Source organism: Ictalurus punctatus, chromosome 14 (genome assembly GCF_001660625.3).
Source record: "Ictalurus punctatus breed USDA103 chromosome 14, Coco_2.0, whole genome shotgun sequence".
Taxonomy (NCBI): domain Eukaryota; kingdom Metazoa; phylum Chordata; class Actinopteri; order Siluriformes; family Ictaluridae; genus Ictalurus; species Ictalurus punctatus.
In genome coordinates, this window is record NC_030429.2 from 6,394,132 (window position 1) to 6,538,310 (window position 144,179).

Consider the following 144,179-nt stretch of genomic DNA (forward strand, 5'->3'; position numbering starts at 1 on the left):
GTAAATTTTTCAAACGTATTAGCTAAAATGTTTATATATATTAGTCTTTTCTTTTCTTTTTTTTTTTTTTTTTACAGCGTGCTCATTTGCTGAATGCGACACGGTGTTATGGGTTAAAAATGTGCTTAAAATGACTTACGATACCTTGTAGATTAATTGATTTTATTTCCATTAAAGAAATAGATTTTGTTTTATTAGGACCATTTTGTTTATGAGGTGTAAAGACTAGTCATATAAGAGATAAGTACGTGTTCTTTTTAAGCAATGGAAACTAAGTTCTGCACTGAAAATATCTGTTAACCATGAAATTGAGTTTACAGATTTAATGCGTTAAAATAGTTTTTTTCTGCTCAGTACCCAGTCAATATATTGTACCATTCTTCATACAGTAGGTCATGGAAATTCAAGAATTTGGTCAGGGAAAGTCATGGAATTTTACATTTGACTTGGAGTGGGAACCCTGAGAATTTGTACAACGTTGACTAAACGCTTGAACAACATTAAGAATCTGTAGAGAAGTTACTGATTCAACAAAACGTATCAAATGTCACATGATAATTTGGCTTGAATAACTTGCCTTGAAGGGGAAAGATAAGTTCCAAGTCCATATAATTTGCTGATGGTTCAAGTTAGTTGCTGTGCAGTCTAGAACTTAAATTGCATATTATATTACCTAAGATAGGTGGCATGCTGATTCATGGCCCAGAGGGAGGGAATACTGATCAGTGATAGGATGTGTAGCTCATTTCAGACGGCATTTCCAAGAGAGACGCTGGAGGAAGTGCGTCTGAAGGTGGCGTCCTCTCTGTCCACACTGCCGCTTGTGTTACGCCGGTCCTTAGGCGAGGGCCGCAGCGTACAGTGAAAACAGAAGGCATAGAAAAAGGTCACCAGCAGCAGGATGCACACCATGCAGAAGATGATGGTAATGATGATAATGTTAATATTAATGTGATCATTGATGGAGGGAAGGCTGGCTGGGGTTATGGTGTTATTTTCCATTTTATCGTCTGAAATGCTGGATCCTGGATAAACTCCACTGAAAGAGCTGAAACAGACGTCTCAGTCAGCTGGCCTGAGGGTGGATGGGGTTGTAGAAAAGACAGCTGTTGATTTTTAGACACACCTTTGATAGATGCATAAAAATTAATGTGTACAGCTTTAGCCCCATAATCGCCCAGGACGAATGACTATGTTGAGATTATATTCCTTACTACATTCCTCAATATACCTTTCCTTTGCTTGTAGTGACTGAATAAGATGAATACCATAAGATGAATAACTGAATAGTACTCTGAGAGTTGGGAGATTCATGAGTACCCCTCCAAATTAAAACAGGCATGTATCAGAAATGTGCTTCCATATGAGGGTTTGTCTGTCTGTTTGTTTGTATATGTATGTGTGTGTGTGTGTGTGTGTGTGTATGTTTGTGCTGATGTCACAGTCACATTTCGAATAAAGTGTCAATTATGTATAATAGCAATTATGTATATAATCAACGGGCTACTGATGGACATGTTCCATTTTGATCAAAGTGTTACTGATGTCAGTTACATTTTGATCAAATGTTTGCTGATGTTACAGTTGCATCAGTGACCTTTTGATCAAAATGTATCTGTGACATCAGTGTCATTGATGTAACAGATACATTTTGATCAAAGGGTTGCTGATGTCTCAGATATATTTTGATCAAAGGGTCATTGAGTTCACAGTTACATTTTGATCAAAGGGTCATTGAGTTCACAGTTACATTTTGATCAAAGGGTCATTGAGTTCACAGTTACATTTTGATCAAAGGGTCATTGATGTCACAGTTACATCTTGATCAAAGGGTCACTGATGTCACAGATATATCTTGAACTAAGTGTCGCTGATGTCACAGATACATCTTGAACTATGGATTATTGATGTCACAGTTACAGTTTGTTTAATGTGTCACTGATTTCACAATCTGATTTTCATCAAAGGGTTGCTGATGTCATAGTTACATTTTGCTCAAAGGGTTGTTATCATATTTTGGTCAGAGGGTTTCAGAAATCTCAATAAAATTTTGGTCAAAGAGTTTCTGATGTCACAGTTATAATTTGATCAAAATATCGCTGATGTAAAAGCTACATGTTGATCAAAGTGTTGCTGGTGTCTCAGTAACACTATGATCACACGGTTGCTGCTGTTTATCTGTCTATCTGACTAGATGATAAAATAAACTGAATACAATTACTCAATAAACTCATGAACATAGTGGTCTCTGAGCATGCAGTCAGTTTAGTGAACCTCAGTGAATATAGTCATTTAAATAAAAAGACACACCGTGTGATATTTTTTAGCTTGTTGTTCTTAATACTATCTTAAAAAAAAAAATGAAAAGAAAGTGATCAATTACCCAGTATTTACTGTATGTAAAAGACAGAGGTACTCACAAAGTGTTCTCCCTGTCACACACCGTGTGGACCTCAGCTCCTGTCCTTGTGTGTCACTGACGATGGCTGCTTGTGTGTGTGTAGAAGAGAGGACAGGAGATGAGAGCACGGTGTTATAGACAAGAAGCTGTCCTCTCTGGGAACGCTATGTTGCCATAGTAATACTCGAACAGAGGCTAACTGTTTGAGGGTTTTCGAAGGAATGATGTATGTGTGTGTGTGTGTGTGTGTGTGAGAGAGAGAGAGAGAGAGAGAGAGAGAGAGAGAGAGAGAGAGAGAGAGAGAGAGCGAGAGCGAGCGCAATATCACCTGGTGGTAACCAGGAAATACAGTCAGGACAGACAGGTTTCTCTGTATTTTCACATTAAAATCTACAATTTCATGCTACAAATCACAAACATTATTAAGATGCACTCATTTTTTAGGCCTTTCATAAATATAACAACGTTAAGGAGTTCTGCAACTGTCTGTACCTTGTGGAATAACACAAATTGAAAGATAAACTAATTCTGCACTTATACTGTGCTTTATCTGCAGTCTACCATGCAAAAGGAAATATTTCATATCAAGGAGGCTACTCTTTCTGAGAATCCACTTATCTATTGGTCTGTTATGAAATTTGCATGTGATTTTTGCCGCGGTCTATCAGACACACTGATTTTCTGTCTTATTCTGTGACAAAACTGTTATGTGGAAAATGGAAAGCGTGAATAAACCTGGTCCATATTTGAATATAAATATGCAACTCTGTGACATTTTAATGCGTACCGTTCAGGGACATTCGGACATGATGTCTAAGACAGGTCCAATATCTCATTCACAGTGAGAATTTACTTGGTGGAAAAAAAAAACCATGGAAGATGGAAAGAGGAAATAAAATAGTGGTGGTTACACTATTTTATTTCCTCTTTCCATCTTCCATGGTTTTTTTAAATTTAAGGTTTATTCTGAAGGAAAGGTTTTATTGCTACATATTTTTCCAGTCCAGTGTAGGAAACGCCATGCAGACAAACCCTGGAGGTGTGAGGCCAACATGCTAACCGCTAACCACTAACCACCATGCCCTCAAAAGCAAACATATAGGAAACAAAATAAGCTTGAAAAGCTTCACGAGTCAGAAAATGTGGCGAACAAATTAAACAGCTGTCAATATTAATAATCATTATTAATGGCTGACATTTTCAGGCAATATCACAAAAGCAAGAGTGCTCTTGTACTGATAATCAGCATGGCTATGAAGCGGCCACAGGTGCCAAGCAACATTGCTGTTATATTAAATATCAGCACCTCGAGTCCAATCAAATTAGTGGACCAAATCTAATTGTTGTATAAAAAAAAAGATCACACCTGAGCAAACCTCAGCAAGCAGATTCACTTTTCCTGTTCACAATGTTGTTCCAGATCCAATAAATACCATTATGCGAATGCAGAGCACGCACAACCACTGTGACTGTCCAATAACTGCAATAAATCCTGCATCTCTGAAGTTTTTATACAAATTACTACAAACATTCCTGTCACCATTATTACATGCATTCAGCTTAGAAAGAGAAAATCTGAGCTTATAGAAGTTTTAAAGTCTGGTGTATACTTTATAGAGCATATTTTGACTGCGTATGGGTTCCTGGCCTTGAATATGAGCACTGTTAGCTCTGTAGCACACTCCGGTGTTATAGGCTATTACTGCAGTAATGTACTGTATTTTGTATTTTTCCTATTACACTTGGACCTCCAAGGCCCACAGTATTTAAACAGAATCTTTGAAAAGATTTTCATTTGCATAGACCTAATTAATATAATAATTTATTCGATCATTTATTCATATTGTAGCCTATGTTCAACTTTTCAACATTTTAAACCCCACCCAGTTTTTAATTTAGTGTCACTCTTCCAGGAGACCCTTTGAGATCTGAGCTCACTCTGGCTACCAGGAACAACCTCCACATGCAAAAAGCTCATTTACATATAGATCTCAGTAAATTAGAGCCTTACCAGCTGAGTTGGTAGTTAGATAAATCATTGGGCTCAGTCTTCAACTAATTCATATTCTGTGACCAAAGTTCCCAGCAGGCCTAGCAACATTTCTCACAATTTGAATCATTTGGCCAGCGAGAGCACTGTGTCTCCTTCTAATGTTAAAAACACAATATTCTCAGCAATTCTCAACACAAAAGTTTCATTTGAATGCATCCGTATAGATATTCGATCTATTAACATTCCTGATATGTTTTTTTTGTATTTCCTTTGTCACTGCACCTTTACACTATTCATAAATAAAAAAAAAAAACAACCTAATTTTAAATGGATATCGGAAAATCATCTCCTAATCCGAGATCTAAAAATGTAGGTGTGAATTTCTGAGGGTTGCCCAAGCACTTAACTGAAACGGACAAAGCAAACGATCTCAACCTTCCACTACACTCTGGAGAAAAGTGAATAATAAACAGTAAATAAAACTGTTATTCATAGCTTTATTGGGATGGAATAACAATACAGAACAAAATCAGAGATCCTCATATAGGTATTACACGGATCAGAGCCTCGCTATTTACACTGTAAAACCGGATAAGTTCATTTAACTCGAAAAATTTGAGGAAACTAATTACCTCAAAAATTTTAAGTCGATGAATCAATTTCTTTAAGCCAAATACACTTAAATATAACAAGTTTGACTTAAATTTTTGTCATATTTAAGTGTATTTGGCTTAAAGAAACTGATTCATCGACTTAAAAATTTTGAGATAATTAGTTTCCTCAAATTTTTTGAGTTAAATGAAATTATCCCGTTTTACAGTGTAGTATAAAATCAGTTATCGATAACAATATACTTAAATTGAGTCAAAGTTATAAAAAGGATAACAAAAAATGTATATGCTGAAAACAAACAAATTATAATTGCAATAATATTTAATTAATAAAATAAAAAGATATTTCAAAAATAAAAAAAATATTTCCCAAGTATGCAATATAATACCCAAGTATGCATTTACAGTTACCACATATACTGAACGACATTTTAAACGAGTCAAATGACTGTTAATAGTATTTATATAAATGTGTCGTGATATCATTCTTGATTAATAACATTGCGTAGAATATCATAATGCCACAGAATTACATACTTATTTACATAACTGTTCTACGTATTATATAATTATTTTAATATATAATTAGTAAAATATATATTATATATACACTTTGTGTACAAAGATATTATTTTTGATCCATGTAAACTGCACCTCAGCACTTAATTATTAATTATTATTAATAATAATTAATAGTTAAGCAATTCATTAGTTAGTTGTTACATTTTTAAAAATTTGTTAATTAAATGAAAATGAAAATTAAATGAAAAAAAATTAATTAAAAACAAATAAATCCATAACATCAGGATTTGCCATTAAGTAAAGCAAAATTAGAAATTATTTTCAAAGAAAAACAGATCAACAGAAAAAGAGTGTCCACAGAGGAAAAATGACTATATCTTGGCCTCACATGCTGTTCTGTAACAAATTAAATAATGCCATTCACACACTCTCTGTCTCTCTCACCAGTAGCTTGTGACGGTCGCAGTGCTGTCATTGCCCTGCATCGCCTGTCTCTGTTGCCTCCTGGCCTGCCTTTGAGCTAATCAAAGTAAAACAGATACAGAGTCAAGATTTAAATGCTAGGCTTATTTAAATACTAATTTATTTTAACATGTAAAAGTATGGTCTTTTATGTATTTGACTGAGGTGGAGCTCACCTTCTCCTCGCTTCAGCATAATCTTCATGGTGATGGCAAACATGAAGATGACGATAATAGCTCCTGCTCCACAGATCAGCAGAACGGTGGTGATGTTATCTTCAGTGCCTCGGAGAAAATGTCACAAATATCCAGATATAAATCAGTCAGCTGTACATGTGAAATATTGTTGATTGGCTACATGATAGTAGAAAGTGAAGGCGAGTGGACTTGAACACATTGAGCAGTACTCGCTCACCCGAAATTCTTCGTCAGTTTAAACTGGATTTCAGCCAGCAGTCTTCACTTCCCACTTCTACACATTCAAAATAACCTACAGTCTACTTTTTTTTTTTGGTTGAGGTAAGGCGTGCTGCTGCAGTATACTATTGAATACGTTCCTTTATGATTTGATTTCGTGGGAGGATAACCAAATGACAGATAATACATCAAATGTATCAACAAATATATTTTCATGTATAAATCTTTCAACGATGTTTTATCCAACATTGAGAGACAGAGAGAGAGAAAAGCAGGCAACAAAGATACTAAGATCAGGCTTACACAAAGATCCAAAGTTATAAATGAGAAATGAGAAAACAGAACAAATATCCAATTGATAGTTTACATTTATTTTTTTTTAGTATATCAGAGTGACTAGGAACAGGAAATTGTTCAACCATGACTTCCTGTTTCACAGGGGTATAAATATGAGGTAACACATAGGCCAAATTCCCTTAGTCATTCATAACAATGTCACCCAGTCACCCAGGTGTACTAAAATTTTTTTTTTTTTAATGTCAATGGGAATATACTTCAAATATATTTTGCTCATATGAATTGATAGGGGTGCCAAAAACTGTAGCACACCTATATTTAATAAAGATTGTTTTTTTTTTTTTTTTGATAAACCTGTGTTGTGTTCGCAATTGTTTGATATCCATGACAGCAGAGTATTTTCATGAATTCTTTGAACAAAAGATCAAAAGTTTAAACAATAAAGATCATTTTTCACAGTCTTCTTGGCTCATATTTACCAACGGTGCCAATATTAGTGGAGGGCACTACATATAGAGGAATGACAATAAAAACCTATTGACGTGACTTGATCAGTGTGGACAAGGTCTACAGCATTAAATGTAAATGTCATTGGTTAAAAGTATGAAGTGTGTCATTCTTTAATAAAGGCCAAATTGTAATCATTGAGAAATCGCAGTGGTTCTAGAGGAATAAAATACTTGGGGACATGCTATTATTGGTAAATAATCAACTTCAGCATGGTAACATCATATATAACTATAACAACATGCCAAGTGGTGTTTTATTCCATACTTGTCATGATATGATAGTGATTTTTTTTTCAGTGTTATTATTTGTAGTGCTATGTATTATCTTTAATACTTTCATTTATTTATGAATATGACATTATGAATATGAAATATCTTATATGATGTGTTTCTAGAGACAAACATATTTATACTTACAACTTCTTGTTATGTTGTAAGATGAAGAGGTGACGTTTCCACATGAACTCAGAACAGTACAGGTGAGTGTCACATTTTTTTTTATCTGAACCAAAATGTTCTGCTTGTTGCTGTCTATATTATTCTGGTCCTTCTGCCACTCAAAGCCATAGATCAGGTTCAGAGACAGGTTCGTTTCACAGGTGACATTTACATCAGTGACACAGCCGATTACAGAGGAGAGGTTCGTCACCTGTGCAGTGATGTTACCTGGATCAACAAAATGACAAATGCCCAATATATACAGTTTACTCTCTCTCTCTCTCTCTCTCTCTCTCTCTCTCTCTCTCTCTCTCTCTATATATATATATATATATATATATATATATATATATATATATACACACACTATATATATATATATAAACCAAGATAAATCATGTCTTCCACCCTCAATGTGAAATTACAGCCATGATTCCAAAAAAGTTGGGACACTGTGTAAAATATAAATAAAAACAGAATGCAATGATTTGAAAATCTCATAAACCCAAATGTAATTCACAATAGAACAAGGAAACATATCAAATGTTTAAACTGAGGAAATGTACCGTTTTATGGAAAAATAAGGTAATTTTGAATTCGATGGCCGCAACACGTCTCAAAAAAGTTGGGACGGGGCAACATAAGGTTGGAAAAGTAAGTGTTTCTGAAAGGAAACAGCTGGAGGGTGTCACGCCCCGAGACGTAAGGGAATTGAGTACAGAAGCAGGTGCAGGAAAAGACGTATTTATTAAAAGAGACAGAGGCAGATAAATCCAAATTGTAATCCAAAACGTAGTCAAGACAGGCAAAGGGTCGGGTGATCGGCAAAGAGGCATAAACGGGGCAAAGCAGGAATCAAAGTCGCGGTCACAGAAAACAGGGTCAAGACACAAAACAAGAAACATGAACTATGACTATGAACTGGGAGCGGAAAAACCAGCGTGGATTAAATGGACTAATCTAAAGTTTAACCTAACTAAATATATCAAGGAACATAACATGGACCACGTATTTAACTAACTAACTATATCAACTATATCAAGTATATCTAATTCTCTGCGCCGTGTACTGGGAGGCTCGCGGTATATATATCAAACATTATCAACGTTAAGTGCTGGTGGCTCACATCAATCTACACACACGCTCAAACAACAGCCAATGACAGAATAGGGAGGTGACAGAACAGATCCATAACAAATGCATGTGTCCAAAGTATACAATGTCACAGTTGTCAAAATCCGAAGAGCATGCGCTCGCTGAGCACGCGCGCACCCACTCATCTCTCCGAACGCGCTGCCAGATGGGGAGATCGTGATAGAGGGTAATTGGCAACAGGTCACCCTATACGTTTTTAGTTGAATTCAGGTCTGGGCTCTGGCTAGGTCATGCAAAGACATTGATCATTCTTTTGTCGATTTGGATGCACACATTGGGTCATTGGCCTGCTGAAAATTCCTTTTTCATCCTTAGCTTACTAATATTCTATCTATCTATCTATGTATCTATGTATCTATCTATCTATCTATCTATCTATCTATCTATCTATCTATCTATCTGTGTAATAAGCTAATGATAAGTAAAGTCTAGGAAATAGTCCGTCTTTGTTCTTAGTAAAAATTTACTCTCAGAACTTCCATATCATCTAGAGTTGAATCATAAACTTTTTAATCAGCATTGAACTAAAAGAAATTCAACTATTTTTGTACTTTTTCCTTGTTAAGAATTTTTGTACAGAGAAAACCACACATTCGTGTCTGTTCTTTAAGCAGCTAAACTGATTGAAAACCAACCATGTGTTTTGTTTTTTTAGAGGAAAAACCCACACAACAGGTAGCATATTAATCTTTATATGAATTTCCTGAATGAATTATATATCTTTCATTAACATTTCGGCCTATTTTCACTTTATTTAGCACTTTCCTACATTACCCACAATGCCATTTGACTACCTAAACAGAGAAATGCAGCAGCGCTTAGTCCTTTAGTCTGTCCAGCTCTCTCACCTCCTCATCTGTACACTCTGCTAATAAAGATCAGCTTCCAAAGCTTCAACTTTCATATCCATACCATCAACACCATCATGCTCATCCTCTCATAGATCGCTAAATAGCTGAGTTGACTCTCTTCTGTAACCGTGTCGTATAGCTGCTTTGAATTCTGGGACTCTGAGTCCTAGGTTTGTTGTCTCCATTACTTTTACATTGGATCTCTAATTAATATGAATGCTGCTGGAATTGGCAGGTGCGAAAAAAACAAAACAACCTGTGATAGTAATAACAATGTCCCCATGTGACCTCAGTGTGGCACACAAACGCTAACTGATAACAGGAATAACTGAAATACATCACCAAGCTATAAGTTAGCACCAGAATTGCTAAGCACATCATATTTCAAAACGTATTTAACACGTTTGAGGGTGGAGTTTTCCTTTAACACTTTAACAGCATTGATATCTAACGGAGAAGAGACTTTGGTGAGTCACATGGTAACAGTTTTGTAACTGCATTTTACATGAGGAAAAATTCTACATAACACATTAACTGTTATACTGTATACTGTATACTGTTTTACTGTATATATATATATATATATATATATATATATATATATATATATATATATATATATATATATACAGTAAAAGAAACAAGTCGAATGAAAGGAGTTAAGGATAATAAGTTAAGAAAGACAATCAGTCAATGACTTTACCTGCAGTGGGTGAATGACAAGCAGACATTACATAGTCTACAGAGAGAGAGAAGGATAAGTATAAAACAAAACACTTAGACATTATTAGACATACAGTAAATATGTGAAGTGTGTTATACTCACAAATCAATGAAGCGATGAGGAAACAAGTCAGGCCTGTTGCAACCATCTTTCTGCCAGGGTCATTACTGAAAAGTAAATCACACTGACATCATGTTATTTGGTGTATCTGAAATGCTGCAAACAACAACAAATTTTGTTGAACAAAAACTATTGTATTTCTTAGCAAAGGCTCCAGTATATCTAGCATCTTACAAGAACAACAAAAACGATCACAACAACAACAACAACAACAAATAATAATAATAATAATAATAATAATAATAATAATAATAATAATAATAATAATAATTATTATTATTATTATTATTATTATTTGTTGTTGTTGTTATAAGATGCTAGATATACTAAAGTCTTACTAAGAAATACTAAGAAACTAAAAATAATTTTTTACTTAGAAATTATTTTGTTTGTTTATTTTTTTCTCACTCGTTATTATTATTATTATTATTATTATTATTATTATTATTATTATTATTATTATTATTCTCTCCAAATGTGCTGTCAAGATACGACACCAAAGTTAGGTCAGTATGGAAAATGTTAATAAAAACAAAGAGGAGTGATTTGTAAATGTACTTTGACTTGTATTTAAACGAAAAAGGTATAAAGACAAGGTATTTGATGTTTTATCTAATCAACTGCATAGTTTTTTGAAGATAAATGTTTATTTTGAGACTGATGCATGCAAAACGTTCCAAAAAAAGTTGGGACAGGGGCAATTTAGTACTTATAGCGATGTGACAAGTTGAAATAAGAAGGTGATGTGAAACAGGTGAGACAATCGTCTAATCATAGTATATAAGGAGCCTCCAGAAACAGCCTAGTCCTTCAAGAGCAAGGGTGGGTCAAGGCTCGCCAATCTGCCAACAGATACGTCAGTGAATAATCCAACACTTTGAGAACAACATTCCCCAAAGACAAAAACGATAGGATTTTGGGCATTTCACCTTCTACAGTGCACAATATAATTAACAGGTTCAAGGAATCCAGTCAAATCACGGTGCGTAAAGAACAAGACTGAAAACCACTTCTGAATGCACGTGATCTCCGATCGCTCAGACGTCACTGTCTTAAAAACCGTAATGACTCTGTAATGGATATCCTGACATGGGCTCGGGAATACTTTGGCAAACCTTTGTCAGTCAACACCATTTGCCGCTGCATCCACAGATACAAGTTAAGGCTTTACTATGCAAAGCAGAAGACATACATCAACACTGTCCAGAAGCACTGCCGACTTCTCTGGACTCTATCTCATATGAGATGGACAGTAGCACAGTAGAATCATGTTTTGTGATCTGATAAGTTCAACATTTCAAATAGTTTTTGGAGAAAACAGTTGGCGTGTTCTCCGGGCCAAAGAGGAAAAGGACCATCCAAGTTGTTATCAGCGTCAGGTCCAAAAGCCAGTGTCTGTCATAGTATAGGTGTGTGTCAGTGCCCATGGTATGGGTAACTTGCACATCTCTGTGGGCATCATTAATGCAGAAAGATATGTACACATTTTGGAGCAACATATGCTGCCAGATCAGGACAACACCAAACCACATTCTGCCTGGAATACAAGCGCATGATTGCGTAAGCAGAGAGTGCGGGTGCTAGCATGGCCTGCCTGCAGTCCTCTCCTATTGAGAATGTGCGACGCATTGCTAAACTTAACCAACTGGTGTCTTCAGTGCCCAAACGCTTAATAACCATTATTAAAAGCAAAGGTGATGTTACACCGTGATAAACAGTCGACTGTCCCAGCTTTGTTGGAGTGTGTTGCAGTCATCTGATTTGAAATGAGTGTATATTTGAAAAAAAAATTAATTAATTCACAAAGTAATACATCAAATAATGTGTTAATAATGTGTTTTCAATATAGCACAGGGTGAATAGAATTTTCAAAAGACTTTTTGTTTGGTTTTATTGCAGTTTCCATACTGTCACAACTTTTACGGAATTGAGGTTATAAATAACGTTTCAAATTCTTTGGAAAGAGCGACGTAACACTGCTATTAATAAAATACATGTAGTCATACAGTCATATACAGTATTAGTCACTTCATCCTAACTCAAACAGCTTAGTTTGGAATTCTACATTTAATTCCTCCATAATCAGTCCATATGACTTCCTGCATTTACTATAAAAGTCAATTCTATGTTTCAGAGAAACAACAAAATCTAGCATAGCTATGGATTATCATATAATAATCACAAAACCTTAATTTTTTCCCCCAAAAGGAATGGATGAAAATGTACATATTCTTAACAAAAGCATAATCATCATAATTTGTAAGTAAACTGAGCTGTATTACTGAAATAATGAAATAATACCATATAATAAAAGGCTTGAACCTAAACCGACTTATAAGATGGTATAAGCAACCAAAAAGACAAACTTTAGGAAAGGGATGGAAAGAAAAAAAGAAGTCTAAATCATTCCATAATCCTACCTTCAGAGGTGGCATACGTTGTGCGTGTAAAACACTGATGTGGGAAGTGATGTAGGAAGTGAAGGAGGTGAAACATGCTTTTTATAGCTGGAATGAGTTTGTTTTGGAAATCGATCCTCGGTTCCTGTTTTCAATGCAAATGACAGCAAAGGTATAATACTCTAGGTAAAGCCAGTCCTGCAACAGGAAACACATGCTTATTGCTTTGCATACCACAATAGTATTATATTCCTCAAGAGAAACACATTCAGGAAGCACAGGGAGTTGTGTAGATTGACTTTATGCATGTGCAGTTGAGATCCACTTCATTCATATAAGAATCATATAAGTGATGTGGCGAGAAGCATGTGGAACTGAATACATTAAACATGATTGATTAGGTAAAGGCCTGACAGTTTAAACTGAATAAAGTCGTCCTATAATTTTAAGAACTACGTAAACTATGTAAAAACGATGCAAATGTAAATGCATTTGTATTTGTGTTTATATTTATATGTTCTCCAGGTAGGCCTACACTTTGGCACTTTTAACCTTCTTGACCCTGTGAGTCTCATCAACACTTTTATTCAGAAAACTCGACTTGTTTATGCTTCTTGAAACTGCAACAGGTCTGCCTTATCACGTGAAATGAAGTGAGGTGATTGAGCTTTTCCTTTAATGTGAATCATTTGAATGACCTTAAAGGATATGAATGGTGATGATTTTTGCTTATATATTTTTTCTCATTTAAATTATGCTTTTAATTTATTAGAAAATGTATTACTTTTGAGCTTTATTTTTCTTTAGGAAGACTTTTTTTTTGGTCATTGTATTCCTTAGCCACTCTTATACTCTATCTATCTATCTATCTATCTATCTATCTATCTATCTATCTATCTATCTATCTATCTGCTTGCTTGTTTTGAATTTGTTATTTTTTTAAACTTGTTTTAATATTTATTTGTAAAAATTTGCTTCACACTTGGGTTACCATATGCATGTTCACTCTCTGTCCACATGGGGCTTCCTCCTCATTCTCTGGTTCCCTCCAACCTCCCCAAAACAAGTGGATTGGCTAAGATAAATTGCCCACAGTGTGTAAAAGACTGTGAGAATGGATCCTCATGATGGACTGACGTCCCATTCATGGTGTATTCCTGCCTCATGCCTCGTGTTTCTGGGACAGACGATATACCATGACAGAGATATACCATGACTCTGAGCAGGATGAAGCAATTACTGAAGGTGAGTGAGTGAAATTATGGTTTTATTGTTATGTTAATTTCCAATACTGATTGGGTTACAAATTTTTGTTGTAGAAATGAAACAAAACAGCAAAATGACCCCCCCCCCTGTCAAAAAATGAATAAATAAATAAATAAATAAATAAATAAATAAAATCCCTATAGGAATTTCAATTGACCCTGTAGGATCTTATTTGATTCTGAGAATCGTATTGAACTCTACTTGTATTTTATTGGAAATAATGTCTTGTTATTGGAAAGTTACTGGAAATTACAGAGGGTGCTTTGGGAGTATTATTAATTTCTATATTTTGGCAATATACAGTCCTAAAATATATACATCTTAAATATTAATACTTATAAACTTTTCTGTTAACACCTTAAGCTGCATTTGTCATTACACTTGTCAAAATAATCCCTACAAATATCACACTGACTTCCCATATAGACCTGAATAGGATCCCATTAAACAGCTTGTAGAAGTGCTCCTACAGGATATTTATCCTATAAGATAATTCCTATAGGAATCTTATCTTATCGTCCAAAATATGATGCAAATTCTAAATGTAATCCCGTACAATTTTCTTATTGGAATCCTTTAGGATTTTCTTTTTTTGACAAGGGTAAAGACACATGATGGAAGTATTTCATGAGGAAATGCATTTCATTTTTCGCCCTCGATGTGACTGTTCCTGTTGTTGTCCAGCAGAAGGCGCTGTATTTCACACACACACACACACACACACACTAAAAAAAACAAAAACAAACAAAAAAACAAAACACAAAAGGCGTATACACTGTTCAATTTCCTCTCACTAATTAGACTTTATTAAAGTACCTGCTGCCAGCACAGGTGTGGAAAGTTTCTGACTTCAAGTTGAGGTTAAACACATCAGTAAACATATTCATCATCTAGTTAAACAAGGTAAATGAAAGTGTGCACTGTTATTTTGGTCTGGCTCCTCTAACGAGACAACATGGTGGCAATCAGGGGTTTAACCCGGGCCGTTGTTTCCAGATGGACCACGTCGGCATGGATTAAGAAAAAAATCAGAGTGAATTTAACTAAAATGCTTCATAAAGAGCGCAAGGTGAGTTCTCTGGATATAATTTCATAACATCCTTGTTACTTTTAATAAGTAGTGTGAGGGGGGAAAATCCAGCAAGACGCTGCTGCAGTAGCACAGTTCATTTGAGTTTGAAATACCTTCTTCTCTAAGTATTTTCTCTTGCATTTATTTCACCATTTTTACCTTAAAGTTTCACAGTAAATACGAGATAATCTCTGCAGAGAATGTGTAATGCGAAATCACTGTATTTCCTTGGACAAAGAGTACACACTTCTAGCTGGAAAAACATCAACATCAACATCACTGAGCTGTTTGTGTTTACTCAGACCGCGCATGCGCAGTCATCAGCTCACGTTAAAAACTTCAAGCAAGTGCCTCCTAAACATTACATTTTACCTTGACTTTGATATAATACAATTAAAACCAGTTTTATGAATTTCCAATTAGAGTAATAGTGATTAGTGTATGTTTTTAAAATCTTTTCATAAAGCAAAACAAAATGCTAAACCTGCTGAATACCCCCCCATTATAAACCATCAGAGAAATTCTAATGGTTTTGACTACACGTACAATTACAAACTTGGCAAATCATTACCCTTATTGGTCCTTTATGACATAACACATGCCACCAATAGAAGGCAACAAATTACCAGTAGAAACCCACAGGGAGCATTACAGTTTCCGTTAAAACCAATACAATTCCCATTACAACCATTAAGACCATTTCTATTTTTTTCTTCAGCAGAGAAAACTAACAAAACAAATTTGTTAAATATCTTTCGTATTTAAAATGCATAAGGTGTTATTTCTTGGTTGTTCCTGTCTTTTAATTAATGAATTAATTTAGCCATCTTCAGTAAGAGATTTATCCTGGACACAAGGTCACAGTGGAACCTGAGTCTATCCCAGGAATGCTGGGTGTGAGGTGGTAATACACTACACGCATCCAGACGCTTATAAGGGCAATTTAGCGTCACACATCCACCTAGCAGCATGTTTTTCGGTAGGAGGAAATCAAAGAACTCTGAGAAAACCCACACGGACAGGGGGAGAACATGTACTGAAACGACACCCAGACCCCAACTCAAGCCCAAGCTCAAGCTGGGAGTTGGTCCGGATAAAAAATTGTTAATGGGGAAACTCCATTACACAATATCGGCACTTCCCTCCACTAACATGATTCACAGGATGTTGCATCATCTGTCTATCAGGGAGATGAAAATTCAATGACAGGCAAATTGATTTAAGTTCCATTTGACTATTTTTGAGTGTTCAGTGAATACGCTCTGGGTCCAGTATGACCCTGACCAGGGTGAAGAATAATTTTAATAATTAATTATTAAACCAATATCATGTATTTTTGCTGTATTATTTTTTTGATATACACAACTGTAAGTGCTAAAATAAGCAGTGAGAACAACAGTGAAATAATCAGGTATTTCACTAAATTTCAGATAAATAACCTGCTGGAAAAAAACAAAAAACAACCCAAAACAATAGAAACCCTCATAGAATTTTTATTTTATGGTTTTAATGATTATAGTGGGAATTGTATTGGTTTTAATGAAAACTGTAATGGTACCTGTGGGTCTCTACTGGTAATTTGTTGCCTTCTGTTGGTGGCATGTTATGTCTAGTGGATGCCATTAAGGACCGGTAATGATTGATGATGGTTTATAATGGTACTTGCAGTGGGAACCATTGGAACTTCTGTGATTGTTTATATTTTTCATAATTTAAAAAAAAAAAAAAAAATTCCCCAGCAGGGATTACAGTTTATACCACAATGCTGTTGCATTAAGGAAGCTCCACATTAAGTGATTTTTTTTAATTGATTTTTTTTTTTTTTTTAAATAAGTGTGTAATTTTTGATGTGGTGAAGTTTTCCGTGAGGAGCCATTTAAAAATAAATGAATAAATATTTGTAAAAGCCAGAAGTAAGGCTGTAACCTTCGGTCACACGACATGGTAACATGATAAGGGAAAAAACACAGCTTATCACGCGAGAGTGGAATAATAACGAGGCTGTTGAGAGAACGACCATTTATAGACACGACAACAGGAAATAACTTGTTTTGCAGGCGTTAAATGTACAGCGGTGCTTGAAAGTTTGTGAACCCCTTAGAATTTTCTATATATTCCCATATAAATATGACCTAAAACATCAGATTTTCACAAGTCTTACAAGTAGATAAAGAGAACCCTATTAAATAAATGAGACAAAAATATTATACTTGGCCACTTATTTATTGAGGAAAATGATCCAATATTACATATCTGTGAGTGGCAAAATTATGTGAACCTTTAGGGTTGGCAGTTAATTTGAAGGTGAAATTAGAGTCAGGAGTTTTCAATCAATGGGATGACAATCAGGTGTGAGTGAGCACCCTGTTTTATTTAAATAACATGGATCCATCAGAGTCTGATCTTCACAACACATGTTTGTGGAAGTGCATTATGGCATGAACAAAGGAGATTTCTGAGGACCTCAGAAAAAGAGTTATTGAAGCTCATCAGGCTGGAAAAGGTTACAAAACCATCTCTAAATAGTTTGGACTTAAATAATCCAAAGTCAGATAGATTGTGTACTCATGGAGGAAATTCAAGAACATTGTTACCCTCCACAGGAGTGGTCGTCCAGCAACAATCACTCCAAGAGCAAGACCTGTATTAGTCCACGAAGTCAAAGAGGAAGCCAGGGTAACTTCTAAGCAACTAAAGGCCGCTCTCACATTGGCTAATGTTCATGAGTCCACCTTCAGGAGAACACTAATGGTGTGTGTGGCAGGGTTGCAAGGAGAAAACCACTACTCTCCAAAAAGAACATTGCTGCCCAATTGCAGTTTGCTAACAATCACATGGACAAGCCAGAAGGTTACTGGAAAATGTTTTGTGAATGGAGGAGACCAAAATAGAATTTAGTGAAAGTGTTATGTTTGGGGAAAGGAACACACTGCATTCCAGCATAAGAACTTTATCCCATCTGTGAAACATGCTGGTGGTAGCATCATGGTTTGGGCCTGTTTTGCTGCATCTGGGCCAGGATGACTCGCCATCATTGATGGAACAAAGATATCTGAATTATACCAGTGAATTCTAAAGGAAAACGTCAGGATATCTGTCTGTGAACTGAATTTCAAGAGAAAGTGGGTCATGCAGCAAGACAACAAGCCTAAGCACACGAGTCATTCTACTAAAGAATTGTTAAAGAAGAGGAAAGTTAATGTTTTAGAACGGCCAAGTCAAAGTCCTGATCTTAAACCAATAGAAATGTTGTGGGAGGACCTGAAGCAAACCGTTCATGTGAGGAAACTCCTCCAGAATTGAAGCTGTTCTGTTCCGAGGAATGTTTAGTTGCGGTTATTGCTGCACAAGTGGCTCACACCAGATATTGAAATCAAAGGTTCACATACTTTTGCCACTCTCAGATATGAAATATTGGATCATTTTCCTCAATAAATAAATGACCAAGTGCAATATTTTTGTCCCATTTGTTTAATAGGATTCTTTATCTATTTTTAGGACTTGAAATTAAAAAGGGATAAAAACATGATGTGCTGCTGTTTTTATTTATTAAATTGTTAGCATTGGCATGTTGCTGAAGGGTAATAGGAATACAACACTGCAGGATGTGCTGTTATTGGAGATTTATCAACTTTGGGGTGGGAAAATTAACTCTACTTCACATCGACCCACATCACAACACCCCATCATTGATTATTTTCCTATAAACGTACGTACTGTGCATGTTTTATTTCTTACAGTCACAGCAGTGTTGAGTAGCTCTATAGTAAAGCCCTTTGATACACTATAACCTGCCAGTGCTTGAAAAAAATTTGGATCTTGCAGTCCTCCCTTTCCCAAAATATATTACACATCTATTGGACATCCCTGCTGATGAATCATGAAGTTGTAGTGTGTGTGTGTGTGTGTGTGTGTGTGTGTGTGTGTGTTGAGTGCTTTGTGCGTGTGGTGATGTCGATGTGCCTGGAGGGCCTGACTTTGGCTTGTGGTTACATGTTTAGGTTCCTTTATATTGCAGCTCATATCATGGAGTTGCTCAACAAGGTCAAGAACAAGTTTTGTTTTAGTCAGAGCAGACACTTCCCCTTGCGGTGTGTTGCTATGGTAAGACTTCCCTTCGGAACAGGAAGTGACAAGCCGTGCGAAGTACCGGGGCGTGAAGTAACAGTGTCGGGTGTGCTCGCTTTCTGGTGAGGTGTCCTCGCTCTCAGCTGGATTGAGCCATGGCCAACAAACTGAAAACTCTGGCAGTGCCAGCCAGTAATCTGGTGAGTGGAAACCTGGGTTAGATTTTCTCCTGCATTTTATGGAGACCTTTTTTTTTTGTTGTTGTAGATAAATCACAGGGAGTGTTGAAGAATTAGATTGGAAGCCGTTTTGGTTTTGCAGTGTCTCTACTTCTTCAGTACGGCACTAGTGACTGATTTAAAGATGTTTACTGTGACGGTAATGTCAACCTCCAGGCAATGGTCGATGCACTCATTTCTGCTTACTCTCAATTAAAACTCCAACATGGGACAAAACTAAATGGTTAGAGCAGGAACTCAACCGATTTGGTTCATTTGGTTACATTTTAAGGATGTGAAAAAGAACACAATGTCGGGACTCCACAAAAAAAAGAAGACAGTGGTACAATTATAATGTTTAACATTGATCAGGACATAGTGCTTGTTGGTGCATGAACATGAAGTGATCTGAAATTCATCATCTGATCATACTAGGCTGTTGAGTACAAAAGTTTGTGCACCATTTATACCAACAAGACTTCGGTTTCCCAGATGTTTATCATCACGAGGAATAAAAATGGTCAAATAGTGTATGTTAAATTTTGTGTTTGTGTGTGTGAGAGGGGGAAGTTAATGTCAGTTTACAAATTTGTGCGTTACTTTCTGAATGAGAACTATTCTCTAGGATGTTGTATGCCCACTCTTTTGCCTTCAGAATTCTCACATTCTCTGAACAGCTGGAGCTGCAGTTGTAATGTTCACCTTTCAAGTCTCCTAACATATCTGGTTTGATTGGTCCATTTTTGTATTTTTTTTTATTTATTTATTTTTTTTTTTGTGTGTGTGTCGTATCCATTGTACATGGTCTCCTTACTTCTAGAGCTGTGGATTTTACTTTGTTTTAAATGGCGTGTAATTATGTAGATAAAACATAAAACAGAGGGTCAGTTTCCTTCCCCTGAACAGTGGTGGTTGGTTGGTGGGTGGAGAGGGGACAGATGGCAGGTCGAGGTTTGCAAACTTTTGCACTTGACCATACATAACATAGCATATCTGCTGCAAAATCATGATTTTAAATCATGGCTAGGCTACTTTTTAAAGACGCCACAATGCAATTCTCTAATTTTCGACATAGTTTTGACTGGTTAAATCCAGTTTTTAAAAAAAAAAAGAACTAGAAACGAAATACTGTAGCACTTTTCCTCATCAAATCATATAATACATGCACAATGCTGCTGCTTGCATGTAGGACAGATCTTTTACTGTCTTGACAGCTCTAGCTAGTGTTGTGGTTGGCGTGATGATCATATAAGAGATATCTTTTGCTGCACTGACACATTTTAAAGTAAAAAAAAAAATCTGGTTTCATAACGGTAAGATTGCTGATGCGATTGTTTATGCTTAAGTCTGACAAGATGAGACACGAATCAGAGCAAACGAGCAGTGAGTAATAGTTTTGCGTTGTTTTTTTTTTTATATGATTGCGAGCAGATATGATGCACGGTTTCTGCATGCGTAAACGTGTGATACGGTCAAGCCGACAAATATATCTTTTTGCTGCAAAGGCATTTTTTTTTGTTGTTTTTTTTTTAAGCTGGTACATACAGTAGATACAGAGGAATGACTTAAGTACCGAATAAAACATGATCGGGAATGCTGTGGTAGAGAAACTAAACAACTGAGCGGTGTGATGCGACTTGACACAAAGCAGAGTTTCTGTTACTGCACGAAGCCGATCAATTTCAAAGAACAGCATGTCCCGAGGGTTATTTTTTCTTTTTATTGCACAGCAGATAGCCAGCACTAACAAATTCTCATGTAGTAAAGAATGCCACATCACTTAGCAGCTATAAAGTCATTCCTTCACCAGCTTCTCTCAGCGTGTCATCTTAACGAGAAACCGCAAAGCTTAAAGTCCTGGAAAATGTTCACACGGAGGAAAACTTGGCTTTACTGCCTGACCGTTACAAAGCGTGAACACTGGAGACTCCTTCAAAAAAAAAAGCTAAATAAACATGACCTTACAGAAAATGAGACCTTAGCAACAAATACACGCCTCTTTAAAATAATTATATAATAATACGTTTATGTGGCACATCCATCATGCGAAACCCTATAAATGATCTGTTCCTGCAGAATTAATTGTATTAATAAACTTGTGATTTGCTTTGCAGCTGGAACTACGGGCAAAGCTGCTGTTCTAGGAAATGAAGTAACACCACCTGACCAATCAGAGTTAAGAATACAACCGTGCTATAATTTAACAGCAGTATAATAATGATTATATATAGGTTGCAAGACAGCAAACAATTTAAATACAGTTTAAGTAAGTATTAAAAGCTAAACATGGCGAGGCGGAGGGTGGGGTGGGGTGGGGAGGGGGGGGGGGGGGGGGGGGTGTTACTCGAAATATAACCATAACTGCAGCTGTGTGCAAAAGTTTGTATAACTGCAGTCAAGTGCAAAAATTTGCAACCGTTTGCACTCGAGTGTACTTCTCTATGAAGAGAAATTTACATGGATTAGTATCAGCAAAGCGAGGATGCCATTGAGAATCCTGCTTCTGGCACTCGTGAGAATGGGGTCAGATCATGAAAAGCAACATGATGAAACTCCGTTTCCTGTGTAACAGCTGCCACTCTACTGAACACCTCTAGTGCAAAAGCAAACCGTTCAGCTGTTCGGGAGACGACTTCCTGCTGCCATCTCGCAACTTTACCCCAATTCATGCACATTGTTTAGTTAAAGTTTATCCTCCTGTTTGACTCTTTTTGTCTTGTGTGTTTTGCTTCTTGCAGACGCAGGCGGTTTCTGATGGAGGTAAGTGCAAATCGAGTACTGACATTGCACAGTTGCTTTTCTGTTGCTTTTTTTTTTTAATCTTCACGTCCCGTAGATCTGGGACAATTACTGGTTTTGTCTTGATTTCAGCTTCAGGAAGACGAAGTTTGTTTACAGCAAGCTATTTTTGTATTTTTTTTTTTTTGTAAAGCATGAGAAAATGATAGATTTGTGAGTTTAACATGCATATTAATTGTAAAGTTGTAAGAATTTAGTGAAGAGGAGCATCAGAAACTCTTACTGCAGCAGACAGATGGTAGTGTGGAAGCATTCGGTCGAACCTGGAGTGCAGGAGGAAGAAATATGACATGATGAATAATAGACTGCATGCGCACTTAAGCCTGGGCCGCATGCCTAACCGATGTCGATACCATGAATATTATGACAGATTTTACGGATTGTTTTTGTTGTGGATCATCCTTCAGTCTTCAGACTCCGCCCACACGACAAGAATAAAAACGCCACACACTTAGATTAGAAACCGGAGTCCTGACTAATTGTCTTAAATCTTAAAACCTTGGTGAATTTCTTAAGAACAAATATCTCAAACGGTCACGTTCCGCTCATTGGGTTATTTGTGTTTTGTGCAAGCTTGCAGTGTGAATTTAAAAACGTTAAAATGATTTTTGTGTACTTTTTAACCCTGACACGCCCACTGCACACGAAGCCCCGCCCCCCTCAGAATCAGTGGTTTTCAGTAGAGTTCATACACATAGCCGTCTACCGTCTTTAAGTTATAAATTAGCAGCTGTACTGACTCTGTCACTTTGTCGTTGATCCAAACAGGTTACTATTTCGTCAGTTAATGATTGAATTACCATTATCTGACGAGGAGAAATGTAGTCTCCATCTAACATCATCGCCTTTACTGTTAGTAGGTGCGTCCATCTTAGAAAATCTGGTGACATTGGTGTACAACACAGAATTTTACCACGTTGGCTTTTTAAAAGCAGTAAACATGGGGGCGTGTCTGTCACATGACTAACAGGAGAGATATAAACACAACCCAGGAGTTGTTTGTTCAGTAATGTTCAACGATTGTTTCATGTTCCATAGATATTTCCATTATTCTTCATAGTAAGAGCAATACAAAATCACGAGCGTACCTTTTAAGCCTGTCGATTAATTCTGTACTTCTTGTATAGAAATGAATCCAGTCGTATTTGACACGTTTCCTTCTCATCTCTCCGAAGAGTTGAACATGTCGAGGTTGTCGAGCACAGGCAGCAGCCCGAGTCTGAGCAGCGGCTCTGCTGGAGGAGAGGCTCCTAGTGGAGTAGACGGTCCGGCCAGCAGGGTCGTCGGCTGGGCCGTATGCTTCGAGCGCCTGATGGAGGATGCAGTTGGAGTGCGCTACTTTACTGTAAGAGCTCAAACCTCAATTCTCAACTCAGATTTTTTTTTTGGTTGCATGTTTAACACTATGAACTACTTTGATCCTTTATCTGCACAAGAATTAATGTTAAAATGGAAAAACAATAGACATGGTGGACAAAAAAATCCCACTGGAAGACCATAATATATTTTGAGAGATGAGAGAAAAATGTTTCTGAACTGGAATTAATGGATCTAACTGGAATAGGCAGATCTGGATCACTCTAAATAGGTACAAAATCACATTTGTTTGATGTTTAAATAAATATAAAGTGTATACGCCGCCCAGCCGCACCATACACGCCGCCCAACAGATCCAGTAGGTTTCGACCTAATTAATTGAAGTCATCCATCATCCATCGGATTGATGGATGACTAATTGAATTCCTCATCTGTCAATATGTCTGAAAGCAAAAAGGAAAAACTCATGTAGTTTCATACAAATGCATTTGACTCATGTAGTCTCACTTCTAGAAGTCCTGAGATTCAGTGCACCGTGTAAACATTCGGTGACGTTTGTACTCAGATGGGGGATTGCTGGGTGACGATGCTCTGCTCAGATGTCAGATTTGCTGGAAATAAATACTGTTCCATCCAAACTGCTCCGAATAACCAGTTTGTATTTGCTTTTTGTAAGATAAACTAACGAGTAGTGTTCAGAAAAAAAAATTAAATACAGAGTGTTTTTTAAAGAAATATATTTTTATTTTATTTTAGGTTTTTCATAGGTCAGCATATTTGAAAGACTCGGAAGAGGATAGTGGTTAATGACTCATTTTAGCCAGCTCACTGCTGCCCTTGTGAAACAGTTCTCTGGAAACGTTCGCACTAATGTCTCATTACAGATGTGAATCATCATTGTAAGTATGATTGTAATATGATTATCTGGACCGGTTTCCCAATAATCTGGTTGTTTAGCGATACATAGACGGATACAACTTTATCGTCATTGCGCAGTACAGCTACTCGGCAGCGAGATGCAAACGGAAGCATTGTAGCAAATTTACGAACTGCCGGTTGAACACGTAATCATGCATTCTCACTTCTAGAGGCTATGAGATTCAATGTGCAGTGTAAACACGTGGTGACGTTTTTAATACGTACCATTACTTTTTATTTTTCTACATTTACTCTAATACACCAACAAAATGGTGGGGGGGAAAAAAGAAGTAATATTCTCACAAATAGATATAAAAAAATGAGACGAGAACTTATTCCTTACAAAATTAAAGAATTTCAAAGTTTCTTAATTTTGTGATTTTAGATGAGTGTGTAACGTGTGCGCTCACCCTGCAGTGTTAAATAATGTCTCTCTCGATGAACTTAAATGAAGTTAGCAGAGGACATAATGCATGTCAGCAGATATATTTGGTAGCTTTTAAATAGGTATTAAATTAAGACCTGCACTCTCGCATGAAAATTATGACCAGCTTCCTGTTTAATGTGACTTGGCCAGAAAAGAAAAATAACAGGTTGTGGGTGCAGCAAAATTCAAACAGACTTTCCTTTATGCTTATGAGAAAGTTCTGCAAGAAGAAAAAAAAAAAAAAAAAACCCAACTCATACCCACACCTACAAAGCCATTCTAAAAATGCTGTGACTCAATACTGCAAACTATAAACTGCGAGTTAGCATGCTGTTTGCTAAATGCAGTGATCTCCACTAATATTAGCACCCTTGGTAAATATGAGCAAAGAAGGCTGTGGAAAAGTTGTCTTTATGGTTTAATTTTGAGCTACTGTTTTTAATACAAACAGACCAAAAAAAAGCAAAGTACACACAAGTTGATGCTGGGAAAATATTTTACCTTCACTTTAGGACAGCTGTATGAGTCCTGCTTCTGTAAATGAACATGGTTTGAAATTGTTTTCTGACATTTATGTTCTCCAGGATTTTCTGAAATCGGAGGTGAGTGATGAGAACATCCTCTTCTGGCAGGCCTGTGAGAAGTTCCAGAAAATTCCACCTAATAATCTGGATGAGGTAGGAATGATTTCATATAAGAGTCATTCGTTACTGACCTAAATTCCTACATTGTGTTTTTCATGTTCTATCTGCACACTCCCCCTACCTACCTCCTCCCCCCCACTTTCCAAACACGTTGATCACACCGGGTATAGCAGCAAATATTTTATAGGTGTTCTGTCATGAATTGAAGCAGATAATAGGTTAGAAATCTATCGGTGTATTTTATTTCAGGCTGTGGAAACTTTTACTGCCAGTGAAGGTTCTTCTGTCAAGTATGTGTTTGATTCAGGGTTGAGCGCATTTTGATCGAGTGACAGGTGTTATTTGGTTCCGAGACAGGTGTGTCTGAACCTGGGTCAGGTGTGTATTTAAGCGGGAGTTGGTGTGTGTGTGTGTGTGTGTGTGTGTGTGTGTTTGATTGATTGATTTGGAGTCGGGTAGTAAGATAGCATTTGATTTTCTATCATTTTCATCCTCATCAAACCACTGAGTGAGTCTTCCTGAATGACACCACTACCCTACCATCCGGAGAGAATTGTTTCATCAAAGGATAAGTGTGCAGAACCCCTCAAAGGGGACAAGTGAATGCAAATGCCAGCAAAATCAACAAACCGCCATCCACTTTTACTTTACTTCTGCGTGTCCTGCAATACAGAGGAGAAAATGAAGAAATCATTGTGGTATTGCGGTCCGTGACTTCTTGTTTTTCACATTCAACTGGTTTGGAGGTTTTCTTTGAGAAACATTTTTAGCTAAATGCAGATAAGCTTTAGCATTGCACTGGGCACATGGTAGAGCCAAACTGAATTTAAAATGTATCAGTGTTGGTAGAATCTCAAACTACATTTACATTTGTGTATTTGGCTGATTAAACTTTTTATTTATTTACTTTCCCACTTAGACTCCCATGTTAGGTGTCACGAATCATAAAATAGTCAGTTAACCTATGAATGACAATTTCCTGCTATATATATAAGTTACAATAATACAGTGATGAGTAACCAGCGGAACAAAGGTTTACCTCAAATGGTAACCACACCAGTGTTTATAAAAAAAAAAAAAAAAAGTACCTCTAGTTGTGTGTATACACACACGCGGAGGAAGAGCTGGGGATGTTTCAGTATTAATAGTGATATGCTGTCTACGGTCATATCTGAAGAGTGTGAACGAATTGTGTAAATAGTCTTTTAGGTCCTGTAAAAGATTTTTATTTATTTATTGTGGTTAAATTTCGTAAGCAAAGCTGATTTTAAAATCTGTTTTGGTCAAATAATAATTAGTTTATTATAGTTATAGTTTATTATTATTATTATTTTTTTTTTTTTCCCCCAGTAAAGAGCTGAAAAGTGCATTGCAATAAAATTTAAAACCTTTTAAGGGGCATGAAATTCCCTAGTGACACAAGCTAAATATAATCGTTACTAATAACTGTAAAGGAGAAAAAAAGAGGAACCTCTGTATCAACATGAGAATAACAACTGAATCGTCGACCTGACGTGTATGTACGCTCGTTCTGTGTAATCACAGCGGCGTAACTGCTGACTACGACTAGTTTCGATAAAATACAGTGTAGAGAAAAAAATTGTAACGGGACACGGATCAGCGGACAGAAAATTCACACAGCAATGGCAATATAGCTAAGTTTGAAATGTTAAAATGCACAAATACACCAAACACAACTCATTATCACTAACTACCTTTGCAGCTTTGTAACTGAGTAATGATACAAATCCTAAAAATTAGAATATATTAGAATAAATCAGCTGATGGTCATTCAGATCAACTTCCTATCAAATTGGAGAACAAATACATGCCTTACCTGCTCAGCAAGAGGGGGGAAAAAAAAAAGTCTCATGTACTGCCTTGCATACTTTCTTTCAGGGGGAAAGCAACAGCTAGCTAGCATTATTTGGAGTTGGGACTGAACCTGGGTGTGTGTGTGTATATATGTGTGTGGGGGGGTGTGTATGTATGTATGTATGTATATGTATGTATATGTATGTATGTGTGTGTGTGTGTGTGTGTGTGTGTGTGTGTGTGTGTATATATATATATATATATATATATATATATATATATATATATATATATATATATATATATATATATATATATATATATATATATATATATATATATATATATATATATATAAAATATTTTATATATAATATGCGCGCATTCCTGTTTTAGCGTTCAAAATGTATAAAACTAAAAAACAGAACTGTTATGACGTTCATGTGGCTCTGTGGCTGGTCAGAACTGCAGTGCAAGCATCTCTCACTTACTCCAGTGACTCAGTGCAAATTTTGTATTTTTCTGCATGGCAGCATCATCAGCATCATCAACCCTTTACTACCTGCATTTATTGACAAACGTGTACCGCAGTTTCGGATGTATGACTATAGTATTAAAATGCTGAATATTAAACAGTAATATTACACTACGTATAAAATGTATTTATTTATTTTAACACCATAGTACATTGTACTTAGACTGTACTACTATCTCATATTCAAGATTCAAAAACTTCCTTGTATTGTAAGCAAGTGAGTCTTACTTTCTTTCTGCTAGTCACGGTGTGTGTAGATTGACATCTTGTGTGTGTAAAGTTGGGGCATGGTGATGTGTGACCTCGCTGAGCTACCATATGATGTACAAGTAGCAAGTCATGTGATGAAATCAATGAAAAGTGATTTAAATATCAGTATCATTACAGGATCCTTTTATAACCATGCCTTTATTACTCATAGTAGCCGATTAGATATTCATTCATCCCCCCCCCCCCCATTATATATTGTTTTACTTTATTAACACACTATTATAATCAGTATCATTTAAAATGGCTTATTATGTATTATAATGTGTTGCCATGTGGCCCAGTCCGGTGTTAAATCCGATCACACTAATTTAATGCTGACGCGAACATCTATTTGCTCTGTCTCTTCCTCTTTCTCTCGGCATTCAGCTGAAGAAGCAAGCCCGCTCCATCTACGATCTATATCTATCTGAGAATTCCTTTAACGCCGTGAACATAGACGACACGGCACGCACTAACGAGAGCGACCTGGAGAACCCTACACCAGAAATGTTTAGCAAAGCCCAGCAACAGGTACACAGCACACCCACATGCACATGACTGTTTTATACAGTATTCGGTGTAATTCTGAAATCACTGAATGCCTTTATGCGGTGTGTTTGTTTGTTTGTTTACCTTTCCTGGACAGATCTATAAGCTGATGAAGATGGATAGTTATGCACGGTTCGTGCGCTCTGCACTCTATCAGAACTGCATGCTGGCCGGTGTGGAGGGACGACCCCTGCCGGATCTCGTGTCTCAAAATAAGTGCGTCACACCAACCAGTGGCAGGAAGGTAACATTTGATTTTTTTTTCATTCATTCATTCATGCACTAGTACTGTTACCCTGTACTCCCACAAGCAAGCAGCAAAGCAGCTGGTACATTTTATTTAAACTAATGTGACCTGGAACCACAATATATAAACTACAAATGATATGGTTTATGGTGTTGAACAATTAACATGGATTGCCAGGATCATAGCTAATGTAGCTAGCTACCATTATTGGGGGGGGGTAGGTCACTGAATTTGGGTGGAAGCTTTTCTTTTAAAAATAATAAGAAAAACAGAAATCTCTTATGGGAGTAGCTGTGGCTGGTCTGAACTGCAGTGCAAGCACCTGTCAGTTACTCAGATGGTCTTACACATTCTGCCTGGATTTTATTTGATTTTTTCTGCATGGGAACATCTTCAGATGTGCACATGCACCCAGCTGGTTACAACCTGCATTTATTGAAAAACATGTAATCACATTTTCAGATATAATACTATAAAATTAAAATACCTAAAACGTGGTAGACAAACACGTCCTTGTATAAAGAAATTTTTTTGTTTGCATGTTCTCACAGATACTGCAGTAAAAAAAAACAAAACAACACTTTAGAATGTTGCCATGGACATATTTTACATAATCCTGTAGAGAGACTGTATAGACTGTACTGTGTGAGGTGTTTTATGCAAAGGCACAAACTAACAATATGATCTCATATTTTTGGAAATGTACAAATATGAGAACTTCTTAAAATGACTGAAGGGTCACACCCACAACAGAAAGCAGTAGCTATTGCTATACTTGCTACACAAATCTTTAGCAATATTAACTGGAAAATAGTATTAGCAAGAAATTTGTGAAATATTATTACTTTATAACCTTGCGTGTTTTATTTAAATCTCAATAGGAAATATTCGATAAATGAGTCTATGTTTGAAGATGTGTTCACTTGTTAAGAGATCTTGTTTCCAGTCCCCAGCGAAGTAGTGCTACGTTTCAGGCCAAGTCTAAAGAAACTGTTGTACTCAGTCAGTACGTTTACATGGACAACGATAATCCGATATTAACCAGATTAAGACAACACTCTGATTAAGAAACTATCATGTAAACAGTGATTATTGATGACCTTAATCTGTCTAAAGTCATACTCGAAGTAAACACAAATGGAATTAAGACGTGTGGAGTATTCCTGTTTTAGTCGCATTATGGAAGTGCGTTACAGACATGTACACACCTTAATCTCACACTTAACATCACGTGAGAGTTTTCATCGCATTTTGCGACAGGACACATACACACATGGCAGCGCTCAACTGTTTGACGGTAAACAAGAAAGCACGGCTGCGTCCCAAACCGCGTACTTACCTACTGTATAGTAGGTGAAATACACTTATATCAGCTACGATATAGTAGGCAAGTATGCGGTTTGGGACGCAGCCCACGGCTTCAAACAGTCGTCTATTAGCACGTACAGCATGACAAATAATCAGCTGCACTTGAAGCTTTCGTAAAATAAAAAATGAAACACCCAAAACTGTATACGGTCCCATAACGAAGACCAACGGTATGTCGATACGTGAAATTCTGGAGGGAACGTCGGACGGCGTGGTGCGGTGACGTAATAACGTGTGCCGTTAATCGATCTATGTTCTATAACATGTAAAACGGGATCATGAAAGGAATATTCTAAAAGCGACTCATGTAAACACCTTAATCACAATATTGTCTTATTCAGAATAAGGTCAATAATTAGATTAATGCTGTCCATGGAAGTGTAGTCAGTGTTGCACAACATGTCCTGTTGCTATAAAATAATGTAAATAAATAAAATGAATTGGTCTAAGGGGATGCAAACTTTTGCACTCAACTGTATGCACATTTAATGAGACATGATGTGCTTCTTACTGTGTGTGTGTGTGTGCGTGTTCGTGCGTGCGTGTGCACATGTGTGAGCAGAGCACAAACGTGAAAACACCATCGTCTGACAGCAAAGCCAACAAAAAGAAGAAGCTTGAGAAGAGAGGATCATGGGGAGGTACTGCAGGACTGGTGTAACTCTGTGTTCTCACATCTTATGGACTCTGCATCTAACTACTGGACTAAATATAACGTGTGTGTGTGTGTTAGCAGACGTGTCTTACCGGCAGGTCACAGTGTCGAGGCAGGAGTCTCAGATCTCTGTGAAATCCAGCAGCAGTGTGGAGTTAGGGTCAATTTCCAACAGATCAGAGGTGCGTGTAGGTAACACTACAAATCCTAAATGACTGGTCAAGATCTAATAGAGGGTTGTATTATTTTTGCAGCGTTTGCACTGTAGCTTTGTCACTAATATAATACACAAAGCTAGTTTTGGATTACATACATTTTGTATACATTTTAATTTCAGACTGAACAACATTGCAAAAAATTATAATCAGATATAAGCCAGTGACAACATCCTGAATAATGAACATTTATCTGATGTTTCTCATTTTTAGATTATTATTATTATTATTATTATTATTATTATTATTATTATTACATAAATTATCAGCTTAATAATGTCAGGCTTACAATTAATATAATTCTATTGGCAGATCTCTGTGTGATGACAAATTCTTAAAATAGCAAATATGTGGAAATTGAAAAGGGACAATTTCAATGTTTATAAATGTTTAATATTTGAGAAATATTAGATATTCAAGATACTATCAGTCAACAGATAGTTATCAGTATTGGTAAGATCTGCTAAGTTGGGCGGTACCTGCCGATTACCAGTTAATCAGCCGATATTGTTTTTAAATTGATACCGAATGAAAAAAACAACACTCAAAGTACAACGTTGCTGAACTTTATTACAAACATAAACAGTACACTGACTGTACTATGAAAATTTCCTGTAGTGTGTGTGTGTATGTGTATATATGTGTGTGTGTGTGTGTGTGTATATATATAATATAATTTTTATATACTAATATAATATAATTTCTATATATATATAAAAATATAATTTCTCTCTCTCTCTCTCTCTCTCTCTATATATATATATATATATATATATATATATATATATATCATTTTTAATGAAATGATTATATATATATATATAATCATTTTTAATGAAATGAATATGTATGAACTATTATTAAATATTAAGGTAAATTAAAAGATGTACATCCACACTGAACCAAAAAGTTAGACTGTAAATAATAAAAATCAAGACATCCAAAATGAATTAAACACTTCAAATGACACAACAAAATTCAGTGCTAGTTTTTATTTCACCTCTATAGGCCGCTCTCGTTACTGTATAATGACAGTGGATCCTTCTCAGCCGCTCCTGCAAGGGACGCAAGGATTTTTGCAGAGAAGCGATGTATTGGTGCCGATCGATTGGTTTTGCTGACCTCTACAAGATGTGTTGAATATACCATAGTATTTAAATTATATATTGTTATATAGTATTTACATTATATATTTCTGCTTTATTTAGTTTATTTACTATTATATACTATAGTATATTATAATATACTATTAAATCTAGTCTCTTACTTCAAGGCCTCTCGGTTGAGACACTTTTATGGATGGTGTAATTTATACAGAGTTTCTAAAATATTTCAGATTTAGCATATGTAAAATCAGTGCACCAAAGAAACTATTATCTTCACAATTAATTATCTTGAACGTTTTTAAACAAATGGCAAATCATGTTTCTTTTAGAGTTTAAGCTTGAAATAAATAGTAAACCTTGAGAAATAAGCTTAATGCCCTTATATTTGTTACAGAATATAATAATCTCATAATGAGATGTTGGATAATGTTTCCTTTATTCAGGATGTTGCTTGTCATGATATAATTTTTTTGCAGAATGAATAATTCTGTTATTCATTGTTCTGTCTGTCATTCTGTCTCCCTCTTTATTTTATTTTTTATCCTGCATTTTCTTACGGTCTCCCTCTCAGGATGGCTGCTCGAGTCCTGTTGGTTCGGAGCCGAACTCGTCTGGTCGAGCGGATAAGTACTGCTGTGTGTTTATGCCCGATGGCACGGCCAGCCTGGCGCCGGCTCGCCCCGGTCTGACTCTGCGTGACATGCTGAGCAGTCTGTGTGAGAAAAGAGGCTTCCCCATGAAAGACATCGTGATCTACCTCCAGGGCAAGGATAAGGTCACACATGCACTGTCCTGATTTCAATACATAACAAATTTGGTGTTCATTCAAAATAAATGCACTTCATTGGCCTTGACGTGCTTTTTATCTAGTAAATGACCTCATGTGGGCTAAAGCAGTAACTCTGCTGATGACTACACTACCACAGTTTGGTAATCTTGGTGTAGACTGATGGCTGATATAATCCCAGCCTTTGCAGCAGCTGAATAATGTTCTCCTGTCATGTTGTGTTGTGCAGAATGTGTGTCAGAAGCAGCAGCCTCTGTCCTTGGACCAGGACAGTTCTGTCCTGCAGGATCAGCAGGTCACCCTGGAAGTCAGAATAACATTTATGTGAGTCCATCTGTCACACGCAGATTATTGAAACCTTACAGGAAAGAGAAATGTATTTTTCATGATGTATTCCCAAGATGCATTACATGAAAAATTGTCAAATTTCAATCACTGAGATTGAGTGAGATTTGTGAGTATTTAAAAAAAAAAAATAGGGTAATGGACTTTTTTTTTTTTTTTTTTTTTTTTAAATAAATGTTGTTAAAGAAACCTACTTGAACTGGCGAAATTGCAATTGCACAAAATTCTTTTGCATGGTCTTTTGCAGTGATGTTTGTGGTAAATGAGAACTTTTAGCTGTACTTTTTTTTTTTTTAGAGGGCTTTGGTTCAATGCACGTTGTGATGACGTCACACGACGTGTCTTGGCCCGAATCTGCAGATTCGGAGTTTTCTTGATTTTTGCATTCATTTGTGTGATCACAAAACCCTGGAGGGACATTTATTTATTTATTTATTTATTTGTAATTGTTGTTTTATTGGCAGATCATTTATTTTTCTAAAAGTAAATGCTTGAAAGAAGCTAAAAGGTAGAACAAGACGAGGTCACATTTGAAATGTTACACCCCAAATTTGATTTCCTTTAACTGCATGTACCGAAGTGTTTTATTCCTCTTGTACAACAGCAATTTAACATTATTTTTATTTGGTAAAGAACATTGTTGCGTGTTTGTGTCCCCCCCCCTTAAATTATAGTTCTATTTAATGCCATGGAACATTTTGAACAAGTTAGTTCCTGTTATCACTTACGTAATAGCAACTTACGGAATAGCACCAGCCTCTCTTTTTTTTTTTTTTTTTTTTTTCTTTTTTTTTTTCTCTCTCTCTCTCTCTCTCTCTTCTTTTTCTTCTTTTTCCCCCCTCCCCCTTGAATACAAAAATGCAGCTTGTCCTGTTACTAAGAAACCCCAAAGACTTCCACCTGATGGAAAGCTTGAAAGATACAGCTTTACCTTCACAGCTGACCCCTAAACACTCCTATAATACTACAAATGCGAAACTTTTTTTTTTTTTTTTTTTTTTTTTTTTTTTTTTTAAAACCCAAAAAACAATGTTTATGTAGCGCATTTTCCATAGAGTCCCTGTATAAGTTATAGAAATGCTGATGAATTAGAAACCCATTAATATAAACATTGCAGTCAGAACTATGGGCAGAACTGCTGTGTACAGAAAATGAGTCAACACCTTTTGACCAATCAGATTTAAGAATTCCACAGTACTGTTGTATACTGAGAAAGAGACAGACAGATTTGTTCAGGATATTTTTACATGCTAGTTTTTTTGTAGTGATGTCGTGTGTGTGTGTGTGTGTGTGTGTGTGTGTGTGTGTGTGTGTGTGTGTGTGTGTGTGTGTGTGTAGGTTGGAGATCGTGTTCACAGGGAAGACGATAGGCATCGTGGCCAAATCGAGTAAGACTCTGGGGGACGCCGTCTCTTCTGTTTTACAGAAACACCAACTCCGAACGCAGGACGCCGTCATCACTGTGGTGTGTGTTGTGAAAGTTTTCTAAATTCTGCCTTATATAAAGATTACCTCCTTACAGTGTTACACTCATGCTGTAGCTGTTAGAAGGTCTAAATTGCATAATAATTTCCTGTGATGCCTAATAACCAAGTTCTGTCTTTCCATCAGAGTGGCTCGAAAGAACCCTTAAACATGGACACTACCGTGTTGCGCCTGGCCAACAAGACTCTCTGTCTGGACCAAGTCAAAAGTGAGTCAGCAATCAAAAAACCCCTGACGTTTTGACCTGTTTGAACATCTTTACTCTTCACCACCTCTCCTGTCTTCATGCGTTTAGTTTGTTGTATAAACGTGATAATGTTTTGGCTCACAGACTCCTCGGTGGCCAAAAATCACTTCACATCCCATGAGCTTTTTCATCTCACGGAGTCTCTCAGACCTTAAGACAATTACTGAGTGTTAGCACAAGAAAAGTACTTCGGCTGGTTTCCTTTTTTTTGTCCTAGTGAAAGAGCTCGCTGGATTCTGAGTGCACTGGATTCTACTCTTTGAACTTGCCATGAATACTGTTACAGTCCTTCCAGGATTGCAGAAATGAACGCAAAATCGAGCAAACCTTCTATATATGGAGGAGCTTTCAATTTTTCCAAATTGACGCAGATATTCTGCAGATTTTCATATGAAACCATAATGAACTTTTTTACACCATCTGGTGTTATCCAGATGAGGATGGGTTCCCTTCTGAGTCTGGTTCCTTTCAAAGTTTCTTCCTCTTCACATCTTAGGGAGTTTTGCCGTGCCACCGTTGCCACCGGCTCGCTCAATTGGGATAAATTTGCACGTTTTAAAATCTGTATCCCGTATTTTGTTTCTGTAAAGCTGCTTTGAGACAGTGTCTCTTGTAAAAAGTGCTATACAAATGAAATTGAATTGAATAGATTTTGTCAAAGACGTGCCTTCATCACAACGCGCATTCTACCAAAGCCCTCTTCGATTCATGTTCGTTGAACATGAGTACAGCTAAAAAGTCTCATTTACCATCAAACATCACTGTGAAAGGCCGCGCAAAACATTTTCATGCAATCGCAATTTCGCCAATTCAAGTAGTTTTCTGCAGAAATGCACAAAAAAACCCTCCACAAGTTGCATCACAAATTTTTTGCATAACAAAATCAACTATTTTTAGCTGAAAAATTACCAAAAAAAACGTGGAATACAGTGGAATCCTGTATGGACTGGTAAAAAGTGTGGTTGGTTTGCTTGCTAGATCGAACACAGGGTTAGGACAAAAATGTTCCATCTAGCTTCCTAAGAGGTTGTTAAGTTGGTTCCTCTGAGGAACTCTTAATGGTTCTATGTAGAACCCTACAACAGAAGAGCATTTAGCAAATAGTGGAAATGGAACATCTTTAGCAGACTAGAATCAGTAACTTTCCGACAAGTGTGCTGCAAAGCAAAGGCTTCTTGGTCATACTTTCTGAGTAAGCAACAAACCTTTCCTTCAGGAAAGTTACTTTTTAAACTCCCGTAAAGTCTCACGGAGCATTGAATCGTTTTCTTAATTGTATATTGACGTATCAAATATTTTATCATGCTGTATAATCTGAGAAATGAGAAATTCTGTATACGTATTCCATCAACATTACTCTGGAGGTGTCACTTGACTGTGTGTTTTATATTGTGCTGCACTTGGTTCAGATGGAGGTGACGTGAAGGGAAATCCAGCTGTAGAACGAGGCCGAGTGAGCACCAGGCCCAAAAATGAGGTGGAGGGTATGTACAATCAACATTCGCCGATCATTACGCACCAATTAAACAGTAAAGACATCATTGTGCTGTTAGAATATCCTGCCATAGACTTTACATTGTGTCTGCTGATGCTGTTAAGACTGTTGGCATTTGGTTCTTTGTAGTTAGGTTTGAGAAGAGTTGCTGGAGACATACCACGCTGTGCTGTAGGTACACCATAGTCCTAGCCGGAGTTTATTTCATAGTAGTAGTTATCAGTTTGGCAGTTTATTAGGTACACCTACCTTTCGTGGTGTTACGCTTAAGGATGGGAGGATCGATCTGAGATAGATCAGCCCATTTGTGGCCAGATATGTGACTGATCGAACGATACTTCCTTTATCTGCCCGATACAGTTAACCGATCGAGAACACACAAAAAAAAAAACGTACATCAGATCTTGCTATAAGCGCTGAGGGGGGAAAAAGGAAAAAAGCGAAGCGTCATCAGCTCAGTGGTTTTTCATCGTCTCGGACCGGGTCAATGCTGTTTGCACACTTTAAGGGAAGCAAAGCAAAGGATGATTGCACCAAAAACCAAGTGGCAGCTGGTGGTTTTTAACATAGGGGAAGCACGGTCTGTCTCTAGACGAGGTCTGCAGCACATGAGCTTGGTCCCAGTCAGCCAAACGGCTGTTTTTGCTCAATGTCCCCTGAATTAGAAATTGATCTTGGCTATGGCTCTGCCCTAGTCAATCACCACAGACCATGAAAACTTATTCTTATTTTTTTATTTATTTAAGATCAACAGCATTAACAGTGACTGCCATGTCTCGATAAAAAGCAGCTAAGCTACTGAAACGATCACAAATGATCAAACAAAACTGTATACTTAAAATGTATTTACAATGTTTAACACTGTAACAGATTCGTCTACTGGCTGACCAGTCTGAGTCTGTAACTCTGAGCACACTGTGACTCTGCAGTTGACTTACTGGTACTGATATGTTTAAGTTTATTACTACGTTACTGTTTCAACGAATGGCATCGGTTATGAAAACCCACCCCGAAGCACTCAATGATTCCTGGTGAAGCATGAGCATCGATGAGCATTGATCTTTTGCTCAGTGTCGAAAGCAATACATTTGAATGTGCCATAGGAGCCTAGTGAAACCGTGTGACAGTGGAGTTCTCTTAATGGTGCGTCCATGTGCTGTCCACCGAAAACAGTTTACATCAAATGATTTCATATTTTAGATTTGCTAAAATATTGAATTTTATGAAGACTGGTGAATAATATAGACGCATTGCTTACGAATCACTTGAGATTACATCATACAACCGAGTACAGTGAGAATGAAAAGCTAGCAGAACTAGCCTAGATGGATAAAATGACACCAACAATGAGGCACTATACTGTGCAGATTACATTTAACCAAAATATACCAGAATTACAAGTGCCATAATAAAGCTGAGGAATCACGGAATGTATTGTGCGAGCCGTTCTCGTTTGTTGAGGATGTGGGGTTCTGTCAAATACTTCATATCACCTACGCCACAAGCTGTCTAGTCTGTTGTCACGACTTTTCTGTTGAACACCTAATAACTTCATAATTCGCAACTATTACGAGTTCTCACAAATGGATCTTCCCTGTGCCCTGACGCTGAATCTGTCCCGCCTCTCAGGTCTGGTGGAGATTCTGAACCGTGTGCAGTGCAGCCGAGCCGACGACCAGCGTGGCTTGTTAACCAAAGAACAACTGGAGCTGCCCTCGTTCTTACAGGTCCCTGCACAGCAGTGTGAGGGAAAGCGTGATGAACGGAACCCTGAGAAGGTACAGGAGAGCTGCTCGAACAAGCGCACAAAGCCTGCTGAGAAAGCGGTGGATGAGGAGAAGCCCTGCGTTAATGGGAATCATAAAAACTCTAATGTAGAGAAGAAAAAGAACAGAACGGAGTGACTGTACAGGTTCTGCCAAAGGGACGTCACATTGAGAGAGTGAGTGAACATTGTGTGTGTGTGTGTGTGTGTGTGTGTGTGTGTGTGGACGAGGCTTCGTATTTGGCATATTCCCACACACATTATTTAGTAAGAAGTGTAAACAGTGATGATGTGTTCAAGACAAAATGGAAGCAAAGAGAACTAGGTGCAGAGACTTGTGAGATTTCTGTAGTGTGTGTGTGTGTGTGTGTGTGTGTGTGTGTGTGTGTATATATATTTTGTCCTTTTGTGGGGTTTTTTTTGCATTATGGTCAAGCATGCTTGTACTATATTTATTTCATATCATTTGATGCACTTTCACATGCTTTATATGAAATTTTTATTCACTTATGAGTTTTTCACTTGAATGAATTTGTCCTAAAAAAAAAAAAAAAAAAAAAGGAATTCATTTTTAATTTTTTGTTTATTGTTAAAGATTTGTGCCTAATGTCTGTTTAGTTCTCTGCACCGTTGCCTTTGCGCTTCAGATCTAATACAGTATGATACTGGATGATGAGATCATGTGAATGATCTCTAATTTATAACTTGGTCACTTACTGATATGCAGAGGGGTCCAAATTCTTGCTTAAAAGTGGAAGTACCGGGTAAAAATGGTACTTAAAGGTACTGAAGGTAATAGTGTCAGCTTTTAAATACTCAAGTAAACCGTTTGAACTGTACTAGACATCAAGGATTTTCCCTCATATGTGGTTTCACACTTCGTTTCAGTTAATAGTTTATTTTGTGATTGTTGTGGACAAAAATGCTTCATTTTTTTTTAAATTTGTGATGCAATTTGTGGAGGGTGGGTTTTTTTTTTTTTTTTTTTTTTTTTTTTTTTTTTTGTATTTTTTCAGAAATGAGTTTCATTGGTTGAAATTGCAGTTGCACAAAATAGTTTTTGCAGTGATGTTTGTTGGTAAGGGAATGGTGTTTTATTTATTTTTTTATTATTATTATTTTTTTCCAAAAACCTGTATTCATTTTTCGATGCACGTGAATCAAAGAGGGCTTTGGTTGAATCCACGTTGTGATGACATCCAATGACGAGTCTTGGCCCAATTCTGCAGCAAAATAAATAAATAAAAAATTTCTGTGATAATTTAGAAAAAATTGCAAGCTCGTCCGTATATTGCGGCGTTTGCTAGATTTTTCCGTTTATTTCTGTGATCGCAGAATCCTCGAGGGACTGATGGGGTTCGGGGCAGATTAGGGTTAGAACAGCGTTTGTTTATATAAAATCAAACAGAATCTGACTGCATTTATTTTTTTCATTAATCTACTTGTGGATTGTGAAAATAATAGGCAGTGCTTGCATAAGGATGATTTGGTTGTGCTATGAGTACAATTCGATACAGTTTTGAATGAGCAATTTATGTAAGGAATAAAAGATGATGGACCATGATTTTATAGGAAAATAATCAACAGTGATGTGATGCGGCCCGATGCGAAGCTTTAACTGTTGCCACTTAAAGGTTCTTTTTATTTATTTATTTTTTTATTTTTTATTTTTTTCCCTTTCTTTTTCTCCCCCCTCAGTAACAGTGTGTACCCAATTGTTTTATTCCACTTATACTACAGCAATTTGCCAGTGCTAGCAATTTACTTACAAAAACACATGTACATTTTATACATTTATAGATACGTTTTGATGTTGTGGAATGCCCAAGAAATAAATTGGTTCCTGTTATCCCTTAAAACCGATACAAACTTTCATTCACTTGCCACACATCTCTTTTAAATTTAAAATTTTTTTTTTTTTTTTTATTTCCCTTGCTTGAAGTTAATAAGACACATGCAACTTATGTTACCAATAAATTGCAAAACCCTCCATATTGGAAAACGTAAAATTACAGCTTTGCCTCTGATTGTTGCAAAGTGCTGACACTGGAGACTCCTTCCATAAATGCTAAATAAGCGTTCCTTCCCAGAATCAACAATTACACACATTTTTCATTAGAATATGTGACGCACTGATGGCGTATTTATTTAAATTACACCTGGAAATAGTGTCTGAGCTGCTGTTCTCTCTGGTCAATCAGAATGGAGACTTCAACAGTGCTATAGTATACAGTTGAGGTCATAAGTTTCCATATGCCTTGCAGAATCGACAAAATTTACACCGATCATCCTGTTAAAAAGTTTACACCCCTCTGGCTCTTAATGCATCATGTTGCCTTCTTGAGCATCAGCGAATGTTTGTTCCTTTTTGTAATAGTCGTGTACGAGTCCCTCAGTTTGAAAAGTTGGATCTGAACATCATATAGCCGCTGTTGGAAAGGGCTCAAATATGCAGAAGATGCTGTAAAAGTAATGAATGTGCAGGACCTGGAGGATTTTTCTGAAGAACAGTGGGCAGTTTAACTGCTCAGGATAAACAAGGGACTCGTGAACAACTCTCACAAAACATAAACACAGTCGTTAATCATCCAGGTAACGATACACAGTATTAATAATCAAGCGTATGTAAACTTTTGAACTGGGTAATTTGTGAAAATTCAGTTATTATTGTGTCTTGTGGACTTTATGTAAACATCTGTTATGTGAAATAGCTTATTCAGGGTAGTATTACATTTTTTAAAAAAATGCTATTTTTTATAATCCTTTTTAAAAAAATAAATAATATATTTAAAATTTATTAGAATTAATATTGCATGAATTCTAGCATGGACTAATGACATCATCAGGGACTTGGTGCTTCCCATTTCAGCAGGAGTGAGGAACAGGTCATTTCTCTGATCGAATTGGCTGTGTTTTAATATCGCTGTGTTAATCATTCTTTTTTCTCTCTCTCTCGTGCGTGCAGGAGTTCTCTAGTTAGGAACAAAAGGCAATAATGGGAACTTATGAAAGTGTTCTTCATAACTTCCTCTGAAGTGAGTGTTGAGAGATGAATTGTAGTTTTGTATTCTGTATACTGATGGCCGTACTCTTAATTGGAACACCGGTACCCCTGTTTCTTAATGCGATTATCCAATCAGCCAATCGTGTAGCAGCAGTACAATGTATAAAACCATGCAGATAGGGGTCAAACATCAGAAAAGAAAAAAGTCATCTCTGTGACTTTGACGACGACATGGATTTTGGCATTGCAGAAACTGCTGATCTTGTGGGATTTTCACACACAACAGTCAAAGTGGTGCGCTAAACCAAACAAAGCGAACAAAATCGGGTGGGCAGCAGTTCTGCAGATGGGAATGGCTTGTTAATGAGAGCGGTCAGAGGAGAATGGCCAGACTGGTTTGAGCTGACAGGCAGATTACAGTAACTCAGATAAAGTCTTGATAAAGAGCAGAAAAGCATCTCAAAATGCACAACATTAACTCTTGTGCTGGATGAGCTACTACAGCTGAAGACCACATTGGGTTCGACTCCAGTCAGCCAAGAACAAGAGGCTATAATGGGCTCAGGCTCACAGAAACTGGACAGTTCATCATATCTCTGGTGAGCCTGTTTGATGTGAACATTAGCCAAACCTCTTGACATGCACACAGGTGTATGTGTCCCTATTAAACTGTCCAGTGAATGTATGTGCTCTATATAAAAATACTTTGGAATGATGAGAATCTCTCCCTTCATTTTATATGTGGGGGGGGGGGGGGGGATGAATTATTATTATTATTATTATTATTATTATTATTATTTTATTTATTCCCCCCCCCCCAAGCCTACTTACACGCGTACGCACACATCCACACTAACAACCGCCATCAACGTCACTGTGTGTCTCGACTGGTGGGTGTGTGCACTTGTCATGCATGTCTGTGAAATTATGAATGGACAGAGAGAGCGTGGTGTGGTGTGGTGTGAGAGAGACGCAGAGGAAGGGAGGGATGGAGAGAGGAAAGGCATATCACTAGAGACATAGAATTATCATCATCTGGCAGTACAGCCTCTCTGTCAAAGGTGGGGAAGGAGACGGTAAGAATCATCCTTTTTCCTCTTTTATTATATTCTTTAATTCTTGGAATAATTTACTGGGGGTGTTTGTACAATGCAGAATGCTTGAGTGCTTTAAAATACAGACTGTCATTTTTCCCTGTGTATAATAGTAGCTCTGACTTATTAATGTCTGGATGCATGATAACCTGTGTGTGTGTGTGTGTGTGTGTGTGTGTGTGTGTGTGTGTGTGTGTGTGTGTGTGTGTGTGTGTGTGTGTGTGTGTGTGTAAAAGAGAGAGAACAAGAGAGTCAATCATATGTGTTGATCTGAGTATTTGTATGCATCACTGGTTTCAAAACCAGTGAAGGGCAAGCAGACCGGCAGAACGTGGGGGGGAACGAGACACAGACATACAGGTGGCGATTCACGCTTTTCTATGACTCTGTGTGCTCGAGTGTTGCTGATGTCCTTCAGATTTCATTGTTACCCAGTACAGAATCAGATTGGGTTGATTCAGCAGGCAGGTAGCACCTCAGCAGAATTCACAGTAGAATTTCTATTACATTTAAGAGACGATTTCCAAGGTTCTTCACAGAGGAAAAATAATCAGTCATCTCAGAGCCTGAGGGGCTGGGATTTTAATTTGATTTCCAGTCTGATGGATAGACTGTAGGCATAGGTACTATATACTGTCTTAAAAACACCTTGGGATTATAAGGATATACAGTCACTTAATGACTTAAATGCATTATTTACATGCTGCTTAGAATATAATAAAATTATCAGGATTGTGCATTAAAATTTTATTTGAAAATAGAAAAAATAGAAACAATGCATGCTTTGACTTTATTGAGGGTTACAATTCCTTTATAGTTCGCTATGCTAAAACCACAGAATTGTCTCGTGTGTGTATGTGATTTTATATATATATATATATATATATATATATATATATATATATATATATATATATATATATATATATATATATATAAAAAATTAGTGTGTGACAGTCTGAGTGAGTGAACTGGACTGATCTGAACACACTTCTATACCATTCATCTACATGATTAAAAGCAAGCATGACATTTAAAACTTGAGGATGAGTGCATGCATGATGTGTGAGTCAGTGTTGTCAAAGTTAGTGCTGAGTGTGTACGCCATGCAGTACTTGGAAAACTAACAAGTATTTCAAGGCCTGGCGTTGAGTGCATCGTTAGAGTATAAGCTTGGGTTTTTGTGCATGCATACTGTATATACGACAATCATATTTTATATTTTTAATATAGTTTATATACTGTAAAATACTGTATGATGTCTTCTCCTTTTTTGCTGTATGTATGCACAAAAACCAAACCGAAATCTTAATAAATAATTTTGGGGGAAAAAACAGACAGACAGACACTGCATGCAACACCGAATAAGTTACGGATATGACTGACTGGCCTGAGGGTCTAGAACACTGGTAGGGGTGTGGATGGAGTGGTGGCGAGTAAAACTAGGTCACCAAATAGGTCAGGACCGTGGCCATGTTCAGTCACTAGGGCTTTCTGTTCTTTATCAAAGCACCATGCTTCTGAGATCACTACTTGAGTTTTCTGAAGGAATAAAATAAAAACTCATTACGCCTACAAGGTCGATCAACGTTATTATACTAGGAGTGTAATTATAGTAGAAATGTTTCCACTTCCTGTGTTCATTCAGATTATAGAGAACCCATTAGCGTAAACGTAGAATGATAAAAATGAGTCATTCAGATGGCATGATTGTATAACGATGTGAGGTTCATCATTTTCGAGCATTGACTACAAGGGTGAACGTGTTGGTGAATTTAAATGATAACTTGCCCTCTAGTGAACATTACATTTACATTTATTCATTTAGCAGATGCTTTTATCCAAAGCGACTCACAAACGAGTAAATACAAGCAAAATAGGACTTGTGAATTTCTAATTACCCGTTTTGTGACTGTGTGTGTGTGTGTGTTTGTGTGAGAGAGAGAATTTAATATTCAGAGTCACTCTCTTGTGTTTCCATGGTGACCTGGCCTCTGTTATTACCAGTTGTCCCCTCTGGCCTTGGCAGATCAATGCTCATACTCATAATCATGTATGCATTGACACCTATGCTGCTTTCATATATTATGTCTGGGCTTTACCTTTTTACAGCTTATTACTAATGTAGCAGGTTTTTATTCATGCTTGTGAACATATTTTCTATGACTAATCTACACCCATCCTACATTAGCTAAATATCCTAATGCTATTCATTCATAAGAATGGATCAACAGAACAGGTGACCTCTAGTGGTGATGGATTGCATGTCCATACACTGTGACATTTGTGTGTTCTTGTCGCATTAAATGCTTCCTAATGTGCTTTTGCTGTGTCACACTGACAGACCCTGAGCGAGCGATAAAGATAGAGAGTGTGTCTTCTCCCTCCAGCATCCTCCAGCACCCTGCTTCACTTTTCCAACATGGAGCAGAAGGTAAACACAGATTTGGATCCAACAACAATAACAAACAAACAAACAAACAAACAAACAAACACAAATAAATAAATAAATAAATAAATAAACAGCAAAAAAGTGGATTAAAAAGGCTGGCTGATTGAATGCAACCAAATGAGTCCACAGCGTGTATCCAGTCTTTTATTCATAGACAAAGACAATTCTTTCTTTACATCTCATCATTATACCCACGTTATGATATTAAGACTCTGGGAAAGTAATTTTTTCCATATACACCCTTTTCAAAGAGATGTGCAGTACATTATTCAACATACAAAGTAACATATGAATTTTTTATATATATATATATATATATACACACACACACATACGTGTGTGTATGTGCAAATAGTACAGTAATTGATGCAGTAAAATGTACATGTGGAAAAAGAAAAAAAATTACAGTGGTGCTATAAGTGGTATCTTTAGCTCGAGAACCCAGAATAGTGGTTCTCAAATCTTTTGCAGCCAGGAAGCGATCAGAACAATGTTTGAGTTATTGAGGTTTGAATTCAATTAAAATTTGCTAATAAACATAAGACTAAATATAATAACTTTGATAACAGTGGAATGTTTTCTTCCCTTCACTGATTTAAAAATAAAAACTGTGATCTCCCTGGCTATGTTTCATGGATCCTTGGTGACTCCCCTGATGACTCCATTTTGGGCACCATGGACATAGAGGATTTAGTGAATCTTTAAAACTCATTTGGGATTCATAATTGGACATTAAGGACTACAGTTGTACCATTATGGGTACATTAATATTTTACCTTATGAAAACTGTACAGTACTTTTTTCCCATTTTGCGTGTGTAATGTGTTCAGAGCAGGGCTCATCAGCGTGTCGGTACACGTTGGGGCTGAGACTGGGAGTGGACAGCAGTTCTCACAGTCTAATATTACTCAAGGCATCTTGAAGCCTACCTTTCTGAAAAATGTGTTTCATATATCGTGGAAAGACTTTGGAGCATGGGTTAATGAATTATTCTGACAATAAAACTGTCTACACTGTGTTTTCATAATAAATTCACAAGGTAAGATTCACACTGTTCGAAATGGTCTATGATAAAACTGTCACTAGAGCACATACGCCAAGGCCGCCTATGTTTATTGATGACTTTGAGTTCTGAATCTTTACAATTAAAAGAAGTTTGAAGAAAAAAAAAAACCTGGATGACCCCTGGTTCACACTCATGTTGTACAAAAAAAAACAAAAAACCCTAGGTGCTGGGATATATTTTAAATATGCAACAAGCACTGGACGCTTATCATTTAACATGACCCATGGAGCAAAAGGGAAGAAGCTTGTAGCAGATAACTGACAGAACCAGCACGACTACCAATAGGGCCAGTAGAGAGCTCTGAGGTGTCGCCTTTGTGCCTTAAAACTGTAACAGATTCCTTAGAAGAAGATTTAAAAAAAATTACCAGCATGGGAATGAAATCCACTGGATTATTTTTATTTATTTATTATCTACTGGATTATAATATTATTTGCAGGAGTAGGTGGAGGAGGTGTAAAATTAGCAAATTCACCTTGTGGGTAGCAGGGGGCTCTAAAATAATACTTGCTTTTTTTTCCGATACAGGACTGCTAATATTTTAACACAGACATTTTTTTTACTACACGATATTGTTAAGCACACACTTGCACGTAGTAAATATTTCTATGTATTGGGTCATAATGTGCAATTTTTTGTATGCAATAGTGGAGATGAGTTCGTTTCTTGTAGTTTTATCTCCTACAGAAAACTCAAGACAGATGTTTTTCAAAACTCGGCTGAAATTGGGGGGGGATCATTATAAATAATTTAATCATTAAAAACCTTTTATTCCCTCCACAAACTCCACACACAAAGTTTTTAAATAGTCTTCTATTTCTTCAGACAACGTCACCTCAGAAGCATATGGTGAAGAGCAGGTCCAAGTCTACAGAAGAAATCCAGCAAGCCAAGAAGGTGAGTGATTCTGCTATAGCACTCAGTCTGTGCTTTCTGATGTTCTTTTTTTTTTGTGACTGAAACATGATTAATTGGCCACTCGCTGGAAAATTAAAGGTACCAGCAGATAAGAGAACATTTAAGCAGTGACATTGATGTATGCATTTGAGCTTTGTGCATGCACATTCTTGTCACTCAGCTTGACATGTCGTTATATCTCATAACCAGTTCTGTAACTTGTGCTTTCTATACAGTTTATTCGTTCAGTTTATGTATTCTTGCCTTGTGCAAGTTCAGTTGTGGTGAGCTGGATTTGAAAAGCAAACCAAAAAGATGTGCAGTACTTGAGAAAAGTGTGAAGAGGAAAAGTGAACGTGCATACGGTTATAAAAAGTATACAAATCCCTGTTAAAGTGGCAGGTTTTTATTATGTAAAAAAAATGAAACCAAGATAAATCATGTCAGAATCTTTTCTAGCTTTATTGTGAATTTTTAAGCTATAAATTAAAGTGGAAAAAAAAAAAAAGTATTTAGGGGTGTGCACACTTATGCGATCAGGTTATTTATTTATTTATTTATTTATTTATTAGATCCCCCCCAAATTGATTCTTATTGTTTTTCAGTTTAATTAATAGGTTAAAATGTCACAATAAAGGTAGTGTAAACATTCTAAACAGCTATAAGAACTTATTATTTACAGGAGCTTGTCCATATATTGTAATCTAAGACAGATTAAAAATCTGTTGTATAATCAAAATTTGGTATAATAAAGCTTTCTGTGAGACGATGGTTATTTTTTCATTTATGGAAGCCGTCTCCAGTGTCAGCTCTTTGAGTTTTACTCTTCAGGACCGAGGGCTTTTGTATTTTCTGGCTTCTCAGTAACATGACGAGCAACATGTTTTTGCTCTTGTTAACTTCAAGAGTTAGACGGAAAGAGTGGATGGTGAGGGAATGACTGTTTATAGCTGTTATAAAGCAAGTGATAAGAACTACTTATAATTAATAATAAACAATGACTAATAACAGGAGTGTTTTTTGGTTGTTCCACAATATTAACTGTAACTATATGTGAATAACAATGATGGTGTCATTCTTTAGCTAAAAAAAACAACAACAAAAAACTGGTTGGCAGATTGCTGTGGTAACAGTAACTCCACCTCATCATACCACCCCTCTGGTTATTTTTCCACAGCTGCATGTTGTGTCATGTTTTATTCATTACTTGGCGTGGCAACAAGTTGAACCTGTAGACAGTCACTGTTTCAGGTAAAACAATAATTAAATAAAAATTGAACAGGTCACAGCGGGGTAAGAGCTACATGGGTAATTTCAAGTCCAGATGATAAGCATAGCTTTATTTTATGCAAATTAAAATGCAATATTTATTGATCTCATATTTTGATTTTTAATTTCTCAGGCCTTCCACATACCGCAGAAGTCCCTTCCTGGTGGATCAGATTTTGACAAAGTGAAGGTGAGGTGAACTTTAGTTTAAACTAAGGACAAGTCAGCAAGAGACAAAAACAACAACAACAAAAAACCCAAATGCTCCTTCACATTTTATTTATTATTCTGTACGGATTAGCCAATATGTCAATAATTACTTCCACTGTACAGTGAGGACATTGTCTCTTTATAAAAGTTAACCATGGTTTTTGAAGTCCAGAGAAAACAATGTTCACTGTGGTACAAATGTCACACCACTAATATTATCACTCGTGTCGCTCTAGTAAACACAATTAAACTTCTTACACTATGAAGAAGAAAAAAAATACCAGTGGAGTTGCAGAAATGTATTACGTTATATATTAAAGGTTCTCTAAAAACTAGTTTATTCAGCTTATATTGCCAGTGGGAAGCAAGAGCTGTAACCTAAATCAAACATGCCAGACAGAATATTTATCAGTTTCATACGAATGTACTGTAAATCATTGAAAACAAGCTCCCTGCCAGAGAATAGCATCATGATGAATAATGCTAAAATTATAAAAAATTATAAACAACACAAGATCATTCACTGAAATTTAGCAAAAGTACCTTCCCTATTCCAAACAAAAACAAAAGAAAACTACATCACCTCCCTTTCTCCCTATCTAAATAAATCATTCGAGAAAGATATGCTCCAAAAGAAAACACACCCCTACAATCACCAGGCAGCTATAAAGCCAGTGCTATTTTCTGAAATGTGACATTTATATCTATGTATATGTACAAAGAAGCTGATCATTTTCATCACAAATTATATTATTGACAACAACTTGAGGGGGGGTGGGGGAGTAGAATCTTTGAAATATTCACATGAATTTCAGTGTTATTTCAAAGTTTCTTAGTATTTGGTATGTCCCCTTTTTGCTTGAACATTTCTAGCCAGCAGAATGGAAATCGACTTATCAGACTTTTTCAACCAGTATAAACAAATGCGTTATTTTATTGCCCTAAGTCTGTTATAAGATTAGTCAGGACACTGTTGGGTTTCTGTGTGTAGAGTATCGTGACTGTGTTTAGCTGCTGGTGAGCAGAATGATGGGAAGAGGAGGGGTGTGAACTCCTTACTGGGCAAACTATTCACATCTCTCCACAATACAACTGGTACAGCGACAAAACAAACTGCACAACTTGAGCTTTGTTGATCGTAAAACATAGTGTACAACTGCCGCAATAAAAATTATAACATATATAACGCGTAGGCTAGGAAAAAAAAGTGGAAATATTATGGATCACTGCAAATTCTTACAGCCCTGATTGACTACTTTCATATGAGTCTGTAACCACTACTGTGGAGTGTGACATCACAAATACATTTAATACTGAACACGCGCACCCCTGTTCATGGGGGTGTTAATGACGGTGTGCACTCGAGCTGGCATGGACTCCACAAGTTTGTGCAAATCCTTATGATCAGTTTTAGATCAGATCCATCAAAGTGTTGTCTCACGCTCCAATAGAAGTAGACATGAAGAAAATCTTTTTTTTACAAAGAAGTTAACATGGTCAATATGACACGTTTATGTACATTTAAATAGGGACAGAATATTGAATTGTAGTACAAAAACTATTTATAACATTGTATTAGAGCTAAGAATTGAGTTCTAACCAGCAGAGTCCCAATTAACTACGGTATTGTAAGGTTTCTTTTTGCAGGCCAGTAACATTAACACTAATGTCTATGTTAGAGTGGTCAGTCGATGTTCTTGTAGTTTTCCCCCCAAATGCATTTGAAATAAGTTACCATAAAAAAAAAAAATCGTAATCGTATCATTGTTTAGAGTTTAATAATCGTACTATCATACTATATTGTAGTTGCAATAATGCACCACTACGTCACTGCATCATGGCAGTGACCGTGCATTTGTTATTAGGGTAATGTAACACTAAAACGCATTAATTTAAGGTGTTTTGAGCTTCTGTGAATCCAATATGGAGGTCATGTGTGGGAAACATATGGTATTATGAAACTTTGTGTGTGTTCCTCTCATTTTAGGAGGGTCAGGAAGAATCTGAAACCCCCACATCAGCCTCAGAAGAATTGAAGTAATATTCAGGAGCCTGGAACAATGCATACACACACACACACACACACACACACACACACACACACACACACAGAGCTTCACATATCAACTGAATGTGTTTCAGTAATGTACTTGTAAGTCATATGGTGCTTATATACAGTCGACTCCAAAATTATTGGTGCCCTTCATGACGGCGAGCCCAGTATGCTCACGTATCCTCACACATCTAGCTTGTTTTAGAAAAGTGAAACTTTTTTTTCCGCTGTGTCACTGATAGTGCTTAATAGTGTATTTAACTGCAGCTCAATCAATCTGTATATAGAATTATAAATGAGTATAAACGCAACATGTGCATGTGTGCAACATGGAAACATGAAATGGCCAAAGACAACAGTTTTTCTTCGTTTTGTTATTTATACCACAAATCAGATTTTATTTTATTTATTTATTCATTGAAGACAAGCCATGGTAGATGCGTGGATACTTATTTATTTATTTTTTTGAAAGATACTATTTAAAAAAAAAAATCGGAATTCATAAGCGTGATTTATTGCTTAAAAAAAGCCAAGTTCTTTTGTTTAGGTGGACAATCTGTATCACTGTGGAATGTGATTTTTGCTCGGGGCAGCATGTAACATTGCCGTTTCACTGCTCTAGAGTTCTCAGTTCAATCAAGAGCTGGGGTTATTTTCTGTGTGGAATTTCTTTGCATCCATGTGGGTTCTCTAGGCTCCAGGTTCTTCAGTTTCATCCCACTTCCCAAAAAACATGCCAGTAGGTGGATTGGATATGCTAGTGCTATTGGACTTGCCCTAAGTGTGAATGTATGTGTATATTTTGCACTGTGATGGACTGGCATCTCATCGTGAGTGTATTCCCATATTTTGTACAGTGTTCCCGGGATAGGCTCCGGATTCATCGCAATTCTGACCAGGATAAAACATGTCCTGATGATGAATAAATGAATTAATGCATTTTTGCTCATTTTATTAAAGAGTGCCAATAATTCTGGAGTTGAATGACATTAAATGCTTTGCCGTCAAAACCCACGTCTAGGCATGGTCACTGTAGTTGTTGAATTGTTGAACTGTTGCGATGTCAAGTGTAATATTGTATTCATGGGTTTGAGGAGGCGGTGTTACTTTTCAAAGATGCTCTGTAGGCTAGTGTTCAAAATAAATCTGTTCAATGCAAGGTGTTTACAGTGTATTTACAGCATTCAGTACACACACACACACACACACACACACACACACACATATATATATATATATATATATATAAATGTGTGTGTGTATATGTATGTATGTATATATATATTATTATTTATGTGTGTGTGTGCACACAGTGCCCTACACTAATATTGGCACCCTCACACAGAAACTTGAATCTTTTTCACATGATGCACCCAAATTTATTCTTGGAGATTTTAATAACTGTAAAAAATGCCTGCATACATACAACCAGTATGTTAACTGTCCTACTAGAAAAAATAAGTCCTTAGATGTGCTATGGAACTGTCAAAGATGCCTACACTGCATCCCAGATCCCACCACTAGTGGTGTCTGACCACAGTGTGGTCTATCTCCTCCCTGTCTATCAGAGGCTACTAGAGAAGGAGAAGCCTAAAAAAAAAAAAAAAACACTGTGAAGGTGTGGAACAATGACAGCATAACGACTCTGCAGGGATGTTTTGACTGCACATTATGGGAGGTCTTCAGTAGCACTGATATAAATGATCAGCTTGTAGCAGTGTCTGATTACATACATTTCTATGTAGACTCTGATTCCTTCTACGACCTTTAGAGTTTATCCAAATGATAAGCCTTGGGTGTCTAACAAATAAAAATCTTATAATTCAGAAGAGAAAAGCTTACAGAAATCAGGACGAAATAGTGAGAAGGGATATACAGAGACAGATTAAAAGACCAATACAGCTGGACAAGCACAGCTGCAAGCAAAAGATAGAGGCCACACTGGCATCTGGCAATCCCACACGACTTCGCTGTCGTGAAGGGCGTCTACTGAAGAGGTATGTTGTATCTCAAACATAACACCTCGCGGACCTCATGCAACTTGCCTGCCAAGCCTCTGGGGGGAGTGGAAGATGCAATTCTGACACTGTTGCACTTATTGCACAGTCTTTACAACCTTTAGAAACCAAAGATTCATGCCAAAATTTTATTTGTTTTTTTTTCATCCGCTTCTAACTCTATTCAACCCAGTATTTTATCTCACAGAATTTTCTCTTGAAGCTGGCTTGATTTTATGGATTGTTGATTTTCTAAGTTGTAGAACCCAGCAAGTCAGAGTAGTGACTTCACTCTCCGACAAAATGATGACTCGCACTGGCTTCCCCCAGGATTGTGTTTTATCACCTTTATTGTTTATTTTATATACCAACTCTTGCCCTAGCACCTTCCCTAACAGGCACTTTATTAAGTATGCAGTCAATACTGCCTTGGTGAGCCTCCTATATGATGGGGGAGAGGAGTATGGGCCAGTTCTTGACCATTTCTTAAACTCGTGTGAGAAGTTAAGCCTCCTCATAAACAAGACCAAAACAAAAGAAATGTCCATCAATTTCAGAAACCTACAGTCCTTCAACCCTACCTTCATCAATGGGGAGCCAATACAATCTGTTACAAACTACAAATACCTTGGCATGGTGCTTGATAGTAAGCTTAAATGGGACCTGTGGACTGATCTTATAAGCAGAACAAAGAATGTACTTTTTAAATAAATTATCATTTAATGTCCTCCAGAAAATGCATGAAATGTTTTACTATGCTTATATTGAAAAAGTTCTAGCCTTCTGCTTAATTTGTCGGTTTGGCAATGTTACTGAGGCACAGAAAAAGACTGTTAGAAAAACGATAACTGTGGCCAGTAAACTGTTAGGGACTACGCTACCAAGTGTGGAATGCATCTACAGAGATAGAGTAATGAATAAGGCAAACATTATTGTGGGTGACACGAGGCACCCCCTTGCCTCTTCATTTGTATTACTGCCAAGTGAGCGACGATATTGCCTCCTTCTATTAACTAAAAATAAATCAAAATTTTCATTTGTTCCACAAGCTTAAACTGGTAATACACATAACAATAAGCAGGATGTTCAGCTGGTCTGGCCAGTCTATATGTAGCAAGGTGTAGGGTATGTGCATGAGTATGTTTGTTGGTGATATTTGTGATAAAATGCCTTGCGATTGTGCTGCTAACCAAGTAAATTAATCTGATGAATTGAAAAAGTGGGAATATACTTCAAATATGTGTTTTTCTCATATGAATTCATAGGGGTGCCAATAATTGTTGCACACCTATATTTAACAAAGATTTTTTTTTATAAACCTGTGTTTTCTTTGCAATTGTTTGATGTCCACGAGAGCCGAGTATTTTTCTTGATTTAAAAGAAAAAAAGAGAGAAAAGATCACAAGGTTAAACAATATAGACAATTTTTCACAGCCTTCTTTGCTCATATTTACCAAGAGTAAATATATACACCTTTGGCAGAATACTGCTAAAAGTTTGGATGTTGAATATCTTTTACAGAAGCTGAAACAGAATGTTTCATTCATACCAAAATAACATATCAAAACAAGAAGTACTTCAAGTCATTGACACCTGACTTTGAACTGCTTCAGTCACACTCGAATGTGAAGTGATGATTCCCCAATAAAACATCCAGAATATTTGACCACACAGACAGAATGAAAGGAGGACAAAGGTGACTTTAGCTAAAATTTCTCTAACAAATTCCAAATGGTGACGTGTCCTGACCTTTTCTGTTATTAAACTCTCAGTCAGGAAGATTGTATTTAGAAGTTGTATTTAGAGGCAGCAACTCAATTTAGCATCTTTTTAAATGGAATTTACATAACTAAGGTCAATAAAAGCTCCTAAAAGCTCTCCTGAAACACACTGAATAAAATACAGACTGTGAATAGAAATGGGATTTTCAGGAAGCTTTTTAAATGTTTTCTAAGGCCTACTTTCAGAGTATAAGAGCCTCAGAGCACTCTTGGTTCACTTGGTGCATCAACACCTGCCTAGCATTATCAAAAGCCTGAAAAAATGCTTAAAAAAAAAAACATTGAATATTATCAGTAAACACAGTAAATGCCTAAATTTGACCAGTTTTGAACTACTTTTTTCTCAGCATGCGTTACTCATGCCTGATTCTGACTGCCAATTTGTTCTCAGTGCTTTAGCACTGGCAATGTCTAGCCAAGCTCTATTTTAGAACATTGTATTGGTTCCAAATGCACTTTAAACAAATGTTAGCTTCATGTAATTTAATTTCCTTCAACTACACTTCACGTTCAATTCAATTTGACTTTTTATAATTCTTCCAAACATTCAGCATTCCTGAGATCTGAGATCTACTGCTCAAAATGTAAGGTCTTGCTGCTTCTTCAGGCTCTGTAGTTGTGGAATGAACTTCATGCAAGGGGCCAAAGTGCCTCTGTTCGCTCAGCAAACACCTAAAGGCCTTCCACTTCATCTGGATTTGTCAGATTTATACATTGAATCAAGATTTATTTAACACCTTGGTAGTCTCAGCCTTAGACACCGTACCCATGGGCTCACAGAGCATATCAGATATCTTTTGTACACTTTTCTGACTACAGGCTTCAGAATCTTAATGGGTGCATTCTGATTGGCTGTCTGCATTTCTGTGCATATATATAGTGCACTTCCACTGGGAGAACCTACTTTGAATGAGCTTTTCAGGGTAAGGTATAGTGACTGGACTGAAAAAAGTTGACGCAATCTTGTCTTTAAAAGTTATTATAGTATTATTATTATTATTATTATTATGATAATGAGTCTTTATTGGTGACGTATACATTACAGCACAGTGAAATTCCCCAGCATGTTAGGAAGTTGGGGTCAGAGCGCAGGGTCAGCCATGATACAGCGCCCCTGGAGCAGAGAGGGTTAAGGGCCTTGCTCAAGGGCCTAACAGTGGCAGCTTGCCAGTGCTGGGGCTTGAACCTGCGACCTTCAGTATTATTATTATTATTATTATTATTATTATATAAGTGGTTTATTTGAGGCAATAGCTGGTAAGCAAATGAGATGATGTTGCAAATTTGCTGACAGTATATAGGAAAAATAATCTGCCATGCCAGTCAGTTAGCCTCTTTCAGTGAAATTGTCCAGATGCACCAGCCTCTTAAGCAAATTCTAAGAGTTTGAAAACCCCCCCCCCCCCCCCCCCCCCAAGATGACAAAGGGTAAATAAATTGAAAAACCTATGAAAGTCTGAACATTTCCCAATTTCTGAGCTAATGTCTCTAGCCCTGTAGCTAGTCAGTGGTACGATGAGCGATGCTCAGCTAAATAATTTACATAAACACATTTTATTGGTTACAACAGAGGATCTGCTACAGGAGCCATGTAGCAGTAATCATACACTGTGAAGCATGATAGACTCATTAAGTTGTGAACTTATTTCTTCTCCAATTGCCATGACAAGTTTTTGATTTTTAAACTCGAAACTCAAGTTTATAACTTTACAAAAATTAAACTTGATGTTTAATGAAGTGTCTTGACTTGTAAAACGTAACTTTTTTTTAACGTTATGGTTATCTTCAAGTTGAGTTTGCTCGCATTTTTAAGGTAACAGGTGACCTTTTGTTTCTAAGTTTAACCGACTGAAATTTTTACAGTGTACGTTTATCACCTCGGCGACGATATTTATCGTATCATGAGTATGCGGTTTGATCTGCTGAATAAACTTTGCTGGGTCCACATCTGGACTGCGGTCCACCAATTGAAAAAGCGCAGTCTAACACTCGGCCAAATCTATAATCATTTCTAGTCCATCAGCTTATGATCATTTTTCAATTTCTCAAAATAGTTTGCATTGTTGCACCTTCAGCTGTTTGCACTTTTTATAAGTCACTTTGGGTAACAACATTTTCCAAATAATTAAACATAAATGTAAGTTGTTAAAATGTGTTGAGGTGTTATAGTTACAGTACACCATTTGTAAATGATTCTTTAGGATACTTGACATATACGATATTAGATTAGTAAAACTGGACTTGAGCCAGTATGGGGCTATGGGTGAACTGACTACATATTACATGTTACATATTACATATTACATGTTACATATTGAGGAAAAACAAGCACTATGTAGTTTTTAATGTTGCACCTTATTAGAACTTGAGATCAAGTTTGCCCAGAGTGTGCCCCGATCCCAAATTTTTTTAAAATGTCATATCAGGTGATGTAAGGTTTGAAAATTATTTGTGTAGGCACACATCATACCTATTCAAATAGTGTTCGGCGTACTTGTTTTTCTTCAAACATTCTACAAGGTCTAAGAGTTCTAAGATGATCTCATGCATGCATGCTTTTCTAGTTTATGTGAGGTTAATAGGTCCATCATGGTGTGTTGATGCTGACTCCACAGATCCACTAGCAGTCATTAACTGACTCCTGACTCCATTGAACCCTCCAAGTGTGTAGATCAGAGCACTGCTGGAACCAGGCCAGCATTATATTCCAATAACTTTATCCATCCAAAATGCTCGTTTTGTTAAGAGCACAAAATGTACAAATTTATACTTTAATGAAGATTTGTCAAGCTGCCCAGTTTTGATATTTTGATCCCTGGATCTCCAATAAAGAACAAGCTGAGCTAAATAAAGGTGCTTTACTGGGTATTATGTAAGCTTTATTTTAGCCTGCATAGTAGACTCATAAGCAAACATTCTGGGTCAGGAAATACAAGGATATTTATTTCTAATGAATTTCTCCATCTATCTTACAGGAGGAAAATCCCTGGTTTTGTTTGCATGGTATGCAGACTCGGATGCCAGCTGGCAGAATCCAAAGACCTTTGCGATCGGTAGTTCTGGAGGTCAGGTTGTATCCAAAAGTATGAGAAGGTGCTGAAAACCAAAGCAGTGAAGTGTGGTTGACTTTCAAGATGTCAGCGAGCTCTGTTTATTGTTTCCAGTAAACTTTACAGGTCTGATCTGAACTTTACACTGATGACTTTTTGAACCTATTAAATATATGAGGGGGAAAATAACAACAAAAGTTGGCAGAAATCCAGTACGCTCTTCACAAATAACTTATTTTGGCACCTTTACGCCACAAGATGTCAGATTTTTACAAGACGCCAAATGGTTGAATATAGTTTCAGTATGGTTAAATATTATTTTCCTCCAGTTATTTCCTCCAGAAGTTTGTCATTAGTTGAAGTAACTTCAAGCTTTCATTTTCATGCCTTGATACACATGTGGGCAGTCGATTATTTAGTTGCTGAGTGGGCAGTGAGAGTGCATTTCGGTTAATGAGTCAGAGAATTAAATTATACCCAGTTCACATGATTGGAGATTCTTTTATAAGCTTGGGAATCCCTTTACAGTAAGGGTCTTCAGCTTTAAAAGACTTCTCACCTGCTGTGGAGAGAATTCAATCTCTGTCCTTTTCATAAGGTAAGGTTCCATTACATTTCTGTCAGTTCAGGGTGTGTTTTGATGCCAATAATATTTTATTCAGGTTTATAACAAGTTAATATATATATATATATAAACATACTGTAGAGATTCATGAGAAATATACTAAGTGTAAAGTAAATAATATATTTACAATTGTGATATGATACGAGGGTATGTAAGTATATTTGAAGAAAAGTACACTAGGTTCCAATTACATTTTAAATTTAAGTTTAACTACAAATGTCATAATTAATTCAAAACATGTTAGGTCTGTGTTTGGGAGATTTGTGTGTTTTAAATCCTGATAATGCCAAAACGTGCCAATCAGAGAATCCATGTGTCTTATGAAACGAGGTGAGCGACATCTTTAAAGATTATGGAAGCTCTTCATGGCTCAAAGGAACATCTCGCAGATTGGTAGCTTTTGTGTGATATGTAGAGAGCTCCCTATATATATATATATATATATATATATATAAAAAAAAAGTTATTTATATTTGTCAAAGTGCACATTCAAGTTAATAAGTAGTTTACATTCAAAACAAAACTAATAATATCTGTAAAGTACTCTTCAAAGTAAACTCAACAAGTATAGCCTAATGTTTGTATATTACATGTGATACATGTTTGTATTTGTGATGAATGCGCTATGGCCAGGGTTGCCAGATCTGCAAGATGAAAACCTCCCAATATCTTTACTAGTCTATACTAGTTTAATTGAGAGAGTTTTAAGGTATAACATAGCTGTGTGGTTCAGAAGAATTACATTTTGTGAATAAAGTAAAATTACAAAATGACAAGAGTGGCAAGCAAAAGTCGGTCGATCAATTATATGTAATTGCTATTCAGAGGAAATCTTTAGCTATAACCAGAGATAAAACATACCCTTTGAGTCATGTTTTTTTAAATTACCACCATCTTGTTGTCGTTATAGAACACCAAAAGCAATATATAAGCAAACTTTTGTACCAAATGCAATAGGTCTTCTGAATAAGCGGTAGGAAATGTCAACATTTTTTAGATTTTGATGTTAAAGTGGATGTTGTGTATTGTATTGTTATATGTATTGTGGATGTTGTGTATTGTTAATTGTATTGTGATTATATGGCGAGGCCAAAGACCAATTTTCAGCCGAAGCTGACCAATAAAGTACAACTAACTAACAAACAATAGCCAAGCAGTAGCTTATTAAGACACATAGGTGTATCTAGTAAATGAAATGGCAATGTGTGAACACTCAAGTCAGTGAAAATCATTTGCAAAACTACCTGCTGCTAATAAACCACGTTCAATTTCTTGTGCTGAAATCACTCTGTTAGTGCAACCCATCTTCATTTGGATATGTATGACCAGGAGAAGTGTGTTGCCTTGTAAAAGGTGGTTAAAATGCATGATTAGGCTTGTACGTACGCCAGTTTCATACACAATAAGGATTTTTTTTTGCTCAGAGTGAGCCCTTATTGCACATGAAAAGAAGAGCAAACATCTCCGTATACCAGGGTTTATGCATGAACTTAATGTATTTATATTCCTTTATCTTCAGTAAGCGTTTTATCCTGGTCAGAGTCACGGCCGATCTGGAGTCAATCCCGGTGTTAATGCCCACTGGATGGCATCACAGGGCACCATGTGCACACACATTCACACACTCATTCAGACCTAGGGGCAATTGAGAGTAACCGATCCACCTACCGGCATGTTTTTTGGGATATTGAAGAAAAAAAAAACAACCAACAGACCATGTAGTTATAGTACATCTTAAATGTTTACACATTTTCAGAAGGAGAGTCATTACTATTCCTTCAACCTGTGCATTTTCCTTAGAGTAAATCTACACTGGTGTAATAAGACTGTTAAATATTTATATGTTAATTTATAAGTGGTAGACAGCTGTGTTGGCTGAAGTTAGACTTGTTTCCAGTACAAGGCTATTTGTAAACTGATTCTAACTGTAACATACTGAAAATGTTTTTAATTCTGGGCTCCATATTTGCCTTGAATGCTCTATATAATTAACAGTTTGTTTTTGGACATATTTTTCTGCCCCCAAATAGACCATAATAAGCAGCATGAAGGTTGTATCAGAAGCTGTGTGGCCTGACTGTTGGAATGTTAAAATATTTTAAGTGTACTATAGGCTAAATAATACTATCCTGACTGATTAATAAAGGAAAAATCAACAGCAATGAACTTGGGCCATCCCAATCATCTAAGACCACCTAAAGTCGGTAGGGGGGGAAAAAAAAAAAAGGTGAATCCTATATTTATTTTTGAAGAATCTCTCGAATCTTCAGAGATTGTACTGCCTCATGAGCTGCAAATGAGTGTGAGTCTGTCACTATAATTTGAATGGCATTCAGAGCTCCTGCTTTTAAAAATGCATTAGCAAAGCCTCCTACGAGACTGAATTTCCACAACCTTGACATGAAAAATGCATTTATTCTTAGTACGCTGCTTCTGAATCGAAGCTAATGGTTACGGAACGTAGTTCAAGCAATTAGCCAAGACTCTGCATCTTCGGTGGCCGTCTGAGATCGCAAGTGCCATCTTTGTTGTGTACAACATCTTACACAAGCTGTCTTTCATGAAAGGTCACAGAGGAAAGAGACTTATTAAGTGTTGGATAATTGATCTCTTGTGAATAACAGCAGGCTACAGTGTTTCAAGGAACATTACGAATCCTCTCAGTATCAGGCTGCTTAGATTTTGGCATCCTGATATCTGACAAAGCCACATGGACACTAATTGTTGGCTGTTGTCTTTCAGGAAGCCATGCCAAGCCGGCCAATCACAATCATATCGAATAAGACAGGACAAGGGGGAACCTATCATGGTAAGCAAATAAAAGGAAATTCAGACCTTTGTTTTCTAATTTTTTAAATCGATTTCTTTGAAATTTATATTAAAATTTGATAATTTTTTTTAGGAGCCATATGTTTGGTGTGATTTAAGATTGTTTTAATTTTATTTCTGTTTGTTTAAAAAAAAAAAGAAGCTCAGTTTGAGTTGCATTCATAATGGTGCATTCATTTCAAGTCTTGAATTAAGGAATAAAACACTTGGGGGGATGTTGTCATAGGAAAATAATCAACTACAGGGTGGTAATCTGAAGTGGAGTTATAGTTATCAACCTGAAGTTGATTATTTTCCAACAACAACAACATGTGTTTTATTCCTCTTATACCATAACAATTTGTCTGTTATTGCAATGTTTATTTTGGGACATCGCATAACAAAATAAAATATTTAAAAAAAAATTTAAATCTCCAAAATGTGCATGAAATAACTTATTTCAATTGAGGTGAATATTTTTTTATTTGATAATTAGACATGCACATAAACTATGATGGAAACACATTTACAGAATAAATTCTTTGATGCACATCACAAAATTCATGTCACTTTGTGTCAACAAATCGTGTGATTGGATAATTGGTTGATGTGATTGGATATTCAGCGCTTGTGGCCAACTTACGGTATACAGCGCAATGGCAATGCATTTTTCTGTGGGAACTAGGGCGCAGTGGGTCATATAACTGGACTAATCTCATTGCACAGCATCTCAAATGTTGTCTTTGTCATCCTGAAATGCCTGAGCCAAAGTCTGTCATCGAAATGACTTGGTATAATTACCTCCCAGAACTGTCTCATATGATTCTGTCCCCAAATATCAGGCATCAGCCTTGGATCGCATGAAAACATGAGGTTTTGGATAGCATTTCTTCTGCACTCTCTGAAGCATAAGTAATTTGTTATATTGGGAAAAAAAGAGCCACAGTGGCTTGTTCTCTTGAACACAGGGGATGGAAATGGTGCTTTATTCGCAAAGTTTTATGCAATATTTCAAATTTTCACAAGTTACTGTAAATTTGCAACTTGGATGGAAACATGGGTAATGTCTCACTAGCCTTTCTTTCTCTCTCTCTAGAAGTAAATGAGACCAAAAAAAAACCAAACACACAAAACTCTGTTTACAGAGAAAGCAGAAAACTCATGAGGCAGAAAACTTACTGCCTATTATAAAGCATTGACATTGGAGACTCTTTCCATAAACTTTCATTACAGAATACATTACCATATCAAGGATTATACATTTTTCTTAAATAACATGATATTTAAAATCTGTTTATTATTACTCTGTTACTATTACTCTATTATTATTATTATTATTATTATTATTATTATTATTATTATTATTATGTGTAGCGTCTGCCATTTGCATTAGTTCTAACTATTGAAATGATAATATATAATAACGATTGCATTAATACAAAACTGTTTTATAGATTACAGCTAGCACTACTGTCAAGCATGCTGATGTAGAAAATTAATCAACACCTTCTGACCAATCAGAACTGAGAATTCAACAGCAGTTGATAGGAAGGCTATAGTAAGCCAAATAACCATGCTTAACAACCATGGAGAGCATAAAACCATCTCAGAAGCACAAGACATAGAACATTGATGGGCTACAAGAGCATTGGGTATCCACTCCTGAGGTTACAGTGGGCACTCCGAAACTGGACAGTTGCTGATTGATTTTATATATATATATATATATATATATATATATATATATATATATATATATATATATATATATATATATATATATATATATATACACACATACATACACACTGAAAGATTCGGTATGAAATTTCAACAAGAGTAAAAACTACTCAGGATGATGGTGATAGTGATGATTTGATCAATCCCAGTCAGTATAAATACATTCAGAAATATATTTGCTAATATACAATTTTAAAAGCATACAAAAGAGACAATAAGGTAACATTTCTCCTCTGTGAAAAGCTGTTATCATTATGATTCCCATTCTCTAATAGCTAACTGGAATAGTCAGTGCTATCAGGTAGTGTTAACATATAGACTAGGCCTGACGAATTTGTTTAAAAATGCATTAACAATGTGAAACTTTATTTAAAATTACTTAAGGAAATGCAACACACTACATGGAGGGTATAACTAGCTACTTCTGGTTATAATTCAACCCACATTTTTACTAACATCTCAAACACAGATAAGTGATTGGTCATGTCTGACTCTTTCAGCTGGATAACTGGAAATGAAAGTGGTGTTCATTTTTCATTTCACAGTCCTATTTCTTCCTTGCACACACGTTTGTTTTTGTTTTTTTTTCAGGGATGAACCTCCACAGCTCCAGAATGTGTGAGTGTACGGAGTCTGACTCAGCTCAATGTGGGGAGTCAGGCCTCGGCTCTACTGTGGACCTTATCAGCAGCTGTTCTCACACACAATGTAGCCAAAACCATTGTCCTGCTCACAAAAACTGGCTCCCAAAAGTCCAAGGTATGTGTGTGTGTGTATCGTCCTTTAGCTGCACAAAGTCTTTGACTCCTCTAGTAGTATGAACTTATTTTAGAAAACTGTACTTTCTGTTTGGGCAGTGCCGAGAGAGGATCCCAGAGAAAGGAGGCAGAGAATGAAGTCAGCCTTCATCGGTGTGCTGAAGATCCCAATCCTCTTCTTTCTCCTCTATTGCTTCGTTTGTTCCTTGGATACCTTGAGCTCTGCTTTTCAGCTGGCTGGGGGTACGTATTGTATGTCCCTCTAACTGTCCCCTGCAAGAGCAAGTTTTAGACCTAAATGTCTACTTAACAGAATAATCCAATGTTTTTCAACCCAATCTCTGGCACTAATTGAATTCTGACAGCAAGCATTTATGCAAAACATATGAATGCATTTGTGTGGAACATTTTAATGAATCTGTGAGCTCTAAATCTGGACAACATATTCTTTCAGAGATCTCTCTTCCCCCCCCCCCCCCCCCCCCACAGGGATTTAGATAGATTTTGTGATTATCAGTGTAGTTTTGTGAGTCTGATGTATACCACAAAACCTAGCTGAGGTGATGTCATGATTGGGGTGCCATTTGTTTTTATGTTTTTCTACATCTACAAATATGTTTGTAAAGTCAAGGTAAACCACTGTAACATTACATTTTATTCAACATAATCATTAAATTAACTCAATCCGTTTACCTGAACATTTTCACCCGGAAAGTCACAAGTTCCACAAGAAGATCAAATATCCACAGGTCATTAGCATGAATGCTAGTTAACCACATACTTTATAGTTCGTCACATCACAGTTAAACAGGATAAAACCTCATTTGGTGTATTTGGTAATTCTATGTTCAAAGTAAATGTATGGTATGGTTTTAGGATCCTAAATAGCCCTATTTCTGAGTGGGTGGGATGGTGTTAATCTCTTTTCTGTCAGTAACAGTGACACTAACCCATCATGGGCATCTGTGAGATCATGTATGTGGAAGAGGGTAGATAGTGATGTCATCTGAGTGTGTTACTCTGCCCTGTGATGCAGCAGTTCGAAAAGATGCAGTGGCTGGTTTCATGTGTCTTGGCATGTGTTAACTTTCATCCTTCCTCACTGGTAGATTGACAGGGGAGAGCAGAATGGTGGGTGGGAACTGGCAGGTGATGAAAATGGACCCCCCCCCCAAAAAAAAAAACACCAAAAAACAACCCATTGGGTTTAAACATCAATTTAATTCTTCATTATTAAACAATTCTGTGCTGAACTTACTCCGAACCTGTAACTTAACCTCCTGTAAACCTGTTAAATGTATGCAGGTAAGGTGGCTGGAAATATCTTCCAGGACAATGCGATCCTGTTGAACCCGGTGGCCGGCTTGGTGGTTGGCATTCTGGTCACAGTACTGGTGCAGAGCTCAAGCACCTCCACTTCCATCATTGTCAGCCTTGTTTCATCTGGCCGTGAGTATTAAAGCCAGAATAGAACGCAGTTTTTGAAGTCCTTGTGTAAATAGTATCCATGCTACGCTCGGAAAGATAAGAGCTCTTCATTCCTGTCTATCTTTCAGACGCAAAAATTGAGAACACTCTGACCAGAATCAATAAATTATTAATCTAACATTTATTCAGTGATTCCGGTCACTGTGTTCTCTAGCTTGTGGAATGAAGAACTCTTATCTTTCATGATACAGCAAGGATTGTATTTATTTAACATTGACATCAAATTATTGAGTAAATAGAAATGTTTTTGGATAACTTTTTTGGATAAATCCGCTTTCCAGGACCAAATATTTTGGCCTCACTTATGCTGTATTAATGCGCAAATAATACAGGATTTGGAAGCAGAACAATCATGTAAAGAGCTATTTTCTTTAAACAACTATCTATCTATCTATCTATCTATCTATCTATCTATCTATCTATATATCTATATATATATATATATATATATATATATATATATATATATATATATATATATATATATATGCATGAATGTAATAGTATACAGAATGTTACATAGGAACTTTCCTAGTTACCGTCTACATTAACACACCATGATCCCTAGAATTAATAAATCATAAGTAGTAATCAGGTTTGTATTGATTTTTTTTTGTATTGATTATGTTGTTTTCTTGAGCATCAGTGAATGTCTGCACCTTTTGTAATAGTTGTGTATGAGTCCCTCAGTTGTCCTCAGTGTGAAAAGATGGATCTCAAAATCCAATTTGGTGTCAAAAAGGGGTCAAATTTGCAGAAGATGCTAGAAAAGCAAGAATGTGCAGGACCTGGACGATTTTTCTGAGCAGTTTAACTGCTCAGGACAAACAAGGGACTCATGAACAACTATCACAAAACAGTCACTGATCACCCAGGTAACGACACACAGTATTAATAACTGGTTCATTTGTGTGAATTCAGTTATTATTGTGTCTTGTGGACTATATGTAAACATCTGTTATGTGAAATAGCGCATTCAGGGATGTACTAAATAAAAAATAAAATGCAATTTTTTATCATCCCTCTTTTAAAAATTTTTTTTATTAACATTTAGCAGATTCTGCAAGGTGTATGTAAACTTATGACCTCAACTGTATCTCTGCTTCCTTTTGACATATGGACATAAACTAGCTAGCTTAACAAAGCTCTTACATATGGTCTCTTGTTCTATGTTTCTACCTGCCATGGTCTTGGGGTTATTTGTGGGAATATGATTCATTTGATATGATTCATTCGGGATGTGCCGGTCAATTTCAAAGGGTTAATAAATATTAATAATAGTTAACTAGAAAAATTTATAATTGAAGTTGAATGGAAATGCCAATATTTACATTGGTATATCTCAGTTCATTAGATCACCATTTAGTAACTTGCTTGAAATTAATTTATGCTAATTTACATGGAATTATTTTACTCATGAATTAAGTTAACATTGTAACAAATATTGCTGTAACTAATACACATTGTTATGTGAGTTGACTTGCAGAGCTCAATCTGATTGATCAGAAAGTGTTGTTTTAATTTTCTACAACAGCTCTGTTAGTTGGTCCAGCTGTAAGGAAAATCCCAGGTTTATATTAATGCACTATTTCTAAAATGTTATTGTTTATATAGTAACAGCTAATTCACAGGGACTTGCATGGCAGATGCTCCAAGTAAAATTGAATTTCGTGAAGTTTTCTCCAAGGAGGTGTTTATTTAATTTTTTTTGGAAGGAGTCTCCAGTGTCAGTGCTTTGTAACAGTCAGAGTTAAAGCTGTAACATTAAGTTTTTACAATACAGGAAAGTCTTCAGGACAGAGGGCTTTGCGGTTTCACAGTAACATAAGAAGCTGCATTTTTAAATTATCTACAAGACTTATGAGAGATTAATGTGGATGATGGCTGTTCCACAACATTAGACTTAACCGTAAACGAGTACGTAATATGTTGTTCTTTAAAAGGTTAAGAAACGGTTGGAGTGGAGATAAAAGAATAAGATACATAAGGGTATGGCGTGGTAACAGTAACTTAACCACTTACTTAATTCTGAAGTGTATTGCTTTTTAATGCAAAACTGATTGCTATAAAGTTTATGCTATTTAAGGGATTATTAATGCTAAACATGATTTAATTTTCTGTTATTCAATTATATTTGAAAAAGCAATTCTTTTATCATTCAACCTTTGCATTACCAGCTTTTTATTGCCTTAAATAAATAAATATAAAATAAGCATGACTCTCTGAGGAGAACAAAGCAGATGGTGTCCTGGCATGAAAATCCACAAAGCAGTTGGAGTACAACAGGGGATAGAAGTTCAATACAAATAGTTTTTTTTTTCTTCCCTTTTTCTTTCAAATTAAATGCTTGCTAGTCATGCTTGACAGAAAGCAAAATTTTAATGCACTAGTTGTCACTTAAACATTTGAGCATTAAGAGCTGTCAACAATAATAATAATAATAAAAAAAAGCCACAATAATCATATCAGGTTTTATTTGAGGAACTGGCATGGGACTACGTCTGCAGAGTGCCAACAAAAGTTTTCAATGGTAAATTCACAGTGGGGAATCGCTTCAGCAAAACTTAATGTGATGTCATGCTTTCAGATGTGTTATCCGGGGTTTGTTCTTTTCCAGGGCCATGAACTGTAACTAATAGGTGGCATGGATGATCGTTAACTTTTTCACTCTGTGCTGGGTTAAAATCCTAATGCCGCCCCTGATTGAAAAGCAGAAAAAAGGACTAATTACGGGCAGTTACTGACGCTAAAGCTGCCTCTGGCGAGTTCAAGGGCAGATACAGTATAGTCTGGGTGGTGTTACAGCTCCAGTACAAACAGATTGTGTAGGAAAATCATCAGCCTCTAATTTATTTATCATATAAGCGAAAAGAGCGAGAATGAGATTTATACCTGAAATGCTGAAGTTCTTCAATTGCCTGGTTTTTAGCCTGTCATTATTCCGACTATTTCAGAGGCTACTGTATAATCACTCTGTCTATCATGGACCATTCAATTATGTTCATTTTTCAATTGAGTAAATGGACTCGGTTCTTGAATAGACTTATTTGTGTGTGTGTCTGTCTCTCTGTGTATGTATTATGTGTGCGTTGTAGTGTTGGAAGTGAAGTCTGCCGTCCCTATAATAATGGGCTCGAACATTGGAACATCTGTCACCAACACCATTGTGGCTCTGATGCAGGCTGGGGAAAGGAATGAATTTAAACGGTATGGACGTGAGGAAAAACATCTCCAACTCAATATAATGCCATGATTCACTGGTCTTTATCTTCATTATCATCACCATGATCATGATCAGCACTGCCGTCATCACCATCCCCATCATCATGTTTACGCTGTTGGAGGAAGAAGTAGCCCTAATTACAATTGTGCGGTTCTGAACATGACTCAGCCATAATCTATTCCTGACTTTGCACCTCATCAATGTTGAAACTTTGACAAAAAAAAACAATTAAAAAAAAAAAAAACTTCTTTCTGTAAAATATCTGCTCAGAGGAGAAACTCTGGCCAATCATAACAAGCAAACTCTAATTGACTTGTCTCTAATAGTTATGATACCTGCCTATAGAGAATAATAGTCAGGTTGTACAAAAATAGCAATGAGAGAACTTGATTTTTAGAATTCTCAGCTACAGATCAATATTTGGGTTCTACAATTATCTGCTATGAACTTGAGTTTCTAGAACTCTCAGCTAAAACCAACCTGAATTGTGAGCAATGAAACAACACTGGGGATCCAGAGCTCTTAGCTACAAACAATAGAATTCTGAGCTACAGACCAATACAAGGGCTCTGGAATTCTTAGCTAAAGACCAATAGGCAAGTTCGAGAATTGTCAGCTATGGACCCACACTGGGGTTATAGAACTCTTATGTGGGTACAGAATAATAAGTTGGTTCAGAATTTAATTTTGGTCCAAACCAATACTCAAGTTCTAGATTCAGCTCCTATAGACCAAACTATACATAGTTTATACAGTTCTTATCCACAGACCAATAAGCAGGTTCTAGAATGGTCAGCTATGGCACAACACTTATAGAACTTGCAGATAGAACTTGTTACACAACAATAATTGTGTTCTAAAATATTGAAGCATGAACCAATATCCAAGGTGCTAGAGTTCTCAGCCATGAAACAAGGCTGGGGTTCTAGAATTCATGAACTGTGGAACAACACTAGAGTTTTAGAAATGAAAGCTACAAAACAATTGTCAGGTTCTAGAATTTTCATGTTTAGCCTTGGTAAAAAGACTAATCAGAACAATGCTGAGGTTCTAGAATACTGGGACATGCTAATATTTGGGTGCTACAATTCTCAGCTATTAAAATATATACCGAGGTTCCAAAATTCTTAGCTGTAATTATCTTAGCTGATGATTTTAGAATTATCAACTGTTGGACAACACTAGGGTTTTGGAACTAAAAGCTGTGATATGGAGTTTCTAGAAATGTCATGTTCAGAGATTTGAGACTATGTTAGTGAATTCATTTTAGGGGCGTGGCTTTGGAGGAAACTAAAAGGGAGGTCTGTGTTCTGAACTTTGAGTTTCAGTTAACTTCCACCAATATCTTATACTATACTACCTACTATACCTAATACTTTCTCTTTGTTCATGTCTTCCCCTTTTCCCCTCATGCCCCTGGTGTATTTCCAGGGCGTTTGCCGGAGCTACGATCCACGACTGCTTTAACTGGCTGTCGGTGCTGGTATTGTTGCCCCTGGAGGTTGCTACAGGTTTGCTCAGCTATCTGGCCAGAGTCATTGTAACCAGCTTCCACATGCAAAGTGAAGAGGAAGCCCCAGAACTACTCAAGGTCATCACTGATCCTGTCACCAAGCTCTTCATACAGGTGGGTGGGAAAGACTGTGAGCTGTGCTGATATTCAATACAGCAGCATGACTATGAGTGTGATATTGATTTTATGAGACAGCTCTATAAAGAAGAAATTAATTTTAATAGTCAATGAAAATAATCCTCCAGAAGCCACAGCTGTTGTCATGCAATGCACAGACTGACTGATAGCTCATAGTAAATGTAGTAACGGGTTCAATTTAATGAACTAGTGATAAAATTGGAATTTTGCATAGTGAATCAAGTCCCAGCTGACAAAAAAGGTCCCCAGGACGTTCCCTAAATGGCCTCTACGAACGTCCCCCGAACGTCCATGTGTAGGGTCCCCTTGAGGTCCTACGGACGTTGAAGGGGACGTTCACAGGATGTCCAGCGGCCATTCGGGAAGCTTAGGGGACTTTCACTGAAATTAACACATTCAGAAATGTTATGCTTTACGTTATGACTTTGACGTCCTCGGAACATCCGCCAGCGAACTTAATAACCGGACCCAAGTGGACGTTCGCGACGTCCGGGGGACGTCCCCTGTTTGCTGGGGTGATACACACCATGACACATCCCAGTGCTGTTCCTTCTTGGAATGTCACTTGTCCAATCACTTTAACTTTCGTATTGCCAAGCGCTCAGAAGGTGTTCATTAAGTTTCTATAACTCAAATCACAGCTTTTTAGTTATGCACTCGTTCTAATACGGAACTCATTCACAGGGACTTGTAAGCTGGGCACTCTACAAAATCTAACCCTAGTGATAAATGGATGACTTAAACGTGTAGTTGTTTAACAAATAAAAATGTTGAATCATTGCTATGGTGAAGCTATCTATAAATCGATGTTCATTTAATATTTATGGAAGGAGTCTCCAGTGCTAGTGCTTTGTTACAGCCGATCCTCTAGCACTGCTCGACTGGTCCCATCATCTCTCAGGGTACAAGGAAGGCATGCATCAAGATTCTTCTTTCTTCTGGCACCTAGGTGGTGGAATGAACTTTCCCTAGGTGTCCGAACAGCCGAGTCACTGGCAGTCTTCAAATGACGCCTAAAGACCTACCTCTTCCTGAAGTAGTTAAATGAGCACTTAAAAATTTTTTTTTTTTTAAATGTATTGCCTGTGTGCTTTCCTTACTATAATATCTCTCAAAGACTGATGGTATTCTTAGTCTAAATAGTGAACCAGTATCAGGATGTATTTATTGATAGAGCAAGCACTTCAAAACACTTCTATAAGTCGCTCTGGATAAGGGCAAAAGTAATGTTTTTCCTTTATTTTTTCCATCATGGATAAGCTTTAAGGACAGAGGGCTTTGCAATTTCTCGGTAACACGTCCAACTGCTTGTCTGTATCGTTAACTGAGAGAGGGAGAGGGAGAGGGGGAGGGAGGCCGAGGGTGAAGGAATGATTGTTTTATAGCTGGAATTCAGGATTACTGTGGTATAGCTCACATTCACACTCATTGCTACAGTTGAGATCATGCCTTAGTTCAGTTTCAGAGTAACTCCTGTTGTGTGTTTCATCTAGCTGGATAAGTCTGTGATCACTGGCATCGCTATGGGAGATGAGAGCATGAGGAACCGCAGTCTGATTAAAGTGTGGTGCGACAGCATGGTAATGTCCACTCCTCATTTACCATTTACACCTGATATTTTCATTTACTCAACCCATTCCTCATTCACTGCATTCAATCCATCTTTACTGTCCATATTTACTTTGTCTGTTCTATTTGTCCTCATTTACCTGTTTTCTCCATGTAGTCCTTATTTTCTCCACATACTACTTATTCACTCCATCTACTACTCACATTTACCCAACAATGTTTTTTTTTCTTCTTTTCTTATTTGCTTCAACCCTACATTTTATTTACTCATTTACAATTTCCTTAATAGATTTATTTAATTATGGCATCTATTCTTGATTTATTTGATCCATTTCTCATTTACATGTTCTTTATTCATTTAATCCATTCACATTTTCTTCCAGATCTATTCTTATTAACTGTATCTATTTCTCAATTATCTATCTATTCCTCCTTTTCTCCATCCTAAACACAAAATTATTATTATTATTATTATTATTATTATTATTATTATTATTATTAAACCTTATCAGTGGTTCTCATTCCCAACCTTGCTATTACATGTACTAAACATTGTGATTTATCTGATAATGTCAAATATGGAGTTATGAAATAACAAATTTGGGAGAAAAAGAAATACTCGAAGCTCCACTTTCTTCCTAGTTATTCCCATCACTCACTTTCTCTACTAGCGACAAAGTTTCAGCTCCCACCATCTTCTCCCTGCTATTCAACAACTCCTACATACGAGTCTTTAGTGGCATGTCTCGCTGTCTAGCACAAGTTCTCCTTACTTTTGACAATCTCACAATCACTCTGTATGTTATTTAGTTGAAGACCTGGTCTGCACTCACAAATGATAGCTTTGGTGCTTAACGAATATGTGTAAAAATCATTAGTCCTGACTGGTGCATTTTATAAACATCAGTTCACTAGAAAATAGCCCGTGGATGTTCTGTATATACGGAATCCAGCTCAGTTCAGTGGTCATATCTAGGATATGTATTAGCATACAGAGGGAATTTATACCCATAATCCTTTTAATATTTAAATATTTCTTCAAACAACCGGGTATATTCCTCTGAGTGTGCTATACTAATATCTGTCAAGTATTGACTTATGAAGCTCCTTTGCTGGAGTGTTTTCTCAGTAGTTATTTTCAGTGCAAATCTGTAGTTCAGACAGAAGAGGAGAATGAGAGCCCTCTCTGAAGGTGAAGCTCTGTCAATCATGCTGTTCATTTTGTAGAAATCCTGGAAAAGATTTATTTATGTATGCTGCTGTATCCTAAGAACTTCAGGACTCAAATATCTCAAATATTAAATATGTTTCTGAACACACTTTGGTAACTTTTGGGTGTTTAATTTAATTCCAAATGATGACTTCTAGATATTTGTAATTCTGTATGTGTGCTGATCTGTGCTATAATGTGAGGCACTTTGAAATGAATCTGCTGTTTTGCATAATCATTAGACAATTGTACTAGTTGAACTTGGACTTGATCTTGGACTTAAACACATTTTTCTTATGTGATACTGGCTCGAATGAGGAGCAGTGGTAGGTAACAAAAACACTGGGTTTATTGTATTACTTAAACAACTTAAAATAGTGAATTAAATTAGAGATGCACCGATACTAAATTTCTCAGCTGATATCGGTAACCGATTATTTAGAGTGATATCGGCCGATACCGATAATTCTGCCTTTTATGCTTTCTTTTAAATGAATAATAATTAATTCCACAATTCTGAAAGAAATGTAAATAAAAACTTTATTCTCTCCATTTCAACAAGTTGTTTCACAGTAACTGGTCTCATAAACAGAAAACACATGACTCTAAACATTAGAAACACATGAACTCAATTCTGAAGATTAAAGTAAGAGTTCTTAACTTATTGAATGTTATTAATTCATATTAACATTGACTGAATTAAAAAAACCTCCTGTTAGTCTCACCTTCACTCAGCAAAAACAAAAGCATTTCTACTTCATCATTAACATCAAACTGCTAATATATAAGATCAACTTTTTTTTATATATATTAACATTAACTGGATATGAAATATACTACTCTACAAATATTTTTTCTGTGCAATATATACTTTTTTGTCAACTCCTCTTCATTTAAATCTTTCAATGGTGTACTGGAGCTTTAATTCAGTTCGAGCAGCGCAGCAAAGAAACAAACAGACTCCCGCTTCACTGCTGCAGCATCCGTTGTAAAATTTTATCAGTGCAGAGATTACAGAGATTACACACTGCAGTTTTATCATCATTCCACACAAGAGACATCATCTTTACACACAGCACGAAATCCATGTGTTTTCCCGCCCTCTTTTGATTGACAGGATATAATCGGCCCTGATCGTCAGATGTTTTTAAACTATCGGCTGATGGCCCACAGCATGAAAAATTGACTTCTGGCCGATACATCGGTGCGTCTCTAAATTAAATTAAATTCAAATAGTGAATTTTCTACTTAATAAAAACCTGGCCTCCTCAGAGGTTTAACCTACCTAGGTGATTTTAATAATTTGATTAGGAAGCCCAGAAAATCAACTTAAGGAAGTACAAAGCCTGAATCTGAATGTGTATAACTTTCCCTGGGTAAAAATTAGCATAACTTTAGTACTTAAGTCACCAACTCTGAATACATTTTTACTTTAAGTAAAATATATCTGTTTAATTAGTCGTATTTCAGCAGTAGAGAAATTAAAAATCTGAATAGGACTGTCACCACATTGCCATAATCACCTGTAATATTTATACTTGATGTTCTGTAGATTCTAATCTGCTGCTTGATCTTCTCATATACATTTATATCCTATAAAATGAATCTTAATTACCTTATATAGGAGAATTATATGCAGTATAAAATGCATCTCATTTTAAACGTAAAGGAAACAGTTATCGCTTTATAATGAATTCTTTCTCTTTCTCTAGTCCACAGCGAATGTGACGGCGAATGTGACAGTGAGTGTTCCTCAGAATTGTTCTTCAGTGTTGCATTGTGGGAAGGCTGGTGATCTCGTCACGCAGGTTAATGAAGAGAGATGTATGTATAACCTCTGTGAGCTGAGTGGGAATACAATATGGAAATGCATTCGTTTCAGGAATTCAGTCAATACACCATATTTGTTTGCATCTTGTATTTAATTCATTCCATTATGATGAATTTCTCATGTCGTGAATTTCTGAGTAGGCTATCAATTAATAGATAGGGTGTAAGGCCAATCTAAGTGAGACCATTGCAATTAACTGGCCTAATTTTGCACTAATGGCTTTGGTTCTTTTCCAAATTCATTTCCCCCCAAATGCATTTATGACTATTTCTTTGAGCTACTCCATCCTCTCCATCATGCCAAACCAGGGCACACTTCCTGCTCTGTTTTTAATTAAGTTACTGTGGTGTTTCCAGGCAGTTTGTTTTGTTAACCTCTACTCTTCTATCCTGCGTCGGTTTGGCTGCAGGTTGGCACATGTTTGCCAATACCGACTTGTCTGATCTGTCTGTGGGTCTGATTCTGCTGGCTGGATCTCTCGTGGTGCTCTGTTCCTGCCTCATCTTAATCGTCAAGGTCCTCAACTCAGTCCTTAAGGGTCAAGTGGCGCGAGTCATTCAAATGGTCATTAACACAGGTCTGTGTTTAAAAAAAAAAAAAAAGGTCTTTACTATGATACTTTAAAAGCATTTCTCCTCACTCCAAATCATATTATATGATTGTATAACCTTCTGGTTTCAGTGTAAATGTGATGCCAGAAGTGAGGATTTTTTAAATTATTCATTCTGATTGGTCAAGAAGGTATTGATTAATTTTCTGTGATGGCAGATCTGGCAGTATCACTCAAGCAAGACAAATCACAATTATTAAGATAAGATAAGACTTTATTAATCCCCAGATGGAGAAATTAGGGATTTAGCAAATTGATGTGGTATAAGAGGAATAAAACACTTAAAAATAAGACTTGAACCTGAGGTGTAGACCTTCCAGAATGTACCAAATCAAAACCCACTGTCACAAGGATGCTGTAATTTCTTACACGGTGGTCACAAGTGTTTCAGAAGACCTGCAAAATGAAAACATTGTAATATTTCAATGCCAACAAGGTCAGGATGAATGGTTATTTAAGTGAATAATTATTGAAGAAATAAGAAAAATGAATCACAGCTTTTTTTTTGACTGCCAACATACACTATATAGCCAAATATACGTGGACACCTCACCATCCCACCCATATGTGCTTTTTCAACATTTCGTTCAACACTTTGCTACTATAATAACCTCCACTCTTCTGGGAAAGATTTCCAGTATATTTTCGAAGCATGCCTGTGAGCATTTGTTCTCATTCAGACACAAGCACATTAGTGAGGTCCAGAGGTGGGTAGAGTAGGCAAAAATTTGACTCAAGTACAATTAAAACTACTTAAAAAAAAAAAATTACTCAAGTAACAGTCAAAGTAATAATGACTTGAGGAAGAGTAATAAAGTATCCAATGAGAAGACGACTCAAGTAGCAAGTTACTAGTTACTTCAGATCTGATTAAAATGAAGGGAAAATCCTGAATCTCAGACTACATGGAGAAAGTCACACCTCTCCCTGAAAGCTTGTCTGTTCTGTTTATATGATATAAAACCTGGGTTCAAGATGAAGCAGCATATCCCAGTCCTGTGATGGGTACAATAACACAGAGCCTGTCATTTTCAACACTAAATCTCTCTCTCTCTCTCTCTCTCTCTCTCTCTCTCTCTCTCTCTCTCTCTCTCTCTCTCTCTCTCTCACTCTCTCACACACACACACACCAAAAAAACAGACATCTTCCCAACAGTTGACTGTCTTTATTTTCAGAATATGTTAACAGCACAAACTTGTCAGCATCTGCATATAAACACGACAACAGAGAACAAAAGAACATACTGTGGAACAGAACAGAAGAGAATGTGTGTATAGAGAAATTGAGTGTTTGTGTGTGTTAGTATGTTTGTGGGTGTGTGTGGGTGTCCTGTCTCCATCAACATGCTCGCTTCTGCGCTTCTTCCCCCGAGCGGTAGTTCGTCCGCATTCAGACCACTGCAGTGACCTCATTATACGTGAAATAAATATAAATACATATTCATTAACATCTCACAGTAACAGAGGAACACCACCGTATGCAGCAAATTAAGTACATGTAGCACGTTGCTTCCCACCTCTTGTGAGATCAGGCACTGATGTCAGATGAGGTCTGAAGTGCAGTCGGTGTTCCAGTTCATTCCAAAGGTGTTCAGTGGGGTTGAGGTCAGGTCTTTGTGCTGGACATTCGAGTTCTTCCTCTCCAACCTTGGTAAACCATGTCTTCATGGAGCTCGTTGTGCACAGGCATATTGTCATGCTGGAACGGGGTTGAGCCTCTTAGATCCAGTGAAGGGAAATTATAATGCTACATCATACAAAGACTTTCTACACAATTGTATGTTTCCAACTTTGGAGAAGGCTCACATATGAATGTGATAGTCCGGTGTCCATAAACTTTTGACCATATAGTGTATTATCAAGATGAATTACTGTTAAATCCTTATGTAATGTACAGTAACCTGTTAACTTTTTAGTTTATTATCCAGTTTTGAGTTTAAAGCAAATTATTCAGTAACTACTATAAATGATTCAGTAACTACAGTGAGGTATTTTTTGCCCCAGAACTGGAACAATACTACAAAAGGTTTTTTTTTTTGTTTTTTTTTCTTTTTTTTCTTCAGTTGGATGATTTCCAGTCAAGAGAAGATCTGTCTATTTAAGGCAAATAAGTACAAGATATTTGGTCAGTTTCAAAATGATGAGACAATATAATGAATCAAAAGAGAGCCAATCTGAAATCCAGTGCTGAACAGAATAAAAGGGTTAAATAATATAGAGTTTATTGTAAATGGTCTGCACTTATATAGCGCTTTTATCCAAAGTGCTTTGCACACCTCATTCATACACACACACACACACCAATGGTAGGAAAGCTGCCATGTAAGGCAGTAACTTGCCATCAGGACCAACTTGGGGTTCACTGTCTTGCCCAAGGACACTTCGACATGTGGAGTCATGTGGGTCATGTGGGCCGGGAATCAAACCGCCAACCCTACGATTAGGTCTACCATACGGTAGACAACCCACTCTACCACCGGATCCACAGTCGCTTGAGCCATAGCCGATTGTCTTTATATTTAACTATTAATCTGTCAACTATAAACCAAATGCACTATGTTTTTTTTTGTTTTATTTCTTAATGTACAGATTTCCCAGACCCCTTTGGCTGGCTAGCAGGATACGTGGCCATGATTGTCGGAGCAGGAATGACTTTCCTGGTGCAGAGTAGTTCAGTTTTCACCTCTGCCATGACTCCACTCATTGGTGAGCATTTCTACAAATAAACTTTTCTCGGTGTTCATTTTAATATGGATAGTTCCACTCAAAGTTAGCACTAAATGAGATTATATAAATGGATTAGGTGATCAGTCCAGGATCCTACAATGATCAACTGGCAACCTACTTAAATGAAGTTACTGAACTTTTAGCCTCTGTTCTAATCAAAATGTCCAATCGATAAAAACAAACTCTCGGTGCATTGTTTGCTCAGTCCACTGCTTAATTAAAATAAAACCGAAGCATGGCATACAAAACAGTGCTAAATGTACCTCTTTTTTTTCCAGTTGTTCTTGTCATAATGGTAATTAGAACAAACGATTAAATATATAATGATAATAATCATGCATGGATCATTGGTTAGGACAGAATTATTATGTATGACATAAAAAAAAAAAAAAAAGCTTGAGAAACTTTTGTGCGGCCCGAGTCCAAAGATCAGACTGCCGCCAACACATCTGCCTGAAGCTGTGAACGAAGAGTGAATATTTAATAATAAAAAGTGATGAAAAAGCACAAATTAATGAACAGATCCATCAAGAACACTTGGTTAAACTTTAATTTACATCTAGGCTTTGGTGTTTTCCAATGAAAGTGCACAAAGTCTAATTGTTAACAAGAGGATCTGTTGTGCCAAATGAGTCAAACCCATTAACCTCACATTTCACAGCTTTATAAGAACAGAATCATTAAGTGTAACCACATGACTGGCACTGGACCAGGCAGAACCACAATTAGCATGAAAACAAATCTGTCATTTTTGTCTTTAATGAGGCTATAAATTAGATGCAGTGTGGCAAAGAAAAGATGTAAAGATAATTAGTGTGCTTCTTATTTGTGCTCAAGTTAACAAGGTCTTTCCATCAAGTGCAACAGATTAATTAACAGGGTTCTTTAGCCTTGTGTTCTGTGAGTCAGCCAGTTAAGTAGTTTTCATATACTATTCTCTGTATTGTATTTAATATTCATACTACCTTGTTGAAACTTTATTGCTTGTTGTCAGTTAAATTTCCTTTTGACCTGTGACCTTTGACTGTTCCAGGGCTTGGAGTGATCAGTCTGGAGAGGGCATACCCTTTGACTCTGGGCTCCAATATTGGCACGACTACTACTGCTATCCTCGCTGCGCTGGCGAGCCCCAGCGACAAGCTGACTGCTGCCTGCCAGGTATGAGATTGTAGGCATTAACAGCTTTAGGGCTTTCAGCTCAGGCCAATGAACTTTAAAAGCACCAAGGACTCTTTTGTGTCACCAGGTCTAAGATGGACTTGAAAGTGCATACTGATTTAGGCAACTCTCTATAAAATAAAATTTTTAATTAAGACAAAATATATATGAAGTACATCATTGGTCACAATTTGAATCAGCATTGTTACAGCATTATTAGATTTACGATTTGATGTGTTTGTCACTAAAAGGCAAATTAAAGATGAAACTATGGGTTTTCTTGATTTCATTTTAATGGGATAAAAGGTCACATGTGCAAGGTGGGTTTTTTTTGGTTTTGTTTTTTAAATAAAAGATCAAATTAATTCAAATTGAGAACAATAAGTAGAGCAAAACAAGAGCTAGTGAACCATGACATCTGACACACAGTAAAGTGCAGTAGATACAACAGAGGTTAGTAACTAAACACAATAAAATAAGAACTTAAATAGGGAATAGGGACACTAGTCAAGGGGAAACACAAAACGGGTGAGGTTGATCAAGAGGTCATGTATTTGGTGTAGTCTGTGAGGGCTGATGGGATGTATGTATATATACTGTATATCAGCCATAACATTGAAACCTCCAAAATGTCTCAAAAATGGCAGGTCTTGTGGTGTGTTTCTGGTATGCAGTGGTTATTACCTACCAAAAGTGTTCCAAAGAAGGACGACCAGTGAACCGTCAGCAGGGTAATGGGTGCCCAAGGCTCACTGATGTGCGCAGGGAGCGAAGGATAGTCTGTCTGGTCTGATCCTACAGAAGAGCTACTGTAGCACAAATTGATGAAAAAGTTAATGCTGGGTATGATAGAAAGGGAGTCAGAACACACAGTGCATCACAGCTTGCTGCATATAACGAGATGTAACTGCAGACCTGTCAGTGTGCCCATGCTCACCCCTGTCCACTGACAAAAACACCAACAAAGGACACCTGAACATCAGAACTGAACCGTGAAGCAATGGAAGCAGGCATGCTGGTGGAGGAAGTGCTTTAAACACATCAACTTTGAGACCTGACTGATCACTTGCTGCCTAATGTATCCCATCTCTTGACAGGTGTCACTGTAACTGTAAAGATAAACAATGTTATTCACTTTGAATCACCTATCAGTGGTTTTAATGTTGTGGCTGATCGGTGTATGGGGTATATCAGTGTTTGTATTGTGGGAAGGATCTATTTGAGGAAGTGTCATATGTAGCTATAGAAATCTCAGACCCAGTATGTAATATAGGTGTCAGTTATTACTTTTTTTGGAGTTAATAATGGATTCCCATCACAAAAGTCTTAAGAAATCTCAAGAACTCACAAGGTCATATGGAGGTCATATGCCAGATTTCCTGTTATATAATTTATAACTACATACCTGTACTGTAGACAGCAGTGGAGTGACAAAGTAGAAAAGGCCAGAAAAAAACCCCCAAACCATTACATCAGACCTAGAAAAAGAAAAAAAAAAAAGGATATTCAGAGAATGGAGTAATGAACAGAGTTGGGTATAACATGTGACTGTACTCTTATGACTTTTTCTGATTACGCAGTAATGTCACACAGTACATTTTAAATGTATGTAATTTGATTACAATTACTGATGTACAATTACTGAAAATTATATTACGTGCATTACAAATTTATTGTTAAGAAAACAATATTAAGTAAAATATATTTTTAAAAATAAACCAGTAAAAGCATTGAAACTGAACCAGTAATATCTTCTCATGCTGAGAAGGAAAACAACATGTGTAAATGTCTATATGAGTTCCAGTTTACGTGAACATGATATGAGCAGAGCATAAGGAAAGATAATGTACTTTGCATGGCAATGTAGCAGCTAAACCCATACAATGAGAGCTTAGTTGTGCCTCCCCTTGGTTAGCGACACCAAACTAACCTAGTTAGAAAAGTTTTAGATTTTATTGGTCTGGTAGTCCTACAAACAGTGACAACACCCGAGGCAAGGTTTATAATAAATCCAACTTTTTCTGATCATGTCATACATTAACACTCTGAGTTTCACTTTGAGTAGTGTATTTGTGTAGGTTTGATAGGTTCTGAAAGTAACTTGAAAAGTAATTAGTAATCTGATGACTTTTTACATGCTGTAATCATTAATGTAATCAAATTACAATTGTAATTAGTAATCTGTAGTGGATTACTTTTTTTGAGGAACTTACCCAACACTGGTAATAAAATACAAGGCCAATTAGCTGTGCATCTCTAATTGGATAGTGGAAGCAATCTCTATCGCTTATATGTATGGAAGCAATCTCTATAGTGTATCGCTCATTCCACTCAAAAGCTTTATCGAAAGGGGTACCCTTACAGGATGTGTGTGCTGCAGCAGTGTGGTCTACGCCACACACATTCATTCGGTATTACAGTTTGGACATGGATTCCATCCATGGGTCTTGCAGTGATCCTCAGACTCGGACCATATTGAACAGGTCATACCCTCGTTCCCACAGCGTGAAGCTCACACAACGTTGAGTTCCCTTTGAAAGGGAATGTCTGGGTTATTCATGTAACCCCACTCCCTGAGAAGGGAACGAGACATTGCATAGCTTTGTCATATTGGGGTATGCCTGTGAATTGTGTCTTTGCTTCAGACAATAGAAACTGATGATCTGGTTTACAGGCGATGTTTTGTAGTCACATGACGCACGAAATGCCACATCACCTGACCAAGGCATGCCTATTAATAGGCATGATTTTACACAGATTTCAGATAACGGTCATGCGAGAGGGCGCTTCCCACAGAATGAAGCTCATGAAATGTCTCGTTCCCTTTTCAGGGAACAGGGTTACATGAATAACCCAGATATTTTAGTTCATAGTAAGGCAAAGCTGCATTTGACTGTAAGAGGATAGAATGAAGGATAATGGGTGTACTTATTATCTCTGAAGCATGTTTACTTGCAGCTGAGATAGAGGAGACTGAGAGCGTATACAAAATGAGTCATCAAGGTTTTTTTTTTCTCTCTTTCCTGTCCTCAGAAGCATTGCGGTAGAAATTTTACTTTTGTATCCTGAGAGCTAAAATTACTATGGCTTATCAAAAATGCAGGGCAAAAGCCATTATCTTACGTTTCCCATTTCTTAGTAGCCGATGCAAATTAGAAAAAAAAGCAAGCACCCACTAGACATCAAGGAGATGTGGCATGTTTTTTTTTTTTTTTTTTTTTTTTTTAAACAATCTGGTGTTATACTTGAAAACTTGTTACCATTTATATGACTACATATTTTTTGAAAATATAAAAATGTAACTGTTAGGTTTAGGGGCAGAGTTGGTGCTTGAACTCCTACCGGAAATGTGAACAAAATACAATCACCTCTGTTAAGTAAAATTTGGCTGTTATTTATTTTCCTTTTTTGCCCTCAGATCGCTCTGTGCCATTTCATCTTCAATGTGTTTGGAATTATTCTATGGTACCCGCTGCCTTTCAGCCGTCTGCCCATCCGCATGGCAAGAGCGTTGGGTGAGCGCACAGCTAAGTACCGGTGGTTTGCTGTGCTTTACCTCCTGCTCTGCTTCCTGCTACTCCCCGCTCTTGTCTTCGGTCTCTCTCTGGCTGGCTGGCATGCCATGCTAGGTGTAGGAGCGCCATTTGCCGGGGTCGCCACCTTCATCATTCTGGTAAACCTGCTGCAATCACATAGCCCCACCCACCTGCCCCGGTGCCTCCGGAACTGGGACTTCCTGCCTCTATGGATGCACTCGCTCAAACCCATGGACAAACTCATCACCAAAGCCACAGCTCTTTGCTGTAAGTCCACCAAGTCCAGTCTTGACCCTGAATCTTCCACCATTACCGATACTGCTAACACAGAACCAGAATCAGTGGCATCTCAGAGAAAGGCGCAACTATCATACGACAACCCCACGCTTTCGTTTCAGGACGAGTCGCCTCCGCAGCCACGAGTGTTCAAATTAAAGGGGCTAGAACGGTGCAACAGCACACCACTTTAGAGAGAATATTACCCAATAATACCCTATGGCCAGTGTGTGTTTCTCAGGTCCAATGTGACAGAACTAAACCATTCTGAACAAGACTTATTTGTGCTATTGGCATAATAAAGCCTCTCTTATATTGCAAGTTCAGCCTTGCAAAAGATTATTTTGTCAAAGTGTCCCAGCATGGTTAATTGTGCTGTATAAATGATGTGAATGATTATGACTTTGGGATACTGATAGCAGAAACCCCAGCACTGCCAATCTGCCACTCTGGATAAAAGTATTAGCCAAATGAGCAAATGTACTCAGCAAAAAAAAGAATCGTCCTCTCACATTCAAATGCTTTTATTTCCAACAAATTTCTTAACATGTGTAAATATTTGTATTAACATCAAAACCTTCAACAACTGAGATATAAACTGAACAAGTTTCACAGACACTTGAGGAACAAAAATGGAATAATGAGTCCCTGAACAAAGGGGGGGTCAATATTAAAAGTAACAGTCAGTATCTGGTGGCCTCCAGCGGCTTTAAGTTCTACAGCGCATCTCATCCTCATGGACTGCACCAGATTTGTCAGTTCTTGCTGTGAGATGTTTCTCCACTCTTCCACCAAGGCATTTGCTAATTCTCGATCACGTTCGGGGGGGGACACATGGTTATATGTAATTTTCCACTGCAAGGACGATCAGCTGTCCTTCCTGTCTCCCTGTAGCACCGTCTTAGGCATCTTACATTACAGACATTGCAGTTTATTGCTCTGAACACATCTGCAGTCCTCATGACTCCCTGCAGCAGGCCTATGGCATGTTCACGCAGGTCTGCAGTAACCCTAGGCATATTTCTTCTGTTGTATTTCCAAGTCAGTAGAAAGGTCTCTTTAGTGTCCTAAGTTATTGTAACTGTGACCTTAATCGCCTACCGCCTGTAAACTGTTCCACAGGTGCACGTGCAATAATTGTTTATGGTTCATTAAACAAGCATGAAAACCATTGTTTAAACCCTTTAAAAATACAGATCTCTAAAGCTTACTTGGATTTTACAAAATGATCTTTAAAACACAGTCTCCTGAAAAATGGATGTTTTTTTGTGGAGTGTATAAATGTAAGTAGTGTCGAAGTGGGTTTATGGAATCATTCACCTCACCATGAAATAGAAATATTGGTTAAAGCAATAGAGGCTAAAGAAGCAGTTTTTTTTTTTTTTTTTTTTTTTTTTTACTAGATAAATTATACATTTAGGGTTCGCTGCTCTAGCGACTCTCACGTGAATGTGTTTAGTTTTATAAATACCAATTGAATTGTGTCGTTCTTTAGGTAATGGCAGGATGAGAGTAATTGTTCATCAATAAGATGGACCTGTGCTGTTCAAGGAAACACAGTCTGGGGCATTACGTGCCTGGTGTTTAAAGCACACATCATTGAAATCCCCAGATAATAGTCTTTCACAACCAACAGGCCAATTTTATGTTCTCACAACAGGAGAAGCTATCAAACACCAACAATTACGCCACAACACAACAGGCACTGAAAGATAACAATGAAGATTTCTTTTCTTAGTGTTTTCAGTTGTTGGAAACTGCTGTTGTTCAGTCCATGCTAATTAGCCTGTAGAGATTTAAAACGTTCCAATATTGTTCATATATTGAAAGATATTTCATGCTATTTTGAAGAGATCACGCACTGGGTTAACGTATGCGCATTCTTCTGGAGTCTGAACTTTAAATCCCTTTGTAAGACATTTCTGTGACATTTGTAATATATAGCATTCAACAATCACTCTGAAAATATCAGCACTACTTTATACAGGGTCCTTTTTTTCAATATGCCTTTGCGTTCTTTTATTTTTTTGTTCACCCCATCTTTTTCTGACATGATGCAGGATTGATTTCAGGCTTTCCATCATGAATACACTTCTTTCAAATTCCATGTATTGACTTATTATCGATCCCTCAGTCATGTACTAGTGTGTCACTATTGAACTCTAAGTAATTCATTATTAGAAAGCAAATGTAGAATAATGTACTGTGATGCCATGAACTGGCATAACAACTGGAAAAATTACTACACTATATATTATTTAAAATGTGTAATGTCTTTCTATTTCTTACCATGTACTGTAATAATCACTACATTCAATAAGTTTTTTTTTTTTTTTTTTTTTTTTTTTTTTTTAAACATAGAAATGGAATCTTGTTGAACAGAAAACAAACTGGTGCTTTTGGATAATGGAAGCTATTTTTGTATTTACAACATTTCCTAAGCTCTTTTTCAACGTGTACTGTGAAAATCATCATTCCAATGCACCGTCAGATGTACATACAAATGTCTGCCACTCAAAAAGGAAATATTCATAATATTAATTCAATTTAAAATATCGTTAGGTTTTTCAAGAATATTAAGCATCCTAGAGATGTATTCTGATTCTGATACTGTAATATATAAATCATTCCTTAAACTGTCATTTGAATTCATTAAATAATAAGTGCTATACAGAATATCCTTTTGGCTCATGCTGGCTAAACTGCACCATTGCTTTGTCTGATTCTGGGTTCAATATCACCACCACTAACAAGTGTGTGTGTGTGTGTGTGTGTGTATGTATATGTGTATGTGTATGTGTATATATATATATATATATATATATATATATATATATATATATATATATATATATATATATATATATATATATATATATATATATATATATATCAAAACATTGTGTAATATAAAAAAATGGTAAACAGTAACTTTCATATGAAATACAGCTTACACACATACATATATAAGCGCATAGGGCTGTAAAACACATTCACAATCTAAACATTCTTACCTAATTTAAATTATGTAAGTCTGAATTATGTATTTATGCAATATTCAGTGATTATGTGTTCAGTAAGACAGTTGACCTAGCACAGCAGGGAATAAATGTGATTTTGTAAATGAGCCTGTGTCTATTTGAGGATAAGAAGGAAATGACTGAGGCATAAAATAATCAAATAAATTAACCACTATTAGGGTCAGGGTCATGGTGGATCCAGAGCTTATCCTGAGAACAATGAGCGTGAGGCGGGAATACACCCTGGATGAGACTTCATACCATCACATGGCACGATGCACACACACCTAGGAGCAATTTACTGTAGTATAGCAAATCCGCCTCTTACCATTTAGACATTTAGTTTTTGGTAGGAAACTGGAGAACCTGGAGCAAACCAATCCAGACATGGGGAGAACATGCACAGAAACTCCACATAGACAGATACCAAAGCTCAGGATCAATACGGAAACCCTTAAGCTCTGAGGTGGCAATGCTACACAGTGCACCATCTTCTTCATGCTTCTGGAGATCAGTTTACTTTCATAATTTTGACATATTTGCATTGTTGTATTCAAGAGACTGACTGTTACATAAGATGCTTATTACTCATGTAGTCTTGTCATTATGATCCGAAAATAACAGGATCAATCACATCCTACACTTCACTACTAATTACTTTTCTGGGTACTGTAATGAAACTCTCCACTCTCTTTACATACAGCTGACACATGCTGGCCCGTGACAGTGGAGATCCCCATGGGTTCCAGCGGGAGCTCATTAATAGATCTTTGAAGTTAATGAAAGAGTGAAAGTCTTCAGAGAGCATCATCAATGCTGACAGCAACCTGCTGCTTACTATACCACAATCAGCCTCAATCTGCCTGCAGGCCTACCTGTTTAACACAAATGCAGTTTTAAGCCCCATTCCTATATCAGCTGCTGATATTATCAGCCAACATATAACCTTCAAAGCTGATATTGACGTTTACTACAATTATTGTCAATACGGTTGAATGGGCTTCCAGGGTGGAAGAATAATAATGACAGGGAAACTATCGAAAACTATAGGGGCCATCGCCCATTCTGCGCATGTCCCCTACTGAAACACTCACTTCTTGTTGCAATCGAGCAACATCCTGGCATAGGTCCTATCTCTGTAAGTGAACGTCACCATCAGGAAATCATTTCCATCCATTTGATGGTGATAGGGAGCCGGTCCGCAGCTCCTCAGCCACAACTTCCTTATTTCCTAGGTGAAATGTCCAAGATAAGAGCTACACCGGGATGTTTCTCTAATGCATCAAAAGGTGAGTGTGTTTCATTATTATTGTTATTATTAATATTATTACTACTTTCTTTAAATGCACTAAGACCATAAGCTAACCTAAGCTAGTTGGCGATTGCCGCAATGGCACTACTTCTGCTAGCGAACATGGGAGGCTACAGATAACCTGTGCTCTACTGTCTTTACTCCTATTGGTAGTCACTGCACCAAATCACTCCATATTTGCATAAACTTAAACTTTTCTCAACTTTGTCACGCCACTGGACACACACACATCAAGTCGCCCATGGTCGCTGTCATGTGCCAAGTCAATATGTGTGAGCGCACCTTTAGACTCAAATGTGCTCATATATCATCCTTTCACATCAGACTATTTGTATACATTCTTTGAAATTAGCCAACATAATAAAGGAGTCTGTCCTGAACACTAACCTAAAAAGATTTTCAAAAAATACTTTCAACATTGTACCATGCACAGCAACATCATCCTCTTTTAATGATCTGATAATGTTCATGCTCTGAATGTAAAATTTACAGAAATTCGTGTTAGAACTGAAAGAAAACATTTTGCCTTGCTAGAAAATTTCAACTATTCATAATATAAGCTATTCATAATAAGCCTTGGATGACTTGGATGCCATAATACTGTGCATTGCTAATTACACTACTGAAGAAGAAAAAAAAAACCCAGCTAAAACCAGCCTAGGCTGGTCTAAAGTGGTGTTCAGATGGCTTTCACTGGTCTCCCACCCTGGCAAAGCTGGTGTTTTAGATGGTTTTAAATGGTGAGGGGGTCAGCTTGTCTACCATCCTGGTCAAGCTGGTGTTCAGATGGTTTTAAATGGTAGGTGGGTCAGCTGTTCTCCCAGCCTGGTCAAGCTGGTGTTCAGCTGGCTTTAGCTAGTCTCTCAGCCTGGAAAATCTAGTGTTCAGATTGTTTTAAATGGTAGGTGGGTCAGCTGGTCTCACAGCCTGGCCAAGCTGGTGTTCACTAATTAGTCAGATAGTTCCAAATACTGACATTGGTAATTACAAAGGTAGACAGGCAGGCTGGGTAACATTGCTTAACTCCTTATTGCAGTTGTTAATAATCTGCCAAGCTGCTGCTACTGGGCCCTTGAAGATGGCCTTTTGGATCCTCAACTGCTCAGCTGTATAAATTAGATAAATGTAAGTCACTCTGGATAAGGGCTTCTGCCAAGCTGTCTGACTAAATTTAGCCAGCTTTTTTATTTTGAAAATTTCATCCTGTCCAACACTGACCAGCTAAGACCAGCCTAACCAGCTAAGACTAGCCTGGTCAGAACACCTCTAAAACCAGCCTGCTGAACCAGCTATGACCAGGCTGGGAGACCACCTAAGACCAGCCAACCAGCTTAGGCTGGTTTTAGCTGTTTTTTGTTTGTTTGTTTTTTTCAGCAGGGTAGTCCTTTCAACACATCACTCTTTATTTGAGTACATGTCTGTAATAAACTAAAAGTCAGTAAGACACATGCAGTTCGTGTAAACATTATGAAGATTGGGCTCTACACTGTGGGTAATTTAAATACTTGGAACACATCAAATACACACAAAACATTGTGAGATTTTCTTTTCAAAATGTCTGAAGCTTCTGCCTTGGCTTGTGTCTTTTTTTTCTTTCTTTCTTTCTTTCTTTTTTTTTTTTCAGCGGACTCTGACATTAGCAGGAGACTAAGGATTGTGAGCGGTAGGTAATTGTGGGGTGTCACTCTTTGAGTGGACTTTTTTTTATTCTGGAAGTCTGTTGTGAATCAGTGGTAGGTGGATTTGACAGGCCTGGACTAGTGACAGCTTTCAGTTGTTGATGATTTAGGTGGACATTTGGGAGGTAGACTGTTTTGAGATGAGACATGTTACTAAGAGCACATATTGTTTCTTGTTCACTACACACATGATGGCAGTTATTCACTGCTATGTATGGCTGAACAGACTGCTTGAGACAGAAGGCTCTTTTTTTAGCCTCAGATGGTACTGTTCATCCTCTCATGGTTCCAGTGTAAGCTTGTGTATCAGGTAGGTCATAAGCAGCCTTTAAACTGATTGATTTTTTTCTGTTTCCATAGCTCAGTTACTCCCTTCCCTTTGTGCCAGTAATCAATTATCACAAAGGGTTTATTAACCATTGTGAAGCTGATGCCAGGAAGGTTGTCTTTCTCAAGTTATCTTTTTTTATTTACATGCATCAGGTGTTTGCTGAAACCTTTTCTTTCCCATAGAGGGTTTAGTGTGTGTAACCGACATCATAGTTTTCAATGAAATAGTCTAATGTAGAACGAATTACATCTCTGCTCTTGTTTTTACCAACCAACCAACCTGTGTTAATGGGTACTGTAGGCTCTTGGTAAAACACCTATTTACTTAGAGGATTATTCTGTTTTATATAGTACTATTTACTTCAGGTTACACTTGCATGCTCTTTGGTATGGTATTATAATTGTTTTCCCACCCAGAAAGAAGAGCCATTTGCTCCCAGACATGTAAGGCTGTGGCATCAAACCAAAGTCATACAAGCTAACCCTAGCGGTTCACTTGTTCTTCCTTACGCTGAATATTGTTCTTAATGACTTTCATTGTATGTTTGGGGTCGTTGTCATGCTGCAGAATAAATTTGGGCACTCCCTGATGGTATGGAATAATAGATAAGTATATGCCTGTACTTCTCAGCATTGAGAAGACCATTAATTCTGACCAAATCCCCCACTTCATTTGCAGAAATGCAGCCCTGAACTAGCACTGAACCTCCACCATGCTTTACTGTTGCCTATACCACTCTCCAGGCCTTTGGCAAACAAAATGCCTTCTGCTACAACCAAATATGTCAAATTTTGACTCATCAGTCCAGAGTACCTGCTGCCATTTTTCTGCACCCGAGTTCCTGTGTTTACGTGTATAGTTGAGGCCCTGTTTCCAGGTCGGAGGTATGGCTTTTTGGCCGCAGGTCTTCCATGAAGTCCACTTCTGACCACACTTCTCCGGACAGTAGATGGATGTACCAGCGCCACACTGGTTTCTGACAGGTCTGCAGTAAGTTTCCTTGGCTGACCACTGCGTCTACGGTCCTCAACGTTGCCCGTTTCTTTTTGCTTCTTCAAAAGAGCTAGCACCTGTTTGGTATAACTGTTTTAATCATACACCTTACTATATGCCTTCAAAATCCCTGGCTTAATGCATGTGTACCTAGAAGAATTGATGCTGTTTTGAAGGCAAAGGATGGTCACACCAAATATTGATTTGATGAAGATTTTTCTTTTGTTCACTCACTTTACATTTTGTTAATTGATAAGTATAAACTATTAACATTTCTATTCTGAAAGCATTCTTGCGTTACAGCATTTTTTCACACCTGCCTGAAACTTTTGCACAGTACTGTATATTAACTATGTTAATAAACATTAACGTAAATAAAAGACAATACATCCAAACTGAAGTATCCCGCTCCGTGCATAGTGTAGCCTCACGTGTCAAAACCTTTCTCAGCTTCGCCCTTAATGGATGTGACCAGAAAAAACTATTGGTGTGGATTATGGCAGATAACCGATAGTTCCAGCAATCAGCTATCGGCAAAACCAATCAATCAGTAGACCTCGAATACCTGTAAGGTTGCAATGCCTAATTATTACTTTCTCTTTTTTACCATGGCAATATCAGCCCATCAACAACTTTTTCTGCAACATTTGAAGTTCCTAAGTTTCCTTTTGATGTCTAATGAAGAGTATGGTTGAGTGGCTAAGGCCCTGAGCCCTTTTTAAAGGACAAAGAGGGCAATGGATATGTGAGTAGACAGTTTACTCTTAATGTCCTATTCTTGGTTCTGTTCATGCAATTTGTGATTTGTGTAAATTTGTTTTTTGCCCAAATGTTATTTTGAATAGCACACATGGCACATGTCTCTGAAACGCAAGTTTAAATTTGAGCAGACACCTTTGGCTGATGAATTCAATTCAATTTTATTTGTATAGCACTTTTAACAATGGACTCATTGTAGCTTTACAGAAACTTATAAACACAAGCTGTGTGAATTTATCCCTATTGAACAAACTGGTGGCGACGGTGGTGAGGGAAAACTCCCTAAGATGAAATGAGGAAGAAACCTTGAGAGGAACCAGACTCAGAAGGGAACCCGTCCTCATCTGGGTAACAACAGATAGTGTGAAAGTAAAGGAAAGTTCATTATGGTTTTAATATGAAGTCTGTTTGTTGAACTAGTCCACTGTTCACTAAAGGAGACCTGAATGCAAAACTGCATGTGGTAATTGCAGTCCCAAGGCCACAGCAGCAACCGTAGTCCCAGCAACCCCAGCGAGAATGTCCAGGTCCAAAACCATTTCCATGGTACTTCAAGTGGTACCATCTTAATCAATCTCCAGGCTATAGTCTCCAAGTGATTAGAGCGCCATCCACAGGTAGGGTATCGAGATGGATCAGGCAGGTCTGGAGAGCAGAAAGGGTCAGAATCACTGGCATTCAATTCAATTCAATTCAATTCAATTTTATTTGTATAGTGCTTTTTACAATAGACATTGTCTCAAAGCAGCTTTACAGAAATATCAACATGGTATACAGATATTAAAGGTGTGAATTTATCCCAACTGAGCAAGCCACTGAGTGGCGACGGTGGCAAGGAAAAACTCCCTAAGATGTTTTAAGAGGAAGAAACCTTGAAAGGAACCTGACTCAGAAGGGAACCCATCCAGTTCTATGTTGGATATCTCCATCTCCATAGAATCATGGTTGGCTCGAAGGAAGAAGAGAAGGAGAGGTAGGTAAAGAGAGGGAGAGATTATTAGGTATGCTTACTATCCCGTGATGGATAAGACTGTGTACTTTGCATAAAATAAAGTCTATTCATGGCAACTACTTTCTATTCAAGTTTCCTGTATAAATCTGTTAACCTATGCCTCCATTTTCAAGAATATTTTGGAAACATAGCATCCAGTGTGCTACGTCTTGCTCAAGGGAAATCTCTTTTAGCAAAGCTGCACAAAGAGCCTAGAGAAGAATCTCTCTGTGAAGACCACCTTGGTAATTGACTCAAAAAATTTCTCCTCTTTATTAAGCCTAACCAATTCTAGCTTTGGATGGATTCCTACATATTTATACGTATGTCATAACTTATGTTTTAGGTATTGATTTCAGAGCAGCTCTTTTGATGTTGCCAGCCTTGTTCAGGGAGAAACTCAAACATTTCATTGTGCTTGGGGAGGTGCGCATATAGTTCTATCTATGACTTGTATGTTTAAACTGTATTTACTGTGTCCACATAGAAATGGGGTGAATAATAATTATCTTAAACTGATCACTTCATGCATGTAGAGTATTTCTGTTCTGTCCATCAGTTAAGTCATCTGCTGTGAAAATCTGACTGAGATCAAATCTGATTTGTGTTCTGTCATTTAGAATGAACCATCATCACCATTTCCAACTGTTCAAGTACCAGAAGTCACTGACTGGAAAACTGTGTTAACAATAAAAGTCTCTGCAGTCATCAGAGTTGATGGGATAGAGATCCGCTGAGCTAATGGTCTGGATAAAGGGGCTCTTGCTGCATTTTGTGCTTATTTCGTCTTCAATGTGACATTTCCATCTCATTTGAAGAACACTCTGATGTTTCTTCAGCAGTATGTTTTGAAACTTACTGTGGATGGTGACAAGCTTCTACCTATTCCATTTACCAGAGTAATTAGCCTCTTGTAGTAATATCTGCCAAAAATGAATCCTAAATGCTCTCGGAGAACATTCACGATTGTCAAATTAATCCAGCACATTGGTCTCATTCATGCACATAACTCAAATTTGTCAATAACTTGTGGTCTTAATGAGTGTCAGAGAACATTTTCAAAGTCCTTTAGATGTCATGTTTACTGAAAACATAAACACACTGTGTTGCAGTGGTCTATGACTGATGATTCTCAACATCTGCTAGAGGAAGTTGAGGAAGAATGTCCTAATGATGTTGTTGCCCCCCCCCCCCCCCCCCCCCCCCCCAAACACTCTTGCAGCAATTTTGAGAGAAACTTTTTGCCTTTGCTCTGAAATGCAGAGAAAAAAATCACATGCCTCAGTCAGTGTAGCAAGATATTTTGGATGATGTTAATTTCTTGTTTAGTTTTTTCAAGGAGAACTATAATGCTTTTCTTGCATATCATAAAAAAAATGATCTTTGATCTTGCTGCATGTCCAGAACTTCAAGAAGTGCTACAGTCCCCGGACGTTTTTCCAGTAGCCTCAAGACTTTTTAGGTCTCCACACATGTTCAAAGAGCTTCATAAATCAGAATTTGAGATGACTGAACCTGTCCAGTATACATTAAGAGACTCTAGTGGTAACAAGACTGGAAGTTTCTCTTACGTTCCTATTTGTGAGTTATTAAGGAAGTATTGTTCTCATGAGGACATTTGGGACCAAATACAAAAACTGAGCTGAACAGAGAAAAATATTAACTTGTTCTAACTGATTATCGAGATAGACGTCATTTCAAAAACCACAAATTATTTGCAGGAAAACCACAAGCCCTACGGAAACATATTTATGAATTTGAAGTTTGTAATCCCCTGTGGTCTAAACGTAACAAGCACAAACTGTGTGAAATTTAATATACCATTGGAAATATTGGTACAAATTATTGCTCTCAGTTAAAACATATTCATTTAGCTTTACTTGTCCACTATAAACATGCAAAACAATTTGGATTAGATGAAATTCTGAAGCCATGGAGCACCTTAAAAAGCTTTCAGAAGGAAGTAATGTACTTGTTGATGCGTTGGAAAAAAAAATGTTCAAGTAGCTGTTGTAGTTATCTCTGCTGATAACCTTTCCTCTTACTTAATAGGTGGATTCAGCATGTCATTTAATGTTGGGAGAATTTGTAGGCACTGCATGGCCACTCATTAAGAGATGTTTTAATGAATCTTACCACTTAGAGTGTGTAAAGCAAAATAAAGCCATCTATGTTGTTACAGGAGGCTGTCCAATTGACAAACTGGATTACTTTGATGTCACAACGTCACTTCCAACTTTTTAGAGGGTGTTGTTCCTTCAGTGTTGTGTCTTGTTTTAAGTAAAGCTCACAGAGAGAAAATAATATCCATACAAGTTTAAGGAAGAGCTGAGAAAAATGACTTTTGGACAGAATGATAGGAAAAATGTGCCTGTTCCTCTTTCTGAAAAACTTCTACACAACTGTAGTGTAGTAGGATCTGCCTCACAGAAATGGTGTTTGTTTCTACTTACTTTGTCATGGAATTTCTGCCATTGTAATGGAACCAGTTGTGAAAAAAGAATGGCTTCCCACTCTTGATCTCTTAGTTTCTGAGATTTTGTCAAGTACAGTTGAAGCATTTGGGCATGTTCTTACTTCAAAATGTCATTATTTAATCCATTACTCTCATTTGATGTTATGCTATGGGCCTTTATGTTCTTTGCGGTGTTTGAGGTTTGAAGACAAACATCCATATTTCAAACAGGTCGCTAGCACTTGTAGAAATTTTATTAACATTTCATCCACTTGAAGTAACCGACACCAACATAGACAATGTTCGTAATTTTCTGTTAAAATGTTGGGGGAATATGAGAAAGTTGTTGGATGTTGTGTTAGCACACCATTTAGATCTGTAGCGTTGGCTCTACAGCATTCAGTAAGTGCAAATAAGAAGTACAATGTAACAGAAGTAGTGATTAATGATAAATATTATGTTAAAGATCTGTTCACTGTGTGTCATCTGCATGCAGAAGAAGTTCTGTTTTTTTTTCTTTTCAGATTAAGTACATTCTTAACATTGACACAGGCGGTGTATTGTCTGGCAAGCTGTTAATTCCAGCGTCCTTTTGTTATCATTATTATTCATACTGTGTGAAATGTAAGGATGAATGAACTGTCCTCTCGCCAGGTGAGGAGGTTGATTACCAGGCACTAGATACAGTGTTGATGATAAATTATTTATTAGCACTTTCTTGCTGAAGACAAAACTTCCTTATACTGTGTGAGCCCAAAATGTGCAGTACTAATTATTGATGTAGCCTGTTTACTAAGGTGTAAGTCAATGTTAAACAGTATTTTGTTCTATTTTCATTTGTCCGACTGAATTTGTAATGACTGTACAGTATAGACAAACAATTTATTGTAGTCCATTTAAGTTTTAAAACGTTTTACTGTTTGCCAATTTTAAATGACTGCTTTATACTGAGTATATTTGCTGTTGAGTGATGTCTGTATTAATGACGTTTTTATATGCATTGAACTGCTAATTGTCTGCTGACTCGCACCTGCTGTTGCAAGATGTGATATCATTGTCATGTCGTGGCGAACTCGCAACTACATTTCCCAGAATGCAGTGCCAACTACAAACATGGCCGACAAGAACTACACTTCCTGGCCATGCACGCTCTCAAGTTAGGCCGGAGTACTGAGTGCTAACACCTGTGCTTCATCATAGGTTATAAAAGTCCTCGTTAACTTTAGCGCCTCGAGAAATAAACGCTCAGCAGCCTTACCTCTGACATTCACCAAGCCTTTATCTGTGTTTCGGAATTCTACGGTTTTTGGATTTATCTCCTGTATTTGGATTACGTTTCCCTGCCTAGCCCAGTCTGGATTGCTCGCCCGATTGCCTGACCTACTGCTGTCTTCCGTTTTTCGTCTTCCGCCTGATCCTCGCACTCTAGTCCTGTTCATCCGCGCTTGCCTCCAACAAGGTATCGCAACAGATTACTTCGCCTACAATGGAGGCAGCGGATGCCCCAGATTGGCAACGCCACATCCTAGAGCAGAATCGAGAGAGAGCTGTACAGCAGGACCAGATATCGCGTTTAACCAGGCAACTGTCGTGCCTGTGCCCTTTCATACTTCCGACCGCGACACCGCCACCTCCTCCCACGTACATTCTGCCTCTAGCGCCAGCGTATGCTCAACCAGCGCCGGCTGCAAACATTCCAGCCGCGTCGCCTGCGCACTTTCCGCGTCTACCTACACCAGAGAGATATGCTCGAGAGCCGGAACGATGTAAGGGTTTCCTGCTACAGTGCTTGCTGTTTTTTGAGAGCTACCCTGACATACCAGAACTCCGTAAAATCAAGCACTTCATGGAGCTACTCACCGGACATGCCCTGGCATGGGCTATGGTGGAGTGGGAGTGAGGGGGCGGTACCAGACCCTGGCTAGCAGACTTCCTGCACCTCATTCCTCTGCCCGCCACCCTGTCTGCTATTCCAACAGGTGTTCAGATACTTCGGTATCCCAGAAGACATCGTGAGTGACAGGGGGCCGCAATTCGCGTCTTGAGCCAGCTTCATGGAGAAGATGGGTGTCACTGTTAATCTCACCTCCGGTTACCACCCCCAGGCCAACGGACAGGTAGAACAAGCTAACCAAGAAGTCGCTAGATTCCACCGAATCTTTTGTGCCACCAGCCCGGAGGACTGGGGCCAATTCCTCCCGTGGTTGGAGTACGCACAGAACTCCCTGTGACACTCTGCAAAGCAGCTCACCCCCTTCCAGTGTGTCTTGGGCTACCAGCCGCCTTTATTTCCCTGGAACGCCAACCCCACCGACTCGCCAGCGGTGGATGAATGGTTCCACTGGAGTGAGCAGGTCTGGGAACGTGCACATCAACATTTGGTGCAGGCCTCCCACACCGCCAAACAAAAGGTGGACCGTTGCCGGAGGGATCATCCCAACTACCAACCTATGGACAGGGTGTGGCTTTCCACGAGAGACCTAAAACAGCCACTCCTGGGCAGGAAACTTACCCCCAGGTATATTGGCCCCTTTTGAATCCAGAAACAAATTAACGAGGTCACGTACCACCTGGACTTGCCCAAGCACAGCTGCATTGCCCGTAATTCCATGTCTCTCTCCTTAAGCCAGTGATACCGGGTCCCTTGGCCACAGCGGTCCCAGGCGACTCCCCACCGGAACCGCTAGAGATTGAAGGCCGCCCAGCCTACCGTGTCCACAACATCCTAAACTCCAGACGTAGGAAAGGTGAACTCGAGCATCTGGTGGACTAGGAGGGGTATGGCTCAGAGAAGCAGTGCTGGATCCAGTCCCAGGACATTCTGGACCCAAACCTGCGCAGGAACTTCCATGCCGCTCACCCAGCTAAACCGAGACCACAGTGGAGAGGGAGGCCTCGGAAGGATTCCGCTCCCGGAGTGAGCCCTTTGGGGGGGGGCTTTGTCACGTTGCGGTGAACTCGCAACTACAGTTGCCAGAATGCAGTGCCAACTACAAACATGGACGATGAGAACTACACTTCCTGGCCATGCACGCGCTCAAGTTTGCCGGAGTACTGAGTGCTAACACCTGTGCTTCATCATAGGTTATAAAAGGCCTTGTTAATTTCAGCGCCTCGCGAAGTAAACGCTCAGCAGCCTCTGATGTTCACCAAGCCTTTATCTGTGTTTCGGAATTCTACGGTATTTGGATTACGTTTCCCTGCCTAGTCCAGTCTGGATTGTTCGCCCGATCGCCTGACCTACTGCTGTCTTCCATGTTTCATCTTGCACCTGATCCTCGTACTCCAGTCATGTTCGTCCATGCTTGTCTCCAACAAGGTATCGTAAAAATCATGAACTTCAAGTAATTCTCTTTGTAAAATAAGGTTTATAAATAAAATCGCATACCTGTAAGCCAATGCCTTTAAGGTATTTTTTTTTTTTGCCACCCAAAGGGTCACAATGGCCCTGTCACTGGGGTGGTACCCTAAGCATCCAAAATTGTACCTTTTATTAAGGTACAAGGTTGTGCCTTCTTTGCAGTGTGCACAATTGGTCCTTGAGGTTCAAAATTGCCTCTTAAATGGTAAAAAGTTATAACGTACAATTTTGTTCCTCTAAGTAGAGGTACAAAAAGGTCCCCTTAAGGGTATCATCCCAGTGACGGCCAATTTTACCTTAAAAGGTACAATTTGTGTAGGGTTCCTGCTCACCTGCATGAACATGCCATAGGCCTGCTGCAGGGAGGCATGAGGACTGCAGATGTGTTCAGAGCAATAAACTGCAATGTCTGTAATGTAAGACGCCTAAGACGGTGCTACAGGTAGACAGGAAGGACAGCTGATCGTCCTTGCAGTGGAAAATTACATATAACCGTGTGTGTCCCCCCGGACGTGATTGAGAACTTGCAAATGTCTTGGTGGAAGAGTGGAGAAACATCTCACAGCAAGAACTGACAAATCTGGTGCAGTCCATGAGGATGAGATGCACTGTAGTACGTAAAGCAGCTCGAGGCCACCAGATACTGACTGTTACTTTTAATATTGAACCCCCTTTGTTCAGGGACTCATTATTCCATTTCCGTTCATCAAATGTCTGTGAAACTCGTTCAGTTTATGTCTCAGTCTTATGTTAATACAAATATTTACACATTACGAAATTTGCTGGAAATAAAAGCAGTTGAATGTGAGAAGACGTTTCTTTTTTTTTGCATATATAATATATATATTAATATATATTAATATATTATTATTATAAACTAAGGTTACTGCTGGAAGTGGTATTTGTGAGGTCAGCAGGGGGTGCTCACCCTGTGGTTTGTCTAGGTTCTAATGCCCTAGTATTTTTTTGTATAAATATCCTGGACACTATACTGTAAAACCAACACAGTTTTTCAGATGAGGAATTATTATTATTATTATTATTATTATTATTACATATTTAGACCTGAATGTCAAAGATTATTGACATTCAAAGATTTATTTACTCAAGGACAGTCCTTTTACTTTTTAATATTTGATATTTAGACAGAATCAAAATTCATATACAATATCATGCAATTTAAAGTAAAAAAAAAAAAGTCTGTATATGTGTATAAATAATTTATTGGTGAAAAGGTTAAAGGTGGTGTTCCAGATGCTATTGAAATATAATATAATATAATTATATTATATTATATTATTATAATTATATTATAATATAATATTATAATATTCTATAATATAATATTCTTGGACACTTCAACATCATAAGAAAATGACATACCCTTGAATTCAATGAATCACTGAATACTTAACATCTTAATACTTAAATGACTTAACATCATTTATTTCATGCTGCTTCTTTCAATCTGTTTTGTTGAGCTGTGAGGGACTGGTTTTGGCCCTTAACCATGATATTTGATGTCAGCATTGAACAGATATTTAGATTTACCCTCAGTGACGTCTATTTTTTTCATACTGTATATCAGAGGAACTGTGGCAGCATGAGGCACAGTGGGTAGCATTGCTGCCTCATAGCTCCAGGGTTGTGACATGGGGTTACTGTCTGTGTGTTACAAATTCCGCATGTTCTCCCTGTATTTGCGTGGGTTTCCTGGTTTCCTCCCACTGTCAAAAAACACGCATGTATGCAGTCAGCCTACTCTAAACTGCCCCTGAGTGTAAATGAGTGTGTGAATGTGTGTGTGCCCTGCGATGGACTGGTGTCCTATTTGGGGTGAAGTCTCCCACCACGACTCTGTCCAGGATAAAGCCATAAAATTACTGCATATAAATGAATGAATGTATCAGAGGAACTGGTGACAAAAAGTCAGTTACATTATAGCCAGGGTCTGATTTCTTGCTGAAACATATCATTACACTTTTGTTTTACTTTTAAAACTTTAAAACATGTATAAACAAAACTCAAACTCAGTACACTAAGACACATCTCTGTCGGGCAAAAGCAAACACTGACCTCATGTTCGCTTTTCTCAAGATGAAACTCTGCCTCCAAAACACACAAATCAATTGAATACCAAATATGCTAATGGCCCAGTTGTCAAATATGATAATGAACTGCACAACACATTTCCATAAATCTGAATTTGTGATTTTGGGAAAAGGCAATAGAGTGCCAAGTAATACATAGGAGCACAAGCAACGTGGCATAATGGCTGTAACTGTGTTGAGCAGAATGGCTGATCTGAAAGTCGAGTCAAAAATACTGTGGACTTTTTAGATGAGACCTTAAGGGGGTGTCATTTACAGCTCTTTCTGTTTACTTGGGGATTATTCAGCCTAGTAAGGTAATTACACAACACCACGGCCCTGATGATGTTCTCAGTGACCCAAACACATTGCAGGAAAGAGTGTTTCTTTTGCAGTACCTCATTTCCCAAAACTTTACACACAAGTCTTCAGATATTCTAGCAAAATGAAACACTGACTTCAAAACTGCCAACATGCATTCTTCTCAGAATGAAATATTCACCTCAATACAGTTGTAACTGTGTGTGTGTGTGTGTGTGTGTGTGTGTGTGTGTGAATGCTGGTGTCAACATGGGAAATTTTGCAAAGATTTTTATCTATTTATAATTATACACCCCACATCCCATATAACGTACAGTATAAGGAATATAAACCTTGGTGGTGTGCAAATAGTGCTGAAATAGTGTTTCATTCCTTTGCTTATACCACAGCAAATTGTCAATGCTGACCTTTTTTTCAAATTGAAAAACACACACATTTTATCCATTTATATTCACATTTAATATTGTGGAACGCCTGTAGAACAAGTTTGTCCTAGTTATCATATTTCAGAAATTGCTGATTTTCTGGGATTTTCACATATAACAGTCTTTAGAGTTTACAGAATGATGTGAAAAAAAAAAACATTCAATATGTTTACATGGACAACAATAATTAGATATTAACCTGATTAAGATGATACTCTGATTAAGAAACTAGCATGTAAACAGAGATTATTGATGACCTTAATCCAATTAAAGTCATACTCGAAGTAAACATAAATCGAATGTGGAGTATTCCTGTTTTAGTCGCATTATGGAAGTGCATTACAGACATGTAAACACCTTAATCACACTATTAACGTCGTGTGGGAGTTTACAACGCATTTTGTGAAAGGACACGTACACACACGGCAGCGCTCAACCGTTTAACGGTAAACAAGAGAGCACGGCTGCGTCCCAAACCGCATACTTACCTATTGTATAGTAGGCGATATACATGTATACCAGCTATTATATAGTAGGTAAGTATGCGGTTTGGGACGCAGCCCACGGCTTCAAGCAGTCGTCTATTTACATGTACAGCATGACAAATAATTTACTGCACTTGAAGAGTTCGTAAAAATTCAAAATAAAAACACCCAAAATCGTATGCGGTACCATAACGAAGACCAACTGTATGTTGATGCGTGAAATTCTGGAGGGAACATCGGACTGCATGGCGTGGGGATGTAATGACCTGTGCCGTTAATCGATCTATGTTCTGTAACATGTAAAACAGGAACATGACAGGAATATTCTAAACGCTACTCATGTAAACACCTTAATCACAATATTGTCTTATTCAGTATAAGGTCAATAATTCGATTATTCCTGTCCATGTAAACGCAGTCCCTGAGTGAGCGACAGTTCTGTGGGTGAATACACCTTGTTGATAAGAGGAGTCAGAGGAAAATTATGCCATTTTTCCCAATCTGAGGTTTGATGTGAAGATTAACTGAAGCTCTTGACCTGTATGTGCATGATTTTATGCATTGTTCTGCTGTCACATGATTGACTGATTGGAAAACTGCATGACTGTGCAGGTGTACAGGTGTTCCTGTCACGTAATAAACATAAAGGACAATAGGATGGACGAAAGTGCAGATAAGAGTTTTTCTTAAAGAGAGGCAGGCAGACAAATCCAAAACATCAGACAATAACGTTGTGAAAAAACAGGAAAAGGGTCAGACAACTGGCAAACAGGTATGACTGAGGTAAAACCAGAATCAAGAACGAGGGTGAGAATGAGATCCAAACAATACCACATTAACCGATAACAAACGCTTGGTATATGGAAATCTCATGTAATACTTCGCAAAGTCTAAATGTTCACAAAGCCTCTTTTATACTGTGGTTGTGAGTGTGCGTGAGATTGGTTGCAGGTGTGTGTGTGATTAGAATAAGTGTTGTGTGTGTGTGTGTGTGTGTGTGTGAATTGTCTGGGAATTGCAGTCCATGGCGGCCATGTTTGTAGGCCGCCGTGCAGTATAGGAAATGAAGTCACTGGTTTGCTGTGATATGACAGTTCCTAATAAAGTGGATGGTGAGTGTATATTACAAGAAAGAGATGCTTTATGTTTTAGCGTACATGCCTTCTGTGTTAGTCTCATAATAATAATAAGTATTTTCCCCCTTTTCTTTCAGAGGCATGTTATCATCTTCACATGGAAAATAATCTCAGTGGGCACTTTGAATAGTCATGGAAAAATAGAGAGATTAGGGTCAAGTTGTGGTTTCATTTGGCAATGCATTTTCCTCTCCTGCCTCAGAAACACACATGTGGTCTCCAGGCAAATCTCTTGATTCCAGATGTGGTCACACCAGCCCACACCATTTGATATTTGGAAACTAAATCAAACAATATGTTGTAAACAGCATAGCTCCAAAAGATTTCCAAAGTAAAATAAACACTAACTTATGTTCAAATATGTTTATACTAAAACATATTTACCATTCAGATTCTATACATTTAAATACTAAATATATTTGAAGATGAAATCAGTAAATTCACATAACGCACAGATGGTTCTACATAATTCACTACAGTAACCCTAAAAAATATTGACCTATGAATGTATACTGTCATTAACAGGCAATTCTGGAATGTGCCAACACTGTTTAAGTTTTATTCATTCATCTTCAGTAAGAGCTTTGTTGTGGTCACGTCTGTGGTGGATCTGGAGCCTATCTTGGGAATAGCTGGCCTCACACCTCCAGTGTTGGGGGTACCCTGTTTGTATGTTTTCCCAGTGCTGTGGGGGTTTCCGCCAGGTACTCTGGTTTCCTCCCACAGTTCAAAGACATGTGTTGCAGGCTGATTGGCATCTCTGTAGGTGTGTGATTGTGCCCTGCGATGGGTTGGCACCCTGTTAAGGATGAGCCCAACTTTGTAACAAAGTTCCCTGGGATAGCATCCAGGCTCCCTGCGACCCTGTCTAGGATAAGCGGTATGGAAAATGGATGGATGGATCCTATCCCTTCCCCAATGCTCCAGTTCATCTCACAAGACCTCCTCACTTCATCTCTTCTATCAGTTTTGACTCCATGGCATCTGGTTATGTACCAACTTCATCTATTCTCATCCCACTCAGAGATAATCAACTACTGACCGGTATCACTTTTCTCCTTTCTTTCTAAAATCCTTGAATGCGCTGTCAACAATCAACACCATCTCTCTATCATACCCAGAATAACCTCCAAGGTCCTAACCAGTCTGGCTTTAAACCTGCACACTCCACAGAAACTGCTTTTCTGGCCATTACTAAGAAGCAACCCCAGTTAAATCCATTTCATTATTTCTCTTAATTAAACCATTAGTTGTTAAATAAACTGTTCTTCAGGCTGTGAGGTATGCTGGACTTGCCACATGCTCCGTTCTAGTTAAATGAATATAGCGTTTATGTCATTGTGTAAGATTAGCACCATGGCTTTGCACCTGCATTAAGCCTCCGCTTAAGTGCACATTCAAACAGACAGATACACACCATTTGGGCTGAGTACTGTGCTGCATAAGCTGGCAGGTAGCAGAAGAAGTGTATAGCTTATGTAACAGCCTGAGAGAAAGAGAACGAGAGTGATAGATTACGTCTAATTGACATAGCACTTTCTCAGTCAAGCTCACACATACACACTCTGCAACTCTCGACATTCAGACCTTGTGCACTTCCAATTGCAATAAGCTTCTCACTGAAAAGCCATAAACATTGAATATTAATTAGGCAGTCCGTGTGTGTGTGTGCGTGTGTGTGTTTGTATCTTTAGCTCCAGCAACAATTTTGATTATGCTCATTATTTCTGCTTTTCACCTGCAACAATGGCTGTGTTTACAGGCATTTTTTTTGTCAATCCAAAGGAATTCATCCTGACTGCAAATTCCAAATGAACTAACTATTAAAAATCTGTTTACTTGTCCATAACTGAGACTTTTAGTCAACATCACAAGCAGAGAATTATAAGCTAAAATCCAATACAAGTGGGGAAAACCTTACCCTATGTTCACATTAGTAAGTGACAATGTGACAGTCAACCATTAATTTTCTACATACGTAGGACACGGAGCAAGATTTTGGTGATGGCAGCAAGTGATGTTTAAATTGAGATTTTCTCAATTCAGTGCAAATTTGATGTGGTTAAGCGGTAGATTGATGGCTGAAAATGAAAGAAGAGAAAAAACATACAATCATGGTTTCATCTTATACAGTTCTATACAACATCTCATTAAATTTGTATAAAGACGTTATGAAAAAATAGTAATAAAGCTTGGAAACATGCAGCAGAGATTTGGTGCCTCTGGTGAATGTATGTAGCTTGCTTTGCTAAATGCCAATGGCACTAGTACAAAGCTGACCACATAATATGTAACTCAACAACCAGTTTTCACTGATTAGTCCATTATTAATTTTACATTTTACATTTCCTGCATAATCTGAACCAAATTTATGCAAATGTGAGGAACAGCATTTAGTATAAATTTTACCAAAAGAATGAGACACTTGTGAGTCCTGTCAGAATGTAATGTTTAGCTAATTTTAGCTGAGCTTTTCCCGTCGTAGACCAAATGTCTAACAGGTACACGATGGATCACCACCTTGCTGTGGTTGGGGGGCTTGAGTGTCTCAATGACCCTGAGACGGAAGTCCTGAGCATGAAATGTAAGACTAGGATAGGGTTCTAGAATGTAAGAACTATGTATAAAACTGACAAGCTGGCCCAGATAATAACCCGAAATGAGGTGAGATAATCTACACATGCTAGGAGTTAGTGAGAGTTGATGAATAGGATCAGGTAGACATTAGACCACTACTGGAGAGACTTATTCAGGAAGAATTGACAACCAGCACCAGGAGGGAGTAGCCATCGTCCTAAAGAAAGGAACTTAGAAGAGTCTAATAGAATGGAAACCTATTAACAGCAGATTCATGAAAATCAGAATGAAAGGAAGGCACATAAAACTTACCATCATCCAGTGCTATGCCCCCACGAACGACAGTGACCAAGAAACCAAGGACGAACTCAATTTACACAACAAGACAACCACAGGATAACCTGGTGTTCCCCAAATAGAAGAGACAAGAACCAGATCGACCACATCACCATCAGTGGCACCTGGAGAAGGTCTCTTTTGAATGTCAGAGTAATGAGGGGAGCTGATGTTGGCAGTGACCACCACCTTGTCACGGCCATGCTCAAGTTGAAGCTACAAAGAACAGATCAGAAAACATTGGGACACAAATGGATCGATGTGACCAAACTGCATGAACCCTAGGTCAAGAATGCTTTTTTGTAGAGCTAAAAACAAGTTCCAAGCTCTTGCAGATCAGGATAGCCTCATACAACCAGATCAAAATGGCATCAACACCCAGTGGGAACAGATCCAAAGAATATACACTGAAGCGATTTAAACATGCTTAGGAATGAAACAACAGAAAAGAAAGGAGTGAATCACACTAAACACCTGGAGGGCCATCGAAGACAGGAGAAAACTAAGAAGTAAGTTATGGAGACTAAATCAGAATGATTTAAGGAAAGATACAAGCTACAGTACAGCGAAGCAAATCGAACTGTGAAGAAGATGGCAAGAGCAAACAAGAGCATACACAGAAAATCTTGCTAGCTTGGCAGAGGAGGCTGCAAATGGGGGATCAGAAAAAGGTTTACAAGATTACAAAGACTGCATGTGGGAAGAACAACAGAAGTGCAGAAGTGCCAATCATGGATAAACAAGGGAGAACCCTCATCACAGAGAAAGGACAACAAGCACTGTGCAGAAGACTTCAGCAAAGTACTAAACAGATCACCACCAACAGCTGAAGCTGACATCCATTCAGCAGAGATTAACCTTGATAGTAAATGGACAAGAGAAAGGACAAGACAGCCTCAATGCAGAACTTTTCAAGACAGATCTAGGGGTGGCAGCACAAGCACTACAGCCACTTTTTACAATCATTTGGGAGGGAAAGAAAATTCCAGATGACTAGACAAAAGGTGTCCTTATAAAGATTCCAAAGAAAGGCCTGAACAACTGTAACAACTGGTGAGGAATCACTCTTCTGTCTATCCCAATCAAAATCCTGAGATAATTATTCAGCGAATCTCGGAGGCAGTCAACAAATAACTCAGAAAAGGACAATCTGGACTCCGAAAGAACAGAGGATGCATATTTGCTCTAGAGGTCCTGACTCTCTGTGGTCATTTAAAATCCCTGGACACTTATCGTAAAAGAGTAGGGCTATATATACCCCAGTGTCCTGGTGAAATTCCCCTATTGGCCCTTCTCTATCATGGCCCCCTAATAATACCCATCTCTGAACTGGCTACATCACACTCTCCTCTCTACTAATAGCTGGTGTGTGGTGTGCATTCTGGCGCACTATGACTGCTATCACATCATCCAGGTGGATGCTACACATAGTGGTGGTTGAGGAGACACCCCCCCCCCCCCAATACCATGTAAAACGCTTTGAGTTTCTAGAAATTTGCTATACAGATGTGACAGACAATTATACATCAACTTTTGTGGATTTTGAAAAAGCTTTTGACAGCAGCCATAGAAACAGCCTTTAGTGTATTATTCTAGCCTATGGGATCCCTCAGCAATTGGTCAGCATGATCACTGTTTTCTATGCCTACTTTACATGCACAATAGGAAGCATTGATTACAGTTTTGAAGTCAATACAGGTGTAAGACAAGAGTGCGCGATGTCAGCACTGCTATTCAACATGGCCGTTGACTGGCCGATGAGACAAACAACTGGGAACCAGCCAAGAGGCATAAGATGGACTCCAGTTACAACACTGGAAGTCCTTGCCTTTGCAGATGATCTGGCACTGCTCTCTCATGCTCACCAGCACATGCAAGAGAAAACATCTATACTCAACATATTTTCACAGCAGCTGGGCTTGATGATCAAGAAACAGAAAACAGAGGTGATGACATTGAACATCCCAAGTCCCTCACTTATCCAAGTCGATGGGGTTAACCTATCCTGAAGAATTCACCTACCTGGGCAACAGTCTTAGAAATGATGGAGGGGCAGGCAGTGACATCAAAAGCTGTCTCAACAAAACAAGCCACGTCTTTCAAATGCTGAACATCACATGAGAGTCCACACAATACAGCTCAAAATATATTAGAGCTGTGTTCTTTCTGCTGGAGAATGACAGAAGGTGACCTGACCAAGCTGTCAACATTCCATGCAAAGAACATCAGAAGAATCCTTTGCATCTTCTGGCCCAACACTATTACATATACTTTTTATAGTATTTGGCAGATGCCCTTAAATGTGTAAGAGTGACTTACATTTATCTCATGAGCTTTCATTAGCATTGCTTGAGTATTGACAAGTCTTAAGGTGTTTTCTCACCTATGTGTCCGTTTGCCTGAGTCAGGAACAGAGTAATACTTTTGGTTTGCACATAACACGCATGCACAAATGTACATAATTAAACAAACCACAAAGCAAATATATTTGCTGAGCAATGTGTGGGAAAGGCCACGGCTGAAAACATACTCATAAAGCTGTTGTTCACTGGTTCAAAACAAGGTGACAGAACAAAAAGGTAAACAATCCTCTGGCAAGTGTGTGTTTAAATAACCGAAATCAAATATTTGAAAAGTTACTGGACTTAACATGGCGATTATTCTTCCCTTTAAATAATTCAATAGATATGAATTTGTTTAGATCAGATAGAAAATTAATACAGATTCACCTCAGTTAATTTGTTCTATTATGATTGATGTGTTCCATATACATAAAGGTTTCTTTTTTTCCGAAACATATGCGAGAACTTTCACAATTTCAAAATGGTGCTAAACAACCATAGATGTGAAATTATTGTTAATGCTTCTGCAGCACTGAGTTTGTGAAGGATCTCAAAGACTATTGTCTTCCATTAGACACTTTAAATCCCTCAATATGATGAAAGCAGATAGCATTTGGAAGTACAGCTGGTGTTCGTGACGGAGGGTCATCACTGAGAAACTAACTTCCTTCCTTCATTTCCATTCTCCTAAATGTGTGGTGGCTTCGGCTCTTCTGTTGCAAATGATCCGGCCCTTGGAAAGTAGTCCTCGGCATGCTCTCTGTTTGCTTTCCTCTCTGAACCTGAAATAGAAATAAGTGGGTGCTTTTTCACTGTCCACCTGTGTCCTGGCTTTATCAGATGAAGATTAAGTGCAGAGCTGAAGTAATTGTTTCCATTCCTCAGCTTTCCCAGGTCTATTGAGGTCTGTTGGAGGCACAAGCTTGTTAGATGATGCTGATAGAAGCTGACATAATGTTAAAAAATGGTATTTGGGCTTGTAAAGCTGACCCTAGTCAGTCGGTCTGGCTTGAGTTACTTTGGTCATACCAGTCAGTTCGATTTAAGCCTGCGAGTACTAAATAAACCTTTAAATACCAAACCAAAAGTAGCTTTTGCTTAGCCCTGAGAGGCTTACTGCTATTTTTGCCCATTTCTGACACCTAGCTTTAACTGTCAACAAAAATGTCCTTATTTCAAATAAATGTGTTCTTCATGACATTACCATCTCTGAATATTGTGTTGTTAAAGTTATTGGTCCATCGTCACTGATTGTTGTGCTTGTGTATCGGCCTCTTAACCCTCTATTGAGTTTATTTAATGATCGTATTGAGCTGTTAACTCTTACCTATGCCATGTGTCCATCTGTGTTATTACTTGGTGATTTCAATATACATGTTAATACTGATTCTGCAGCTGCCCATGAACTTTGATCTTTGTTTAAATGTTTCAACCTTGTACAACATGTTGATTTTCCAGCTAACACACGTGGCCATATCTTAGATTTGATATGGACTTATGGTGTAAACAATGTCGCTGTATCTGGATCTCAGATCGGACTGTCTGATGACTTATTTCTGGAATTGAGTTGTGAAAAATTCCTCTTTTCATATGTGCTGTAAAATCTTTGACTTCTTTTCTTAATGTTTCCTCCATTAATCCTGTATCCTTCTCTGCGTCACTGCAACAATCAATTCCTAAAGATGTCATGCAACTATCCTGTCCAAATGACATCATCACTGATTATAATAAATCTATTTCTAAGACACTTGATGTACATGCCCCACTTAAGTGTAGATATGTCCCGTCCACTCACTCCTCCCCGATACACACAGGAACTGCGTGCTCTTAAAGCTGCGGGACGACGCCTTGTGCATCTTTACAGGAAAACCGGTCTTACTGTTCACTTGGATGAACAGTAAGACCGTGATCATATACAAGCATATAAATCTGCACTAAATGATGCATGCTCATACTACTTTTCTGCTCTGATTAATAATAATGAGTCTTTATTGATCATATATATATGCACAGTGAAATTCTTTTCTTTGCATACCCCAGCATGTTAGGAAGTTGGGGTCAGAGCACAGGGTCAGCCATGATACAGTACCCCTGGAGCAGAGAGGGTTAAGGGCCTTGCTCAAGGACCCAACAGTGGCAGCTTGGCAGCGCTGAGGCTTGAACCTGCAACCTTCTGATCAGTAACCCAGAATCTTCACCACCAAGCCTCCACTGCCCCCTTTAATAATGTCTTCTAGACCCAAAACACTTTTCTCTACTGTTAATAAACCTCATTAATTCTCCTGCCCCGCTAATTTCTGCCTCTTCTGAACTCTGTCAGTCATTCCTTAACTCCTTTCAATATAAGCTTGTTTCTATTTACAAACTCTTTTCCTCAACTCACTCATAGCCAGATAGGTACCTTTACTGATTTCATTCCCACTACTCCATCTGCTGTTTCTGAGTTAATTGGTAACTCTAATTCTGCTTCCTGTCAGCTTGATCCTGCCCCCACTGCCTTACTTAAGTTTTGCCTGCCTGTTATCTCAGTGCCTATTTCCCACCTCATCAATAGAACATTTAGTACTGTATTTGTCCCTTTAGAACTCAAAACTGCTGCTGTCATTCCATTTTAAAAAAGCCTAGCTTGGACCCCTCAGATCTTCAAAACTGCTGCCCTGTTTCTCATCTGTCTTTCTTGGCTAAGGTAATAGAGAAGTAATGGTTGCTTCTCAGCTTCTCTCCTACTTAAGATATTATAATCTCTTTGAATGCTTTCCGTCTGGCTTCCGTCCACTTCACAGCACTGAGACTGCACTAGTCAGAGTTTCAAATTACATTTTGATGGCCTCTGACTTTGACTCTGGTGCCACTCATGGTGCCTAGTCCTCTTAGACATTTGTTCTGGTTTTGATACTACCTCACGTAGTATACTTATTACTTATGGCTTTCTGCTGTTGGAATTTCTGGCATTGGTTTTATGTTGGTTCATTTCTTACCTCTTTGGTCATCAGCACTTCATTTCCATCCATCAATTTAATCCATCACTGTTTCTATTTCTCAAGGTGTTCCTCACACATCTCCTATCTCATAAAAACAGCTTTTTTATCATCTTCACAATATTGCTAGACTTCGCCCCATTTTTAATACCAAACATGCCGAAACCCTTGTCCATGCCTTCATCAGTTCTCAGCTTGATTATTGCAATGCTCTCTTTTCTTTCCTTCCCACTAAAACAATCAATAAATTGCAATACATCCAGAATTCAGCAGCCAGAGTTCTCTGTCATTCTAAGAAATCATCACACATCACTCCTATCTTGCGCAGGTTACACTTGTTACCTGCCTCATATCATATCCAATATAAAGTTTTGCTTGTATCTTTCTCATTTGTAAGTCGCTTTGGATAAAAGCGTCTGCTAAGTGAATAAATGTAATGTAAATGTAATAAAGTTCTCCTTATTACTTTCAAAGCCTTACGTGGTCTAGCCCCCTTATACATTGCTGATCTCGTCCATCCCTACGCTCCATCATGCTCTCTCAGGTCATCTGATTCTGACTTACTATTCATTCCACATTACAAGCTGTCCTCACTCGGTGATAGGGCTTTCTGCACTGTAGCCCCTTCACTTTTGAACTCTATCTCTTTTCCCAATGTTTCTGTGACTCTTAACTCTGACTGTTTTGTGTAAATGCCGTGTTATTTGTGCTTTTCAATTGTAAAGCGACTTTGAGTGTGTAGAAAGGCGCTATAAAAATAAATTCATATTGTATATCAGAAATGAGTACTGGCTATGATATTAGATGTGCTGGCTAAAATCTAATATCTATGAATAGCTCAACAATTACACTCACCAGTCGCTTTATTACTCGTTTCTCATTGCTAATCACACCGAAATAATTCATTTATATCTTCTTCATATGTTTATCAAATTCAGAGCCATACAAATGTGTCCTTGCTCTGGACCAGTGGTGGTTGGTGGTTTTTAAAATACTGGAAGCACAGGTGCCTGTTATTGAAGTATATATCTATATATCTGTTTGTGTTCTGTTTTATTTGTTTAATCTGTTGGTCCGGGCTCCTGTTTTAATTTGAAGTCTCTTCTCATAAGTAATAGCATCAAAATCAGGTGAACAAAATTAGGAGTGTCTGCCATAGCATGCTAAAAAAACAGCTAAGCTTCTAACTAGCTAGCTAATTTTCACTAAAGAAGGTACTGAGAGCTAGACCTATAAATAAATAAGCAAAAGAGCTCCAAAATGAATGCAAAAATTAATATTATACTTACAATTGAATTAGAATATTTACCAATTATTAAGTTTACAAACAACAAGCTGTAATAGTTTTGTAAAACTGTTATGAATTAGGCTACTGAGGTTCAGTCCCCTTTGAGAGATGCCCCAATCATCATATGGAGAAGCCATGCATCCAGGTAGGACGAGTGCACTGTCCAATCAGCATGGAGATAAACACGGATTTTGGGTAAATAATAATAATAATAATTTAAAAAATGGACGATTGAGTAAATAATCCATCTTGTTCATATTCATTACATCTGCAACTGTATTTCACATGCACCTGATGATGTGTTATTGATGTTTCAGCAAAATAGGCTGAAAAATATCAGCCCAAATAAAGATCAAATCAAGCAGGCACTAAATCACTCTGTATATTTTCCCTGATACAGTAGTTTGCATGAATTTACAGTCTGGACTAGAAAGAAATCAGCCTGAACATCACTTCTTCATATCATTCTACGCATTTTTCTTACCACCATTAGTGCTGGCTGTTGTGCTTGGTCCTTGGTTCTGTCTTAACACATTTATAAACAGCAAATATCCTGATGTGGATGCCAAAAATGAAACTTTATATTGATGTCTTAGTTCTTACTAGCCCAATCATTTGTCCTCTATCTCAGTCAGTCAGCGATATCTGTAGGCGGTCTGAAAGCCAGTTTTGTCTTTTTCCTGCCTATAGTATCTACTTTGCTTTTTCTTTTATACCTTTTTTTATACCCACTTTTATAGATGTTACACTTCTCCTCTTCAGTCTTTAGACACACTCAATTGGCTTTGTAGGTAGATAGTCAGCTTACAAGGTTAACATCCCCTCACTATGTTGAAAGACATAGCAGCAAGACTGGTAGATAGATCTTGGGTCTAATTCAGGAAGTTAGTCCTTGAGTCCTTGAGTTTTTATTTTCATAAGATGTCAGAGCCTGAAGAAAAGTTCAGTGAAACTAATTTTTTTTTTGTCCCTGACTCTGCAGGAGGACTTATACTCTGGGAATCTTGGCATGATCATTATTCCTCCCAGACTCACTGCCCGTCTGCAAGTGCTTCCCTTGTTTGGAGAATCTCATTACTCATATAAAGCATGCACAGTGACAGCAGGCTGGGACTTCATTTTAATGCTCCCTGATGCATTTTTTGGTTTGAATTTCCTTAGTCTGATTTATGGGGTTTAGTAGTTTGAGTTAGTAGTTTCAAAAGGTATATCAAATTTGCGATGTCGCTTTTAGTTGTTAGTAAGCACTGAGAGATATCGGTCACCAGAGACCCCAGGGTGGTATCATCTGATTATGACCTGTGCTGCTTTAACACTTACTCACTTTTTTTTTTTACTCGATTTTTTTTCTTTCGTTCATGACAATCCAAGTATGTGGCTATATTTGTCTCATATTGTTCCACAGAACATTCCACCAATTGACCAGAAACAAGTGCAAGATTGGTGTAGGAAGAACAGAGAGAGAGAAAGAGAGAGAATAAACATGAGGGCTACTGTATATGCTAGTACTTAGGAGTACTATAAGCACTAGTCACAAATGATGCAATCACATGGCAAACGAGAGCACATCACTTAGTATGACTGCCAACAGAGTTCACATTTAAATAACGAAATAGTATGTAAATGCAGTTGAATATTATGAATATTAACCTGAGAAACCAGAAATATAAACCAGAGAAGGTAGAAATTACATCATTTTAAGAAGAGATTATACAGTAATTTTATCATATAAAGTACGTGTATTTGTATACGTACATATTACTTCAGGTAGCACATTTTTTTCATTGAAAATAAAACATTAAAGAGCCTTTATTGTCTCAATTAGGAGAAATTTGTAATCGAGAGAACACAGTTGACATTACAATACAAATATACAATCAAGCTACAACTGACATACAATTACACCCAGATCTTACACCCAAATGTTCAATATCACCAGAAAAGTACAGAAATGTACTTTTACTTTAATACATTTGGTAGCGTTCCTCAGTTACTGTTAAATGTTAATGAATATATGTAGTTTTATGAATTAGCTTATATCACGTATAATGAGGTCGCGAGGATGGAAAGAGAAGTTGGAGTTCCCGGAGCACAACTGAACAAGAGGACAAACGCATCTAGTTCGAGTCTCTAGTTCGAGAAACGGACGTCTTACAGGTGCTCAACTGGCTTCATTGAATGGTACCTGCAAAACACCAGTCTCAATGTCAACTGTCAAGAGGTGACTCCAGGACACTGGCCTTCTAGGCAGCATTGCAAAGAAAAAGCCATATCTGAGGCTGGCCAATAAAAGGAAGATATTAAGATGGACCAAAGAACACAGACATTGGATGATTGGAAAAATGTTTATGGACAGACAAATCTAAGTATGTGGTGTTTGGAACACAAAGATGAACATTTGTGAGATGCAGAAAAAATTAAAAGATGCTGCAGGAGTGCTTGAGCATGGTGGTGGAAAGGTGATGGTCTGGGGCTGCTTTGGTCGTGCTAAAGTGGAAAATTTATACATGATAAAAAGGGATCTTGAACAAGGAAGGTGATCAATACAGTACAGTACACTTCTGCACCAAATGAACTTATGGAAATGAACTAGTTACATATAATATTACTATTAAGCCATGTACATATTCAATTTTAAAGTTGGTGTGTCATAAATTATGCATTTATACAGTCTCCTTTTCACTTATCAATCAACAAGGTCATTCAATATGGGATTTTAAAGATTCTGAGGTGGATTACCTCAGATTGTGTTCATTTTATGAAAAATGAAGTCAAGTAGTGAAATTTCTTCTGATAATCCTGTCACACTTCAAAAAAAGGATCTGCCTATTAATCTGTCCTTGCTTGATTCCCATGGGTGTGGAATTATTGCACTCTTGATAATTTCAAATAAATATCTTACATTTCTTGCAGATGCACAGAATAGTTCTGCTGGATCTACTGAGATACATCACGTACATTGCGAGATCTGTTCCTTCCATTCTCTTTTCTCCTCCTCTTCTTCTTCTTCATGTACCTGCTTCCTCTTTCCCATTTCTTATTCTCTTTGACTCTCAGTCCATCAAATTGTTCCCAGTTCTCTTTACCACCTACTCATTTCTCATGCTAGTGTGGATGTGACTCGTCTGAATGCTTGCGCCTCATAGCCTACATGAAGTAGAATAATAATGGTGCTTTCCCACTAGATATTCCAGTAGTCCACTACTAGCAGTCCACAAATCAGTGATTCTACATTTTGCAGCTATTTCCATTGCCAATTCACCTGTACTATAACTAAGAACTTATGTTGAATTTTGTTACTCTTTCCCAAGAAATAACCTTATGGTCAGTCCAGAAAGCAATAAGTTATTTGTGGCGCATGCAGATTGTCTATTGTGCATGTGTAGTGGCAGGGCATGCACTGTTCAGTGTTTATCTGTTTGTAAGAATAGTAATGTTGTAATAAGTATAGTATATATATAGCTTCTAAAGCTAATTAAGCAGCATGGTAATCAGTGTGAAAATTGGCTGTTTTACTAGCTATTAGCTAGATTTCGAACTAGCTTCACTGACACATTAGCAAGGAAATCTAATTGTACTACCTACATACAACCACCAACGATCTCTGCTACATCCTGCCAAGCTTTATTTTTCTTATTAACGTCTCTTATAACGTCTCGTCATTCTTTTATTTAATACGAGGTTAGATATGACCATACATGAAAAAACGACAGGTACATGTTTATCTTCCATATTCAAGGTGCAAACAGTAACTGGAGTTATAATAATTACAAGTAGGAATTACTGTTTTGAGTGGGAAATATTATTGTCGTGATGTTCTGAAACAGAAATGTGTTGTGTTTTGTCTCAATTTTAATGTCATTTGACAAAAATGACACTCAGCACGCTCTATATTATCACTGAGATGCAGTAATCATGTATGCCACAGTTGGTTTCATTTGTGTTGCAAGACCAGTACTGGGCACACAGTGGCTTAGTGGTTAGTATGTTCGCCTCACACCTCCAAGGTTGGGAGTTTGATTCCTGATTGGTCTGTCCGAAGTGTCCATAGTGTATGAATGGTTGTGTGAATGTGTATGTGATCGTACCCTGAAATGGATTGGCACCCTGTCCAGGGTGAACCCTGCCTTGTGCCCCATGCTTCCTGGGATAGACTCCAGGTTCGCTGTGACCCTGTAGGATAAGCGGCATAGAAAACAGATTGCACTAGTACTGATGTCTAGTGATGATCACGCTCAGTGTGCCTCCTACAGAGAAAGTAAATAGGTGCCAATGATATGCATATTTTACCATGAAATAGATAATACACCTGTTTTAAGTTCATGTCAAAAAACTTTATTCAAGTAAAAGTCATCCAAGTTACAGGTACTGGACCAGGGTTTTGATACTTCAGGATTTGAATTAGTAGTCATACCATGATGCATAGCACTGTCCAGAGTGGGAAACAAATTGATAACACCCAAGCGCTTGTCACTTGTCTGGGTCAGAGGACAGCCCTGGTTAATTTCATTTGATCCCTGCTTTCTTTTGATAGCACCATTGAAGAATTCAAGAAATACAGATTAAATAAGAATAGCATTTACCCAAGGGTTCACCCTATTACTGTAGAAAGCAGATATGAAATCTATTCAGATTTGTCTATTAAAGGGGGAAAAAGAGTGCTGCTGAACTATAAATTATCCCTGCTAATTGTTTAGTGAAACATCACTACTTATTAACATAAAGCCCACTTGAAAGTTATTAAATAAGCTTTATTTATTCCCTAAATGGTAGTTAATTGTCGGTTATACTGACTATCATTATCAGCACAGTAAAAAAAAAAAAAAAGACATACTGTACATGTATAAAATTAACATCAGATAATTTGCATAGCAACAGTCTAAACAGTGATGGAGAATAAGGTTCAATCAAATGATACATGTGTATTCACAGTTTTTCTCTCAAATTGAGCCATAGCCAATCACTGAGTCTTTACTGATACTGTTACCAATCTCACATGGTGAGCATTATCAGATGATTTCTCCAAGAAACATATCTTATCAAACTGCAGCTCATGCAACATCAGAGGGCAGCTGAACACACTTAGCAGAGAACACTAATTGCTCTATTCTCTTTACACGCTCTCACAGATGCCCATGATTGTTTAGTGTCACTCTAATCCATTTTTAAATATAGGTGTCCTTCCACCTCTACAAACCTCTGGGTTGTTTTGTAAGAAACGTCTGAAAAAAAAAAAACAAAAAACAAAAAAAAAACTGGGTGTGTTATAGCTGTAAAGGGATGGAAAATGTTCTTGATTAAAGGTTTTGAAAAATACATGTGGCTCTGTTTGGATATGCTCAATATCACTGCAGTTTAAACAAATACACAAATGTTAGGTGGTTTTAATCTTTTTTTTATTATTTTTTTTTTTTAGGAATTTTAATTTCTGGTTTCATTTAAAGATCATCTTAATTCCTTTGTAAATATTAGATGAGGGTAAATAATCAGCAGTCTGTTGACTTCATAATGACTTCTTAAAAGTTTGTTTGTACAGCTGTCATCAGCTTAAGTTAAGGTTGGGATCTAATGATAAACTAAGGGTACGGTGTCTTACATTTGTATTTACCTTGAACCTTTCCACATTTTTGTGGTGTTAGAAAGTGGAACTGAAATGGACATTATCTAGCCAAGAATATTGAAAGGGAATGGAATCGATATAGTTTGCAAAATTATATTTACAAATTAACCAAAAACATCAAATTTGACTGCATAAGTACCAGAGTTGGGTATATTCTAATGACTTTTTATGTAATGCATTACATTTTAAATTTATGTCATTCGATTACAGTTACTGATGTCAATAAAATTACATTACTCATGTTACAAATTCATTTTTCAGAAACAATGTTAAGTAAAATGCATTTTTAAAATAAATCACATTTTGTGTGGCTGCAAGAGGTGTAACCCGGCCTGGGCATTCAGGACTGTAGCGCCGAAGATTTTTTCTTTAGCCCCAAGTAATTCTCCACTTGGAGCAGTTCGTCACTACGTAAAAGAAGACGGCGGTGTTGTAATTTTATATCTCCAGTGAATGGAGGCGAAACCAATCAGACAGGTTTACAGGAAAATACGTGGAAACACTTGTTTTATTAGCTGACGGTCTCTCAACTCTACTAAATGCTAGCTCACACAATCAATGTGAGGAAAAATGGATCTACACCAAATTTTTTTTTTTTTTTTTAAACCAATAAAGGGGTTGAAACTGAAACAGTAACATCCTCTGATGCTGAGCAGGAAAACAAGTTGTGTAAATATCAATGAGTTCTAGTTTACATGAACATGATATGAGCAGAGCATAAGGAAAGGTAATGTACTTTGCATGGCACTGTAGCAGCTAAACCCATACAATAATAGCTTAGTTGTGCCTCCCCTTGGCTAGCGACAACAAACTAGCCTAGTTAGAACAGTTTTTTTTTAAAATAAGTTTGTTTACACACTAAAATTACTGAAAGAACTATGAGTTTCACTTTGTAATGTATTTTTGTAGGTTTTGAAAGTAACTTGACAGTAAAGTAATTACTAATCTGCTTACTTTTTGCATGGAATATTCGGTAATCTAATCAAATTAGAATTTTAAAGTAGTAATTAGTGATCTGTAGTGGATTACTTTTTTTGAGTAACTTACCCAACACTGACAAGCACTCAACCCTTGTTTCTATGAAACCCCTACATGTGTTTTGGTGCAATTAGTCGCCATTAGAAGTCACATCAATGTGCTTCATGACCTCAATAAAAGTACACGTTTGTTAGAGATCATACTTAAACAAACAGCCTCATGAAGAAGATCATGGAAAGTATCAATCAGGGTTTTTTTTTTTTTTTTTTTAAATCCCAATCTTTGAACACATACAGAACACTATTAAGTCCGATCTTAAAGAATTTATGTCACAACATTGACTCTGTCTAGAAGAGGCTGTCAGCCAGTGACAGGGTAAAGACAGGTTAGTCATAGAAACAAGAGTAACTACTGAAAGAGTTGGGGCGTTCTCCCACTGCTCAGATTGGAGAAAATGTTCACAGGACAACCATAGACCAATTACTCCACATAGCTGGGCTTTATGGAAGAAGTGGAAAAAAACATGTTGGAGATGTTAGAGTCAGCAAATGAGTGAAAAAATGTTCTCTCATCTGACGAAACCAAAACTAACGTTTTGCCCCCAAATCATTTGGCAGAAACCCAACACTGCTCATCATCCTGAGAACGCCATCCCCACAGTGTAGCATGGTGTTGGTAGCATCTTGTTGTGCAGACAGGAAAATGGCCAGAGTTAAGGGCTAGAAGCTTGTGGCCATATATAGGGCAATCCTAGAACCTGTTCCAGTCTGCAAGATACTACACAATGATCCTAAGCAAACTAACAAAGCTCCACTAAAGTGGATGAAATCCAAGAACATAAATGTGTTAGAATGTCAAACCCAGCCTTGAATCTGAGAACCTGAGGAAAGACTAGCATCTGTAATTACAGCTATATTGACCCTGGGAAGTGAATACTTTTTTGTTTGTTTGTTTTGTTTAATTAACCTTTGTGTTACAGTATTAAAAATGACATATTGTGTAAATGAAATTGTAATTTCAATTACGGTCTGTGATACTACAAAACGTGGAAAAGTTCAAGGCAATGTATGATGTCCATACAACCTATTATTACGGTTCTTATGGTAGTTATTTATATATACTATAATGTAAACAGTATAACAATTCACTCATTAAAATATAACATAATATAATGTGCTTTTGCCTGTTTGGCATAATCACCAGTGCTCTTGCTGAGTGCTCTTTGGTACTTGATCCTCATTGGTCCATCTGGGCCAGTCCTGGAAAGCTCTTCATTATTGTAACTGAGGTTTGTCTTGGAGCTCTGTTAGCGGGAAAGAAAAGAGGGACTGTATTTCACTGCATGTTGTCTTCAGTTGAAGGGTTTTATTTTAGACTGCACCAGGCTCCATATCTTGACAAGGATGAGACAGAGATGGAAGAAATAAGGGGTATTTTTTTTCCTCTTCAAGGAAAATTGAAGGCTCCAGGGAATATTTTGGGCTAAACAGAAGGAGATAGCTGGTACAACTGTAAGAAATTTTGGAGATAAGGCACTCGGCAATGATTTAAATTACAGATGTCATCATGCATAGTTTTGCTTCTTTTATCAAGTGCAAGGTTACCCATATATCAACTGCAGGTTTTCCAGTTTGTGTTATAGTTGTACTGCCAAGATGGCACATCATTCAAAACATCATTCAAAAACACTGTAAACGTACATGTATATCCTGAAAAAAAAATCTATGTTAAACCATCAAACATTCATTGAGGATACCTTGGAAAATATTAATATAATATATGTAGTTAAAAATAATCATTGGATGTTCCATTATGCACATGCAGAGTCATACACAGAACAATCGCCCATTTAAATACTGGTGTTTTTAAAACATTAACTGAAAAACTATGAAAAGACTTACAGTAATTGAGGACAAAATCAGTATTATTTTCAGTTGTAACTGACTAATGATGGAAAGCTCATAAAGTTGTTATTAATTTTGTATTTTTCTTTTTTTTTATATTTCATTTTCAGCCATAAATTACCAGCCACATGCACAGCACAGCTGATTTGCATTTGGTACACAAAACTCCATAAAATTCAAACACAGCTGAAATGACGAGTGCAAGGCAAAAATAGGGTATGTCAGAACTAGGTGTGTAAGTTATTTTGATCATGTCTATGCCAATACAAAATATATTATTTAACAATGTAACAGCACCTGAAAGCCCAAAATCTGTAGTGCATCGCACCGAGAAACTGATTTCAAATATATATTTTTCATTTTAAGCGAAGTGCCAGTGCCAGTATCCCTCAGACCGTATCTGAGGCCATGTTAGAAAAGCAGAAGAATGACTTGTCCTCTGGTCTGCAGCACACTAGGTCATATACAACATATTGCAGTGAGAAACACCAGATCGGTCGCTTATCTCTCTTTGAAACGTGCCAGTAGCAAGAAATCCAAGCATAGACAAAACTTGGATATGCATAGGAATCTTACAAGATCTTTTGAGTTAATATTGACTGTAAAGTGTTGCCTAGTATTAAAAGAAGATGCTATGGCAAACATAACTGATTTATAAACCAGCTTTAATCCTCCTAAAAATCATACTGGTCTCTAAATATCTGTTCCATCCTATGTGCAGCATGAGCTCACTATTCCAATAATATCAGTTCTGCCATTTGCACCGCCTCAGCTTACGGCTACCATCTGCACAGACCAGCACATCATACTTTTATATGGCGGCATCTCTTATTCATTGAATGACTAGAATTATTCATTTAAAAATGGATTTGGGTTGGCTTGCTGTCTTTATTTTTTATATTTAATACAGTTTTTTTCCTTAATGCCATTAATATGAAAGGAGAGACTAAATTTGTGTGTAACTGACTCAAATATGCAATTTAAACATGACCGTTTAATCCATATATTAACATGCAATAACTCCTTTGCTAATTACAGTAGTGCTTGAAAGTTTGTGAACATTCCAAACATTATTTTCCATATATCTGCATTATTATGACCTAAAGCATCATCAGATTTTCACACAAGTCTTAAACGTAGACAGAGAACTCAAATAAACAAATGAGATAAAAAAAAATATATATTTATTGAGGAAAATGATCCAATATTACATATCTGTGAGTGGAAAAAGTATGTGAACCTCTAGGATTAGCAGTTAATTTGAAGGTGAAATTAGAGTCAGGTGTTTATTCAATCAATGGGATGACGATCAGGTGTGAGTGAGTGAGTGAACGCTCTGTTTTATTTAAAGAACAGGGATCTATCAAAGTCTGATCTTCACAACACATGTTTGTGGACGTGTATCATGGTACAAACAAAGGAGATTTCTGAGGACCTCAGAGAAAGAGTTGTTGAAGCTCATCAGGCTGGAAAAGGTTACAAAACCATCTCTAAAGCGTTTGGACTCCACCAATCCACAGTCAGATAGATTGTGTACAAATGGAGGAAATTCAAGACCATTGTTACCCTCCCCAGGTATGCTCAACCAACAAAGATCACTCCAAGAGCAAGATGTGGAATAGTCTACGAAGACCCAAGGGAACCCAAGGCAAATTCTAAGCAACTAAAGGCCCAATAACATCCCAGAGTTGAAGTTGTTCTGTACTGAGGAACGGGCTAAAATTCCTCCAAGCCGACGTGCAGGACTGATCATCAGTTAGCAGAAATATTTAGTTGCACTTATTTCTGCACACCAGATCCTGAAAGCAAAAGTTCACATACTTTTGACACTCCCAGATATGTAATATTTGATCATTTTCCTCAATAAATAAATGATCAAGTATAATATTTTTGTCTCATTTGTATAACTGGGTTCTCATCTACTTTTAGGGCTTGTGTGAAAATCTAATGACGTTTTAGATCATATTTATACAGAAATATAGAAAATTCTAAAGGATTCACAAACTTTGAAGTACCACTGTATGTGATCTAAAGTTTACATTAGAGTTAGACTTGCATGCGTACGTTTTCACACCCTCAAGAGCATGAGTAAGACACTTTTTTTTTTTTTAAATTTACGGTATCTTCATGAATACCAAATGTCTTGTATAAACACTCATAAAAATGGATTCGATTTACAAATAGATCCATTCTAAATATAACGTCTGAAGAGTTTTGTTGATTCCCAGGTTGCTACTGAATTGCTCTTCATAATCGACTTGAGAGTTCATGTTGCCCCCCCCCTGTGCTGTCCTCTGCTTTCCTCCTCCTCTTATTCCTTTTCTTTCTTACTCATCTGTTCCCCTCCCCTTCTTCTAGCAGATGTATGGAGGAATGTGCATCAACCATCGCTTTTAATTGACAGCTCCTTTTGTGTTGCATCCTCAGGACGTGGGATGCGTTATGCATTAGTGTCATAAAGCTGGCGTGGGTGCCAATGAGGCCATGAACAAACACAGATATACTGTCAAACATCCTGGACCCAGTTAAGCATCAGACTGCAGTGGACTGTCAAATATTTAGTTTTTGGCCTGTTATATGCACATCATGCATCTAGTCGACTAAGCTGAGAGAGAGATCTGCCTTGAGCTGTGGCCTACCAGCGATTTATACAACTAATCCCTGTTTTTCACTCTTCATCTCAGAAAGCTTTTCAACCTCTGAGGAATGTCTGTGCTAACCTTTTTTTTTTTTTTTTTTCTTCCAACTTCCTGTACCATTCTGCATTGGATGCCACACGAGAAATCCTTCTGGGAAAACAGCCCACACTTGATATCATATGAGCTACGTATGCCTTATGGAAGCTGTATTCTATTTTTAGTCTCTGTAAAAAATGGAAAGTAATTCAGCACAGTGAATTCACTACTATATCTTTGCAGTGGTTAAAAAAATGGAAAGATACTTTAAGGGAGAATAAAATCACAAATAAAATCTGTACCTGTGGCACCTGCAAATGGTGGAATTACTTCGCCTCCTCTACACGGAAATCTAATCTCACCCAATTCAATTCACTTTTATTTTATATAACAATGGACATTGTCATAAAGCAGCTTTACAGAAATATATCAATTCCAGATATAAACTTTAAATTTATAAATTCATCCCTAATGAGAAAGCCAGAGGCGATGGTGGTGAGGAAAAACTCCCTGAGACAACAAGAGGAAGAAACTTTGAAAAGAACCAGATTCAAACGGGAACCCATCCTCATCTGGGTGACACTGGGTAGTGCAATAATATATAATTCCTCTTCTATAACTGTATACTATAGAGACATATATACGATATGAGTATTAGCATCTGAGTAATTTCTGAATTCATAACAGTTTTAACATAGAGTCTATTGTATTGAAGTTATCAACTGTTCAAATGATTTGTGCAAAACTTGAGTGTTCTTAGAAATGAGCAAATTGGCTGCACTGCATACATGCTTTCCATGAGGACATCTGCACTAGCAGTTTGGTAAATTTGGCGATGTATGAAAACTGTTTTCAAACCAGCTATCCAAGAATGACTGTCTGGTGGTCATTTCAAATGAGCTTGATTGTGGCCTGCAGTATGTGTGAAGGCGATCCATTCCCAGGCCATCAAATAATGCGATTGGTTGTTTCAAATATTTCCAAACAGTAAAAGGGATGCAGATGTCTGTAGGCTTCACTTCTCAATATGAGAAGTAAAGAATGCATTTGTATTCAACTGATAATATAAAAATGTTGAATTATTTTTGTATAGGGTGGCATGGTGGTGGAGTGGGTAATATTACTACCTCACAGCTTCAGGGTCTGGGGTTTGATCCTGAGCTCGGGTTACTGTCTGTGTGGAGTTTCACACGTCCCCACCATGTCTGTGTACATTTCCTTCAAGTTCTCTTGTATCGTTCTTCCTCCCAAAAATTGTTTAATCCAGGTGTGAACTAGGATAGACTCCAGATCCCCCGTGATCATGACCAGGATAAAGCGCTTCCTGCAGGTGAATGAAATAATGAATGTTTCTATATATGTGATTCTAAAGCTTCAACTGAACTGTACTCATGTTGACCAAAAGTAAAATAACTATGATTAAATATATAATATAAGTGACAATAGCAGGATGTACAGGATGATCCCATTTTCACAGAAATCATGCACACAGCGTAAGTGATCAATCTCAGCTTTGAAAGCAGTTCATCTGCAATGATGCCATGCTCTCTGAAAACAAGTTCAGAATCGGTCCTTGGTGCAAATTCAAGTATTCAAGCCAAATGCTTGTGTGACTGTGTGTGTGTGTGTGTGTGTGTGTGTGTGTGTGTGTGTGTGTGTGTATGTATGTATGTATGTATGTGTAGGTGTGGACAAAGCACATAATAATGGTGATGGGTTAAGGATGAAGGAACAGTGTAGCTAAAAATACAAAATTGAGAATGTATGGTTTCCTTTTTATGATTTGTCTCACGCTTCTATGCAAAGTAAGTACAAACAGTGTGTGTTAAATTTTTATCTGCATGTCCGTGATTTGCGTGGATCTAATTGGATTAGATGAGCTGAGTGCAGCCAAACTGCTGTGCAATACTTTTCTTAGCAGGATCTAGACCTTTAAGGCTTTGCATAATTTATGCTCTGTTTACATTTGGGATACGAGAGAGAGAGAGAGAGAGACCTCGAGATTAACTTCTGGGAAGACTGGAATGCTTAATATATTTTACAACAAGACTGAACTGATAAGAGAAATATTGCCGTCACTAAATTGTAGTAAGTAAATCACAAGAAACAAGAGGTCAGGGAATTGTGTGTGTATATATATATATATACTGTATATGACTTGAGGAGTATGACAAAGAGTTCAAGGGGCTGACTTGGCCTACAAATTCCCCAGATCTCAATCCGATAGAGCATCTGTAGGATGTGCTGGACAAACAAGTCCAATCCATGGAGGCCCCGCCTCACAGCTCACAGGACTTAAAGGATCTGCAGCAAGGATCTTGGTGCAATATATCACAGCACACCTACTAGATTCAGCTAATCACTTACACAAAGTAACCTGCAGTGCACAGTGGGAAAGTTTTGTGTACACATAGAAGGGTGCTGGGGATTTTTATTTACATTTTATTTTCTTCCTATGGGGAGATCAAAAATAATAAAGACATTAGAGACAGATGGAAATAAAGGAAAAATATGATCTTGACCAGTTACCGTTATGATCAGTTTTAAATAACTTATTAATTTAAAATTATTTTTTATTTCAGATTGTCTTTAAAATTTATTATTGATTTCACAGCTAAACATGCAATTATAATATACAGTGTTTATCTGGTGCAATTTAAATATCAGAAGACCTTTGGGGAAATAGACATCTCAGCAATGATTTCTAATCACTGCACTTCCATCTTCCATGGTTGAAATGTTTCATTTAAAAAAAAAAAATAAATAAATAAAACATATAAATGATTTGCATTTAAGTTGGGAAAAAACAATGAAAAAACAATGCATAATGCATATTTTTTCTCTGAGTCAGACACATTGGGAAACCATAATCATGGTGAAGCCCCTGGATACAAATATTTTTGTAGGCTCTTCACAGGAATGAGTTATACGGACACTGACGTTGCATTCCACAGAAAAAAGCTCATCTCTTGATATAACTTTGCTATACTTTTCAGTTGGATTTCTCTCCTTTCAATCTTTAACTTGCAGTACTGATTTGGAATAGTGAGCTGAAAAAATCAGGAAAAAGATGCTCTGGACAATAATGTCTCTGTAAAAATATGAACAAAGAGACCATAAAAGCAATGAAATCACAGTGTGATTACAGTACACAACAAGTAACAAGTCAACATGAACTTTTAAAGTGCAACCAGAAACCTCATTGCTATTACTTATGTTAGAGATAATTGGAATTAGTTTTTCTATTAAACGCCATCGTAACTGCAGGCTTTGCCTTTCAGACAGCCCACAAACATGACCCAAAGAATAAACAACAAATGAATAACAATAAGAATATTAAAAACACTTAAGAGAATTCTGGTGGGTGTCAATAAACAGTAAAATGGTATGAATGACAAAATAAGCTATTATATTTGCTTGTTTTAAGATCAAATCAAAAAGTCAAATACTAGAGGAAGGCACCAGCACTAACATGTACAAATTAAACCCACTGAAGTGGAAAACCCCCCAATTTGGGCTCACTGATCACCAAAACAAGAGATACTAGAGTGATGAGACATTTGAAGAAAATCACCATGCATACAGTCCCCTCCAAAACTACTGGAACAGCAAGGCCAAGTTAATTCATTGTGCTATACACCAAAGACATTTGTGTTTGAGATCAAAAGATGGATATAATGAGTCATTATTGATCACATATACATAGTGAAATTCTTTTCTTCACATACCCCAGCATGTCAGGAAGTTGGGGTCAGAACACAGGGTCAGCCATGATACCCCTGGAGCAGAGAGAGTTAAATAAGTTAACAGTTAAATAAAGGCCCAACAGTGGCAGCTTGGCAGTGCTGAGGCTTGAACCCCCAACCTTCCAATCAGTAACCCAGACCCTTAACCACCAAACCACCACTGCCCCATGACAGATTGAAGGATTTCAGCTTTTATTTCCTGGTATTTACATCTAGCTGTGTATCACCCAATTTTAGGTGAGCAAAATATAGGATTAGATAACACTTGCAGTAAATTAATGTAGATTACACTTAATATTTGGTTGCATATCCCTTGCTTGCAATAACTGCATCAAGCCTACAACTCACTGACATCACTAAATTGTGGTTTCTTCTTTTGTGATGCTTTTACTGCAGCTTCTTTCACCTGTTGTTTGTTTTGGTGGTTTTCTCGTCTTCAGGAGGGGACATGCTGCTCAATTGGGTTAAGGTCTGTTGATTGAATTGGCCAGTCTGAAACCTTCCACTTTTCCTCCCGATGAAGTCCTTTGTTGAGTTGGCAGTGTGTTTTGGATCATTGTCTTGCTGCATGATAAAGTTCCTCCCAAATAATTAGGATGCATTTCTTTGTAAATTGGCAGACAAAATGTTCCTGTAAACTTCTGAATTCTTTCTGCTGCTACCATGATTAGTTACATAATCAATAAAGATTAGTGAGCCTGTTTCAGAAGTAGCCATGCAAGCCCGAGTCATGACACTTCCTCCATCATGTTTCACAGATGAGCTTGTATGCTTTGGATTATGAGCAGATACTTTCTTTCTCCACACTTTGGCCTTTCCATCTCGTTGCCAAATTCCAATCTGGCTTTCTGATTCTTACTGCTGATGATGTGGTTTGCATCTGGTGGTGTGGCCCCTATATTTCTGCTCCAAGTCTTCTTCAAATGATAGATTGTGACACCTTCACCCCTGCTCTGTGGAGGTGGGGGTGATGTCACTGACTTTTTTTTTTTTTAATTTTCTTCACAGCTCTCACAATGTTTCTGTCATCAGCTGTTGTTCTGAGGACATTCCACATTGTTGTATTGGCTATGCCCAATGTTTGTGCAATGCCTCTGCTTGATTTTCCCTCTTATCTCATCTTTAGAATGGTTTGCTTTTGTCTCATAGACAGCTCTCTGATCTTCATGTTGGCTTATACTTTTTAACAACAAATGCAGTACTCACAGGTGAAACTGAAGGCTAAAGTCAAGGGTAGATGTTCAGAGCTATTTATTGTTTAAACAATCAAGCTAACAGGACACACCTAGGTAACAATAAACACCTGTTAGTCACATGTTCCAATATTTTTGCTCACCTAAAAATTGGGTGATCTGGTACAAAATGTGCTATGTTCTATATCATTTATCTACATATAAATACCAGGAAATAAAAGCTGAAATTCATCGTTTGATCTAAAAACTAAATGTCTTCTGTCTACAGGAAAAACTAATGAATTGTCCATACCAATCCAATAGTTTCAGAGGGGACTGTATATGGGAGGATATCAACAGCTCTGGTGATGAGAAATTAGACCAGTGCAGTCACTGAAGATAACGAGACAGAGCAAAATAGCAGCCCTAGCAATAACACTGAGAGAGATTAGATTTTTTTTTTCATCAAGATGACAGTGCCTATGGATCATCATTAATCAGATCATAGATGGTAATAGTGTTGGTAGCTTAGCACCCCCCCCCCCCCCCTCCTTTTCAAATTTGTTGTTTAATCATGCCTCAAGAGGTATGCAATCAAATCTGTATTGGCCCCAAAACAAGCCACTCAATCCTAAAACAGTTGCAAATAAATAATTAGTAAAATGATTTCCATCATTCCATACAATTTCTGTACCACTTATGCTACACAGGGTCACGAGGAGCCTATCCCAGGGAAACAGGGTACAAGGCAGGGGACACCCTGGACAAGGTGCCAATCCATCGCAGGGCACAATCGTACACACTCACACACACATTTTTCACAAACTATGGAGAATTTAGTCATGCCAATCAGCCTACAGTGCATGTCTTTGGACTGGGTGAGGAAACCCCCAAAGCACAGGGAGAACATGCAAGCCCAGAGGTGCAAGGCAAACCTGCTAAGTACTAAGCCACCATGCCCCCAGTAAAGGGATCTGTAAATGATATCTCCACCAGTTCAAAGAACACACATGCAAACATAAAGATCCTTTAAGATCTCAATTAGCATCTCAAGCAGAAGAGATGCACCCGAAGGACTGATTACAGAGCTCACTAATCAAGTGAAATGGTCTATTTAGTCATTCTCAGTATCTGTGAGCATGGTGACAAGATGTTGATATGGGACTAAGAACCTCACAGTCATATTTTTTTTTCTCTTTTCTCTAGAGCCACCATGGAAACTCTTGGTGCAGCTTGTTGTTGCTGAGAGTTGAACTCCTTACCTCCAATCAGTAGCCAAAGCAGCCCCATGTGCACACATACGTTCACACACTAATTTATACTAGGGGCAATTTAGCGTAGATAATGGCAAAACTGTTCAGAGTAATTGCAGTCCTAAGCCATCTTTGTGGTTTCTAAGTGGTACCATCCACAGTAATCTCTCTGCATGTGGGGCCATCCTCAGTGGAACTTCTCCTGTCTCATGCTATTGGTCTCTGGACCCCTAGCTGATATGTTTTCCCATGAAGTGAATCCTCCTCCCTTGGACATTGATGGATCTCCACCAGATGATGTCTGCACTTTGTCGTACTCATGATGATCCAAGCCGGTGCACGTAAAACACCAGGTGGACTGGGAGGGGTACAGTCCTGAGGAGCACTGATAAGTCCCATCAGAGGAAATCCTAGATCCAAGCCACTTCAAGGAATTCCACCATGACCATCTTGATCAACCTGCTCAAAGAGTTCAGTAAATCATATACATATATGCTACATCTCTCCTGTGATACATAAGGGGGGTCGTTTTAATGTGAATATAATCCATAAATCCAAATGGCTGGAATACCATAAATACAAGAAATTACGAGGTTGAGAAAGATAACTTTATCTTACAACCCCAATTCCAAAGATGTTGGGACAGTATGGAAAATGCTAATAAAACAATGAGGTGTGATTTGTAAATGTACTTTGATCGTACGCAAAAAATGTAGAAATACAATGTATTTGATGTTTTACCTTTTTTCTAAAATAAATGTTTATTTTTAAATTGATGCATGCAACATGTGCCAAAAAAAAAGTGGGCAGGGGCAATTTAGGACTGATAGCGATGTGACAAGTTGGAATAAGAAGATGATGTGAAACAGGTGAGGCAATCGTCTAATCACAGTATATAAGGAGCCTCCAAAAAAAGGCCTAGTACTTCAAGAGCAAGGATGGGCTGAGGCTCGCCAATCTGCCAACAGATGCATCAGCGAACAATCCAACTCTTTGAGAACAAATTCCCCAAATACAAATCTGTGGAATTTTGGGCATTTCTACAATGCACCTTCTACAGTGCACAATACAATTGAAAGTTTCAAGGAATCCGGTGAAATCTCAGTGCGCAATGGACAAGGCCAAAAACCATTTCTGAATGCACGTGATCTCCGATCCCTCAGACGCCACTGTCTTAAAAACCGTCATGACTCTGTAATGGATATCCTGACATGGGCTTGGGAATACTTTGGTAAACCTTTGTAATTCAAAACCATTCGCCGCTGCATCCACAGATGCAAGTTAAGGCTTTACTGTGCAATGCAGAATCCATACATCAACACTGTCCAGAAGTGCCGCCTACTTCTGTGGACTCGGTCTCATCTGAAATGGACAGTAGCACAGTGGAATCGTGTTTTGTTGACTGAAGAGTTCAACATTTCAAAAAGTTTTTGCACAAAACAGCCGTCATGTTCTCCAGGCCCAAGAGGAAAAGGACCGTCCAAGCTGTTATCAGCGTCAGGTCCAAAAGCCAGCATCTTGCATAGTATGGGGATGTGTCAGTGCTACCTATGGTATGGGTAATCTGTGAGGGCACCATTAATGGAGAAGTATATGTACACATTTTGGAGCAACATGCTGCCATCCAGAGCAGGATAACACCAAATCACATTCTGCCTGGATTACAAGTGCATGGTTGCGTAAGCAGAGAGTGTGGGCGCTAGCATGGCCTGAAGCCATCCTGACCTGTCTAACTTTGAGAATGTGTGGAGCACTATAAAGTGCAAAATAAGGCAACAAAGGCCCAGTACAGTTGTGCAGCTGATGTATAATGGATGAATGGGGGAATATTACCCTTGCATAACCAAACCAACTGGTGTCTTCAGCGCCCAAACGTGTGTGTTATTAAAAGAAAAGTTGATGTTACACGGTGGAAAACAGTCAACTATTTTTGGCATGTGTTGCAGTCATCAGATTTGAAATGCGTGTATAATTTCAAAAATAAATTAGATTCACAAAGTAAAAAATCAAATCATGTGTTTTCACTATTGTACAGGGTGAACTGAATTTTCCAATGACTCTTTTTGTTTTTTTTTCGCATTTTCCATACTGTCCCAACTTTTTAAGAATTGGGGTTGTATTCATGTGCTGAATTATAACCACTGGTAGTTCTTTAAAGGGTCTGTGCACAGTTTGGCCTTTCATCCTGTGAATAATTGGTTTAAGGTTTTCCTGTTTAAAGCAATTATACAACATTCAGGCTGAGATCATTCAAGCAGCAGCTTTTGTTTGCTTTATCAGACCATGCTGCCATGAAATGTACTGGGGCAACAAGGAGTCACACCATTTTACTGCTGCTATTCACTGAAAACACAATGAACCAGACATAATGAAATTAAATAGCACCATTGCATTAGTTCAGTATTGACATTTCAATTTTCACTCACACTACTGATTTACTGAACTTTTTCTTATTTTACGTTTTCTAATTTACTGTCGAGTGCCACATCAAATTCCTTATAAATGTTATCTTACTGGCGAATATAACCAATTCTGAATATCAAGTAGCAGTCTGTTGCCTCAAGAGAATGCACTTCGTGTATCAGGTTGTTGAGTGTCTCCCGATTTCACTGGCAGTGAGATGTCGTTCTCACAGAAAGATGTGCTGGAAATATCTCTTAATCCACTTTAATACTGGAGCCCATTTTTACCACTGATGTTTTTTTTTTTTTAAATGAAAGTTCAACCAGAAAAAGGCTTAGGAATTCACAGGACGATAGGCTATAGGCCAGGACACTTTTTTTTTAATAGTTCTCTGGGCCCTTTGGATCAATAACTGAACATTCTGTACCATGATCCATTGCCCATTAAGCCCATTGTGAAGATAAATGTTAATTAAAACTTGGCTGAAGAGCTGTAATGTGCCATACCGAGCATGCTATATATTGACAAAACGTCTTGTTTCTTCTTGTCTCAGGGTCAAAGACTGGCCACATTAAAATGTAGTTGAGGCCGGTAGAAACAAATCTAAAGTTTCAGTACAGTACAGTAGCATTAACGACCCGGATTTCTATTTGGCTGCCTTGTGACAACAACAAATCCTTTTATAAACAGATTTTGAATGTAAAATAAATAAATAAGGTGCCTTTCATAAGTATTTGCCCTTCTACCACACCTCCAACCTCCAGGTTCCATATTGTGTAGTTACAACCTAGCGTGAAAGAGGTTCTTATGGACATTTTGTCTTTGATATGACGTGCTACATTTGGTGGAAACCCAGTAGTGCTCATCACCCACATAACACTGTCCGCACAGCGAAGCATTATGGTGGTAGCATCATGTCAAAAGTTACTCTTGGATTCTTGGTTGGTTCTCTGACTAATATTCTATTTACTGTGCCACTGACCTTTGGTGTATGGCCTCCTTTAAGCAGAATCGTTGTTGCGCCATGTTCTTTCAGCTTCTCGGCTTTCATGATGCTGTTTGTTTAGGTGTGTCCTCTGAAGGCAACTACACCTCAGGAACAAGTGTATTGAGTTCATATGATACTGTAGTTGCACACACCCAAACTCCATGCAACTAACTATGAACTTGTGATAGTAACTGGTTGCAGCAGTTGAATACTTCAACAGGGTTGAATACTAATGAAATCACACATTTTATGTAAATAATTTTGCACATTTTTCCCTAACAAGCTGGGGTATCACTCTGCTGTAATGTATATATGACAAATGAAGGCTTCTTCTTCTATTATGTGCTATTTTGCATTGATTCATGACATTTAATCCCATTTCAATTCCAGGTTATAACACTACAAAATTTGGAACAATTGAAGGCATTGGATAAGAAAAAACATTGTATAACACATTTATATACAGTCATTGCTGTATGTTTCTGTTTGATGGGTTTACTTACTGCATGATGGATTGATGCCGTTTGCTCCGATTTGATTCGGCAGTCATTTGAGTTGGTTTGCATTTATTTCTCCGTCTTAATTTTAAGCAGTATCTCCTAGTTACTTGCGGTTGTTCGGTTATTTTTGTCAGGGATTGGTAATATCCTTGCAAGTGTTGGAACCTGTTAAAATAGGCTATTTTTGAGCTAAACCTCAAAATGATATGGAAAATCTGTCACTCTCTTTGATGGAAGATTAGAGGATCAATCCACTCTCTGGCCCTACAGAATGGAACGGAAATTATTTTTGCTTTTACAAAAGCAAAAATAAATAGTGGTTACTTGAGACAGCAGAATGATCCACTGTGACAGGAAATTTAGCATGAGGTAGCGTCCTCATGGTCTCCTCAAGCACAAGAATGCAAATGAACCATATGCCTTTCTGCACACCTTATAATTCCATTACAGTCTCACGAGCATACAGTACCAACTCTCTGACCCGTTCGCTTACACTGTGATCTCCTTTGCCACAGTAATAAGTTTACTATGAACACTCCCCCCTCTCTAATCCCTTGTTAACACTTTCTTTGTTCCTGTCTCAGAACCTTTAACCTTTCCCAACTAGGTACAGACAGATAAAGCCCCTCAGCATTTGCGCATTCCTTTGTCTTCTCGAATACCTTTAGCATGCATTTACATACCTTCCTGAATAACATTTACTCATATTTCTATGACTTCCTGAAAACCATATATGGAGTTGTTCCTGTCTGACATTGATACGTTTTTGACATTGAATTGCCTTTCTTTGAATAAATGAGAGATCTTGCATCTTGAATGTCGTGTGTCTGTGTGTGATTTGGCAACTCTCCCAAGGCCTTGGTGTGGGAAGTGTGTGGTGGGGCGAGGGCGCCTTCTTTCTTGTGTACATTCTCTTTATCTCTTCTTAAGAATCGTAACCCGAACATTTCTCAAATCCTAGCACACAGGGAGTTGGCAGTAACACACTGAGGACTGTGGTGTTTAACCGTGTTGAGCTCTTCCGGACTGGGATCAGCTTCAGGTTCTTTCGCTCCACTCTACCATCTGTCATGTGTCATCTCTTAGCCCTGCCCTAATCCGTACCTCTGCAGTCAGGCTAGATTAGATATGCCTAAGCACGGTCTGCCATCTACAATCACATTATCAGTGATGAGGAAGTTCTTCCGCATTTCACTCCTACACAATTATGCTTACATGAAAATGGATAGACCAGGGAATAGGTGTAATGATTTGGAAGCTGTGAGTCTATGCTTATTGTTTTTTTTGTTGTTTTTTTTTTGTCAGATACACTGCCTCTTTTTGCCCACAATTTTGGGGATACCTTTACTTTTTTTTTTTTTTAACTCCGCCGATGCCGGTCCCAAGCCCGGGTGAAAAAGGAGGAGGGTTGGGCATCAGGCTAGCACCCTGATCCCGTAAAATTTATCTTGCTACGGAAACAACAAGCAAAAACCAGCGGTCTAAACAATACCGGCGCGATGACCCTGTTTCTCCCTTGATGACGGTGCTGGAGCAAAGCCGAAAGGTCGTCCAACGCCCGGTGCAAAACGGGATACTCGACGCCAATACGATCACACGAATTGGAACCTGGAACGTGCGAACGTTGTACCAGTGTGGGAGACTGGAGCAGCTTCTGCACGAATTCGACAATTACCGGCTTGACATTCTTGGTATCAGCGAAATGAGGTGGACGGGTAATGGAAAAATGACAAGCGACGGGAAGATCGTCCTGTATTCGGGAGCCAAAGAACATCACGTGCACGGCGTCGGGATGGTCCTGAGCAAAACCGCGGCACGATATTGTGCTATTGGCGCAGAATGGGAAAGTCTTACAGGAGATGACCACTAGCCTCGAGCACGAAGCAGCCAAAGTTGGGTTACGGATCAGCACTGACAAGACCAACGTCATGGCGGTCGGCTGGATAACGCCGGTGCGGATCACGGTGAGCAACCAGCTGATCGAAGAAGTCAAACAGTTCACCTACCTTGGCAGCATTGTGGCTGCGGATGGTGGGACTAACGCGGATGTCAATCGCAGAATCGGCAGAGCATTTGCAGTCTTCCAACAGCTACAGCCGATTTGGGCTAGGCGAACTATTCACACCCACAGCAAACTTCGCCTGTTTAATAGCATCATCATCCCATCCGCCATCTATGCATCTGAAACTTGGAAGAGCTCGAGGGCAGTCATCCACAAGCTGAATGTGTTTCAGCAACGATGCCTGAGTAGAATACTCAGTGTATCATACCGTGATCGTATTTCAAATGAAGAAATTCTAAGAAGAACAAACTCCCGCAGCCTGGCAGAAATGGTCGTAGAGCGAAGAATGCGCTTTGCAGGACACATTCTACGGATGTCTGACCACCGCCACGCAAAGATCGCGCTGCGCTGGACGCAGCCACGGGGGAAGAGAAGAGTAGGGCGGCCGCATAATACATGGCGACGAACATTCATGGAAGATCTACGAGCGCTCGATGTCAAGTGGGAAGATGTGGAAATCGACGCTGCCGACCGAGCCCGAAGGCGAATGCTTGTTGCCCGATGCGCCCCGCTGCGCGGACGGAACTAACTAACTTTACTTTTTTGCCATTTTCTTCCAATATATGGGTGATTCCTTGATCGGGATTCCACTTGTGTCCCACAATTACAATTAAGACATATTAAACAGAAACATACTGTTCTTCACAACAACCTACGTGCATTTTTCAGATAAATAACTTAAAGTATTAATAAAAAAAAAAGACAATTTGCAGCATATTAGCAGTCATTTTTCATATCTCAGCCCACTAGGTATAACTACACCTTACCTTGATATACTATAATCATTAAATACTTCAAAACCATGCTTTTTTTTTTTTTTTTAATTTTTTTTAAAAATGTTTTTTATGCTTTTAAGTTATGAAAAATGTCTACTTTTTGTAACTTAAGTTTCACTCAACCTCTTACCTCTTAACACATTCATCCCTATGAAATATTTGGAATATTCCACATGTCACACGTTCAACGTGAATTTGCATCATCCAAATTTCCAGAAGATCGTAGGAAGAAATGTACCTTCCATTGTTATTTTTTTTCTTTATTTTCAAAGATATTTGCTGATTAGGGCACTTTGAAAGTACACTGTAAAACCAGATTCGAAAACTAATTACCTCAAAATTTTTAAGTTGATAAACCAATTTCTTTAAGTCAAACACACTTAAATATAACACGTCTGAGTTAAATTTTTTGTCATATTTAAGTGTATTCGGCTTAAAGAAATTGATTAATCAACTTCAAAATTTTGAGGTAATTAGTTTCCTCAAATGATTTGCGTTAAAGGAACTACCTGGTTTTACAGCGTACAACCCAAATTAAAGATGTACCAATGCCATTTGCTTGGATGCTTGTTAAGCATATTTTGTGTATTTGTGAATTGTGTCCTAAAAACTTTCAACATTGTTACTCATTTAAAAGCAAAATGTAGTTTGTCAGCAAAGAAACCTTGTAAAAATGAGATTGTTGCCTGATATTGGTTAACACATTTATAATGGTTAAATGAATCTTAGATTCATTGTTGGAAAAAAAAAAAAAAAGAGTTACAAGGGCTGAATGGCACTGTAATCCTGGAATCATGGTATGTTGGATTTTCACTGACCCCCAAACACATTATCAATTATAAACTGATAAGTTTCATAGCATGGTCTCTGTGGCTCAATCCTGAAAGTCTCTCGTTTGGGTCACGATGTACTGGAACAGAATGGTTTTATGCTCTTGGAATGTGTTGTTTTGAGCATTCCTAATCACCCCGCCTCTTGCCCTCACTCTCTCTCTCTCGGTTCTTCTTCTTTGTCTCTGGTAGAATAGACGTCTTTAGTTCTTCTATCACTTGATTCAACAAAATTCTTTCAGTCGAAATATGACATTTTGATTCGCCGTGTTTCCGTGAACACAGTGTCGTAGAGACGTTGTGCATACGTGATTCAACAAATTCTGTTTCTACTTAAAAAGAAACTACATGGGGTGAAATATCACATTTTGGCTCACGGTGTTTCATGTGATTCTACAAAACGTCTGATAACCTTTGAACATTATAACCAACACTGTCTGATATCCTCTTGTGATTAGTAAATTATAAGCTGTAAGCTATGGGTGGAAATGGTCAGTCTAAAATCACACCAAATCATTTACATTTACATTTATTCATTTAGCAGACAGTTTTATCCAAAGCGACTTACAAATGAGGAAATATAAGCAAAGCGATATATCAAGTGGAGAACAATACAAGTAGTGCTACTATACAAGATCTTTAATTGAGTTCTAGAAAAGCAAAGTGCGCAGAGTAGAGGTGTAAGAGCCAGAGTAAGGTTTTTGTTGTTGTTTTTTTTTTTTTTTTTTTAAGGTTAATATGGGGTTGGAATTTTAGGGGTTAGTTAGGTGTTCACGGAAGAGGTGGGTATCAGTGGATGTAGGAAAAAAAGAAAAAGATAACAAAATCTACCATGGTTATTGAGCAAACAGCAAACAGTGGATAAGCTCAGTGCCAGAAGGAGCTGGAACGGGCTCTAGCACCGATTTCAATATCGTTTCGCCCATTCATATAAGTAGGAAAAAAGTTTTACATCGAAAACTCTTAGTATTATGGAAATAAAAGCGATACATGATACTTTGCCTTCGATAGATATACCTGGTCACTTTGTTGATTCGCTTAAACAGCAGACTTGATACTCTCAGTCCAGATTTCTGTTGTATTTTGTTAAAGGTCCTAGGTTATGACATCACTGAGGAACTTTTAATCGCAGACATTCCCACCCTGGGCTTAACTCATGATAGTGTCCAGGGCAGAGGTGATCCGTTCGAATATGCCTGGGCCAACCCGGATTATCTCGCTAACTTTTATGCTGAGTTATGCATATTTTTGCGAAGAAGAACTAGAGGGAAACGGGGTGTTTCACATGCGGCTAACACTAAACAGCACGCCAACGAATCCTCTAGCTCGTTTGTAATTCGCTTCCAGAGTGAATGGGAAAACAATTCATGTTTGCCTTTAACTGGGAGAACACTCCATTTTATTTACTGTAATGGATCAAGATGATGGTGCTTATAGTTTTTTGGGACATTATACATTCTGTAGGGGTAGCGTGTTGGTGCATGCTGGGAAATGTAGTCAGGAAGTTCTCATAGTAATAACGTGACACTAAAGTTCAGATATGCGTCCTGTATGTATTCTTTTTAATTAAAACATCACATTTATAAACACATCGAAACAATATGTGTATCGAATGCTCTCAACCCATCCTGATATCACGTTTTATCACAAATTTGTCATCATTCCGTCTTCACCTTTTAACCTACTAGGTAGAGATTTAATGTTAAAACTGAAATGTTCTCTTGCAAGGGATGATGGTAGATTCACTCTGTTAACTCCATCGAATCTGTGTTTTTCTTCTGTCTGCCATGTGGGTGATGACGAGCATGAGCCTGACTGCACGGAGCGTCAGCTGCCTGAAGCATTAGAGGCAGTGCCTAAAATTATACGAGCAAAGCATACTAATGAAGTAGGCCTCATAAGGTAACCCCTTCTGCTGCGAACCTCCAAACCACTCGTCCTGTAAACAATATCCGCTATCAGCAGAAAAGGAGTTAGGTGATTGATTATTTACTCGCGTAGGGTGTGTTCGTTCATACAGTATCTCCCTACAACACACCTGTACACAAGCCAAATGGGAAGGGATGATGTTTTACTCAGGACTCTTATACCTGACGTGGCTTCTATTCTCAACGCTATTTGGTGAGGCTGTGACACAGGTGGTAGAGTGGGTTATCCACTAATCATAGGGTTGGCGGTTTGATTCCCAGCCCACATGACTCCACATGCCGAAGTGTCCTTGGGCAAGACACTGAACCCCAAGTTGCTCCTGATGGCAAGTTAGCGCCTTGCATGGCAGCTCTGCTACCATTGGTGTGTGAGTGTGTGTGTGTGAATGAGACACAGTGTAAAGTGCTTTGGATAAAAGCGCTATATAAGTGTGCCATTTACCATTATTCCTCACACACATTTCACGGTGGTTGATTTATGTAGTGCATTTTTCAGTGTTCCTATCTCTGAGCAGACGCAGCCAATTTTTTGTGTTTACCTTTAAAAAAATCAACAATGGAAGTGTATTCCAAGGCTATCTTGACTCTCCCGCTGTGTTTTCGTCTATGGTTCATAAGGCATTATCTTCTTTCGTCTTACCCAAGGGCTGCTGCCTTGTTCAGGACACGGATGACATTATTTTATCAGCTGAAGGATATGAGTTCTGCAAAGAGGGCTCTCTAAAACTCTTCACCCACCTGTCTCAGTGCAGTTTCCAGGCCTCGCTATTTAAACTTCAGCTCTGTCAGACACTGGTCCAATATGTGGGTTTCCATATCTCTCAGGGACAGTAGCGCCTATCCACCGAGTGTGCGCTATTATCGACGTCACACCTCCAGCCACACAAAGAGGCTTAGTTTTCTGGGACTTATAAACTATCGTCGTGAGTTCATTCCTGTCTGCTCACACCATGACAAAATTCTCAGATGCTGTTGTCTCAAGGCCTCTCCGCAGAACATTGAATGGACTAAGGAAATGATGAACTCTTTCTGTTATCTAAAACAGGAATTAAGCTCAGCTCCGGCCTTGGGAATCCCGGAATACTCATCTCCGTTCCACTTGTACGTTTCTGAGGATGGAAGCACTACGGCAGGCGTCCTGGTCCAGGAACACGGTTGTAGCTATCGCAGAGTAGCGTATCTTTCCAAATCTCTAGAACATGTAGTTCAAGGTATGCCTGTCTGTTTAAGGGCTGTTGCTGAGTCCTCTCTCATGGTCACTGATGCTGAAAAGGTGGTTCTTTCACACCCACTCACATTGCACACATCTCATCAGGTCTTATCTATCCTGAATAACATTCAGACACAAAACATGACTGCCCAACGTAGATCAGGATATGAAGCGATCCTTTGCGCCACGCAAAACCTAACCAGTAAATCTGTAACCACTGCTAATAGCTCTGCAGTCTTGCTTCACAGACTTCTGTGTGCCTACTAGGAGGTTAAAGTTTATGACCCCTCTAACACAGAACAAGCCGGTGGTAATTCACTCACTGATGAAGTAGCTACGTGGACCTCGAAAGAGGGCTCGCCCAGCCCCTTTGTCCAGAACAATGTCTCCATTGTTCATGTTTTCACATTCTCTGACTCATCGTGACATTGATGTTGCTTTTTTACAGACACAGGTCTCTCCAGATGACCTCAAGTACTCACAAGCTTGTTCCCCATCGCCTACTGATAGTGGTCCTTTTCAGGCACTACAAATTGAATTCACACACATGCCAGCTATCAGAGGTCTCAGATATCTTCTAGTTATCATGGATAAATTCTTTAAATGGGTACAAGCCTTTCCATGCTCAAGGGAAAATGCCAATATCGTTGTTAAAATAAAAAATAATAATCATACTTCTGACACCAGGAAACTGTTAAGTTGACTCATGTTGTTTGTATATGTTACCTTCATATGTTTATGTTAAGTTTTTGTCCAATACCAGTCAGAACGACGAGACGAAATCGGCCAGAGCAGGGTTCAAAGTTTGATTCTGACTGTTTTCGGACAAGAACTTAACATGTAGTTATACACAAACAACATGAGTCAAGCAGCATCAGTATCTGATTTAATCGACACACAACAAAACAAATAATAATTGGACAAAACAAAATTCTCACTTTAATATTCAATTTGGATGAAAAATGATTGGAAAATAGTAATACTAAAAAATGCAAAGGTGAAATGTATTTATATAGTACATTTAAAACAACTTTCCTTGGTGAAAGTGCTGTACAGAGGTACATTACAGCCTTGTCACTCCCTCCAGGATTTTGAGATTGAAGAAATTCACCCAAGCACACGCCACAGTATTCGGAGGAGCTTACAATTTTTCGAATTTACAGCAGATTTTCCACAGATTTGGGCCAAGATGTGTCATGTGACATCATCATCATCATCGCATTCAGCCAAAGCCTTTTTACATGTATCGAACATTAGTACAGCTAAAAGGTCTCGTTTCCAACAAACATCACTGTCAAAGACCGCGCAAATCTATTTTGTGCAATAGCGATTTCGCCAATTCAAGTAGTTGTGCGCAACAAAAAAAAGCTCCACAAATTGCATTGGAAATTTTGAAAAAAGTGACAACAAAATCAAGCAAAATCAGCGAGCGAAATCCTGGATGGATTGGCTAGTTAAGGTCACAAACTATAACAGTGATGGATTCTGTGGTATACTGTAACAGTGATGATCATTTTGAATTATGACTGAGGAATTTGTTGTTACAAAGACTCAGCTCCTAAGTATTTCAGGAAGGGGAAATACTGAAAAAAAGTGGGTGTTGTGAAATATTTTCCCTTATTTTCCATGATTATGATTCAATCATTTCAGATCAATAAACCATCTCTTTGACTATACCCTGGCTCTTGGTCTCCTGATTCTCCAATCATCTTACTTCCAATCATCTTATTTCCAATCATCTTACTACAACTGAAGCATTTTAGCAGTTGGAGAGGAAGAGTAATGGAATGGCCTGTCCAAGTACCTGACCTAACTGCACTAATCGATCAAGTGTTGATCTGATCATCCTGTAAGAGTCCTAGCAGAGCATCTCTGAGGAATAACTAATGAACTGTTTGATTTTTGGTTACAGTATAATGTTTTTCAGCAATATTTTACATGATTTCACATGATATTGTTTTCCTCAGAACTAACCTGGTTGATCTTGTTATATATGTTAAATAGCAAAACGCTCATTTATTAAGAAACAGACATTGCTTTATATTTGTTATTTATTTATTTATGTATTCGTTTAATTATTTTCATTTCCTGAGGGCTTATGCATGGAGAATAAGCTATTTTAAGAAAAGCCACTCACCTGCTGAAGCACACCAAGTACTATTCAAATGTGAAATCTTCACTCGTGCATACTTTTTGGCCCTGGTTTCCCAACACCCTCCTTTTTCCTTGCTGCAGCATCCAGGAAGTGATGACTCACTGCATGTTTTTTTTTTTTTTTTTTTTTTTGGGATTAGTTTTTATCTATTTTTAGTAGCTGAGAATTTCGACTTAATGTTGACTCTTCATTCTGCACCATTTCCTTTTACTATTTAGTGTCCTGAAGATTTTTTTTTGCAAGACTTGAATAAGAAAAGGATTAAAGCCTTGTTGGATTAAGAATTTATTTATAGCTAACTGCAGATGGGCAAACTAACTTTTACAAAATGACCTTCGTTCAAGTTTACAATAAGTGTAATCAGTCATTGTTTTTTCATTTATGCCATAGTGAAGGACTGATAGGTATAAGGTAAGTCCTTATTGTAAATTCTATTCATTCTGCCTACTATCTTAACTACATGCATGTTTATCCGTGAGAAGGCATGACAACGCCAACCTTATCTGCGCTGTTTCTATAGTAATCATGATGCAGTACTACACTATCCATTATCCTAAAGCAAGACTGATCAACCATGGAAAAACCATGGAAATGGAGCTGAACCATTATCACACACTTGTTTCAAAAGTGTCCATATATGAAATTCTGCCCTGTGACTGCAACACTATAGTGTGTCTTGTGTTACTTTTTTACTTTGTACCGAATTTGACTGCTTAACACAACGTGGTAATACGTTTTGAAGAGTAAGGTCAAAGTCATATGTTCAGTAGTGCTGATTCTATAGACGACGTTGTCTACTGTGCGGCTCTAAACACAAGGATGCACAGGTATGTGAACTCAGTGTATCATGTGGCCAGATTCAGATAAACGGAGAACATTGTGGTAGTCCTTGAGTATATTTCAGCAGCATGATATAATTATAGCTGTGTATGTTGACATTCTCACAGTATGCCAATAGGAGTGTGATTGAGTTGACTCACAATTGTACTCTCATCTTCCAGGATTGTTCTGTTGCCAGTGGGAAGCCATGTACGGTCACAGAAACTCTCACGCATATTTTTCACAATTTACTTATTTCCAGAGGTGGTGAGGCTGCATGATTACCAGCTGAGATATTACTTCCAGATGTGTTTTCTTCAACGAGGATCAGATAAGCATCAGATCACCAAGTCTGCTATTTGTACCAGAAGCACTACTTTGCTTGAAAGATACATAGAGAGTTACACTAAAGCAAACAGACATGGAGGACAAGCTTAGGTCTTGGACTTAAGGAATCTATTAGGTATATAGATCTGAAGGTAACTAATTAAGAGATTAGTACAGGTTTTATTTGGGATGGACTTAAAAGGGATGAAGGGGTAAAAGCAGAGGGAGTTGGCTCACTGCTTCAATACCTTAATGGCACAATGCTTAGATCATTAGAGAGAATTTGTACTCAGAACTTCTACAGCAAGAATTATAACTGAACTGATGAGGAACAAGGCTTCTGTAGTCCTGGTCAAAACAAACTATATTGACAAATACAGTGCAAATCTTTTAATCATGTTTCTACATTACTTCGATGACCTGATCAACATGAAGTCAAAGGTAAAATGCTATTTCTTTTTTCTCTGCATACCTGTATGTTTTAGGCCTGTGTGTTGATTCGTGTAAGCAGTGCTGAATGAACCCTCTACTACAAGAATTATTACATTTAGATTTAAAAAAAAGTTTTTATTTGGAAATAACTTCTTGTAGGCATTTTGCATAATTGCCCATCAGGCTTGACCACTCTTCCATACAATATTCTTTCAGTTGCAAGATGTTTGAGGGTTTTTCTGTTTTTTTTTTTTTGTTTTGCATGTACTGCCCATTTAAAATCCCCCACAACATTTCAATGGGATTCAAATCTGGGCTTTGCCTAGGCCATTCCATAACCCTCCATTTCTTCTTTTTGAGCCATTCTTTGGTGGATTTGCTAGTGTGCTTATGACCATTGTCCTGTTGAAAGGTCCACTTTTGGTACAATTTTCAACTTTTGGACAAATTACCTCTCATTATCTTCATGCACTCTTTGATATGATGCAGAATTCATAGTTGAATCAACAAATGCAAGCTGTATAGTGCCTGAAGCAGTGAAGCAACCCCAAACCATAACAATTCCACAACTGTGCTTCACAGTTGGTATGAGGTACTTCTCCCAAAAACCTGTCTTTGGTCTGTGCCAAACATGTCTGCTGTTACTGTGGCCAAACAACTCTATTCTTGATTCGTCTGTCCGGAGCACATTATTCCAAAAGGCCTGGTCTTTGCCTGTATGCTCATTAACAAACCGTAGTCTTGCAAAGGCTTTTTTCTAGCACGCCTCCGATGCAGGTCAAAATTGTGCAATCTCTTTCTGATTGTAGAAGCATGCACTTTGACACCAACAATTGCAAGACTTACTAGCAGATCCTGTGATAAAAGTTTGGGTTTCTTGGAGACTTTTTGCATCAGATGGTCTGCTCTTGGGCTGAATTTGCTGGAGCGGCCAGTCCTGGACAAATTG

General features: G+C 37.8%; 3 protein-coding genes across 9 annotated transcripts; 2 read left to right on the forward strand and 1 right to left on the reverse strand.

Moving 5' to 3' along the window:
* Positions 1-5,176: 5,176 nt before the first annotated feature.
* Positions 5,177-13,088, reverse strand: LOC124628912 (uncharacterized). Of its 2 annotated transcripts, none has more exons than XM_047160111.2 (6): positions 12,920-13,088; positions 10,482-10,546; positions 10,359-10,394; positions 7,629-7,877; positions 6,166-6,273; positions 5,177-6,047 (listed from the first exon to the last, which is right to left on the reverse strand). In XM_047160111.2, the coding sequence occupies exons 2-6, from the start codon at positions 10,525-10,527 to the stop codon at positions 5,968-5,970; spliced, it is 519 nt and encodes a 172-aa protein (XP_047016067.1). In that variant the 5' UTR covers positions 10,528-10,546; positions 12,920-13,088; the 3' UTR covers positions 5,177-5,967. The 2 variants fall into 2 exon arrangements, with proteins under 2 accessions (XP_047016067.1, XP_047016066.1); XM_047160110.2 differs by having other exon boundaries at positions 10,482-10,563.
* Positions 13,089-15,076: 1,988 nt separating this feature from the next.
* rgs14a (regulator of G protein signaling 14a) lies at positions 15,077-51,686 on the forward strand. Of its 5 annotated transcripts, XR_008397849.1 has the most exons (18): positions 15,077-15,233; positions 22,261-22,282; positions 23,497-23,666; positions 25,568-25,660; positions 28,614-28,757; positions 28,873-29,019; positions 30,953-31,031; positions 31,124-31,227; positions 32,938-33,141; positions 33,383-33,477; positions 34,837-34,963; positions 35,110-35,191; positions 36,640-36,714; positions 38,355-38,667; positions 44,933-45,022; positions 46,932-47,003; positions 48,406-48,462; positions 50,470-51,686. XR_008397849.1 is itself a non-coding variant. In XM_053685769.1 (15 exons), the coding sequence occupies exons 4-15, from the start codon at positions 23,505-23,507 to the stop codon at positions 38,627-38,629; spliced, it is 1,587 nt and encodes a 528-aa protein (XP_053541744.1). In that variant the 5' UTR covers positions 19,385-19,504; positions 21,637-21,697; positions 22,261-22,282; positions 23,497-23,504; the 3' UTR covers positions 38,630-40,349. The 5 variants fall into 5 exon arrangements, 4 of the variants coding, with proteins under 4 accessions (XP_053541741.1, XP_053541742.1, XP_047015839.1 ...); XM_053685769.1 differs by lacking the exons at positions 15,077-15,233; positions 44,933-45,022; positions 46,932-47,003; positions 48,406-48,462; positions 50,470-51,686 and adding exons at positions 19,385-19,504; positions 21,637-21,697 and having other exon boundaries at positions 38,355-40,349; XM_053685766.1 differs by lacking the exons at positions 44,933-45,022; positions 46,932-47,003; positions 48,406-48,462; positions 50,470-51,686 and having other exon boundaries at positions 15,078-15,233; positions 38,355-40,349.
* Positions 51,687-57,749: 6,063 nt separating this feature from the next.
* slc34a1a (solute carrier family 34 member 1a) lies at positions 57,750-85,249 on the forward strand. Of its 2 annotated transcripts, XM_017486234.3 has the most exons (13): positions 57,753-57,961; positions 60,731-60,797; positions 63,128-63,295; positions 63,394-63,537; positions 64,600-64,743; positions 67,878-67,989; positions 69,437-69,632; positions 71,150-71,236; positions 74,148-74,259; positions 74,676-74,843; positions 77,466-77,582; positions 78,637-78,761; positions 82,180-85,249. In XM_017486234.3, the coding sequence occupies exons 2-13, from the start codon at positions 60,737-60,739 to the stop codon at positions 82,765-82,767; spliced, it is 2,022 nt and encodes a 673-aa protein (XP_017341723.1). In that variant the 5' UTR covers positions 57,753-57,961; positions 60,731-60,736; the 3' UTR covers positions 82,768-85,249. The 2 variants fall into 2 exon arrangements, with proteins under 2 accessions (XP_017341724.1, XP_017341723.1); XM_017486235.3 differs by lacking the exon at positions 60,731-60,797 and having other exon boundaries at positions 57,750-57,961.
* Positions 85,250-144,179: the final 58,930 nt, after the last annotated feature.

Bases quoted from the DNA above. Each gene is read 5' to 3' on its own strand.
- LOC124628912 (XM_047160110.2), bottom strand. The intron at 10,395-10,481 runs GTGAGTATAACA...CTCTCTCTGTAG, and splicing joins CCTCATCGCTTCATTGATTT to ACTATGTAATGTCTGCTTGT. The intron at 6,048-6,165 runs GTGAGCTCCACC...TACTTTGATTAG, and splicing joins TATGCTGAAGCGAGGAGAAG to CTCAAAGGCAGGCCAGGAGG.
- rgs14a (XM_053685766.1), top strand. From the start codon at position 15,120: ATGGTGGCAATCAGGGGTTTAACCCGGGCCGTTGTTTCCAGATGGACC. The intron at 23,667-25,567 runs GTAAGAGCTCAA...TATGTTCTCCAG, and splicing joins TTGGAGTGCGCTACTTTACT to GATTTTCTGAAATCGGAGGT. The intron at 28,758-28,872 runs GTACACAGCACA...TTTCCTGGACAG, and splicing joins TTAGCAAAGCCCAGCAACAG to ATCTATAAGCTGATGAAGAT.
- slc34a1a (XM_017486234.3), top strand. From the start codon at position 60,737: ATGCCAAGCCGGCCAATCACAATCATATCGAATAAGACAGGACAAGGG. The intron at 67,990-69,436 runs GTATGGACGTGA...GTGTATTTCCAG, and splicing joins GAAAGGAATGAATTTAAACG to GGCGTTTGCCGGAGCTACGA. The intron at 69,633-71,149 runs GTGGGTGGGAAA...TGTTTCATCTAG, and splicing joins TCACCAAGCTCTTCATACAG to CTGGATAAGTCTGTGATCAC.